This window comes from Tamandua tetradactyla, chromosome 2, assembly GCF_023851605.1.
Source record: "Tamandua tetradactyla isolate mTamTet1 chromosome 2, mTamTet1.pri, whole genome shotgun sequence".
NCBI lineage: Eukaryota > Metazoa > Chordata > Mammalia > Pilosa > Myrmecophagidae > Tamandua > Tamandua tetradactyla.
In genome coordinates this window covers 144848918-144993096 of record NC_135328.1, presented here as the reverse complement: position 1 = coordinate 144993096, position 144179 = coordinate 144848918, and the positions used below count along the sequence as shown (strand labels likewise).

The following is a 144179-nucleotide window of genomic DNA, read 5'->3' as shown; positions in this document are numbered from 1 at the left end:
TTTTTCTGTTGTTTTGCTAGTTCTTTTCCTAAATCGATGCAAATGTACTAAGAAATGATGATCATGCATCTATGTGATGATGTTAAGAATTACTGATTGCATATGTAGAATGGAATGATTTCTAAATGTTGTGTTAATTTCTTTTTTTTCTTTAATTAATAAAAAAAAATCAGAAATGAGAAGGGGTGCATTACCATTGACCCTGAAAAAATAAAAGAAATTGTAAGAGGATGCTATGAACAACTACACGCCAATAAACTAGACAACTTGGATGAAATGGACAAGTTCCTGGAAACACACAAAGAAGATACACTGACTCAGGAAGAAATAGAAGATCTCAACAAACCAAGGACAAGTAAAGAGATTAAATCAGTCATCAAAAATCTTCCAACAAAGAAAAGCCCAGGTCCAGATGGCTGCACAGGGAATTTTATCAAACATTACAAAAAGAACACACATCAATCCTCCTCAAACTTTTCCAAAAAATTGAGGAAAAAGGAACACTACCTTAATCATTTTATGAAGCTAGTATCATTTTAATACCAAAACTGACTAAAGATGCTGTAAGAAAAGAAAACTACAGGCCACTCTCCCTAATGAACATAGATGAAAAAATTCTCAATAAAATACTAACAAATTGAATATAACAACACATTAAAAGAATTATACACTATGACCAAGTAAGTGGAGTTTATACCAGGAATGCAAGGATGGTTCAACACAAGAAAACCAATTAATGTAATACAGCACACTATCAAATCGAAAGGGAAAAATCACATGATCCTCTTGATGCTGAAAAAGCATTCAATAAAATTCAACATCCTTTTCAGATAAAAATATTTCAAAAGGTAGGAATCAAAGGTAGCTTCCTTAATATGATAAAGGGCATATATGAAAACCTGATGGCCAGCATCGTATTCAATGAAGAGAGACTAAAAGCTTTCCCCCAAGATAAGACATGAGACAAGGATGCCCACTGTCACCACTATTATTCAACATCATGCTAGATGTTCTAGTTAAAGCAATTGTGTAGAAAAAGAAATAAAGGCATCCAGATTGGAAAGGAAGAAGTAAAACCTTCATTATTTGCAGATGACATGATAGTATACTTGGAAAATCCTGATAAATCTACAGCTCAAGTCAAATTCAGCAAGGTGGCAGGATATAAAATTTATGCACAAAAAACAGTAATGTTTCTCTACACAACTAATGACCTAACTGAGGAGTCAGTTAAGGAAAAAATTCCATTCAAAATAGCAACTAACAGAATCAAGTACTTAGGAATAAACTTAACTAGGGACATAAAGGACTTGTACACAGAAAACTATATAACACTGCTAAAAGAAATCAAAGAAGATCTAAATGAGTGGAAAGACATTCCCTGCTCATGGATAGGAAGGTCAAATACAGTTAAGATGTCAATTCCACCCAAATTGATCTACAGATTTAATGCAGTACCAATCAAAATTCCAACAACCTACTTTGAAGACCTGAAAAAGCTAGTTGCCAAATTCATCTGGAAGTGACAGAGTTCCTGAATAACTAAAAGCATCCTAAAAAAGAAGAATGAAGTGGGAGGATTAACACTCCCTGATTTTAAAATTTATTATAAAGCCACAGTAGTCAAAACAGGATGGTACTGGCACAAATACAGAAGTATTGACCAATGGAATCGAATCAAGAGTGCAGAAACAGACCACCAAATCTGTGTCAACTCATCTTTTGACAAGACCCCCAAATCCACTGAACTGGGACAAAATAGTCTTTTCAAATTATGGGCATGGGAGAACTTGATATCATTAGCCAAAAGAACGAAAGAGGACCCTTATCTTGTATCATATACAAAAATTACTCAAAGTAGATCAAACACCAAAATATGAGAACTAGCACCATAAAGCTTCTAGAAGAAAATTTAGGGAAACATATTCAAGACCTATTAATAGGAGGTAGCTTCCTAAACTTTATACCCAATGATCAAGCAACAAAAGAAAAAATAGATAAATGGGAACTCTTCAAAATCAAATGCTTCTTCACTTCAAAACTCTTTATCAAAAAGGTGAAGAGGCATCCACCTCAATGGGAGAAAATATTTGGAAATCACACATCAGATAAAGGTTTGATATCCTGTATACATAAAAAAAATCATAAACTCAACAACAAAAAAACAAACAACCCAATTATAAAATGAACTAAGATTACAATGAGATACCACCTCACTCATATAAAAATGGCTGTTATTTAACAAACAGGAAACTTCAAATGTTGGAGAGGATATGGAGAAATTGGGACACTTACGTACTGCTGGTGGGAATGTATAATGGTATAGCCACTATGGAAGACAGTTTGGCAATTCCTTAAGAATCTAAACATCAAGTCGCCCTATGACCCAGCAATAGCACTACTTGGTATATAACAAGAGCCGAAAGCAATGACCCAAATAGACATTTTCACACCGATATTCATAGCAGCATTATTCACAATCACCAAAAGATGGAAACAAACCAAATGCCCATCAACAGAAGAGTGGATTAACAAAATGTGGAATATACATATGATGGACTATTATGCAGCAATTAACTTGAAATGATGTCATGAAGCACATGGCAAGATGGATGAGCCTTGAGGATATAATGCTGAGTGAAATAAGCCAGACACAAAAGGATAAATACTGTATGATTCCACTTTTATGACCATGGTAAACATAAAATCAGAGGCTTATAATACAGACTACAGGGGACTTAGAGATACATAGAAGCTAGAGATGTGTGAATGGTAAGCTAATGAGGTTGAACTCCAATGTAAGGGAATAGATAGAAGTGAAGGTGAATCTCTCATGGTCTATAGGTAATATCACCATATTGAAGGTGAAGAAGATTGAAAGGGGTTCTGTAGACCTATGTGTCCCACTGATTTGCACTAGAAATATAAATTAGTTCTTGCAAGAACTACTTCCAAGGTAAAAAAAAAAATGGAATTGTGCATGTTTGAACTGTATACCTTAATAAGGGAGTTCATTGTACCTAAATGATACCACAGCAAAATTGATTTAAAAAAATTAAAACATCTGCACCTGGTGTTCTTAATTCAATGTAAGTAAATTGTTAATGTACGTTGCTTCAGAGTAGTCAGAAGAATAAAAACCTTTAGTAATAAGAACAAACAACATTAACTTCTAAATATTCCAAATTAAAGGCAAATATTTCATATTGGATTTTTTAAAGGCCCAATATAGCCTAATTACATAAAATGCACTTTAAGTAAAAAAAAATATATAGGTTGAGAGTGAAATGACAGATGATAATACAACACAAACTGGTAAGAAATCTGGCAAGGGTATATTAATTTCTGACAAAGTAGATTCAAGACAACAAAGATTAACAGAGATAAAGGGGAACATTTCATTTGATTTAATGGTCATTTCATCAGGAGGACAATCTTAAATAAGAATGCATCTATGAGGAGAAGTACATGAACTAGCAACTGAAAATACTAAATGAAAAATAGGCAAATTCAGACCCATAGTTGGAAAATACAGTATTACTCTATGAGTAATTTATAGAACAAGTCAAAAGAAACTCAGTAATGATATAGGAGTTAAAAATATATATTATCAAGCAATTTTATCTCATTGAAGTTTATAAAACCCAACAGCCAACAACTACAGCACAGACAATCTTTTTGGACTCATAGAATATTCACCAAGATAGACCATATTCTTGCAAGATAGACATATCAATAAATATGAAAAGACTGAATTGAAACAGTATTATTCTCTTAAAACAGAATTAATGTCAGTATGCAATAAGGATTCTAGACAATATCCAACTATTTGGAAATTAAATTACATGCTTTTATATATCCCATGGACCAATGAAGAAATCATATGGGAAATTAGAAAATATTTGTAATTGAATGCCAGCAGAAATAATATATTAAGATTTATGAGAAGCAACTGAAGTAATGCTGAAAGGGAAATTGGTAGCTTAAATGTTAATATTAAGAAAGAAGATTTAAAATTGATGACCTAAGTTTACACTTTAAGAAGCCAAAAAAAAAATGCACATGTAAATCCAAGTAAGTGAAAGGAAGAAAAATAGTAAAGATTAGAAGGGAAGCATATAAAAAAGATTGAAAATAAACTGTAGAGAACAGGAATCCAAAGTGGACTCTGAAAAAAAAAAATCAATGCCCTTGATAAATCCTTAGTTAGAATGACTAACAACAAAGAGAAAATACAAATTAACAAAATCAAGAATAAGAAAGGGGATAGCATTACAGATTCTAAGGAAATTAAAAGAATGAAAAGAATATTATCAAGAACCTGACACCAAATTCAATAATATAGATTATTTTTCCAGTTTCTTGAAACCATAGCTTCACTTGAGTAACACACAAAGTAGATATTTAAGCAGACCTGTTTTTTTTAAAGAAATTGAATTCCTAATTTAATATGTATATATATGTATATATAAATATATTATTCTCCCATAAAAGAAATTCTAGTCCCATATGGCTTTGCTGGTAAATTCTATCAAAGTTTTAAGGCGGAAATAATTTCAATCCTATTCACTCTTTCAGAAATTCTATCAAACTTTTAAAGAAATAAAAATATAAATAGTACACATCCTTTCAAAAAATAACTGAAGAGAAATGTTCGCTAATACATGTTATGAGGCGAATACAGCCACGCTATCAAAACTTGGTAACTGTATTTAAAAATTACATACCTATAATCCTCAAAAACATTCACACAAAATTATTTAACTAAATACTGGCAAATCTAATTCAGCAGTAAACAAAAAGGATACTGCAACATGAATCACAAGATTGCAAGACTAATGATAACATTCCAAAAGGAATCAACATAATTCATCATATTAACAGAATAAAGGATTAAAACACATAATATTCCCAACACATGCAGAAAAGGCATTTGGCATAATGCAATCTGTTTATGATTAATACTCTTAGTTACCTTTGAATACAAGGGAATATCTTCAATCTGACAAAATAATGTCTGGTAACATCATATTTAATGATAAAATATTGGACATTTTCCTTCTAGCCTTGGGAACGAGACAAGGATATTCACTGCCTACCTCTATTTACACTGTACTAAGTTCCTAAACAATTCAATAATGGATGAGAAAGAAATAAAAGGCATAAACATTGGAGATGTAGACAGAAAACATGATTTTGCATACAAAAAATTAAAGGCTCCAGCAAAAAAAAAATGGTATATCTAATAAATGAAATAAGCTAGGTCACAGATTCAAGATTGATAAGCAATCATCAACTGTATTTCATACAAGCCACAATCAACTGATGAATGAAATTTAAAAATCAATAGAAGTTAACATAGCATCAAAATAATAGTCAAATAGATTTCAACCTGCCTGATGATTTCAAGGGGACTTGATTTATCTCATGTCTTAACGAGAAAAGCAAGCAAATCAATAAAACAGTTACTTTTAGACATTGGATAATAGGTAGCATAGGATGTGATTCTTAATGGTGGGAAAATGATGAGGAGAGTCCTATAATCACGCTGTCTTTCTGCGTGGGAGCACATTCTGGAATGCAAAGCACAGAGAGAGGTCTCAGAAGGACATAAGTTCTCAGAGATTTGAAGAGAGAGTTCAGGTAATTTAAGATGTGGGAAATATTCAGAGAAGGAAATTCAACAAAAATAATAATAACAAGGCTGCAGAAATCTGTAGAGGAGTCTCCTTAAATATTTGTTGAATACAAAATATAATATGCATGTATAGGATGAAACTTCTAAAGGACAGGCAAAGATAGCCTGGGAAATTTGGGGTTGAATAATTCCTAGAGCTCATAAAGGGCTGAGAATCATTAGATTTCCTACTTTAGAGCAGAGAACTTTTTCTTCAAGAGATACCCCAGAAGGGATACTCCTAAGTAGTATGGCTAAATGATTCCTAGAGTAAAGATACTCTAATCCTGCAGTAGTAAACTTTACAATAAGCTTCAAATTCATTTAACTAAACTGCAACAAACATAACTGTCCTCTAGAATAAAGACCAGCATTCATTAAAGCCAAATTCCAGAAACACAACAACAAAAAACCATTATGTTCAGTACCTTACAAAAAATGCTAGACATACGAAGAAGCAAGGAAATGTAACCCATAACTATGACAAAAATATTAGCCAATAGAAAGAAAGAGACTGTTAGTGAGAGAGAGAATGGAATTAGCAGACAATGACCCTAAAAAGCTATTTTAATTATTATGATCCAAATATTTAAAGACAAGCAGAAATTAATTAATTTTAAAAAGATTGCATCATATCAAGTTTCCATCAACAAAATACTATGAAGTCAACTTAGTGAAGTCACATGATGGAAGATAATGCAGGTGCCTAAAATAATGAAAACTATCTCTATTTATTAGTGTGTTAAGGTCTCCAGAATATATCGTCAAGAGTAGAAAAGCAGACATTGCAATAACACAGTATGCTCACTTCTATGTAAGAAAGGGGGAAAAGAAGAATATATACTTGCATTTATTTATAATTGCATGGAGAAACATTGGAAGTTTAAACAAGGAATTAATAAAAATGTTTTCTTGCCCTAGAGGCAAGAAAAACAGGATAGAGAGAAGAGAGGTAAGAACAAGATTTCTCTGTGTATACCTTTTTCTGTAATTCAGACTTTTGAACCATGTTAATACACTTCCAACTAAAAAAATAAAATAAAAATATGTACTTTAGGAAATGAAAGAGGTATAAAAGTATGAACAAGAAAATATCAAATCAAATCAAATATATTTGTAAAAGAAACAAATAAAATGTCTAAGAGTGAAAAATAAAAGGATCAAAATTTGAAACACAATAGACAGGTTAAATAGCAGATTAGATAAAGTTGAAGAAAGAACTGGTTATCTGTAAAACAGATGGGAAAAAGTTATACTAAATGCAGCCCAGGAAAAGAAAGAGAAGGAAAATATAAAAGACATGTCAACATATACAACAGATGAAGAAAGAAGTTCTATAAATATTTAATCTGAATTCTGCAAAGACAATAGAGGGAATGGGAGAAATAAAATTTTCAAAGAAATAATTGTTGAGAATTTTCCAGAATTATTGAAAGACATGAAATTTCAACTTCAAGAATCCAAAACATTACAAGCATGTAAATAAAAAGAAATCCACATCAAGATTTTTGTGAAACTGCAGAAGGATAAAGATAAAGAAATCTTAAAAGAACCCAAAGAGAAAGACAGGTTATCTGTTTAAATGTTATATTTAAGTAAATAGCCTTGACTTCTGCACAGCAACAATGGAAACCAAATACGTGAAATAATATTTCAATTTCACACCTCCATATGTGCTTCCCAAAGAAATATGTGCTTACATGGACCAGGAGACATATATAAGAATATTCACAACTGCAATGTTTGTAATAGCCCCAAACTTGAAACTACTGAAATGTCCATTAATAGTGGAATAAATAGAACATAGAATATTCATATAATGGGATACTGTACTAATAAAAATAACATTAATAAAAATAAGAAACTACAGCTCACGCATCAACAGGGTTAAACCCAAAACAAAACATAATATTAAGTGAAGGAACTCAGAAAGAATATTCACTGTTTAATTCCATTCATATGAAGTCTAAAAACAGGCAATGGCTACGCCTAAAGATGTCCTCATCCAAATCCCAGGAACCTGTGAATATGTTATTTTACATGACAAAAGAAACTTTGCAGATATGATTAAGGATGGTGAGAAAGGGAGAGTATCCTGCATTATTCAGGTGGGTTCAATCTAAGGTGGAGAACTTTTCACAGCTGTGGTCAGAGGGACATTTAACCATGAAGAGTCAAAGAGGTGCAACATTGCTGGCTTTGATGATGGAGAAGGACTATGGATGACCTCTGGGAACCTGGAAAGCAAGAAAACAAATTGTCCCCTTTTGTCTCCAGAAAAGAACACAGCCCTGCTGCAACCTTGATTTTAACCCATGAGGCTCGTGTCAGACTTCCAACCTACAGAACTGTGAAATCATCCATTTGTGTGGTTTTAAGCCACCAAGTATGTGGTAGTAGCAATAGGACACCATACAATATGCAGGTAGGGAAATTTTTTTTTAACGCACAAGAATGGATTAACACAAAATCCAGAATCAGAGTGTACACTCAGAGACTTCAGAGAAACTGGAAAAGGTATCATTTCTTGAAATGTTAAAATACATGAGTGTTGAGTTTTTTGGTTTTTGTTTTGCTTCTCTGTTTTTTAGCATTCTTTAATCTGTGCATATATATGTCACACACACTCTTTATTATAAATGATATATTTTACATATAAAAATAATTTTAAAAACAAAAGCAACAGACTAGGGGTACAAGCTACTAGAAGAGCATCACCTACAGTGCCCTGAACAGACATGTACTTAGGTGGTAGATCTGGGGAATGCCCCATGACCGATGGATGTCAGGATGGAGTATAGTGGTAGCAGGTATAGCAGAACTCTGTGAATTTCTCATCATTGGGTGGACTTAATGAAACTTACCTGTGTTTGAGCCAACTTGCTAAAGCCCCAGTCCAAGAGGGCAGCCTACTGAGTGAGGAGATCCGTGCAACAAGAGTCTGTGACTGGAACTGCTGTGAAATGGCTGATGGATGTGCAGAGATGGCAGCCAGGAAGTGGACTGTTGGTGCCCGTCTGTGGCTCTCTGAAGAACCCAAGCACACTCCCATAGAGAGCCAGCGTCTGGACACGCTCCAAGCAAATGAACATACCAGCCCCTTAGTGTTGGTCTACAAAGCCCAAATGGCAAAAAAAAAATAAAAGAATCACCACCAAGACCAGTTAAATAAAGAGACGGTCTCTACAGCTCTCTACAGCTTTTCTCTACAGCTCTGCTTCCAGGCTCTCTCTGACTCAGTGAAGCTGGATCCTAGCTGACATGGGTGAAGAATCTGACTGTGACTTCTCTTCCTTCCAAGTCCTTGTTCAAACACACAGTTTTGAAAAAGATAGATTAAAATTTTTTACTGGGCTGGACTGATTATAATAATGGAAACTGACCAAACTTAGACTCTACCCAAGATATCTCTAAGGAATAGGAAACAAGGGATTTGACACAGAAAGTTTTAAGGTTGAAACTGGAAAAAAAGAAAACTGTGTCAACTTGGTAGTCTATTAAATTGAAACTGCTAAAAAATGTTGCACAGATTTTTTTTTTGTTTTTCAAAAAATATTTTTATTGAGAAATATCCACATGATTGCAGTCCAACCATATCATACAATCAACGGCTAACGATATCATCACATAGTTATGTATTCTTCTCCATGATCAGTTTTAGAACATTTGCATCACTCCATAAAAAAGAACTCATGCATCCCGTAACTCTTACCCCTCCCTCTCATTAACCACCAGTATTTCAATCTACCCAATCTTTACCCTTTATCTCCCCCTATTATTTATTTATTTATTTACTCCTCTGTCCATACCCTGCATAAAAGGAGCATCACGCTCACCCAGTTACATCGTAAAATCTGTATAGTTATAGAGTCTTCTTCAAGAATCAAGGCTCTAGAGCACAGTTCAACAGTTCAGGTAGTTCCCTCTAGCCACTCCAATACACAATAAACTAAAAAAGGACATATATGTATTTCAATAGAATAACCTCCAGGATAACCTCTTGACCCTGTTTGAAATCTCTTAGCCACCGAAACATTATTTTGTCTCATTTCTCTCTTTCCCCTTTTGGTTAAAAAGGCTTTTCTTATTCCCATGGTGCTGGGTCCCAGCTCATCCCCAGGACTCAGGTTCCACGTTGCCAGGGAGATTTACAGCCCTGGAGTCATGTCCCACAGAGGGGAGAGGGCATATTTGACCAACGAAAGAGGTTCTTTGTGGGTAACTGTTAGGCATAATTATCTGTAGGCTTAGTTTCTCCTTTGCAGGAATAAGCCAAAGCCACTTAGGGGCGAGCCCCAAGAATGAGGGCTCAGCCTATATAATTGGTGTTACATAGATTTTTATGGGTAAACAGGGAAAGGTCGTGCAATCCCATCTGTTCTAGTTTGCAAGCTGCCAGAATGCGATATACCAGAAACAGAACGGCTTGTAAAAGGGGGAATTTATTACTTGCAAGTTTACAGTTCTAAGTCCATGAAAATGTCCAAATTAAAGCAAGGCTATGAAAATGTCCAAATTAAGGCACCAGCAAGAAGTTACCATCATTCAAGAAAGGCCGATGAAGTTCAGGGTTTCTCTCTCAGCTGGGAGGCACATGGCAAAGTCTGCTAACCTTCTCTCCCAGCTTCTTGTTTCATGAAGCTCCCCCAGGAGCATTTTCCTTCTTCATCTCCAAAGGTCTCTTTTTGCATGGCCTCTAAAGCTTTTTCCAAAATGGTTACCTCTTAAAGGGCTCCAATAAGCAACCCTACCTTGAATGGGTGTAGACACATCTCCATGGAAACCATCTAATCAAAAGTTATCACCCACAGAAAAAAAAAATTACCACCTACAATTGAGTGGATCACATCACTATGGATAATCAGAAAGCTCCCATCTAGCAATATTGAATCAGGAATAACATACACGGCTTTTCTGGGAACACCACAGAGTCAAACCGGCATACCATCTAGAGAATAGAGTGTTATGTTCAAGTTCAAAGATGGTGGGATTATAACCCTTCATCAAGAGCCATAGCTCAGCTACTTTTTAACTTTGGGAAATTTATTGAAGCCTTATTTTGTTTACCTATAAAATGCAGAGTAAATGTTTTTTAAGTATGTCATTGGGCTCAATTTTTCAAAAAGGTTAATAGTAGTGCCTATTTTATAGGGTTGTTGTGAGGATTAAATACAATAATAGGCAATCTGCTCACCAAATGCTTAACACATAGTGAGGACCCTTTGGATGCTAACTATAAGGACTGGCTGAGGATTAGGGAACTCATAAAACGTTTCTGGAATAAGCATATGAATTCTTATGCTAAGACATGAACAACAGTTAGCCAAGAGAAAGAAAGTTAGCTATGTTGGAGATGGGGTTGGTGAGGGACATATTCTAGGCAATGGGAATGCATAAGCAAAGACATGAAGCAAGAAACACAGCATTGTAAAGATTGAGAGTTGGGAATGGGAGAGATCCATAAACATGTGGTATTGCTGGAACAAAAATTGTTAGTCAGTGAGAAAAGTCTGAAGAAGGAGGTTAAGGATTAGATTGTGGAAAGCTGCAAATGTTCCACTACATATCCATCTTTGCTCTGCATCCCAGAAAAAGCTCCAAACTCCTTAAGTAGCATGCATACAAGCTCTTCTTTGATCTGACTCCTGCCCCCCTTTCAAATTCAAAATGCATGCAACTCACAAACATGTATCTTAGAGTCCGACATTACTTAAAATTCCTTGGACAGGTTAAAAGGTCCCGAATCATAGTTCACTACTCATGCTGTTCTTAATATTGAAACAGTTTTCCTCCTCCCTTATTATCTGACTGACTATTATCTGACTAATAATTTATTTAAAATTTAATTCAATCAGTACCTCCAGTAGGAAGCCTCATCAGTCATTAGATTTTTTTAATTCAACAAATATCTATTGACACTTCTTTAAACATGGCACTGTGCAAGATGTGAACAATGCAAACAAGAAATGTGAACAAAGTCCCTGCCCACGAGAGGCAAAAGTGTATGAGGGAGATGGTCAAGTAAATAAGCAATTACCGAACTATGCTGTGGCTGAGGTCAGTACAGGGTGCTATGAGAGTTCTGGTCTCCTAGCCCTACAATTAGACTAGGTCCCCTTCATGCAAAGATTTCTCTTCCTGTGTTCCTATTGCACCCATTTAGAATGCTAAAAGGAGAAGGAAGCAGAGGGAAACAGAGGAGAAAATGAAAGAAGGAAGAAGTAAAGAGGAGGGGAAAGAGAAGAAATACAGGACAAGGAAAAGAGGATGAACAAATTCATAAGTTTAATGAATAAAATTTAATGGGCACTTCATATGTGTTAGAGGCTATGAAAAAGCACTTCCATGAATATCTTACTTAACCCTCACAACAACCCTATAAGGTAGTTATTATTCCCATGTCAAAGATGAAGAAATTAAAGTGACAGAGCTTAAGTTCCATGGCACTGCCTCTCAGCTAGTAAATGGAAGAGCTAAAACCCATTCTCAGTCAGAATAACTCCAATCCCATGCTGCAAAACACAACATCATCTCTTTGTAAAGCGTAAAGCAGGGGCTTAGTTTCCTGGCTGCTATCACAACTATTACATGATGGGTTAAACAACAGAAATTTATTGGCTCACAGTTTTAGAGGCTAGAAGGTTGGTAGTATTCTGGGTAGCCCGCAATTCTTGGGTTCCTTGACTTTCCTCACACATGGTGATGTCATCTCCTTTCTCTTCCGGATTCCTGCTAACTTCTTGCTTCTGGCTGCTCCCCGTGGCTTTCTCTGTGTGTCTGAATTTCTTCTGCCTATAAAGGTATCCAGTAATCTAAATTAAGAACTCCAGGAATCCAGATTAAAGTCCAGCCTCATTCAGTTAGGCCACTTCTTTCAACTAAAAATATCTTCAAGAGATCTTTTTTTCACCATGGGTTCACACTCCCAGGAATGTGGATTGTGACCAAGAGTATGTCTAAATGTGGGGTACATAACTCAAGGCACCCTGAATAGCAAAAGATCTCCATTTTGTAAAAGTAATTATCGATTGAGGGCAATTATCACAATTCACTATAAACATTCACACACTTGTCACCCTCATCAGTCCATATCCTCCTAGACTCTAGAAAATTTCTTAGGGCCCAAGAAATTCACCTTTCACTTACAGTCCCCAGCAGATACATGACTCGGAATTAAATATGCATTAATGTTAATTTGAATATATTAATGCATACATAAATGAAGGAGCCCCTGAGTGAATGAACTGACCTAAGGGCTGGTAAGAACTGGATACAGTTGGGAAGAGCCAGAGAGCTTGAGGGGGTTGTGACAGCTAGCAACAGGCAAAGGTTCAGGCCAGGATGGCAAGTCGTCAACATTGAAGAGGCCCATCCGCAGGCAGCACCCAGATGTCTTGGCAGTAGGAACTAGAGAGAAACCAGGCAGGTGGTAGTTGGTAGCAGGTTGTCAGTAGTGGAGCTGTAGAGCAGGCCTTCAGTCCATTTGAGGACTTGAGTACTGGATACAGAAGGGGGAAAAGGCAGCACTCCTTTCTCAGACAACAAAAGTGGGCATTCAGTCAGGCACAGGATACAGGCTTCTCTGTCTTTCTTCTGGCTGGAATCCCTCTTGCTCTTTGGACCAAGAAGACCCACAGGGATGATTGAGCCTGTTTATAATAATTTATGGGTCTCAGCTGTGGTGGGAGGAGGGCTCTGGGAGCAGGGAGCCAAGCATATCATTATTAAAGGAAAGTTTCTGTAATCAGGTCAAAACCACTGAAATTGTCCTTGATTCCTCAAATTCTTTTACACCACACATCCAAACAGTGCAAGAATCCTGTGAAATCTAACCGTCCAAACATACCCAGCATCTGACTATTCCTGAGCACTAATTGTATGCCTGCTAACACAATTCTGGTCCCTGCCCTCGTCATCCCTCACCCAGTTCCCTACAACAGCCCTCTAACAGCCCTCCCTGCTTCTGCTCTCAGCCTGGTCAGTCTGTCCTCAACCCCAAAGCCTGAGTGTTTCTCCTCTCATCTTACCCTATTTTCCATTCGGTTGTTGTCCCTTCCTTATTGGATATCTAGCTGTTCTTTGTAAAATTGTGTTAAATATACATTGCAGATACCGTCTCTGAGCCATGGCCATCCATGACCTCCAATGCCTGCCCGGTCCTCCTTGAGGGTAAACCAGCATCCTGAGCTGCAAACAGGTCCAGGCTAGCCTTCTTTTTCCTCCCTAACCTCACCTTCTACACCCTCCTGTTTGTTCACTGCCGCTTTGTGACTATGACCAACTTACTCTCATCTCGGGGTCTTTGCACTTGTTGTTCTTTCTGCCTGGAATGCTTTTTCTCCAGATCGTCACTCACCCAGTGCCTCCTTTTCTCCAGATATTGGTTCAAACACTGCCTTCACTGTGAAGTCTTCTTTACTACGTTATAGGAAATTTCAGAATCCCTTTCAACACACATCGACACACATACTTCTATCCCCCCTTCTAATTTACTTTTTCCCTTCAGTACCTAAAATCATCTAACTTATTATATATCTTCTTATTTATCTTGTTTTTTTATCTGTCCCCTCCACTAGAAGATAAGCCTCATAAAAACAGGCATTTTTGTTATTTTGTTTCCTGTTCTATCTCCAGTGATTTTTAACAGTACCTGTCACATATACATGCTTAATGTATATTGGTCAAATAAATTAAGAAAAATGGAGGCTAAGTAAAGAGAGCCTGATTATGGTTAACTAAAGTTAATTTTATTTTAATTATTAGATTATAGGAAATAATTAGATTAGATTATATAGATTATAGGATCAAAGAAAGTGAGGAGATCCTTGATATCAATTATATGATACTGCAAAAGTTTTCACAGCAAATCTGATTTGATCTCCTTAACCATAATGTTAACTCATAACTGCTTATTATGAGCTTGTATATATTCATGTATGTGTATATACACATACATACATAATATATCAGACATATACAAACAGACCTATATATTATATATACATGAAGTGTGGGTAGGTAAAATTGTATAGATGTGTCTGCTTATGTGTATACATGAAGCAGGGGAGAACCATCTTGCATACTAATCAGTTATTAGCTATTTTCAGAGACTGTAATATGTCAATTTATTTACCAAATCTCAAGAACAAAATTTATAGTTTGACTTCTATTACCAAAGCTTATTTACCAAATGAATTCATTATTCTCAGAGTGTCAATTATGGAAGAGAAACATAATTTCGGAGTTCTTCAAGAACTATCATCCTGATACATATGGTTCCTTTTTGAAAATCTCTTGACTTGCAATTGACTCGAACAGAGATTTCTACTACCTGGCAAATGTCCCAATAGCATGTGAGATATTGCTAATAAATGCAATACACTTCATTGATAAATCCAAGAAGAGGCCTCCGAATCCTATTCAACACAGTACTTACCAGCAATTCATTAGAGTTGGTATGGAGGTGAACCAAATTTGTCATACCTGAGATCTGAAAGTACTCTACCCATCACAAAAATGTGGCCTCAATCTACATTTAAGACTTTACAAGTTTATACAATAAACCGTAAGAATAAAGTTTTCCTATGCATTTCCTGTAATTCTAATTGAAATAACACACACTCATGATGCCATATTGTGACTCTGTTCTAATTTTCTGGCTGCCAAAGCAAACACCATTCAGTGAGGTGGCTTAAAGAATGAGAATGTGTTGGCTCGCAGTTCTGAGGCTACAAAAAGTCCAAATCAAGGCCTCATCAAGATGATGCTTTCTTCCCAAAGATTGGCATTCTGGGGCTGGCTGCCCATGATCCTTGGTGTGGTAGTTAGATTCAGGTGTCAACTTGACCAGGTGAGCGTGCCTAGTTCTATTGCTATGGACATGAGCCAATGGCATGTGAATCTCATCTGTTGCTGATTACATCTGCAGTCGACTAGGAGGCGTGCCTGCTGCAATGAATGATGTTTGATTTAATTAGCTGGAGCTTAAATGAGAGAGCTCAACATTGCACATCCCAAGCAGCTCAGCATACCTGCTCACAGCTCAGCCCAGGCCTTTGGAGATGCAGAAAGGAATCACCCTGGGGAAAATTGTTGGAACCCAGAGGCCTGGAGAGAAGGCCAGCAGAGATCGCCCTGTGCCTTCCCACAAATGAAAGAACCTCAGTTGAAAGTTTGCTGCCTTTCCTCTGAAGAACTATATGTTAACTAAATAAATCCCCTTTTATTAAAAGCCAATCCTTCTCTAGTATGTTGCATTCTGGCAGCTAGCAAACTACAACACTTGATCCTTGGCTCCTCTGTCACATGACAGACAATGTACCTGACAACCTCTCTTAGCCTTTCCTTTCTCTCTCTTTTTCTTTTATGTTTAGCTTCAGGCCATTCCTTCTGCCTTTCTCTAAACCTTTCTGAATTTCATTCTGCTTATAAAGGACACAGTAATAGAATTAAAACCCATCCTGACTGAGTTGGTCAACACCCTAACCAAAGTAACCTAAACAAAAGGTCCTACTTACAATGGGTTCACACCCATAGGAATGGATTAAGTTAAAGAACATGTTTTTCTGGGGGTACACAGCTCCAAACCACCATAGACTTCCAACCCAAATGCCCTCTATGCATCATGATATATGCAAATTGTACCTATTCTCTGGATTACTGGCTGGGTCACAGATATCCATATCACTGAACTGAGGGTGAACTCTCTAGAGTCTATGTTACTCACCGCCTTTTTACGTAACTTTCATTCACCTATGCAACTTTCACAAAGCCCTGCAAGGTGCTTTGTACCTTTAGGTGCTTAATAAATATTTTATAAGAGGCTGTTAATCAAAAGTTCAAGTAAGTTCCCATTTTAAAGATTTAGATTTATCTCTAAATCTCTCCTTCTTTGAAATCCTATTTATTCCAACCCAGCTCTCAAAGAGCTCAGGTGAACACAGCCCTAAGACTAAAGAACATGCTGTGCAAAGAGTTAGACATGAATTTTATTGGGACTTATGAACAGGAGAAGATTCTTCCCAATGGCAGCAGGTCTGGAAATGGAAGTTAATGCTCCATCAAGGGGCAGAGAATGCAAGGGCGTATAAGGGTTTAGGACAAGGGTGTGAGAACAGAGTTTTAGTAGGGTCTCCTGCCACAGGGGCCTGGAGATTTGTTATCAACAGTGATTAAGGGAGGGGTGTTTTAATGCTTTGTTTACGATACCATCTTTAACTTCTGTCCTGGTCATTGTACATTGTAGGTGGCTACCTGGGGTAACTTATTCTCAATATGGGGGTAGTGCAGGGGGCCTGGGTCTCCACACTATTTTATTCACAAATCGTCAAAGTCATTCAAAACCAGTTCAATGCAATGCAAAGAATGTTCTCAGTGTGTCATTTTAATGGGTCACTTTGATTGTAATTTCTATGCCAAGCAGTTGAGAGTCCTGATTATAAAATGCACAATCCTCTTTCCTCATTCCCTGGCCTGCCTTCTGGAAAAAAAAGATAATACCACATTATCTCAAGTGTTCTCATTGTTGTCTTCTGGTTACTTCCTGTATGTAGAGCCACTCTCACCTGGATTATAAATCCTCAGGGATACAAGGGCAATATTTTCCATGGTTTTTCTGTTTCCCACAGTGCCAGTACATATACTTTCTAAGCACTTTATATATATGAGTGAGTGAATGAGTGAATGAATGAATAGACTGATGAAATTTGAATAGGCAATCATACATTAAGGTAAATTCTCCTATATTCCAACATGAAGTCTTACATGAGTCTGTAAAGAATTTTCCTATACTACTTAAATACATTTTACACTGTGAAACTATATTCACAGAAAATCAAGAAACCAGGGACTCTTTAACAAAACTTTTACAACTTAAGTATAGATCTTCTGATTTGCAACTAATATGTATTTCAGTATGGAACCCAAAAACTAGTCACCTGGGCCCTTTTAGATAATAGACATCTTTAGCAAACTACCCCTTCTCATACACATAACCACAAAGATCTTCATCAACTTTTCATGTCTTTAAACTTGCTTGGACAAAAAATCAAAACATAGTAAAGATGCTGGAAACTAGAGCAGATCCAGACCACTACCTCTTAACATCCTTTCTTCCACCAGGCCCCAGAAGTAGATCTGACAGAGCAGAATGCTGCTCCACAACCAGCAAACATTATCTAACAACCCTCACAAAATCTCAAGACAGTTTAACATTCACCATTAAATCCTAGTTTGTCTCTTCAGCCACAAAGAATCTGATTGTAATCATAAATTCTTTATGCTTTGAAGATGAGATAAGAATTTTCCTATTTTTCCATGAAAGAGCAAAGGATTGATGTCCAGTATTTGATTCATTGGACAAAACAGAATATGATTATGCAGCTTCCATCTACTGAATACTTTTAGAAAGCTTTTGGGGCTTTTTGAATGACTTTGATGACTTGTAAACTCAAAAATACCTGTACATTATTAAGCCATTGTGAGAATTTGCGATATACAAAATCAAGCATTATTAAGAGAAGATACATGAAGGCTTTTATATCTACTCCAATGGACTCACCCATTTATTACGATGTTAATTTACTTGTGTTATTCTGAAAGAATAGCATTGAGCCCTTTAAATTCAATGCCAGTAAGTTAAATAATTAAGGAAACAATAATGATGGGCTAGATTACTTTAAAAATAAAGTAATATAAAATATGAAACTAACCATATCTTGCTATTTGGAAAGCAGACTATATTTCCTTTATTTTCTTTCTCTCATCCCTTTCAAATAAATACTAATCAAGAAACACAACTTTTTCAATCTAAGTAAGTTCCCTGATACGGAAGTATCTCTAAGGTTTTATTAAATCCAGTTGAAGTAACATGAAAAGTCTTGTTTGCTAAAAGTAAACAAAACAAAACAAAAAAACACATTTAAGTGGTCATATTGTTATCCTCCCATAAATTCCAACCTGCAGAAGTTTACCTGACTGTATCAATTGGTGTTTCCTAAGTTTAATAAAACAATTTCTTCCTCTTCCCTCAGCTTTTCAAAGGTAAAACTGTTGATTTTAAATAAATGAGCTCGTGGAAAAAAGAGGGAATGAAGTTTAAAGAGGCAATATTTTATTCTGAAATAGCCTTTGAAGTGTACCAAATTAACAGAGGAAGATTTCAGGTGCCCTAATGATGAAAAATACCCCTAAATATGAGTAAATGAACTGTAGATATTCTGATGCTCTCTCTTTCCAATATCTTCAGTCTGCAAATCACCCATCTGCCTTACTATGAAGACATTATGCCCCAAACTGCTGCTGTATCGATATCTTCTTTATTTGAAAAATACATTCATAATGGCATGGAAATGATCATGATCAAGTGCTGCTTTTCATGGTTATTATACAGCTGTTTAATGGCTATAAGCCCAATGAGCTCAGATGTCCTACGTAAGGAGAAGGCACCCCTATGGCCAATATGAACTGAATTCATTACTTAATCATATATAATACCTTTATATAACATTTGCATTTTTGCAAGAAACTTGAAAATATCATGCCAGCCATATAGTGTATATTAATGAAGTTTACTGAATCAAATTGTTTAACCTAGTCATAATTTAATGTCAAGTGGTATTAGAGACACTTCTTAAGGCCAACACATTTACACAAAGAGAATGCAAGATGAAGGTCATTAAAGTAATGGTTAATTTTGTCCATCTATTCAACTCTCAGATCATAAGCAATATGTCCAGTTCTTAGAACACTATCATTAAAAATTCCTGCTGAATTACACAACCAACAACAACTGAGGCTCATTACATAGGGAAGGAGGGAGGGAGAAGTAACCCTAAGATCCATAACAAGAAATTCCTTTTACATGCACACCTAGTCCTCACACACTCAGCCCTCACTCAGGTCTGCACTGGAAAAGAATCAATAAAAAGTGCATCTCATCAAGCCCTTATTAGCGTAACCAGAAGGGGAAGGGCCCTTCCAGGTCTTTATAATGCAAAGGTCCTGAACTCAGAGGGCTTTTCATTCTTTGGAGAACTCCTACACTCACCCCTTTTGAGCGTGTAGTTTTGCTATGCATTAAAGTCGGGGCCTGTACACGCTGACTAGTCCTCGAGTTCTTTCCTGTGGTTGAGTCAAGAACCTTCACACTGTGAGCCCCTGGTTGAGGTCTTTATGGAGAATTCCCAGGGTTCTCTGGCATCCAGCTGAGAACTGCTGGGGCTGTCTGGCATGACAACCATGATAGAAAGCCACCAAAAGTTTACATTCAGATTTACCAAGTAAATCAATGACAGAATACCCACATTAGTCAGAGGTGCAAAAAGTTGCCCCAAGAATCATTGCAACTTAGGGAAGCTCACAAATAAGGATCCCTTTTCTGTTGAGTGTATTTTCGTTGAAATTGGCTCTACTTTGACTTCTAGTTTAAATGTATGCACTACATGGGGCCATACTTGATAGGGTGGGCAGAGGAAACAATATCTGTGAACTTGAGGGAAATGAGATTCTGATAGGTGACAATGACCCAAGAAAAAGAAGTGTCAGCAAAATATAAAGAACACATTTTCCAAGTCTGTTATTCACTCATTCATTCACTCAATATTTACTGAGTATGTACTATCTGCCAAGCCTTGTTCTGCTCACTGAATATAAAACTCTATATTCAGTGCACTACTCCAAAACCTTCTATCTTGTCTCTTGTTTCTATCTCACCCAATCCCAAAATAACACATTATCCAAAGGGCAGCTTAGTGATCTATTAAAGACATAAACCAGTGTGTGACTTTGTCTTGCACTTTAAATGAGTCCATAACCCTTACCATAGCTTAGAAGGTCCTATGTGATCTTGTACAGTCTACTTCTCTAACTTCATCTTATGCCACGTTCCTGTAGACCAGAACTTTCTGTGCTACCACCACATGGCCCTGCTTCTTTTACTTTCTTGGATAAGTCTAGCTCATATTACTTGCTCTTCTTTCTGTCTGGAATCCCAGATCTTTGCTAGTAGGCTCTTTAGGATAATACAGGTCTCTTTTCAGACATTATCTCCACAGAAAGGCCTTCCCTGACAACACAATTGAGGCTGCACCAGAGAGTTCTCTGTCGAGTCTCCATGTTTTAATTTCTTCAATGCAGTTTCCACTCTCTGAAATCATCTTGCATTTCTTTGTTTACTTCTTTATTGTCTGTTTCCCCTCTAGAACCAAGTGTTTTAAGGGGTTTGCCTGCGGTTTACTCAGTAAATATTGGGTGAATGAATGAGTGAATAACAGACTTGGAAAATGACAGTGACTTGGATTAAGGTGATGGCAATGGAGACGGAGAGAAGTAGATGAACTGGGGATATACTGTGGAAGTGAAGACAACATGATTTACTAGTTTATCAGGTATGGGGGTAAAAAAAGAGACAAAACAAGGATGACATACATTTTTGGTTTGCACAGCTGGGTCAAACAATTTGAAGAGAAATAGATTTGTAGAGGGTTGCTGGGGATTGACAAATGCCCTGGTCCAGTGGGTATGAACCCATTTGCAAATAGGACCTTTGAAGATGTTATCAGTTAAGGCATGACCAAGCTGAATGAGAGGGGCTTTAATTCAATATGGCTGAAGTTCTTATAAGGAAAGGAAATTGGACAAGGGAGAGGCCACAGGGGCATCCAGAAACAGGAAGTTAAGAGAACTGGGAAGGGAAAGAAGAATATCTATCTCTCTTTCAGCTAGCCAGCTTCTTCTGGGGAATTCATTGAAATCTTCATTGGACTTCCCAACTTACCACCTGCCCTAGGAATTTGGACTTGCCAATGTCCACAGCTGTGTGAGCCAATTCCTATAATAAATCTCATATTTATGTTTATATATCTTCAATCTCACTGATTCAGTTTCTCTTAGGAATCCAGACTTATACATAGTTAGTTATCCAACTTCTGCTTCTCAGACGCCTACTAGATTTAATAAGAGTACTACCTTGCGGTAAGGAAAGACTATGAAATACATGTAAACTATATAGAATAGCATCTAACAAAAAAGTAATTGTTCAATAAATATTAACTATTACAATTATTCATCAAGTACAGATGTAAAGGAAGTTGATGAGGACTTAGAACTCTGTGAGAGGTCAGGACTGAAGATATAAATCTGGAAGCTATTATATAGAATTCAGTGCTGCTCAAAACTATTTTTGGCAAAGGACCTTTATTATTTTAAAAAATTCTCAATCCACCATAGACCAATACAATATAAATGAATTAGTTGAAAAATAAAATTAAAAAGACAATGTTTTTTTAGAAAAAGTACTTAAAGAAAGACTTAAAAATACTAAAAAAAAGACATTCAAGCACTATGTTCTAAGTGCTTGGATGCAGTGTCAAATTCTCTAAGAGTTTCTACATATTACTCTCCATTTCTGCATTTATCTCTCATTACAGACTAGTAATGAACAGTTTGCATATCAGGCAAAGAAAGTTTGACTAGCACTACTACTCAGAGTCATGAATGAAGCAAGAGAAGAAATGAGGCCCTGAAGCAGATTCAGAGACATATTTAATTCCAGTGGCAGGGCTGTGGTGGGGTGGGTTGGAGCAGGGGGGTCAGGAATGCGGCCCTGCACTCACAAACAATGGAAATCATATATATTTACAAGTAATTGGTGCTAAACACTGTTCAGAAAAAAGCTTAATCATTCCTGCCAGGAACTTGCTCTTCTTCCCACAGATGTCATATCTGCAGAGAAAGACACCCGTTTCCCTAATTCGTCCTCACAAGCACTTGATCTAATCATCAGTGATACAATCTAGCTCTGCTCCTGATGTATTAAGTTTGTGAAAGCTCCTTCACCACCAAGGTTTCTGAATAACACAATTATCAGACCTAATAGCTGTTCCATAAGCATGCTCCAGGCTGAGAGTACTACCAATACCTCTGCTGATTCTTGCTTTGTAATCAATCGGCTTTTCTCACTCAGAACTCTAGCTTCAATGGTCCAGACGCCTGAGACATAAGCTCCAGACCAGAGAACACATCGAATGACCTGAAATAATTCTTAGGGAAAAGATTCATATTTCTGGGTGAGGAAGTCATGAAAGCAAAGGACTTTTCAGCAAACCCTGTCCTTTGGTAAGCAAAACCTGCTTAACTCTCCACTTTCTTGAGTCCCCAGAAAGGGAAAGCTTCCCCCTGGGAACCCACTACTGTAGCATTTGTTGGTCCCATGGAGATAGGCTGACCATTCTTCTGAGTACCAGGATAAGATATTCAGAAGCAGCGGTGAATGTGGAGTTGTAGAAACCTCAGCGCGGGAGACTCTCCAATCCAGGCTAACAGCGTTTTGCTCGCGAGGACACCCGCGCAGCCCCAGAGCGCGCCAGGAAAGCCCCGCGGTTGGGTCAAGCCCCCTGGGTACAGTGGGTGCCCACCGAGGGTGAGTGGCAGGGAGCAGCCGCTCGGGTCGGGAGGGGGGCGGGGCCGCGCGCTAGGGCAGGGGCGGACCCTCCAGTCAGCCCGGGGCTTGGGGGCCGGGGGAAGAGCTGTGCGTTCCGCGGGGCGCATGCGCACTGCGGCGGCTCCCCGCCCACCCCTCCCTGCCGTCCTCCCCGCCCCCGCCCCGCGGTCCTCGCCTCGCTCGCTCTCTCCTCGCCGGCTGGGTGCTGAAGTTGGGCGGATGGCAGCGGACCAGCTCCGCTAGAGGATCTAGCAGCCCAGCCTCGCGTCCCCAACCGCTTGGTGCGCTACCCATCCCTGCAGGAGACGGGGTAAGATGCTGTCTTGAAAGCTAGCGGTGCTAAGTAAATGACATCAAAATGTCTGCTTTATACCGATGGATGGATTTTTTAAAACAAGGTGGTAAGGGGGCGGTTGATAAATGAAAGAGGAGGCCGAGGGTACACTCGATGCCCCGGCAGGGAGGGCTGCGGGTCGCGGGGGGCCACGCTGCGGGTCGGGAAGTTGCATCCCGCGTCGCTGCCACGTCTGGTGGTGCCCGCAGCCCTCCGGTGTCCTGCGGGCGCAAGGTTCTCAGCGATCCCGCGGGGACCTCCGCGCCTTCGCGGAATGAATGGGCAGAGCAGGCTGGGGCTGGGGCGGGGGCGACTCCGCGGGGCCGCGAGGTCCTACGGAGGTATTGTTGTGTGTTGGAAAACCGAATGGACAATAAACAGTTTCTAATCGACCGGTCCCCTCAGGGCGTTATTTCCTCCCATATCTTTCTTTACCTTTGGGGAAATTCAGGTGAAGACGGTGCAAGCAAACGGGTTTGCACAAACGGTTACCTTTAGCAGCGGAAAAAGATTGTGTGTGTGTGTGTGTGTGTGTGTGTGTGTGTAGGGGGGTGGGGGTGGTCCTCTTTTGTTTCTTCTCCTCCCCTTAGCCAAAGCAACCCTGTGTAGGGTACTGGGTAGATGTCACAGCCCGGAGGGGCCGAGCCTGAGGAACGCCCACCAAACCTGGGGCGGCTCTCCGGGTGGGCGTATCTGAGACACCCTGGCTGTGTGGGATGATGGTGCTTTCATTATTGATGGAATCACAGCCTAATAGCTGCCTCCTTGCCAGCCTCCCTCTTCCTGGTGCTGCAGCGGCTGGGTGCAGGCACTCGGTCCCCTTCTCCTCTTCTCCCCACCTCCCTATCTCCGTGGAAAATGTCGGACTTGAGAATGGCGGAGGGACAGCGCTGGCCTCGGAAACCGCGGGTGGGGAGATACTCCTGGCGAGCTGAGACTGGTGGCAGCGCGTGCCCGGCGGTCCGCGCCAGCCTCCGGAGTCCCTGGGCTCCGGGAGACCGAGCAGGGGTGGCCGGACTCTAAAGATGCCGCGGAGCAGGAACCCGCCCTGCGCCCTGTGCCACCGTAAGGAGCCCGGGACACCGGCTCACCTGGGATGGTCTAGTCGTTCAGGAAAGGCTGAGCCTGGCTCCTGGCATAGTTTTCCTAACCTCCCTGATCCTTCAAGAAATGTTTTCTTCTTTGAAAGAGTCCCTGAAAGGTTTCTCTGGAAAACTTTGCAGGCTTCCCTTAGTTGTTACTTGTTTTGTTTTGTTTCATTACTTTACATCGGAATTCTTTCCATCTTGGGATGACTGTCACAAATAATAAAGAGAAATCTTATAGTTGGGTTTCTATCTAGAATAAGCATTTTTGAGGCTGGATGCTATCTGCATTTCCGGCGCTCATACATTCTGGTTTTCCCGGTGATGAAACCTTCTGAAAATCATTTAATTGGAAAAATGAGAAGTAATTTTTGCTCTTGTAATGGACCGTAATGATTTTTTTTTAACTCCAGGATTCATAGCCGCTAGACACGTGTATTAAATAATTTTGAAAACTGTGAAACAGTCAATTGTATTTGTTGTAAAGTCTTTTGTGGTAGGAGTAGCAGATATGAAATATCCATCATGACAATGATGTCTACTGAGAAGGCAATGTGTACTCATTAATTCAATTGAATAAGTAGTTCGACCACCTACAGTTAAGTTAATATTACTATGCTAGTTTTTTTCTGTTAGCATGAACGAAAACAATAATTAGCACACTCATGGGAGAATAGATTTATTCACCATATTTTAACCTTATAAACTATGTTTAGAACAACCACAGGAAAGTGGTGTATTGACGTCTTTGGGGATGACAAAGCAAGTGTTTATTATTACAAAGGGATTGGAAGATATTATTTAAGTAAGAAGAATTGCCATAGCAATGACATCTGATCCCAGAGCCACCATCACTTTTCCTTCCTCCTGAAATTGTAGTCTAAAAATAAAATTAAAAAAATAATTAACAGTAATGTACAAAACAAACAACATAAGGTGTCCATGAGGCCAATTGCAAGTTGTTTAAAGGAGGTTTTAGGGAATCTTCCCGGGGTCATAATGTTGTAGGTTCAAGATCATTATTGTTCTTATGGATTTCCTATACATCCTTACAATTTTTTAAATGTATTCCTTAATATTTCCTATCACTAGGGAGATTTGCTGAAGTACCTGGGCTTTTCTGAAGAGTGGAAAGAGGGCATGGGGGATGCGGTATGGAACTGAGAGGGATGGAAACTACATTTCTGCTGAGGATTCTTTTTCTGATGGTACAACTTTGCTTACTTAATAGTAAAGATATTGCACTACCCAGAAGGGCAAATGCAAGGACTACTGTATACTTAGTGGATGAGGATAACGCTATGTGACACTAAAAGCATTTAATGTCATCTGACTACTATGTTTAGAGATAGAGTGTATGTATGCTTGGAATGTGGATGCTTAAAAATTTTATGACATTTCCTGGGTGGGGGGAGAGCCCTGAATCCTCAGAAATAAGTTTTTGTGGAAAGATTAAGAATAAAACAAACCTTTGATATAGGTAGCCAGGAATTCTAATGTTAGATTAATGTATACTCCCACCTTCCCTATCTCTCCTCTCTCTACTGATCCTGCAAAAGACATTTTCATAACATCCAAAGAGAGTCATTTTGATTGTCCTTCATGTTAGTGTGCCATCACCTAGCATAATGTGTGGTCAAAAGAAGCTGTTAAATAGATATTTATAAATGAATAGATTTTGCAGAATTAACTTGACTCTCAAGAGTCAAGATTACATTTTTTGAAAGATCTTTTATGCTCTTCACCAAATGCACTAATTTAACATCCTAAAGGTTCTTAGTCCTCTATCTTTTGAGGAAGCAATTTTTAAAATTGTCAGTTTGTGACTGAGTTTTAATATAATATTTATATTATTGACTTGTTTCCAAATTATAAAAGCAATATGTGCTTATTTAGGATCATCTAGAAAACAGAGAAAAGCATGAAGCAGAAAATGAAAACTACCTGTGGGCAGGCATGGACATGATGAACACAAGCTTTGGGTCAAGCTGTCTTTAACTTGTGTCCTGGATCTTTCATTTAATAGCTTTGTCTTCATAGACAGGTTACTGGCCGGCCCTGTGAAGCTCAGATTCCTCAGATATCCAATTGGGATGAACATTTACTTCTTAAGATGGTTGCAGGCATAAATATGAAGTAATGTATGCAAAAAGCATAACATGGGTATCTGGCACGTACTGCGCAGTTATTATTATCCAGTGTCTAAAAAATTGATATTAAGAATGTAAAGTACACTAGTCAATTTCTTATACATAAATTTACCATTTTTTTAAATAATTGAAATAATATTGTAGAACTTCATACTTTTTTTAAATTAGCATTACTTGATGGCTTTTTCCCAAGAAATTAAAATTAAGGCAGTTTATGGGTGGGCCACTGTGGCTCAGAAGGCAGAGTTCTCGCCTGCCATACTGGAGACCCGGGTTCGATTCCTGATGCCTGCCCATGCCAAAAAAAAAAAGTTAATACAGTTTAGTGACTGAAAAATAGTTAGCCTATGGATATATCTTTATTTAGCCATTCCTCTATTTTTGGATTTTAGGTTATTTACAATATTTTGCTGTTTTAACTAATGTACATCTTTATGTCTCGATTTTGGTGTGCATATCTGTATGCATTTTTTTCCTATTGCCTATATGCTTAGAACAACTGATTCACACTGACATAATATCATCTTTTTAAAAAATCTTTGCTAATCTGATGGGTGAAAATGATATTTTCCAAACTATTGTTTCTTTAATTAGTAATAAGGCTAATTACTTTTTGGTTTGCTTATTAGCAAAAAAAAAAAAATTTTGTCTTTGGAGGATGGCCTATTCCAGTCTTTTGCCCATTTTCCATTGACATTCCAGTAGGTTTTTCTTACTTATTTGAGTGCTGATGTTATTAAAAAAAAAAAAAAAAGCCAACGCAAACAAGGAAAGGAAGTGCTTAGTGGCAAAGGCTATAAAGATTGTTATGGCTGAGCCAGCCTCAAACTCAGCTGTTGCAGAGCAAACAGCACCAAAATTTGATGACAGATGAGCCTCAGGTTTAAGGCTCTCGTGATATCCATAGCACTTAGCCTTCCTGGGCTTTTCAACCTGCGTGGTGCCTGGAAGAAACCAAGAATTACTAGACAGTTGGGGACCTGTCACTTTTCTGTTTGAGCACTGTACACACAAAAATTTTGTTATGAGAAGATTGTACATGAAGAAGTCCAAGATTTCCATGGATTGTTTCATGGACTGCACATGGTATAGGAGGACATGCAAGTTTTCCAGAGATAAATGGAATTGAAAAGAAAGTAAGAAATGAATAGAGGTCTTACAGGGCATTAATTGAAATGCCTTATCAGAATGAAATTAATTAAATTTAATTATGAAAACATATCAGATCAGAATTCTCTTCTATCTCAAGTTTTAAGCTGTAGGTGAGATTTAGATATTTAAAAGATGAGAATCTAATCTATATGTAATATTTCGTATAATTCAGTGGTTTTAAGTGCCTTGTTTTGACTTTAAATTCCATGCCTTTTGAAACATTAGGATTCAAAATCATAAATATTTAGTTTGTAATATCTATAAAGTCTTTTAACTATTAAACAACCAGAAAGTATAAACTTTAATAAGTATTGGTGGTTTAACTTTATCAAATATGGCAAAACCTCAGTAATTCAGAACCATGCAACCTAGAATTCAGAATGAGCTGTGGTGGGAAATACAGTCTTCTTTCAAATAGAACTGGATTTCAGATTCTTACTCTCCTATTTACAAGATGTGTGAACTTTTTCTATCAAATTATAAAAGTACATCATACACATACTCCTAGCTTGAATGATAAAAGTCTAAAATCTCTCTGAGTATCTTAAATATTGTATTTGAAATAAAAAATATCCCTGTGTCAATAAATATAATTTTATGATAGACAATGATGTGGTGCATGAAACAAATATTTACTTCCTTATATTGGGTTGCAAGCCATTCACAGTACTGCTGATTGGCTATTGAAATACACATGCTGTAAATCTAGAGTCATGGTGTTAACAATAAAGCAGAAATAACACAGGGGATATTGTGGCTTAAATAAAATAAGCAGGCATTTATTTCATTTCTTCAATTATGTTGGATCTTCCCTTATGCATAGTGAATTAACTCCAGGGAAAACTTTTTTGTGAAAGGTGAAAACACTTTCTGAACTTATTTCTAGTCTCAGTGAAAGGTAAAGACATGTTTTTTGGTGTATTGTGAAAGGTTATCTCTTCCAGAGATTTTTATGAGATGATTTTAACTCTGGTAGACCATACCATCTGCACTACATCCTGTTTCCCCCCAACTCTTCTATTTTTCTCAGGCTTCAGTTAATCAAAATCAATAAATTTGCCATATGAAAAAACCTTCTGCATCATTTAATATAGAGGATGTAGAAAAGCATATATGGCAAATTATCCTTGGAAGAAAGAGACTTTAATAGCAGAGAATGTAATTTCGTAAAAAGTGCTCAGGTTTTAGATTTCAAATAACCAAGAATTTTGCCCTTAGCATTATTATCTATAAAATTGAGGACAATAATTGTTCATCAACCTTTTGAACAATTACATGAAATTATGTCTATAAAAATGCTTCATATATTGGTAATCACCATGCAAGTGTAAGTACTGTACTGGTGTTAAATAATTAAAATAACTACAAAAAAACTTTGTATAGATGATAAGTGCTTGAAGGGATTTTAATATCTCACCATTATTTGTCTTAATGTGGGTCCTTATTAATGTTGAAGTCGCCCCCATGTGTTTGCTGTGAATGTTGCCCTTTTCTAACCAGCTCATTGTAAGAACGATTGAGGTGAATATTCATCCTTTCACAAACATTTTGAGCACCTACTATGTGGCAGGCTCTTTGATCTGATTTTTAGGTACAAAGATTAATCAATCATGGCCCCTTTCCAAAAGGTGTTCACATACAAATGTTTTCAACTTCTTATTATTATTTTGCTTTTATTTGATGAACAATGGGCATTCTAAGCTTAGAAGTCAGAATTAAATATAGTAAGGAGTAAGGAGTAAAGATCTCCTTAGAGTTCAGCAGTTTGGGCTAATGGATTTCACAACTTGTGGGCCTCTACCAAGTACAAGTAAACTGCTGAGTAGAGACTCAGAGATAAGGGGAAGGGAAAGCAGGAGGTGGCTCTGCTTGTGGATATCTTAACCACCACCATGACAGTAAAGCCACAAAAGATTTGAGGGGCAGCCCTCTTTCCCAACCCACCCAACCCCCCAATTCTCCATCATTACAGTAAAGAATATGTCTACATACATCTGTACTCTGCCTCTTTTCCCCCACTTGAAGGCTATGTTGGGTGATCATAATAGTATAATTTATGCTATATTAAAATGTTGGGGTGCAGAGGGTGAGCGAAGGGAGATAAAGAGAGTAATATCCCCATAATTCCATGGATCCACATTTCCCAGGCAATAACTTAATATTATAAATTTCTCCCTTGATACTATTGTACTTTTATCTTGGATAATAATGTTTTGTAATACAGTACACTAACTAGAAATCCAGAATATTTTTTCAGGTTAAAAACAAATTGGTTTTGCAGAAAGAAAACCATCTTCTTCTTTGACCAATTGAAATCAGGAAGGCAATTTGATTGCTAAATCTAGACGCTAGTAAAAGTTTATTCTGATCTAGGAAGATTTGATATGATTTATAAAATTAGGATATAAATTAGGACTTCAAATTCTTCCCAGGAAAATCTCTTTAATTCACAGTTAATTCGGCTATCTACAGTAATGAAAGATATTGACATTATGAATGAATTAACATGAAGGTAAGCCAGTCCCTCATTTTGAACACCAAATTTAACTTGCTTGTCATTCAATCTTTAACTGGCCTGTTAATAAGTAACCATATGTGTTAATTTGAGTTTTGAACCTATTCCTTTCTCAATTTACTTCTACTCAGCCCGACCCTACGGCATTTTATCTGTGACCTGGAAAATTAGTATGAGCAAGGCTCACCAGATAAGAGCAAAGGAGAAATGAATATCTTATATGAGGGTATTAATGCATGGACATTCTATAAAACAATAAAATGATCTATATAATTTACAAACTATTATGATTAAATGAATGCTGTATTGTGAAGTGGGAGCACCAAATCTTCCCTACCTGCTATTTGGGTGAAGCTTGACATTTGATATTCCTCTCTTTTATTATTATTTATTTATTATTATTATTATTATTATTTAGGTAAATTAAGGAGGCAGGAGTAGTCAGTTCCTTTCATTCATCTAACAACTTACAGTAAATGGGTGTTTATTATTTTATGTTATTTTTAGAATATTGAAAATTTTTGCTAAAAACTTAAAACATATCAAGAACTCAAATGTTAAATCTCTCAGAAAAAGAGAAAAGACTGCTGTTTTATTCTCTTCCTGTAGTCAGAATAAATTGGCCTGATTCTCATTTTTGTGCTGGTCTCTAAGTAAATCCTGGCAATTTGACTTGAGCTATTAGAGCTCATATTTTCTTCAACTGCTCATATCCAGTAATCTCAATTTTGCTGTTTGTAGAAACAGTTTAGAATAAATTAGCTTTAGTAAATCCACTTTTATTCATATAGATGATGGGTTTGGTTGAAAGATACATTTATATATTATTTTTACTACTCAAAACCAAGAGATGGAGCAATCCTTATATAATTGGAATTGTCTCCAATTTTAATACACTAAAAAGATGATTTTATATGTCAGTGTATGTGTGTGTTTGCTTTGTGACTGGTAGTGGGAAAATGACATAACACCTGTGTTCAGAAGGAAAAGATGCATAAATTAGAATACAAGGACATTACCAGTGAGAGAAGAAGGAAAGTAAAAAGCAGGTGGCTAAGATCAGAAAACAAGATATTAGCTAAAAATTTGTTATATCTTGAAGTATAATATCATCCAATACAGTATTATATAACTCTGCTGTATTATGTAACCACCTCTAGCTCTGTGAATTCATGTGACCTAATCTTCAGAAGGTAATTTTTTTCGTTAATTCAGTAATCTCATTGACCAAACTTAGCAATGCAAGTGGCATTTCATGAGGTAGAATTTCATTACAAAAATATGAATTCCAGGGAAAAAATGTGAAGCACTTTTTTGAGCTGACATAGGTTATGTTAAATAGCTAAAAATTCCTGTAGGCAATAGCAAAATTCAATCCCACTGATATAAATCTGCCCCAGATTTTTCTTCTTAAATACAACTACTCCTAAATCCATCAAGTACATTTTTGTTTTGTAAAGACCTTTATGTTCTGCTTTAAAATACCAGCAATGAAGAAATGTGCATGCTGAGTTTTGTTTTGTTTTCTTTTTTTTCTTTTTTTTTTTTTTGAAACACAGAGCAGTGCAATGACCTAATGTCTAAAATACTTAAGACATTGGGGGAGTGACAAGTGTGCTTAGAAAAGATTGTCTGCTCCCTGTCATGGGAATATCTTTAAGGGAATGTGGATTTATGGCTTTGTATAATCATTGCAAGCAGTTACTCCATGAAATTGCTGATTTTAACCAAAATCAGCTTTGACACCCAAGTGTACAGGCATCTGACCACCAGCCCCAAGAGAGTTCTAGTCTGGGTAGATCTCAGGGAAAAAGAAGGAGTTGTTGTGGTTTGAATTGTGTCCCCCCAAAAGACATATTCAAGTCATAACCCCAGGTTCTTGCACGTGTGACCTTATTTGGAGATAGGGTCTTTGCAGATGTGATTAGTTAAGGAAGCCAAACTGGAGTGGAGTGGGCCCTATTCTAGTGTAACTGGTATCTTTATATAAAGAAGAAATTTGGACACACAGAAAGAGAAGGTGGTCATGTGACTGGCAACTGAAGCAAGGATTGAAGTCCACAGATGGCCGGCCACCAGAAGAAACCAGGAGAGGAACATGGAGCATACTCTTCCCTAGGGACTTCAGAGAGTGCTTGGCCCTGGCAACATCTCTATTTTGGACTTCTGGCCTCCAGGACTATGAGTGAATAATTTTTGTGTTTTAAGCTACCCAGCTTGTCATGCTTTGTTCTGGCAGCCTTTGGAGACTAAAACAGAGGTCATGTACTTGAGACTAGATTTTCAGGGGGCAAAATCTAAAAAACTAAGTTACAGATAGGCAGAAATAATAGGAAGAGAGAGAGAGAGGTTTTTTGGTGCCTTGATAAATATGGTCTGTGTGAGTCTGAGTTTTGCTTTAGATTCCAAGTTTTCTTTAGGTTTAGCCAGCTATCACTTTCATCCCTGCTCTTTCCTGCCTCCTTGTTCTTAAATAATGCACTGTGTAATTGGATCTCAACCCTGTAACTGGGAATAGTAAAATTAAATAAGCCATAGCTTAGACTCAAGAAACTTACAGATTTAGTTAAAAAGAGAATATATATATGTAAATTTCTAGTATTATTATTATCTCGGAGAGAAATAAAATGCTGTGAGGGCCCAGGAGCTTGAGAATCACTGTAGATTCTCAAGAAGTCAGAGTGGGATTTGGCAAAAGTTTCAAAGAGGTTATGACATTTTCTCTGATTACTGAAAGATAGAATTTTGACAAGTAAAGGAAGACCTTCTAGGCTCAAGAGCAATGTAAATAAAGAACGGCACGGAAGTAGGAAAATTCAGAAGACAACCTGTGGCACAATTTTCCAGAAGTACATATAGGAATTCATAGAATGATAAGGCCAGAAAGGAGGGTATTCAGATCAAAGTGAAAAGTTTGAATTTTCCTTGATAGGTAAAGAGGTGCAATTGAAGTTGTTTAAATAGAAGATTACAGGCTAAGATGCATGCTTCAGAATGGACACTATCAGGTGTACACAATACAGAATAGAAGGGAAATAGAGGCATGATTTTAGCTAAGTGAGAGAAAATGTGGTCTGAATTGGTAAACAATTCAGCCCCAACCTAAGCCAATTTTGGTGATGTTGTGAGGCCTTATTGGACTCACAGCCCCCTAAACTTGGTCACCAATGGGATTTAGAAGGTATGAAAGGACCTTTAAAGCTGATGTAAAGGATTTGAGTTTGTGCACCTGGGTACCATTAAGATACAGAGAATTCAAAATGAGAAAGAGATAGGAAGGAAATAAGTTCAGCTCAGTTTGGGAAATAATTTGACATATTCATTGAAGTTAGCTCAGATATTTAACAAGTAGTTGATTAACAGTTCTCAGGGATGTAAAATGTATCAAAGACCTAAATGTAAAAGCTAAATCATAATACCTAGAAGAAAACATGGGAGCAAATCTGCATTAGTTTAGATTTGGCAGTGGTTTCTTAAATATGACACCAAAATCACAGGCAACAAAAGAGGAAATAGATATAATCAACTTCATTAAAATTAAATGTGTGCACATACAAGATTACTATCAAGAAAGTAAAAAGATGGCCCCTGCGCAAGGATGGCACACAAATTCATGAAGCGTTCCATTTTTTTTTTTTTAGAAAAAAGAAAGTCAAAAGACAATCCCCAGAAAAGGAGGAAATATTTGTAGATCATGTATCTGATAAGGATGTAATATCCAAAATGTGTAAAGAACTCTTATAATTCATCAACATGAAAGACAACTCAATTTTAAAAGTGAGCAGAAGACTTGAATAGACATTTATCCAAAAAAGATATACAGTTGGCCAATAAGTATATCAAAAACTCCTCAACATCATTAGTCCTTAGGGAAATGCAAATCAAATAAAAACCACACTTCTCACCTATTAATATGGCTGTAATGGAAAATAGCAAGGACTTGGAGAAATTGGAACCCTCCTGCATTTCTGGTAGGATTGTAATATGGTGTAGCTGCTGTGGAATCAGTACGGCAGTTTTTTAAAAAGTTAGACATGCAGCTGCCATATGAACTAGAAATTCCACTTCTAGATATATTCCCAAAGAAATTTAAAGCAGGAACTCAAACCGATACTAAAAACCAATGTTCACAGCAGCATCATTCACAGTAGACATAGGTGGAAACAACCCAAGTATCCATGAATAGATGTAAGCCTTAACAAAATGTGGTATACCCATACAATGGAATATTACTCAGTTAGAAAAAGGAATGAAGTTCTAACACACGCTGCTACATGGATGAACCTTGAAAATATCATACTGAGTGAAATAAGCTAGACACAAAGGGACAAATATTGTTTGATTCTAATTATGTGAAATATTAAGAATGAGTAAATTCACAAAGACAGAAGTAAGTCTGTAAGAGGAATCAGGAGTTATTGCTTAATGAGTAAAAAGTTTCTGTTTCGATTGGAAACAGAATTTTGGAAATAGATAGTAGTGATGGATGCACAACTTTGTGAATGTAATTCATGCCACTGACTTGTACCATTTAAAATGGTTAGTGGCAAACTTTGTGTAACATAATTATTTTATCACACAAAAAAAGGGGCCTCAAGTATGATCTTAAGCTATGACATTAGAGGCACTCGGTATCTAGAATAGGGTTGGTGACAGTTCTGTGCTATTCTGCTTATTCAAATCACAACTGGCATGCTATTTTTGAATTTGGTTGTGGACACCATGGTTAGCAATATGTATGGTGAAATTAACTTACAGAAATAAGAAGAACTCAATGAGAAGTGATTGGAGGAACTCTTAACCTGGAATAGAGAGGTCGCCTCTGGAAAATATGTGTGTTTTACCATTTGGAGAAGAGCCATATGAAGTGATTAGACTAAATATCATTGTCCCAATGATGTAATGGAAATAACAAAACCAACCACATGGCAGGGTTGTAAAGAGATAATATGTGCAAAGCCCTGGCACATATTTGGCATTCAGTGCATCTGAGCTCTTCTTGTTCTGCTTAAGAATAGCATTAGAACCAGTGGGTACATGTCATACAGGGAGATTTCACCATTCTATTGGAAGTAACTTATTAATAGTTTAAGCCGGCAGTATTAAGATGGATTGCTTTGAGAGGTGGTGAGTTTCCTGTCCCCAAGAGACTGTAAGGCAGACATATGTTATAGAGGAGATTTCAGGGATGGAAGGGTGAGATTTTCAGGATGGAAGGGAGAGGGATTCATTCTAACTCTGAGATTTATATTGAGGTTTCAGTACTATGGAATGCAAACTCAGGAAAAAGGCTAGAGCTAGAAGTAAAAATTGGAAATCTTTTACACAGGTGTGACAATAGTAGGGGATTGCCAAAGGAAAACATGTAGAGAGTGGATGAGACCTTAGAACAGAATGTGGGTATATGTGCATTTAATGAACATGTTGAAAAAGAAGGACACTAAGAAAAAAAAAATGAATGAAAATAAAGTGTTAAAAAGAGAATGACCATACTCTAGTATGTTATGAAACCAAGGAAGAGGAAATGTTTTTAACAAATTTTATTCATATTTATATTGATCTTCCGAACCAGGGGAACAGCGAGAGACAGGATTAAGAAGGAAGAGCAACTGTGCTGTGTCATGAGGCAGAGAAGAGGAGGACCAAAACGACACACTAACTTTTGCAATGAGGAAATTCCTTGTGATCATCTAGAAAGCACTTGTGATTGATGATTTATATATAATCTTTTTTCAGAAAGTTTGAGACAACTTCAGTAAAAGTTCTTCCACACAAGACAATGAAAATGAGAGAAAATAAAGATAAGAAACCACAAGGGGAAATAAATAGGAAGGGGGTACGATCAAGTATACTACAAAACATGGACACGATTGTTGTTGCAATAAGAGCATATTTTAACTCTGAGGTTCCTGGTGGCCACAATAAAAGAGGGACAGGACAGGTTACCTATCACTCATTTGTAGATGAAAGAAACAATTTTCCAGAAGAATTTTTATTTCCTTATACTAAATTGTATGACGAGCATATATCATGGATTCTAAGATAAGGAACTGTGAGTAACATATTAGACGGTGTGGTCAGCAGTGGTTCTGCTAAGATACAGTCTTGCTTTGAATTACTGTTTCTTTGTAAGCCCTTAAACGTCAAGGGTTTAGTGCCAAGATGTGGTCTACAGGAGCCAGTAGGGCAGGGATTCTTGTGGGTAGAGACTACTTGGACATCTGCATGCCCCATGCATCTGCAAAGATTAGCATATGAAACTGCAGTAGAGAGGAGGATGTCTTAGAGGGGAAATAACAAGGTCTTACTGAGAACAAGGGGAAAAGAGGGCATCTGTCTCCTTGCATCTTCAGGTCCTTTACGCTTGCTGCTACCTCTGCCAAGAAAGTTTTCTCTCTCTGATCTTCCTCATCGTTCATGTATGGTTCAGTTCAAATGTCATCTTTTCTAAGAGACCTATGCCTCCCTTCCTTATGTTGTCCCTTTGTCCCTTCCATCATCTGATGCAATAATCTGTTCTATTTAATTCATAGCATTTCCTGTTGTTTTTTTTATTATCTTTCTCTCTCCTCCTGCAAGCTAGAATGCAAGCTAGTACTTAGGACAATGCTAGAAACAGTAGGTGCTACTGTGTTAAAGGGATGCATGTTTTGCATATGGGAGGAACTTAGCTCAGTGCTGCTATGATAACTCAATAGGATAACAGTGCTGGCAATGTAATAATGTGTTAATTCTTACAATGTAGGCTCAGAAAATGATGATGATGATGACGACAATGACAATGACACAACTTTGTCCTGGAAACACTAAGAACATTGCGGTTTGAGGGAAGAGCCCAGGTTCTCTGTACACTTTTCTATCCACACACAGGGAGCCAGGGGCACTCTCTGAATGGCAAGTTTGTGGGTATTCATTGAATCAGGTTTCTCGGGGTAGAGGCTATGTAGGAAGAGTACAAAGAACCCTACACTTTGGCAAACTCCCTTTCCTCTCCTTTTGGATAATGTATTTTAATATCTTCCACTTAAATTTTGCAGCGTATCTTTCAAAAACTATTTTGTGGCTATTTTAACATAAATGATGATACAGTGATCTTTCTAAGAGTAATAAGCCGATAGTTCCATCTCCTTTTATGACTGCTCCTCGTATCTAACAATAAAGCCCTTTTGTGTTAAAATGTATGCATTTGTGTGTGTGTGTTGGTAGTTGTAATGCACCAAAATTGTTTAAAGTATGAATCAAGTCCAATCGAAAAGCAGAGGTGCCAATAGAGAGAAGCTCATTAGAGTTGGAGAGGAAATGGGACTCTGGTGGCGAGAGACTGAAGAAAAATTAGGAGGTGAGCCAGATTATGCTCTGAAAATGGACTAGTCTTTGAAAAAACTGCCAGTCAGTAAATAGAGGAGGGGTAACAGCAGCTTGAGGGGGGGTAGCAGAACCAAAAGAAACTTTGTTTAAACATTTATTTATAATTCAGAGAGAACTGAACTTGTTGGCAATGAGAGGCAAAATTATCAACGGAGAAATTATCAGGAAAATGCCAAGAAATTTCTGGAGCATCAATTTTACTCATTCTTGATACATTTAAAATATTTCTGTATAAAAATAAAGACAGAATATTAGAGAGCACTATATTATATTTGGTGGAGTTTTTTGTTTTTTAAGCATAGATGTGGTATTTGGAAGAGAGTTTGAATATTTATGTTATTACCATTTGAGGGTTTACTTCCAGGCCCCTCGGTACAAGTTTGCAATTCAGACAGACAGTGGAATTTCCCCAAGATTGTGGACAGGTAAGGGATTTTAGAATCATGGGGTATAATAAATTCAAAAGACACTTTCAGACAAAAATAATCATCTCTGATATTTTAACTCATAGCCAGACAAATATTACGAATTGGTTTTCTCTAACGGCCTCACTTGGAGCATAGGAAATGACTAAGTGTTTTCAGTTCACAAGAAGACAGAATTAAAACTACGCATTGTTGTCTTCCTTGTATGCTGAATGAGGAGTTTTGATCATAAAATTAACTATATTACTTCGCTAATTAGCCAAATGGTGGGCTATTTAAAATAAACAAGTAAACAAAGACTTTCCTAATAATAATTTGTTAAATTGTTCCACAAAATTGATGTCCCATCTAATATGTGTTGCTTTTGTGCAGTGGACGTAAGTAAATGTCCACATTTTCTAGGAGGTAAGAATGCACTCTTAAAAATTGGAAATTAATGTTAAAAGGAAAAATAACCACCTCACAGCCACACTAGGAAAATATTCCTTTGAATGCAAATCTAAGCCAAAGTCCATTTTTCATATACTCTTATTCTCTTTCTTGAAGACACAGCAATGAACTGCTATTCAAGAATAGGGGGCTAAGCAGGAAATTGAAATTCGCATAATAAAAATGAAAGGAAGAAATTGATGTTAAAACTAAATCTTTCAAGCCACAAAACAGAAGATTGTCTAATATTTTGCTGTCACCATCGTTTGTCTGTTTCGAATGTTCCACAGCATTTGGCTTTTATAAGAATAGTCTGGGAATGAGAAGTAAATTATTTTGGAGAAAAATTGTGTGTAAAAGGCATGCACGATAAAATTTTGTATATGGCTTATGTAATTAGCTTAACAAATACTTATTGAGCACCTACTGTATGCTAGTTACTGTTATAGCAGATTCTGATTTATTGAATTCAGATTTATTGTCTGAACAAAATAGACAAAAGCTCCTGCTCCCTTGATCTTATATGCTTGATCTTTGATTTTTTTAGGGTTTGTGGAGCTGCATTTGGAATCTTGTAAAGCAGATGCTATCAAGTTTCACCAAGTTTCACGCTATATATGTATATAGAGAGAGTGCTGTTTTAGCATAAATGATTAACCATTAAATTTGTTAAAGTTGTTAAAGTGGCAAATTATATGAGTGTATATATCTATATACACTTACACATATATATATGCATATGCATATACATATCCTTTCACTCCTACATATGGGACTGAGATAAATGAGACTAAATAAGGGGAGTACCAAAAGTATGATGACTGCATCAGATTGAAATGTAATGGGAATTTTATGCATCTTAATTTCTTTTTAATGGGTATGATTTGATATCAGTCCATTTCAAATCAGCATATTGTACTATTCCAAACGTATTAATTGTAGAACAGAAAATACTAGAATGAGAGTTCAATGGGAAGAGCTTCCACCCTGTTATCTTCTCTCATTCAAGGAAATCTATGACTTACAGTATCCAAGGTTCTGGGCACAAGGGGAGAAGTGAGCTCATTTTACTTAGACTAGAAATCTGACTTTCCTCCAGGAATTTCCCAGGAATGAGTTGCCTGTTTTATCTTCATCCCTTAGCTGTTTTTTGCATTTGCCTGCCAAGCTTGCTTCCTAGAGTTCCAGGCTGTGAAGTACATTTCAGTGAATTTATAGCATGATTAACTGAAGGAGAAGAATTCTGAGGTATATCAGAAAAATTTTGATCACACTGAACAGAGGTAGAAAACCAAAAAGAATATATTCTTGAAATACATATTTAGTCAGTTGGAATGGAATGCAGTTTTGTTGTGTCTAGCTTTTAGGTAAATGATGCATGGAAGATATGTGATGTTCATAGCCAGAATGGAAACAAAATGGATAAAATTATAAAAGAGAAGAGGCAGGGGAAGCTTAAAATTACAAGGAAGGATGCAGAGCAGACCTTTTTTTGTACAGATGTTTAGCAGAGTGCCCTATAACTGACATGCATTCAGTTTCTGATATATATATATATATATATATACAGAAGTAACATTTTCTGAAAACTCATTTGGAACCATCCAAGCTACTCTTTTACCTGTGATTTGTCTTAGTTCATAATGACATATGCAGAATAGCAGGATGTTTTGTTTTCAAGCATGGCACTGAAGCAAGATATGATGAATTATCAAGAACTGTTTGGGATTTGACTGCTGCCAAGGGGAAATGAAGGAAAAGAATCTTTATTCCAGGAAAATCAGAAACTTTGCTGTAGGTGGTATTGTATTTGTTTTGAAATGATGTATTTGGATATGACATTGCAAATACTCAACCACCACTTGCAATAATTGAAGGCTAAACAGAGCGAGTGATACTTTATAAAGCTAAGACTCTTTAATATTAAAAACAAGCAAAAAGTTATAAGTTGCTTGGATAGAATTAATATTTGATTACCAGTGTGCCTGATATGATATAAAATATAATATAGGCTTTAAGAAGCTTATTTTGTACCTGAAGCTTTTTTATATAAACATTAATTACAGAATCTATTTAGTTTAACTGAAAGGAACAAAGTCTTCATGGTGAAATGAAAATAAGTTTAAATGAAGGTGATGTAGAACAGTTTATTCACTGGTGTCTTAGTTTGCCAGAGTTGATAAGACAAACACCACACAATGGGTTGGCTTAAACAATAGGAATTTGTTTTCTTAGTGTTTTGAAGATTAGAAGTCCAAGATCAAGATGTTGGCAAGATTGTGCTCTTCCCCCGGGTCAGGAGTGTCCTAGGGATGGCAGGCCCCTGTCACGTGCTCATCCTGCTCTCCTTGCGTCCTCTCTTCTTGTTTCTTCTGACTGCTGGCTTCTGGCTTCGTCCTGTGGCTTTCTGAAACTAACTGCATTTGTATTTCCTTTCTTTAGAAGGCCTCCAGACTTGCAGGTTAAGACCTACCTTGATTCAGTTTGGCCACACCGTGAGTAATAATAACCTCTCCCAAAGGTGCATACCCACCAGAACATGGGTTAGGGTTTGAACCTGTTCTTTAGGGGCGCATGATTCAGTCCCCAACAGTTGGTAGAGCTTGTGTTTTGGTACTTCAAATATAGGTACAGTTCTAGGTGTTTGGAGAAAACATAGCCCTGTGGTTACAAATAGTAAACTACAAAGTATTTGTTTAATACTAAAATAAAATTTGGGAGAGCTGAGTTCTAGCTATAGCAGTAGATCTGCTAGGTGAACTCATGAATCCTAGCATGACAAGAATTATATGTATGTGAGGTCACCAACCGTTAACATCATCAGGTTTGTTTATGATGGTTACCATTGATTATTTAGGATTTCTATTCAACAGTGGAATGGGATGCCTTACAAATAGTGAATTGTCTCTCCCTGAATGGAAAATTTCAAATGCAGGTCTCTGTATCATCCACGGACCAAACTTTTCTTCTCTTTCCTTCACCAAATTCCTTCTTGCAAAGATCACTATACTGACCTCCAGAAATCGCTTCCACTTTGCCGCTTCTGCACCTCTGCTCATGTTTTCTGCCTGGGATGGTGTGTACGCTTTCCTTCCTTTTCTAAATCCTAACCACCTCTCAAGGTTTAAACTAAGTTCCTATCACATTCATAACTCCTGATCTGAACATCACATAGTTACCTCTCTCTCTGCTGCAGTGGGTCCTAACCACGACCCTTATACTTTTTTGTCTTCTCCTGTGGCATCTACACAGTCACCCGCTCTGGAACACCAGCTTTCATTCACACCCTGCTCAGATCTAATCTATCCATAAACTAGGCCTATCTTACCTCTTAGCCTTGTTTCATTTTCTCCATTTCTCTGTCCCAGTTCAGCAGCATCTCGCCTGTACTGCTGCAACAACCTCCTTGCCTCCATTCTCACTTCAGTATACTTGTCTTCCACTCTGGTGCTAGAGTGATCAGACATATGAATCCTGATGCCACTCTGTACTCAGAAATAATGCAGTGTCCCCCCATTACCAACAAGATAAAATCCCAAAACTGGGCATGATGTGCAGTGCTCTCCCACTGTTCTCCCAGCCTGTCTACAACAGTTGCTGCACCTCTCAGCTACCTTTTTCCCCAGCCATTCTCAATGGATAAATGAATGTTTAAAAAAATAAACCATGCTATTGCAGGCCTCATTGATTTTGCTCATACTATTACCTCTGGGTGGAATGTTTTTCCTGCCTTACCTTTATCCAGTTGGAATATCTGTCTCACCTCAAATATTGTTTTCAGTAATCTACCTCTGGCCACTCCTGGAATAGAGAGCTTGCTCTTCTACAAATGAACACTTGTTATAGACCTTTATGATTTCACAGCTAAGTTATAAGCTCACTGAAAGTGGGGGCTAATTTTTTGTTTTTATTTTTTTTTCCTTTGCTTAAAATGCCCAGCACAGATAGTAGGTCTATTCACGAGCTGTCCATGGAGCTGAAAGCTTACTGCCAACACTCTCTAGACTAGACCATGTCTTATGACACAATGATACAATATAGACATGGAGTAATGTGTGTTTGGTAGCCCAGGATTAAATTAGACAGATGAAGCAGACATGCTTGGAATGCCTAGGATAAGATTCATTGACACTGACCAGATTCCATTAGGCTGCTCTGTCTGAGGTTATCATTTTGCTAGAGTAAATCCCAGAGCACTCACATTGGTTTGTAAGGCCCTATGTGATCTTCCCAGACACTCTCACACCCCACCCCCAGCTGAAAACAAACAAACAAACAAACAAAAACCTTCTGAACTCATCACCTTCCACTCTCCCTTTGCTTACCTCCTCTACCCTAGCCCTTCCAGTGTCTGAGCGGCTCACCAGGACATTTCCAACTCAGGCTTTCTATTCGTTCTTTTGGAAGACTCTTCACTTAAACATCCATGGGGCTTACTTTGTCCTTTCCTTTATCTGTGCTCAAATGTCACCTTTCCAGGGATGCCTTCCTTGACCACCATTCAAAATTATGAACCCACCACCACAACCATCTGGTATTGTTTCTTCCACAACACTTAAAAGTTCCATGTAGTTTTATATCTTTTCTCACTACTGTGTCCCAGGCACTAAAAGAGTGTAGCCTGTGGTAGTCATTCAATACATATTAGATCAGTAAAGCAATGAATCCATTTAACATTTACAGCAGCTCTTCTTATATCTCCAATATACACATTTCTCTTCAAATAATCTTTATGTTCGTGATCTAATTTCAGATCTGGTACTTAGTTAATGTCTGGCCTTTGTCAAACATGTTCTAGGTAAAGAGTCATTTATCTTTGGGTTGACTCCTGATTCTGCCACTGTGCTGGTTTGAAAGGAAGTATGCCCCCTAGAAAAGCCATGTTTTGATCAAAATCCCATTTCATAAAGGTGAAGTAGTCCCTATTCAATACTGTGTGTTTGAAACTGTAATCAGATCATCTCCCTGGATGATGTAATTTAGTCAAGAGTGGCTGTTAAACTGGATTAGGTGACGACATGTCTCCACCCATTTGGGTGGGTCTTGATTGGTTTATTGGAGTCCTATAAAAGAGGAAACATTTTGGAGAATAGGAGATTCAGAGAGAGCTGCACATGAAGCAGACAGTCCATGAGCCAGCGACCTTTGGAGATGAAGAAGGAAAACACCTCCCAGGGAGCGTCATGAAACCGGAAGGGAGGAGAGGAAGCTAGCAGATGATGCCATATTCGCCATGTACCCTTCCGGCCAAGAGAGAATCCCTGACTGTGTTCGCCAGGTGTCTTCTCAGCTGAGAGAGAAACCCTGAACTTCATCAGCCTTCTTGAACCAAAGTATCTTTCCCTGGATGCCTTTGAGTGGACATTTCTATAGACTTGTCTAATTGGGACATCTCCTCAGCCTTAGAACTATAAACTAGTGACTTATTAAATTACCCCTTTTAAAAGCCATTCCATTTCTGGTGTATTGCATTCTGGCAGCCAGCAAACTAGAACAGCCACTTTCTAGTTCTGTGATCTTGAGCAGGTCAGTCGATCTTCCTGGGCCTAGCTTTTCTCATTTGTAAAACAGAGCTATTGATATCTGGTGAATTACCTTAAGAATGGCAAATATTTCAACAACTATAAAGCTCTGTATGTATGTTAGTTGGTGTCTATTTCTATGTGTTACCAGTGTGAGGATCTGAGGAAGGAGCAGGGCCTAATGGAGAGCTTGGGGGCAAGTTTGAGTCCTGGCTCTGCCCCTTATTAGCCACATGATTTTGACACATCCAGTTTGCTGCCTCTTCTATAAATAAAGAAGATATTTTATCTCAGAATAAAATATAACATAAATATAAAATATTACAACAATTCTGAGATGCTCATTTTTTTTCACGTTTTAACATGTCAGAAATCAGTATGCCCCTTGCCATCAGCAGCACCTTGGACTCAATAAAATGTGGTATCTGCTTCAAAATTTTTATATATGAGCTTAAAAAGAAAAAATTTTTATATATGAAACAGAATGGTAATTATAGTTCAAAAAATCTTCCAGGTTGTTGGTTTTAAGATATTAAAATATTCTGATTTTAAGATATTTGCCTCTCTTCCTATATTGAAAAAAGCTAGCTTTTAATAAATAATGATAAGGTGGTGGATTTTCTTTTAAAATGCTTAGTTGGCAATATCTTGAGAGTTGTTTTTCTTTTTCATTTTTTTTTTTTGTATATTGTATGACCCAGTCATATTTCATTCTTTTTCCATGTGAGAATCCCGATATTGTAGTACCATTTGTTGAAATTTTTTTTTGTTTTTCACTTGTTTGTTTGCTTGTTTGTTCTGTTTTGGGGTAAGTACATGGGCTGAGAATCAAACCCAGGTCTCCCACGTGGCAGGTGACAGTTCTACCACTGAACTACCCTTGCATCCCCTTGAGGGTTGTCTTTAAAATTTATTTTTCAGATTTTACTGGGAAGATAAGCAATTAGAAATTGACTTAAAGCATTATTCATGAATTGATTTGCTTAATTGATGTTCTTATAATAAGAGTCAAGCCTTTTGTTTTTTTCCTAGGTCCTTCTACCTGTATCTTTGACTCTTATTTGGTTTACACTTCCTATTCCCTTTAGTTTGGTCAGGAAGGACAAAAATAGAAAAATATCCTGACAACCTCCGCAACTGCGCTTTAACATAATATGGTTGCTAGGAGAAGGGGTAGTGGCCACACTTGGAGGGACATGTGGCCAGCTTTCCTGTAGGAGAAGCAGCGCACCCCTTGCCTTGCCCCTCTTTCTGTTCAAGGGCAAGGAAATACAACTAATGATGTCCTGCCGTGCCCTCAGTCAATTAGTGGTATTTAATGGCATATTTTAAATTTAAAAAGGAACTTCAGAAGTTCCCACTAACAATGTCATCATAAAGAGAAGTGATATTTTCAGCCCATTATTCATCAAACTCTCTCCTATTAAACTGAAATTACTAGCTGTGTGTTACAGACTAACAGTAAACTAGTCCCCAGCTGTTATCTCGCTCCACACATCTTGTGGTTTTGTGGTAGTGTCCTTGGTTTTCAGTTAACAGAATTGGAAAGGAAGAGCTGAAGAGTGCTATGTGGCTTATTGTCAGAAATTCCACACACATCAGCCATATTCTATGCTCACTGTCAAAATTCTGCAATGGAAGTAGTATACTTCCAAAATGATTTTCATTGTACAATTCATTTTATTCATTCAGCAATTGTTGTTGAGACTCTGCCAAGTGCCAGCAACTGAGTATCAGGGCAGTGGCTAAAAATAAATATTTTTAAGATAGAATACATTAAACAAGACACATACACAATGAAAATAGAATGCCCACTGATCATATTGTACTTTTCCTTTATCTGAGGAGGGCTTAGATCATATTAGCATTTGGCTTGCTAGCTTTGGGCTTAGCCCTTATTAGCATTTGAAGGAACATTACTTTCAGTCCCTCCAAAAAAAATTGGATCCATCCTACACAGGCCAATCCCGAATTGGCAAGAGTGATTAAATTCCTCTAGATGTGAAGAGGAGCCTGGAAGAAATCTAAGGGACCATCTCTGTCTTCCTCCTTGCTGGTGTTACAAGCCACTGGAAAGGGACAAGCTAAAAAATGTCAGTGAACTATCCCTGATTAACTTTAAGAAAACTTAAATAGTTGTCTGTCCATTTCATCATGTGCTAGATGGCTCCTGTACTGTGTCTGTGAGTCAGGTCTACCAGTATTTCATTTTGTCTACATTTCTCAGACTAAGCAATGTGATTTAATTCATCTGCTTGCAAGACGTACATAGTTCAGATGCGCTCATTTTTACTTCTCTGAAGAACCAACCTATTACCAGATTGACATGTGGAAAACTCTTCTAGCTCATGAGCCTATGCTAGCTGAGTCCTTGATTCTTTTCTCCTTATGTTCTGAGCATTAAAAATGAGACCTTTAGCTGCTGTTTGGGTATGCTTATTTCTGAAAAACAGAAATAGATTACAGAGTGATGGGGATGCGACTTCAGTATGGAACTTAAAAACTTTTCTTCTTTGACCTGTAAAGACTAAAGATTTATATAAAATAAAATGTTTCAGTATAGTTGATTATCCCATTCCTTCAGTGCCCAAATCACATCTCTAGGAATGTTATACTAAAACTCATCTGTCTGTGTGTCCATATATGTTCATGTATGTACGTAAACCCACATAATTTGTAATTTCACTTGATTTGTAAGATGTGCTAGTTTTGCCAGTTTTATGCCTAGAGAACACCATTAACTGTGTGCATTTTGGGCATTTACATTTCCTGTCCTCCCTTATTGGTGTCCCATTAGACTCTCATACAGTATCATTTAGTGTCTGACTATTAGAACTTAATGAAGGAGTTAGGTGATGAGGCTTATCGCTTCCCTTAATAGAAGGCTATAAAAGAGCAAAATCCCTCCAAACTACAAAGACAGATGGCTGCAACAATGGAACATCAGCCAGTGAGTTTGACATCTTGTTGGGAGGTATCACTTCCTGGCCACCCAACCTTGGTAGCCACTTATGGTAGCACATTATGTCACCTTCTAAGGTCAATACTACCAGTCTCTAATACTATTTATGAAGGAATTCTGCTGCATATAGAAATAGCTTCTGCCATTACATTTAAATAAGTAATATATAGAACAGTCATTAATAGAATATATAACAGAATGCGCATGAAGTTTGAAGTCTAACAACAGACTAAGTTCAAATTGTAATTCCATTGATTAGAACATGGCCACATGGCTTAATATTTTTCAAGACTCAGGTTTGTCACTTGCAATATGGAGGGAATATTATCTGTAGATAAATTAGGCAAAAATGACCCATTTACCATTAATGCCCACTATAAATTAGCACTTAAAATATTATTTCAGTTCCTTTTGCCACTTGACCTCTAATTCTGTTTTGAACATTTGATATTAGTAAGGTTGAATGTAAACAAGATTCTAGGAGAAATAATATTAATGGAAGAAAGAATATATAAATTGATGCAAATAGGGCTTAATATTGTCTCCCAAAACACAAAATGTGTAATGTAGACAGGAAAAATATTGCAGTGCATGGTACAAAAATGAAACTATTAAATACATACATAGCCTGATATTATCTTCACATAAAATGTTGATTAGTCAGAATATTCAGGGATTAGAACTTTAATTAATGCCAATTTCATTTAAGCTTTAACAAGTGTTCAATTTCTTGTGAAAAAATCCCTTTCAGATTGATAAATGAATTGATTTACCTTACTACCCCATCAAGAAGAATGTCCTGAATGTCTTTGATTTTGGAACATTTTGAACATCTCTTTATAAAAACCAGTTGTTTTTTATTTTATTTTTATTTTATTTTTATATTTTTTGGATGATACAGCATATATACAAAGAAAAGAAAAAAAGAAAAAAGCAATAGTTTTCAAAGCTCTCTTCAACATGTAGTTACAGAACAGATCCCAGAGTCTGTCATGGGCTACCATAGCTTCAACTCAGATTTTTCCTTCTAGCTGCTCCAGAACATTGGAGGCTAGAAGGAGCAAATATTTTTTTCATCATCACAAACCAACTTTTTTGTGAAAAATAACCTATATACAAAAAAACAATAAATTTCAAAGCACAGCACAACAATTAGTTGTAGAGCAGATTTCAGAGTTTGGTATGGGTTACAATTCCACAATTTTTGGTAAAACCAGTTCTTATTGAAAGGACTATAAATTTAAAAAGAAGCAGCTGGAAGTGGAATAAGCAAGTAACATTTGAGGGAGTAAGTGCTAGGTGCTGTAAGTCCTCTCATTCCTACGTTTCATTTAATCCTCATAACCACTCTGTGAAATATCATTCCCCTCCTGGAATAATTGTACAGATAAGGAAACTGCCAGACAGGGAATTTAGCTAATATGCTTAAGAGTGTAGAACTGAGTGGTGCAATTAGAATTTCTTTTTTTTTTTTTTGCATGGGCATGCATCAGGAATCGAACCCAGATCTCCAGCATGGCAGGCAAGACCTCTGCCACTAAGCCACTGTGACCTGCCTGCAATTAGAATTTGAATGCATGGATTTGTAGTTCCAAAGACTGTCTTTTTTCTATCCAAATTCTCTTTTCTTGTTTTTCACAAAGCCACTTATAAAATACAAAGGCACTCAAATCCCAGAAAGAGGGAAACTTGTTATGAGCAGAATGCATACTTTCTCCAGGACAGATACTTTCAGCTTTCCTTTTTTATTTTCTGAACACATTTTAGAAAAGAGTTTTTCTCATAGTTATGTTTCTCTAATAATAGCAGGGTGGAAAAATAATTCAAATTAAGTCAGCTATACTTATCTGAACTTCATTTTATTCCCAAGAGGTCTTTAAAATTTAGTCCAAATGTGCACTAAATTTTTTTTAAAGGATTAATTAAAAGTCCTGCCAATGGGATTGAAAATGCTTTCTTGACCAAAAGGGGGAAAAAATGGAACAAAATAAAGTTTCAGTGGCTAAGAGATTTCAAATAGAGAGGTCATTCTGGAGGTTACTCATATGCGAGCTTTAACCAGATATTTCAAACTACCACAGTTTGCCAAGCCTCAATCAACAGTATTCCTGAAAACCCTAGGGAGTGTCCTGGGCTCTATCTAAGCCTCCATAAAAGTTTTTCATAGTAAGTTTATTTTTTTCAGAAACTTAAGGCCTACAGATTGAACCTAGGTCAGATAAGTCCTGAAATCAAGAAGTACCAGTCTTTACAAGAATATCAACCAGTTTTATTCCAATAGCCCAGAAGTCTAACATCCCTTTCCAAAAGTTAAAATGGTCATTGCCTAGCTATACCTGAAGGATGAGAGAAGTATCAACTGTAACTGAGAAATTAGGATTTAACAAATGACTGTGACTATTGACTCATTTTATGTATATATATTTCTTTTTAGTTTCTAGTGTTTTAGAATAGCCAGAAGGAAATACCTGAAGTTGTTGAACTGTAATCCAGTAGCCCTACCTTTGAGAATTATTGTATAACTGTATTGCAAAGACAAAAGTCAGTTGCCAAAAGAAAGTCCTGCCAAGTACCTAAATATAAATCAATAGATAGCAAATATTAAAAATAAAGGGGTGGCTGATAAGTCCCAGAGTGATTTGAAGAGTGAGTAAAAAGGTATTTGCAAAATCCTCTTGGGGGAATGGTGAGAAAGGGGGAAAATTCAATGTCCTCAAGTGGAGAATTCTTGATATTCTTATAAGCAGTGGGGACAACCAAAGCAATAGGCTGAGCCCCCAATCTTGGAGTTTGTTCATATGAAACTTAACCCCACAAAGGATAGGCTAAGACTACTTTAAATTAGGCCTAACAGTCACCCCCAAGAAAACCTCTTCTGTTGCTCAGATGTGGCCTCTCTCTCTCTAAGCCAACACTACATGCAAACTCACTGCCCTCCCCCTCTCTCCATGGGACAAGACTCCCAGAGGTGCGGACCTTCCTGGCAATGTGGGACAGAAATCCTAGAATGAGCTGGGACTCAGCAACAAGGGATTGAGAAAACCTTCTCCACCAAAAGGGGGAAGAGTGAAATGAGACAAAATAAAGTGTCAATGGCTGAGAGATTCCAAACAAAGTCAAGAGGTTATCCTGGAAGTTATGCTTACGCATTAAATAGATATCACCTGTCACCTGTTTAGTTAAGGTGTAATGGAGAGGGAAGTGCCTGAAAATATAGAGCTGTGCTCCAGTAGCCATGTTTCTTGAAGATGATTGTATAATGATGTAGCTTTCACAATGTGAATGTGTGATTGTGAAAGCCTTGTGTCTCATGCTCCTTTTATCTACCTTATCGACTTATGGATTAAAAATAAATAAATAATAGGGGGAACAAATAAAATAAATGTAGTAGATTGAAATGCTAGTGATCAATGAAAGAGAGGGGTAAAGGGTATGGTATGTATGAATTTTTTTCTGTTTTCTTTTTATTTCTTTTTCTGAATTGATGCAAATGTTCTAAGAAATTATGATAATGAATCTACAACTATGTGATGAAAAAATAAAAAAGGGACGGGGGTGCGAGGGTAGTTCAGTGGTAGAATTGTCACCTGCCATGCAGGAGATCCAGGTTCAATTCCCAGCCCAAGCACTTCCCAAACAAACAAGCAAAAAATTCAACAAATGGTGAGACAATAACGGGATACTCATATGGAAAAAGAATGAAATGTGACCCCACCGTACAGAAATAAAGAAAGAAAGATAAAGGGACAAAAATACAAACTCCAACCAAAACCATTCCAGCCAATCTTAAAGAACACCTACGGTAATGTATAAAATTCTACAAAGGCTCCATGCACTAGGATAGCTTTCCAGAAACTCGTCTTGAAACCTAGACAAAGTCTTGAAACCTAGAGGGCCCAGTCTCTCCAGAACATCAGCTAGTTCCATTTCCCTACCCCATATTATTGACGCCTCTTTCAAAATGAAAGAGTTAGAATGGCCATAGCCTAAATACCCCTAAAAAGTGGGATAGAAAGATCAAAGGTGATAGTGGAGTTATACAGAGAAGGTAGGGTTTAACAAACAAATATGATTGCTGAATCATTAAATTGATATTTCTTTTAGTCTCTAGTATGTTAGAGAAGCTAGAAGTAAAAACCTAAAATTGTGGAATTGCAACTCACACCAAACTCTGAAATCTGTTCTACAACTAATTGTGGTGCTGTGCTTTGAAACTCATTACTTTTTTGTGTATATGTTATTTTTCACACACACACGCACAAAGTCAATTGCGATGATTTAAAAAAAAAGGTTTATTCCTTCTAGCCTCCTATATTCTGGAGCAGCTCAAAGCAAAAATCTGAGAGGATGGTCTGGTAGCCCATGACTCTGGGATCTGTCCTGTAACTACTTGTTGAAGAGTGCTTTGAAAACTATTGCTTTTTTTCCTTCTTTGCTTTGTATATATGTTATATTATACAATAAAAAAAGTTTTTAAAAAATAAAGGGGCAAAATTAAAAATATAAAGGGGCAGAATTATATTTCTCTGAACTCTCTGCTAGGAAAGAAAGAGTGGGAAAGGCATAAAGATGATCTACAAAGACTGTGTGCAAGGAGATGAGTAGATTAAAATATTTTGATGAAATGCATAGTGTACTGGTGTTTTCATTTCATTCTGTAATCCACTGTACCTAGAGTGATCATATACTTCCTCATGCAAGTAGCTTTCATTTTAGAACATGAAAAGGTGTGCTGGCAACAATTATCGTCGTCTGAGAGATGTGACTATAAACTGTTCTGGGCAAACCAAAATGAATAGCCCCTTACCAGTGGCCCCCAGAACCTTCCCCTCTTCTCTCATACTCCATCACTGCACCTCCCTATAATTATTCCTAAAGTACCACGTGTCATTCTGGCTGCTTTTCTAATTTATCAAGTTGATTCCAGATTCAAATTCAGTCTTTTAAGCTTTGCCTACTGATGATCTGAAGATTGGATTAAACCTTTATTTACTTTCCACACTTTATGGTTCCTTACAGATACCCCATCCCTGAAGGTCATAACTCAAAGGGACGCAGAGAGGTACGAGACTTCCTGGGGGGACTTGGTTAACATCGGCAGGGGATACAAGACCGCAGGAATCATGACATAACAGACAGAAGGATATACAAAGGGGAAAAAGCAAAGGGCCAAATAAAACCAGATATGTTATGACTCTCCTTAAAACCAGTACATACACTGAGTGTGTATTTTCTTTTTTTAGAGATGCAATGTGTTAAAATCTGGAATAAAATTTTCAAAAAAATTTAAGCCAGAAATCTAAAAGTAGTGGTTCCTAACATGTCATCATTAAAGACTTTAAATGTTCATTGTGGAAGTTTTTACTTCCTTCCCTTTTATACGTCATCACAAGAAACTCTACCCTCTAAGGTCACCTGTGTCCACATGGTAATCCGTAAAAGATTCTGTATTTCCCTATTTTATTTCTACCACCCACTCATCCCTCATTCCTGATATGCCCTCAAAATTCCCCAGATGCTCAGCCTCTTCTCTGAACTCTCCTCTTGGTTTCGTTATCTGAAAACCTGATCTTTCCATGAGGTCACTGCTTCCGGGCAGCTTTTCCCCTATCCGGCTACTCACCATGAAGCGGAATAGGTAACTCTCCTTGTTTGCCATTGCCAAACCAATTTCTTTTCCTTCTCCCTAAAAAAATCTCCAAATTTGAACCTCAGGTAATTAGATTATATCCCCTCAGTCCTTCACCATCGCTGCCCTCTGTTTACCCCTATGCGACTCCCTTTCATACCTCACCAGTTTCAGCTCCTGTTGTCGCTCTCACCAGTCTTACTCCTATTCCTAATAATTTCACAAATCCTTCCTGGAGCTCCTTGACCTCTTCTCTCCCAGTGATCTTGTTCTCCACCCTCTTCTAGACATTCCCTTGTCATATCTGCTTAAACAAAGACCACGATAAATAACTGCAGCCCCTCCATAACCTCAGTATTGGGCACTCTCCTCTCTGACCCCACCACCTGGATGACTAGCACATCCCCCTCCCCCAGACTCCAGCAGTCCTGTGACCTGCAGAGACCTAAAATCCATTCATTCACTGTGTTTCATCCCTTGATGTCCTCTCCCTCATCCTGACTCAGCTTATGGCAAAAAGCCATCATTATGTCCACTCCTTGGCATAACTCTCAATAACTTTGACCTTGTTTCACTTCCTCTGAGTTGCTTGGCAAAACCTTTCCCCAGTTGCATCCAGCTCTCTATTTCCTCGGTACTTATGCACAACCATGCTGGCTGGAGACGCTGAAATTTCATGACCCCAAACTCAAGTAGGCCCTTCTACTTGCAGACAAACACAGCAGATTTCCCTTCTTTTTCACTCTCCCTTTCTCCTAGCACTGATTTCAATAAATTCTCCTCTTGTGGCACACCAACTTCCCTACCATACCTCACTGAGAATTGACATAGTCAGAAGAGAACTTCCACAGGCCCAATAGCCCCATCTCCCCACTCCGGCCAGCACCTCCTTCCCACCTGCTATTGTAGAAGAAAATGTCTGTTTTCCTACCCAGGGCTGGCACTTCCACTTGTGTACTGGATCTTCTCCTTCTCACCTACTCAAGGATATCATATTGGCAATTTCCCCATTCTGCCTCCTGTATCATTAATTTACTCACTTGATAGGTCAATCCCACCAATGTGCAAGTATGCTGTTATTTCTAGTATCCGTAATAAACAGAGAAACACACAAGCAAACACTTCCCTTGAAGCCTCTCCCTAAGTCTGCCCCATTTATCTGTCTGTCTTACAGCAAAAGTTCTTCATAGTTGCCTGTACTCTCAATCTCCAATTTCCCCTTAAGCCCACTTTTTTTCTGATTAGAGCCTCCACTACTCCAGAGACTGCACTTATCAAGGACCCTAATTTCCCTCTGCTGTTACATCCAATGGTCAATTCTCAGTCCTCCACTTGGATCTGTCAGCCACATTTGACACTGCTGATCACTACCTCCTTCTTGAAATCATCATCTGCAGTTCTAATAGACATTTCAAAACTCAGAAACTTATCCGGAATGGAATCCCTGGATTTTCCAAAATAATATGCTAGAGTCTTCTCCCTGTCAGCTGGTAGGAACTTCACCATTTCATTCTCACCCAGGACTCCTCTCGTTCTCTAATATCGTGCAACCCATCCATTTGGGTGTCCTGTTGGCTTTCTCGAATCCTGCCTCGTCTCAAACCTCCACTACTGCCACTTTGGGGCAGGCTTGTATCGTAGCTCACCTGGATGACTACTGCTACCTCCATGTGGAGCTCCTTGCTTCCACCTCAGCCCCTCCAGTCTATTTACTTCCAGAATGAACTCTGTTCAGTTCCTCCCGGAGCTCCCCATACCACTCAGTAAAAGCCAGAGTCCTTACAGTGGCCACTGACCCTACCCTAACTGGCCCTAAATTCTGCTTTGATACCACCTTCATTACTTTCCACCTTGCTCTCTTCCCTTCAGCTGCGCTGGCCTTCTTGCTCTTTTCAAGTACTCCAGGCATACTTCTGCCTTAAGACCTTTACATCTGCTTTGTCCTTTATCTTGGAATGCTCTTCCTTCAAGTGTCCACATGGCTAACCTTCTCACCTCTTGCAAGACTTTGCTCGACTACCACATTCTTATGGAGTATATGTGTGTGAAGATTTATCAATAAAAATATTTAAAAATATATATCACATTCTCAATGGGCCCTGCCCTGACTAGTCTATTGGAAATCATAACTCTTGCCACCCCCACTCTGGCACTCTCAGTCCTCTTCATCTCGCATTATTGTTTTTCTCATACCACCTTTTATCTTCAAACATGCAATATAATTCAGCATATTTATTAATTATAGTCTCTCTTCTCTCCACCACTCTATCCATGAGAGTTCAGCGGGGCTCATTGGGTTTTTCACCCCTGAAGTCTAACAGAGTATAGGAGAGGTTCTGGCACGTAATAAGAGACAAGTCAGTTTTTGTTGAATGAATGACTAACTGAATATTGGGTTTAAAGGAAATGATAATAGTGTATCTTTATCCCCTGAATTATTTTCCTGGGCACCCTGTATGGAAATGAAAGAGACCTGGCAGTTGATTGGTTAATCTATTTTAAAGATGTTATCAGTAGGAGGTAGATGCCACCTTTACCGTCTAGCAGGTCTTGAGGAAGTGTTAGCACCCATTCTGACCCTCTCTCAGTCATATCCTCCCTATTCTATCTTGGTCCCATACTTACTCTGCATAGTCTCCAAGGATAATATTATATGGTAACAGCTTACTAATCAGGACTTCCAGGTCTGAGTCTCAGAAGAGAAACATGCATGTTGAGTTGCTCTGGGTCATTCAGTGAACTATGCTGAAAACCATCCCCATGCTCCCAAATGTGTTATTCTTCTAATCTTCCTTAGCACAGGAGTGGCATCCGGAAACCTGCTTGAGACTTTCATTCGCCCCTCCCCCCATATATCCAATCTAAAACTAGTCCTATTGATTGCAGCCCCTCTCCCATTAAGCATATCTCTAAAATAATTTCCTTCCTTTTTATCCCTGCTCGCCCCATCAGATTCTCTTCTCTGGACTGTGGAAATATTTTTAATTACATTTTTAACAAAGTAAAATTTCTGTAATTTTGAAGAGCAAACAATACTGCAGAAGATATATATATATATATATATATATATATATATATATATATATAAATATATATAAAAGCAGTCTCTACCCCACCCTTCTACATCACTGAGTCCATTTCCCACCGGCCAACACTTTTAACCACTTGAGCTGTTTTTCTGATAACTACATATTTCTAACTGAAATTCTTTTTTCTAGTTTTGATCTTTCAACTTTTGTTATCTGTTGGCTTCCTACTGTAGATGATTAGATTTAATCTTCTCCATACCACACTTTCCCCTCTCACAATCCTCCCAATATAGATAACAATAATTTTTGTTTAAATGGATATTTAGTATTTACATTATATGTATCATCATATAATTACACTAAATTCTGGTATAGTTTTTTTGTTTTTCTTGGAGATAATATTTTCATGGGACTATTTTTGTGTATTATCAATGACTTTCCCAGAGAATTAAAAATCACCTCTAACAACAGGCAAACATGATTTCTCTCTTGGAGACTTCTTTCTGTGTGGTACAGCAGTTGTCTCAGGACTTCATTATCATTCTGGTAATTCCATTTGCCTTTCACCTGTATCCAGACAACTGATTCCCTAGATACTTTGTTTTGTGCCTTCTTGATTTACTTCCTAAACCTTCTAGAGCATACTCCTCTACCTAAAGAAAACGTGTTCTCAAGACCACCTGCAACAGTTAACCACCCGGAAGTTAAATAACACAAAGTTTACTCCTGTACAAAACAGCTCAGTTTACTAGTGGGCAATGGCACCAATATTAGCACTTTGTTCTGAATCTGGCTCCCGGTATTTTTTACTCCTTTACCTGTTCTTTCACTGTCAAGCCATACAGAGTTGGCTTAAACCCTCTTCCATTTGCCAACTCTTCAGATGTATGCAATTTTAAATATTCTTCCCTGCCTAAAAAATCTGCAATTTATGCATTTTCATATCCTTCAAATATTTCTCCTGTGGTCTTCTGGGTGCGTCGTTTTCTCAATATCCATCACAATTTATAATTGTCATGGGAAGTGCAAGGGTAGTTCAGTGGTAGAATTCTCGCCTGCTGCGTGGGAGACCTGGGTTCGATTCCTGGTCCGTGCATTTCCACCAACCCCAAAACAAACAAATAAGCAAACACCAAACAAAAACAAACATACAAACAAACAGAATTCAACAAATGGTGCTGCAATAACAGGATACTCATATGAAAAAATAATGAAATGTGTCCTATATATAGATATCATTTATATAATCACATCTGCACAGCATAGCCCAGATGTGAATTTCCGGATCACCTGGTACAAAGCATAGGGACATTCTTTCCTGATGTGAATATCTTATTCTCAATAACAAAGAAGGCACAGGATGTGTTTGGGGAAATGTTTGTATGTGTGCGTGTGTATGTATAGCATCCTAGTTGGTGTCCACATAGTCAGTTTTCACGAGAATTGCCTTTGAACAGTCCATTCTCTTATCTGTATATATGTATAATTTAAAGTTTGGGCCATTATACTTATCCCTGTTAAATTTCACACTGTTAATTTCAGCCCATCCTTCCAGGGCTTTGAGGTGCTTTTAAATCTTGATCCGATCATTTAATTTATTTCCTGACCATCCCATGACAGCTCCACATTTAGTAATGAGATAATAATATATGTGGAACTGGGAGATGGTCTGCTGCAGTGGTTAAGGACATGGGCATCATGGAAAAAACTGTAGGTTGACTCTTGTTTCTCCCACTTTCTAACTCCTTGATCATGAGCAAATTTCTTAATATTTCTAAACTTGTCTCCTCATCTGCAAAAACCCATTTCATGGGGCTTTGGTGAGAAATGTCATATTAAATGTAAGCAACATAATTAATAGTGAATTTTGGATATTATGGCATTAAAGCAGTTATTGTAATATGAAAATGGTCAAAAGCCTTTAAAGTATTTTTACATATTCGAGTACTCGTAATTTTTTGAAGTAATATATGCTAATTATGTGGTAGATTATACAAATTGTAGATTTTCTGGGATCCAAAGACCTGTTTATAAAAAAATATATAAGCATATATAGAATGCCACAAGAAGAGGAAAAGCAATTTAATTTTTAAAATTACTTTATAAATCGGATTTCATTTCCTTTCATCTAAAATTTCAATTTCATTAAAAAGAGTAAAAATGTTTTACTTGAAAGTAGGCAATTCTTAAAGCAGGATTTGGGCTGAATTGTAGGAAGACAGGTTCATTGTCATGGCCCCGTTGATATTTAATAGGAAATTCATAAATGTAGGCTGTTTGTCACCTTTTACTTCTTGCCCTTGACATTCCCCCTGCTTGGAAGGCTTGTGACTTCTTACTTGCCTTTCACAGCGTTAATCACCATCACTATGTGAAGAACTTCCTCCCTGCTTCTCAGTCTCCTGGCCCCCTCTCAGACCACTCAAGCTGACCATTCTTCATCTGTTCCACGCGACCTGCAGTCCATCTGTCTCTACAATGTGGACTCTCCTCCTTAGTCTCTTGAGTCATAAAGCATTTTAAAAATTTATTTCAGGATCGCTATTGTCTGAACCCTACCAGGTATATAATAGTTTTTCAATAAGTGTGTGTTGAATCAAAGGAAAAAGACTGTATGGAATGAATGTTTAAAGCTACACGTCATTTTGTCCCTTGCTTTTGCTATTAAGAAATACTTGCCTATTCTCCCATGCAATTATGACAATGTATTTTATCAAAATCCACAAATAACAGTTGACTAGTTCACTGCTTTGTCCGTGATGAATCAAGGAGAAAATAAGTTGAAGTGCCAGTTAAGCTATTTCATTTCATTCTCAAATTATGCCCCAACAAAACATTAAGTTGAAACAGCCACAAAGCAAAAAAGATTCTGGATAATCCCCCATCACCAATGTTATATTTAGAGGAAAAGGGCCCTGTTTTAAAGAAGGGACAGTCTCTACCTTTGGCCACGTATTTCAGATGCTTTTCATCATCTTTCTGAGATCCTTTGAGGAAAGTTAATGAATTTGAAATCAACATGAAAGGCAGAGGTTTTCGGTTTTAAATGAATCATCAACCTGAAAATATGGAGGCCACTTCTGTGGTCCTTTAATTCATCAAATTTGGCATGTGCAATTTTTGTAATGGAAAATTTTCCTTAAATTTCCTTAAGTTTAGAGGTTCTTGTGTCTCATTTATGTGGCAACGGTCCCATATATATAACAGTGTATGAGCTGAATGAGATTTGAGATCATCACTGAGTTCGATTCCCCTCCAACAGATAAGAGGAAACCTAATGAGATTAACTGCCGACTTAGAGTGATAAGGAAAAGAACCTGAGTTCACACCCAGGCTCTCCAAATTGCATTTCACACTTAATGTGTGCTTAAGTGAGGAGCAAACATTTTTCAAAGCATTCTGCATGCATGACCTAATCCTCAATGAGGAACCAGCCCCAGAGAGGCTAAGCAATACTTGTATAAAATGCCGCAAGTTAGTAACAGGGTCAGACTGCAGCCTCGTTGAGCTCACCCTTCCCTAACACTCTCTGTCCTTTCTTCCCCTCATGCCTTTGTGTTTTCTACCAACGTTCCTGTTAAGCCTCCTACACTCATCCCTATCACCCAGCTGCAAAGTCACTACCTTTGGAAGCTACTTCACCTCCCTTCTGGGTTCCTGTAGCTGCACTCTGTTTGCACCTCTATTAAATCTATTGCCTTGTGACATTCTAAATGTTCTACTTACATAGCTTTCTTCCCCTTGAGACTGCTAGCTCCTTGAAGATTCTTTTTTCCCCTTACATATCTTGTACCTAACATGTCTGGGCCATAGAAGATGCCTAACAAATGTTAGTTGGATGACTAACACCAGGGACAAACTATGTGCTGTAGAAAAGGCTGCTCTAAATGCCTGAGGCTGATACATTCAAGTTTTAAGGGCTGAAAACAATTTTGATCCTAAATACTGTTTGTAGATATTTGCACATCATACTATAAATTGTTTTTATAGTCTCTAAATAATCAACTGCCTTTCCCTATGGAGAGTTATGCATCCCTTTTACAACTCAGTAAATATGAATAATATATATATAATTATATCATTTTTCATAATCTGCCAATGAAATTGGAGAAACAGGATTCTGGTAACCAGATTGAAATCATTCCTCTTAAAATACATATTTCAGAGAATCACTTGGGGTAGTTTAGAAATTCTATACTATATATCTAAAATAGTAAATCTACTCAAAATCTGTTATACTTTGAGTACACACGCACACACACATATATATATACTACAGATTCGATTATAATTAGATAGAATTTCCTAGAATAAATATATCTAGTATTTGATTTTTAAATTACTTATTAAGTTGCAAATTTTTCCCAGAACACGAAGAGGAAATTTTAAAATTTTGAACATAACAAACCTAGTTCAGAAATGTATCTCCTGTTTCATTCATGTTCTTCTTTTAAAAAAATATGTGAGGCCAAAATATACCCTCTTAAATTCCTTTTAATAGGCTATCTTCAAGATAAAAAATATTGCATTATGAAACATAGTTTCTCTGATATTCAGGATTGGTAAATAATTTGCCAAGAATTTAACAAAACTGAATTTCGTAAATAATGTCTGCTCTCAAAGTTAATCCATTTAAAACTCTGTTTCCCCTAAATTATTCATATTATTTTTTTTAAATATGATCTTGACTATTTCTGAAATTATCATAAACATATACCAAACAAATAATGAAACTCTTATGCATTAATGAATTATTTGCATTAATATTAATATATTATGCTATATTGTAATTGCTTTTACTTGGAGATAAGTATTTATCTCATTTATCTTTATGTAGATTATGTTAACCTCAAAATTATAGTCCCCTGTGAATATGCCAGTTATAAAAAACGATAAAATTTTTTTTAATTGAGTATCCTAATTTAGAAGGGATTTATAGTACTTTCATTAATAACAAAAATATGTATATTATTGTGGAGAAGTTATAGATATATCCTCTACTAAAAATATGTCCGTGTGGGTACTGGAGAAGGGGACGAGAAAGGGAGACAGAGCCAGGAAATTATTTGGGGACCTTCTGCCATTCTTTCTCCTATTGATTGCTTATATAATTTTCAAGTTGTCAACATATTGAAAACATCTGAAACAGTTACAGAAATAAATCTTACTTAAAGTATTAAAATTAAGTTGAAGTCAGTCTTTCTTCTAACAGTACAGCCTTCCTAAAAGTGTTCAGTGTGCTGAATTTTCTGTTTCATTTTCAACGAATAAGTATTATGAGAAAAACATGGATATTAGGTGGAGAAAAGGAGTGGTACAAGAACCACAAGTTGTTCGTAATACAACAGAGTTTTGTTTTGGTTTCCTAATCATCAACTTGAGATGTGTATCACTAAAGAGTTTCATATTCCTACCTTATGTCGTAGATATGGCATATATTTTGGAGGTGTACATTCATAAAACTTCCTCCCTTAATGATACCAGATATAACATAATAATTTTTATATAATGCACTTCCACATACATTATGACATTTAAAGTGGACTGGGCCACTTTAATTTTGTGATATCCCAAGCTCAATGGGCACTAACCCATGCATAATTGTACAATCTTTATTCAAAAAGCAGAATGAGTAAAGATGGGATTGGAGGTAGATGAAGAAAAGAGACATGCTACAACAAAACAACCAAATTAATGGGGAGTTGCTGAAGACTCCTGGTACCAAAATACTGTCAAATCCTAGAGAATCCTTAATAAAGCAGGTATTGATAGATAAAAGTTTCAGTGTCAAAGCCAATCATTAAAAGAAAATTTTGACCATACTCAAGAATTGTGATCTGAGAACAACCCTGTGAGGTGTTAGTGAATTTTAGACCTGTTTCACAGATGGGGAAATCAAGCCTCGGTAAATTAAAGCCATTTGACGAAGGTTTATCCATTGATTTAATATAGGTAGGGGTGAGGCCCAGATCTTCTGTCTTCAAGACCAATGATTTTTCACTAGGTCACTTTGAGTCTCCAGAAAGTTATCGTGAAAACCTATCATATATTTATCCCCTTATCTGCCAGGTTAAGACTGTATTGAGAAGGTGCCTTCCAGATATCTTTCTATTCTCCCTGTGTCTGTGGACTCTATAAAGTTATCCTAGCATTTATTTACCTTTCCCAAATGTGTGGTAATATCACCACCACTTGTCCCCATGTTTACTCTTCCTCCTTGGAGAAAGGCCAGGAGCACTCATTATCAGAAGTTGGATCCTTTGCCTGAAAAAGGCGAGCTTTGATTCTAGCTGAGAAAAAGAAAAATGAACCAAGCAAATACGAGTCACAAATGCTCTAGGATCCCCACATTGGGTGCCAGTGAAAAGTCACCTCTGGAGAAGAGTGAGTTTCAGAGATATAGGAAGAATCTGTAATGTAAAATGCAGTTCATCTGCCTATAGATAGTATGCAGGTACCATAAAAATGCCCATTGTTTAACAACACCAGTTCAAAGTTTGGATTCAGATAAGACACGACATAGGTGATAAGAAACAACTTCATATTTCTTGGTTTCTCCAATTTTAGTCATTGGTAGGACTCTCTCCCCTGATAAATGGGAGAGTAGAAACTTGGAACTCTGAAGCTCTGATAATGTCAGGAATTAGTCAGTCCATTTCCCTCCCCTTTATTGGTTTTCAAATGAAAGCAAATCACAGAGGGAAATTGAAACCATAACTGCTTCTGTAACATGTTGTTCCTCAGGGGGCACTTGAGCTAAAAAGAATGCACAACAGCAAAACGTATTTCAGGTACAAGTCATATGAGTCATCAGCCACTGTTTGTATAATTCTAAAACATTCACAAGCTGAATTGTACTGAGATAATGTTCTGACCTCTAGCAATTTCATCTATCATTTGGCTCTGCAGTTTAAAAGCATTTTCAAAGTGAACTGGGCCACTTTAATTTTGTGATAGCCCAAGCTCACTGGGCACTAACCCATGCATAATTGTACAGTCTTTATTCAAAAAGCAGAGTGAGTAAAGATGGGATTGGAGGTAGATGAAGAAAAGAGACATGCTACAACAAAACAACCAAATTAATGGGGAGTTGCTGAAGACTCCTGATACCAAAATACTGTCAAATCCTAGAGAACCCTTAATAAAGCAAGCATTGATAGATAAAAGCTTCAGTGTCAAAGCCAACCATCAAAAAATTTTTTTGACCATACTAAAGAATTGTGGCCTAAGTCTTCTACTGTTGCTATGGAAATCATGAAGTTAAAATCTCATTTTAGTGGAGAGAGATGTACCTATTCACTCTTGGTGGAGACTGAGAGGTGCAGCCCTTCTGGAGGGCAGTGTGTTGGTAAACAAACAAAACAAAAATCGCATTTTAGTATTTAGGGATGTCAGCATTTTCTTCAGGGAAAGAAGAATTACCCAAAGTGGACAGTCTCTCAAATCCTCTAAACTTTGAACATAGATTTATCTAGTGGGCTAGAAGCAGCTAGATCATGTCTAGATTTTTCAAAAGAAAGAGACACAAAAATGATTTCAGTAATCATTTAAAAATTTTAAGTAATTGACCTAACCTAAGATTTTCATGTAGTAATCATGGGATATTTTCTGCTAAATCTGGCCATGATATTTCCACCAGTTTTCCAATATGTTATTTCTTTTTCATCTAAAAATTTGTGGCTTGACCTAATAATGGTCTGGTTTGATACTGATTGAAAACTGAGATTCATTGTTTTAATCCCCTAAAAAAAAATCACAGGGAAGTAGTATTTTGGAAGTACTATTCAGTACCTCAGTGGAAGTAGTATTTTGAAATCAAGTATTTGTACTAGAATCTTTATGTTTATGCTATGGATTTAAAGTGGCATATCTTTGTCTAATATGCAATTATGGAGAAATGAGCTCAACAACCATTAGTGAAAATATTTTCTTAAAAAAATTTATGGATTTGCACTTGACAAAATCACATAAGACAGTTCTCCAAACTAGCTGTTTTTTGTTGCTTTTTTTTTTTATGTTCAAGAATAGAATGCAGTATTTCAATGCACCAGTGGAATGCACATGTGAGAACCAATTGTTGTCTTAAGTATATTCTTAGGCAATAGCAATGTGTGACAGTCATTCTGGAATATAATTATCATAGGATCTATTCTAGATTCATGCTGTTTCTAAACAAAACTCTTTGTCCTCATAATGATCTGGCCTCTTAAAATAGAAGATTGTACATGCTAAAAGTGTCTTTCATATAATATATAATGTGCTCTAATTATTTAGCATATAAATACTTTCAGCCTTGTCTAAATCACTTAAGTGGGTTTATTGTACTCATTAGCCACCAGAGGGCAGAATTTTACTTCTACCTACTGTAAACCTTATTCTGATTGTCTATCACCATGGCAGCTCAATAATACGTAAATACATATATATATATATTAAAAATTATTAATTATTAAATAACTAGAGCATATATACTTTTTTAAAATTAGAATAGTTGTGGGTTTTACAGAACAATCTCAGCACATATTTTTGCTAGCCTCACTTTTTCATGGACATGAACAACCTTAGTAAGAAAGAAGGTCACAGCTTCCTAATTTTTCCTTTTGCCTAAATTGATTTGTTCCTTAGACATCAGAGAGCAGAGAAGGTTTATGGAAAGGAAAAATTCAACCAGAAATAATAATCTTTTCTACAAGTTTCACACACTGTTTAGTCCTGAAGTTACAGAGATAGAAAAATAGGTTAAAGGTAAGATGGTGCTGCCGAGAGAATCATCTTAAAGATATATGGACTGTTCACTGATGCCTGGAAAAGATTTCCTGGCACTTTATCTTTTGTCTGGGACAAAGTTTTAATAACATATCCAAACAATTTATCCTAGACTTATTAGCCAGCATAGCATAAAAATTATAAATTTTAATGAGAAATATTTATATTACATGTAAAATTTTGGTATTATTTTTTTTTAATGTAAAATAATCATCTTTCTCTTCCCTCTGCCTGTCAACTAAAATGCTAAGAGAAGTATTTCTTTAACAGGCTGTAAAATTAGGGGATAAAAATCATTTCCAAATCAAATAATGGGAGAAAAATCAAGTCCAAAGAGCTCATTAAAATGGCTAATTGCCCTCAGAAAATAAGATTGTATAACCAGCTATATCAACTTCAGAATTACACTTTTTATACTCATCTATTCAAATTTTCAAAATATCCCTTCTTATACACAGATTAAAGTACCATGCCTGTTTAATGTGCTGTTGGCAGAAGAAACATTGACAAATGACTGGATTGCTTCCTAACTGTTCATTTCAACTGCCTAATCATCAAGGTAATTTACCAATGCTGAGTTTGGTTTAGATCCATTATTGACAATTTTATTAAAAATATGGACTCCTTTCTGTTTCCAGATCAAATCTTCCTTAGAATTCTAATTTCAATAATATAAATATATTTTGCTTATTGGATAAAATTAGAGCAGAATGAGCACATATGTCCATTCCCCCAATCCAAACCCCCTCATAAAATATACATGCATATATATTATATCTCTATATTATATCCATTTACTAAAATAAGTATGTCCTTGTGATACATCCTTAACCAAGATGAAGGAAGTAAAAAGAGAGAATTCCACTGGCTGATTAGAGATTTTTAAGCATTCCTGAAAGAAGCAGGACAAGAGGAAACAACATTCCAAGAAATAGTTGAGAAAACTCTTTTGGAGATGGAAGCAATTCTTGTAGGTCTGCAGCACGTAGTCATGTAATACATGGGGTAAGATGCGTTCCTGGGAAAATCATTAATTAGCAAATGGAACTGCATTTGGAACAGCTGTGCTTTACTCATTCTTTTTCCCTTTATAAAAATCTGTGGGCAGCTGCAGTGCTTACCCAAGGCTAATGTACTGAATGTAGCAAAAGGACATGTAGTACCTCAGGTAACTTGAAATCTGAAACGTAAAGATAACTGCATGCCTGTACACTTCGTCCCAGCACTCCCACTTTGCCTCACCCAGTCATCTGCTGATGAACAAGCAAGGAATCTCTGATACCAAGATGACTGTTCAACCAAGGAAGACCGAGAAAGGCCAATACCTTGAAAGAGAGACAACAAAGCCAAGGATTAAAGAACTGACACCTGAGAAAGCAGAATAAAGCAAATAAAAACTTCAGTATAAGAATAATGACTTCCATAATAAAGTTTATGCAAGATATAAGATCTCATAAAATAAGAAGAAGCAATTATACTAAAGGAAATAATTAGACATCTTGGAAACAATAATTTTAAGAAAGTACAGTTTATAGATTTAAGTGTGTGTATTTATTTGTAAACTCAATAAGAAGAACAGGTCTGGTTTAATGAATATGAAATCTTATAATCATAGTGATATGATATATGTTCAGTCATAGCGAATTCAGCGTCTGTATTAGTTATTGCTTCATAACAAATTACCCCAAATCTTAGCGACTTAAGAGATCAAATATTTATTATCTCACAGATCCTGTGGGTCAGGGTCTCCCATAGACTGCATTCAAGGTGTCACCAGGAGCTGTGGCCATCCAAGGCTCACTTGGGGTAAATTCCACTTCAGAACTCACTTAAGTGGCTGTTGGTAGGAGATCTCTTGACCTTCCTGGCTATTGCCTGGAGGCATCAGTTCCTTGCCACATGAACTTCTCACAAAATGACATTAAAGGGTCTGAGAGACAGAGATGGAGAAGGGGACAGAGAGAGAAAGAGAGAAAATAAGTGAGAGAGAGAAAAGGGAGCACAGAAGCCACAATTTTTTTTTTTTTTAACATGGGCAGGCACCGGGAATCAAACCCGGGTCCTCTGCCATGGCAGGGAAGCATTCTTGCCTGCTGAACCACCGTGACCTGCCCAGAAGCCACAATTTTTCAATAACCTGATCTCAGAAATGGCATCCCATCACAACCCATCACTTCTGTCATATTCTCTTCCTTAGAGGTGAGTCCAGCCTCTCCAGGCCTCTCCAAGGGGGATGATTGCACACTGACAGGAATCACTGGGTGCCATCCAGGAGGCTGCCAACCATAGGGCACCCTTTGACCCCCAGTAATCCATGTGCCTGCCACCTAAAAGACACACAGCCCTTCTTAAGGAACTCAGAAGTCTCATCCCATTATATCATCAGCTTTAAGTCCAGAGCCTCATCCTCTAAATCAGGTCTAGAAGTGGATGAGGCTTCTTGGATGTAGTTCCTTGACTAGAGTGCACTGTGGACCCTTTCTCTCCTTCAGTAGACTGATGATGAATCGGACAAGTTATCTCCCCACACGCAACTAACATACCACGGTGGGACAAGCACAGGATAATCATTATGGACATTTATCTTTGAAAAGGGGGGAACAGGAAGCACAAAAATGTCACTAGTAGGCAGTTCTGAGTCCAGGAGGATTCACTAGAGATGTTTGGATATTTACGTATGTGTGTTTTGGGGAGAAGTTTATACTTTCATAAAGGGAACACTTTCTAACTGATCATTCATGAACCTGTTCTTATAAATGTCCTTTGACAAGCCTGTCTCTGAGTAGTTTTCATGTTGGCTTTATCCCCAAATAATCCTCAATTCATACCGGCTATTTGACTCCTCTCTCATATACATCTTTATTGAGGAGTAACCAAGAGAAACTGCTCTTCTTTTAGATACCTCCCATGACCACGGCCCCCTTATGTGAACTGACTGCTGGAGGGTCAGTAAGATGACACAGGAATTTCACATTTTTTCCTGGATAACCTTCCAGTGCTTGAATCATGGTCCAGTTCTATGGGTCCTGATCATACTTTGATTCATATTCCTCTATGAAATTTGTGAGATCTAGCTGTATATTTAAGATTTATGTGTTTTGTGTCACATGAATCCTTACAGTAAATCCGCATTACCTTAAAAAAAAAAAAAAGCCACTGGTCATAGACTGTCTGAAATCCAGCTGAGCAAGTGATGGGAGTTCTTCGATTAGGTCTCAAGGCCTAGGAATAATTCTCCATGGGTCTCTAGCTCTGCTCTCTGGGCTTCTTGGTTTCCACCACCTGTGTCATCTTTTCTTTCCTTTGAAAAGGAGTCTGTTTTTGCAGCAGAATAGTATGTATATGTGTTTGCATTTTAAAAAGACTAGAGAATATTTATACAAATGTTAAGAATTGTTCCCAGGTGATTTGGATATTTGCACAGCCTAAAAACTGTAAGCTAATAAATTTCCATTGTTTAAGCCACCCTATTTCATGGTATTTGCTTGGAGCACTGTGTCATCCATCATAACAATTGTGGCATCATTTTTCCCTCTAGAGGTTTTTAAAAACAAGCTAGGTAAATTTTCTTCAGCATAATTGATATGTAGCCTGATTTATAAAGTAAGGAATGAAATAGATGGTGTTCTAGTTTGCTAGCTGCCGGAATGCAACACACCAGAGACAGATTGGCTTTTAATAAAAGGGGATTTATTTTGTTGGTTCTTCAGAGGAAAGGCAGCTAACTTTCCACTGAGGTTCTTTCTTATGTGGAAGGCACAAGATGGTCTCTGCTGGTCTTCTCTCCAGGCCCCTGGGTTCCAACAACTTTCCCTGGGGTGACTTCTTTCTGCATCTCCAAAGGCCTGGGCTGAGCTGCTAGTGCTGAGATGAGGAATGCTGAGCTGCTTAGGCTGCGCTACATTGCATTCTCTCATTTAAGCACCAGCCAATTAAGTCAAACATCACTCATTGCAGCAGACACACCTCCTAGCCAACTGCAGATGAGGTTCTTATTAGCAACAGATGAGGTTCACGTACCATTGGTTTGTGTCCGCAGCAACAGAACTAGGTATGCTCACCTGGCCAAGTTGACAACTGAATCTAACTAACACAGATGGCCACTGCTATCCTGCTATTACCCTAGTAGATTCAATAGTAATTTTTTTCATACTCAAAATTAACTTTCATATAATATGTGTTATAGAATATATTTTTAAGGCACTATATCCAAATTTGTCATTAGTTCTGAAAATCAGTTTAGAATCTGATTGAATCATTACATCATGTTGTCCTGCATTACTTTTAGTATTGTCATTTTCTCCTTTTTTGGAAAAGACAACAGAATTGGAATATCATGGCTCATTTAGTGATTAAATCCATGAAAGAATTCTTGAAGCAATTATTTTAGTAGTAGGTAGAAGAAGAGCTGAAGCCCATGAGTTAGTAAGGATGTAATTATTCTTTGAAAGTCTGTTCCTCAGACGTTCAGAAATGAAAAGGGAGCACAAGAACTCTGTTGAATTATCAGACAAAATAAAATTGACCAAGTTAAAAGGACAGCCAATCTCATCTGCACTCCTGTTTTCATATGTGAATACCTCTAATAAAGCTACGTAAACCTGCAGAGAAAATGCATCTGCTCATACTTGCAGACTGGGTATATGTGCTTTATTTTCCAGAGGTCAAACTCATGGGTACTTTGATTTTGTTAAGGAAAAAAAAAAAAAGTAAGAGTAATGAAATCAATGTGGTTATGGAACTTCAATATGACTTTCTACTTATGCCATTTCTAGGTACAGAGAGAAGAGGACATTTTGTGAGTAATTTTTCTTTCACTTAGAACTGGGCTATTTAAAGGGTCATCTGCAGACTAATGCTAGTATGTGAATTGATAGCAGCTCATCCGCAACCGAATGTAATCAGTGCCCTGCTTACCTTATTCATCTGCAAGCCTTTTATCTCAGTAGGGATGGAAATAAACATTTTGCAGGGTGGTACTTTGAAAAGGACCAAACTAGACTATGCTGTTCTGTCCTGCTGCCTGCTGCCCACGTTATGGCTTAGGAGTCCAGTCTTGACTCTGCTGCTTGTTTGCTATAGGATCTTGAGGAAATTTTCTTGATTGTTTTGCATTTAGTCTTCTCTGTATGAAGAGAATGTGGTGCCTGATAATCCCCACGGTCCTTTCCAGAGTTGTAATTCAAATTTATACTATGGTTGAGCTTAGGCATAGCCATGGGTAGAAATTAAGGAAAGGCTAAGTTAATTACAGCAATTAAATATGGTACTATTAAAATGATGGGAATCTGTATAACATAGAAACCTCATTATAATAAGTGAAATTAACATTATGATACATTGAATATATCCCCTATTACAACTCTGCAAAAAATACGCATATAAAAAAGACTGACGTAAATAGGAAAACACAATTTTAGAAAGTGTGTTCCTTAGGATTGTACAACTATGGAACATGTGCATTGTTTTTTGATTTATCTATTACTTATATTTTGGTAACATGCTGATAGTCACAAATGGCATACATGCATTCAATTAAACATAATATGCCTATGATTTTGAGTATTTTCCTAGTACCTTAACAGATGGAACTCCCCTATTTTCACCTTTTGGAATTTTGTATGGCATCTATTGGTTCCTTTTTCTTGCTCCAGAGCAAATATTTGAATACTTCCAGTCACTCTGGAGTCCTGGAAGCACTCCATTGAACGTGGCTTCGTACACTAAAGTATAAAGTTCATCGTAACAAGGCAGTCTCTCCACCTGTTCTTTTAGGTTATATTCTCATCTTCTTAGGAGCTATCCTATCTCTGATAAACATCCAGCTCTCCCACTCAACTCCCATTAACATTTGCTGAAGTCTATTCCATCTTTAAAAATAAAAATTCCCTCCCTTGATCCTACAACTTTTTCCAGGTATTATCTGACATTCCTTTCCCCTTCACAGCCCAGTTTTCACAAGAGTTGTATATGCTAGCTGGCTCCATTTTCTCACCTCCCATTTGTGCTTCAGCCCTCTCTAAAGAGACTTCCATCCTATAGGACCACATGAATCAATCTATCCTATGGTTTTCACTGGCCCTTATGTAGTTAAGCCCAATAAAATTTCTTGATTTCTGTCAGCTATATAATCTGCTCTAGAATAAAACAGAGAACAACCTTGTTGCAGGATTTTAGGTAACAGTTTCTAAGAGGTCCAGGAGGCCAGTCTCCCTAGCTAAATATCCAGAAAGAAGGCCCAGCCAGAACCACTTTAGAGAAAGCACCACTCCCACTTCCATTCATCACTGATAAAGCTCTAGGCTGAATGATAGAATCTCTGCTACTCTCACTTTTGAGTAACCAAATCTTTCCACCGACTTGCATGCCACAAGACCAGTTCTCTCCAGTGGGGCTGTTTCCTCTCTGTCCAAGTTCCAACTAATTATTCATTATATCGTTCTGGCAACCCCAGGTCACATCCAAATGTTATGAATCAATACATTCTTATTCCATTATAATGATCCTTACAATGATGCTTTCAATTTATTTGTATTTTTAATATGTGTGTGTGTGTGATTCTTCAAAGATAAACGCTTTATTTGCAAAGCTATATTACAGTTTTAATATGGTAAAACTAACTATTGTCTGTCCAAGATAAACATTCCATTTTATAGTTTGCAGTATCAACAAATTCAGGCAAGTTTAGCTTGTCATCTTTGTTTCTTTATAAAATAAGGCCCTTTGGGTTTAAATTTAATTCATTTTGTAGCAATCTTGCATTTCAATTCCAAGATAGAAGCCATGGGATGATATTTACTGATTCTCTTTCTTATTTGTTTCCTCTGCTCTCCTCTCCCACCAATGTTTTCCAAAAATTAATTAGTTGCATCCATCAAAAATTAGTACTAATGACCTTATTTCCATAAAATAGACTCACCACTCTGCCAGCTTCTCCTTCTGTAAGTTTGCCTGTAGGAAATGATCCGTTAGTTAAAAATTAAAAAGAAATTAGAAAATGTATGTCTCTTATAAATCTGGCCATGGCATAGACCTTAATCTATTTCAGCATTTTCCCAAAATGACCTTTTTTTTCTACTCTGTGATAACAGCTATGATAACTATTTTCTTTAATCCATTCCCTAAAAACAAATGAAAAAAAGTAACTTTCTCAGTCTTATGAAGTATGCTTTGTAAGTAAGATTCTGCTTTTCCCAACATAATTCAGAGGTACATATTTAATTAACAATGCAATCTTCCCTTCGAGGATTTGGAGATCAGAGTTCAATAAGACTGAGATAGTGGAATTTGTGGGTGAGAGGTCCATATAGGAGGTAACTTCTCAGATAAGGAACTCCAAAAATATATTCCTGGGGTCTTTTTGAGTCTCTTCTGAGTACTAAACCATGAATACATAATATGAAACTCCACAAAGCCAGAGAAAAGAATGAAGAATTCTTAAGAATTCCCGTAGCTTACATTAGGTGACAAGCCATTCAAACTCCAACCAGTCATGGTGGATAAAGAGTCCTTGGTTGTCCCCTGGAGCATTTAGTGGAGATCCAAGAGGGGTCAAATCTTAGTAGTAGGATTAGCCTGTCCCTGGAGTGATTTCTATTCTAAATTCACATGAACAAGTTTAAAAATCGTCAGGTAACTTAGCCTGCCAGAACAAAACCCAACTCTCTTTACAAGAAACTTGACTTTCAAAAATGTTTATTTGGTACAAAATTTATATTTTGACTAGTGCTTTCCCTAATATATTTGAACACCATAGTACATGGAACTGAGTAGGGCATGAGATTTTGTAGGTTTGTCCCAGAGTTTTGCCCCAATAAATCCCAGAATGATTTGAACAGTGAATAAAAAAGTATTTGCAAAGTCCCCTTGGGGGAATGGTGAGAAAGGGGGAAAATTCAACTTCCCCAAGTGGAGAATTCTTGATATTCTCACAAGCAGTGGAGACAACCAAAAAAAAATAGGCTGAGCCATCAATCTTGGAGTTTGTACATATAAAACTTAACCCCACAAAGGAGAGGCTAAGCTAACTTAAAATTAGGCCTAAGAGTCACCTCCAAGAGAATCTCTTTTGTTGCTCATATGTGGCCTCTCTCTCTCAGCCAACACAACAAGCAAACTCACTGTCCTCCCCCTCTCTACGTGGGACATGACTCCCAGGGGTGTGACCCTTCCTGGCAACGTGGGGCAGAAATTCTAGAATGAGGTAGGACTCAGTATCAAGGGGTTGAGAAAACCTTTTTGACCAAAAGGGGGAAGAGTGAAATGAGACAAAATAAAGTGTCAATGGCTGAGAGATTACCGAGTCAAGAGGTTACCCGGGAGGTTATTCTTATACATTAAATAGAGATCACCCTTTTAGTTAAGGTGTAATGGAGAGGCTGGAGGAAACTGCCTGAAAATGTAGAGCTGTGTTCCAGTAGCCATGTTTCTTGAAAATGATTATATAATGATATAGCTTTCACAGTGTGCCTGTGTGATTGTGAAAGCCTTGTGTCAGATGCTCCTTTTATCTACCTTATCGACAGAAGAGTAAAACATATGAATTAAAAATAAATAATAGGGGGAACAAATGTTAAAATAAATGTAGTAGATTGAAATGCTAGTGGTCAATGAAAGGGAGGGGTAAGGGGTATGGTATGTATGAATTGTTTTCTATTTTCTTTTTATTTCTTTCTCTGAATTGATGCTAATGTTCTAAGAAATGATCATGATGATGAATATACAACTATGAGATAATATTGTGAGTTATTGATTATATAACAAGAATGGAATGATCATATGGTAAGAATATTTGTGATTATATGTGGTTATGTATCATAAATTTTAAAAAGTTTAAAGGCATAAAAATTAATAAATAAATAATTAATTTTAAAAAAAAGTTCAGGAAGTCAGCATTACCCCATACAGCAACTGTTTAAAAAGTTGAAAAAACTTCCCCATTTGGAGAATTTCAAATCTTCTCACAAGCAGTGGGGACAGACAAATCAATAGGCCGAGCCCTTGATATAGGAGTTCACCCTATGAAATTTAGGCTGAGCCTACTTAAAATTAGGCCTAAGAGTCACCCCCAGAGAACTCTTTTGATGCTCAGAGGTGGCCTCTCTCTCTCTAAGCCAACTCGGCAGGTAAACTCACTTCCCTCGCTCCTACATGGACATGAGTCCCAGGAGTATAAATCTCCCTGGCAACCTAGGAAAGAAATTCCAGGGTGAGCTGGGACTTAGCCTCAAGGGATTGAGAAAGTCTTCTGGACCAAAAGGGGGAAGAGAGAATTGAGATAAAATAAAGTTTGAGTGGCTAAGAAATTTCAGAGTCAAGAGGTTATCCTAGAGTTTATTCTTAAGTGTTATATAGATATCCCTTTTTAGTTTATGGTGTATTGGCATGGCTGGAGGGAAGTACCAGAAACTATAGAGCTGTGTTCCAGTAGCTTTGATTCTTGACAACGATTGTATAAAGATATAATGTTTACAATGGGACTGTATGATTGTGACAACCTTGCGTCTGATACTCTTTTTATCCAGGATATGGACCCAGAGTAAAAAAAATATGGATAAAAAAATAAATAAATAATAAGGGAAATAAGGGTTAAAATAAATTGGGTAGATGGAAATCCTAGTGGTCAATGAGAGGGAGGGGTAAGGAGTATGGGATGTATGAGTTTTTTCCTTTTTCTTTTTATTTTTTTTCTGGAATGATACAAATATTCTAAAAAATTATCATGATGATGAATATTCAACTATATGATGATATTGTGAGACATCGATTGTATACCATGTATGAAATAGTATGTGTGTGAAGATTCTCAATAAAAATACATTTTTTTAAAAGTTGAAAAAGTGACCAGACTTTGACTAGATATATGAATGAACCTGATCTACATGGGACTAAGGTAAATCAAGTACAGAGTAAAGGATGATATGGTCTATATTTCAAAACTTCAACTTCTATGTAAGACCACAGGGAGTCATGTTTATTTGGTCCAAAATTTATATTTTGGGTAGCATATTATTAATTTAACTTGTATGATCAGTTTATTTGAACACAATTACATGGAATCTTGAATAGGGCATGAGATCTTGTTGGTTTATACAAGTTAGTGTGATGCACCGATATATTCCAGAGTAATCTGGGCAGAGAATAAAAAAGTATTTGCAAAGTCCTCTTGAGGGACTGGGGAGAAAGGAGAAAATATTAAACTTCCCTATCTGGGGAATTCCTGATATTTTCTCAAGCAGTGGGGACAACCAATTCAATAGGCTGAGCCTTTGATCTTGGGGTTTGAACCCATGAAACGTATTCCTGCAAAGGATAACCTAAACCTACTTAAAATTATGCCTAAGAATTACCCCCATAGAACTTTTTTTGTTGCTCAAATGTGGCCTCTCTCTAGGCCAATTTGTCAGGTGAACTCACTGCCCTTTCCCTATGTGGGACATGACGCCTAGGGATATAAATCTCCCTAACAATTTAGGGGACAGGACTCCTGGGATAAGCTGGGACCTGGCATCATAGGATTGATAAAGCCTTCTTGACCAAAAGAGGAAAGAAAGAAATGTGACTGAATGGGGTTTGAGTGGCTGAAGAATTTTGGGCAGGGTCAACGGATTATCCTGGAGTTTATTCTTATGCATAGTATATAGATATCCCTTTTGGTTTATAGTGTATTGGAGTGGCTGAAGGGACTTTTCTGGAGCTGTTGAGCTGTGTTCCAGTCGCCTTGATTCTTGAAGAAGATTGTATAACTATGTAACTTTTACGGTGTAATCATGTGACTGTGAAAGCCTTGTTTCTGATGCTCCTTTTATCTAAATATGGACAGATGAGTTAAGAAATAGGGAAAAATGAATGGATGGATAATAAAAGGGTGGATGAGGGGTAAAAGGGTAGATTGGGTAGATTGAGATACCAGTTTGTAAGGATGAGGTGTGAGAGGTAAGGGATGTGTGAATTTTTTCTTTTTGTTTCTTTTCCTGGAGTTTGATGCCAGTGTTCTAGGAGTGATCATAGTGGTGACTACACAATATGTGATGATATTGTGAGCCAGTGATTGTATACTGTGGATGGACTGTATGTGTGTAAGGATTTGTCAATAAAAATATTTTTTAAACGGTTCATAAACTTAAAGGTGAAATGTTAAATCATAAAACTCATGGAAGAAACAAAATTTTCCTAACTTTGTAGTAGATAAAGACTTCTTGGGATACAAAACATGAACTGTCAGAGAAAAAGTGATTAACGCAACTTCATTATAATTAAAATCTTCTGCTCTTTGAAAGAAACCATTAATAAAATGAAGAGGCAAATCACAGATTGGGAAACTATATTCACAAAAGATAAATCTGACAAAGGACTTGTTTCCAGAATATATAAGGTACACTTACAATTTAACAAAAAAAAGACAACCCATTGTGAGAAATGGGTCAATGCTTTGATGAGACAGAGACAACAAAATAAGATATAATAACAGCAAAAACAAATGGATGAGGTGTTCAACATCATTATTATCAGGGAAGTTCAATACATGAATTCTTATATAAACCTAATTTTTTTTTTTGGAGTTTATTTTATTTATTTATTTATTTTTTATTAATTAAAAAAATTAACTAACACAACATTTAGAAATCATTCCATTCTACATATACAATCAGTAATTCTTAATATCATCACATAGATGCATATTCATCATTTCTTAGTACATTTGCATCGATTTAGAAAAAGAAATAGAAAGACAGCAGAAAAAGAAATTAAATGATAATAGAAAAATAAATAAATAAATAAATAAATAAATAAATAAATAAATAAATAAAACTATACCTCAGATGCAGCTTCATTCAGTGTTTTAGGTAGTATTGTGCTGACCATTTCTGAGTTTTTGTATCCAATCTTGTTGCACAGTCTGTATCCCTTCAGCTCCAATTACCCATTATCTTACCCTATTTCTATCTCCTGATGGTCTCTGTTACCAATGACATATTCCAAGTTTATTCTCTAATGTCAGTTCACATCAGTGGGACCATACGGTATTTGTCCTTTAGTTTTGGCTAGTCTCTCTCAGCATAATGTTCTCTAGGTCCATCCATGTTATTACATGCTTCATAAGTTTATTCTGTCTTAAAGCTGCATAATATTCCATCGTATGTATATACCACAGTTTGTTTAGCCACTTGTCTGTTAATGGACATTTTGGCTGTTTCCATCTCTTTGCAATTGTAAATAATGCTGCTATAAACATTGGTGTGCAAATGTCCGTTTGTGTCTTTGCCCTTAAGTCCTCTGAGTAGATACCTAGCAATGGTATTGCTGGGTCGTATGGCAATTCTATATTCAGCTTTTTGAGGAACCGCCAAACTGCCTTCCACAGTGGTTGCACCATTTGACATTCCCACCAACAGTGGATAAGTGTGCCTCTTTCTCCACATCCTCTCCAGCACTTGTCATTTTCTGTTTTGTTGATAATGGCCATTCTGGTGGGTGTGAGATGATATCTCATTGTGGTTTTGATTTGCATTTCCCTAATAGCCAGGGACATTGAGCAACTCTTCATGTGCCTTTTGGCCATTTGTATTTCCTCTTCTGAGAGGTGTCTGTTCAAGTCTTTTTCCCATTTTGTAGTTGGATTGGCTGTATTTTTGTTGTTGAGTTGAACAATCTCTTTATAAATTCTGGATACTAGACCTTTATCTGATATGTCGTTTCCAAATATTGTCTCCCATTGTGTAGGCTGTCTTTCTACTTTCTTGATGAAGTTCTTAAACCTAAAATTTACCCAGGGAATTAAGTCCTGATGTTCTTCGCTTTTCACAGATGTTAAGGGACTCATTCAAAGTCGCAGCAGTCTGACTCCGAAGTCAATGCTTTTAGTCACTGTGCTAGTGATAAGTCTTATAGCCATAGCAGGGTGACCCCTCTTTGAGCCTGAAGAGATTCATTGAACAAAAGAAACTTGGCTAGGTATGTGTATCGCTCCATAGCAGGCCTGAGGAAGAAATTCTAACAGCACTTAGGTGAAGAGTGAAGGGTGGAGAGAGGAAAATCTGTGTACCCTCATTACGCAACAATGTCAAGTATGGTTTGTTCTCAGTAATCAATGGTGTAAAAATAGGAAAAAAAAAATCCTACCTAAAGTCTATGAAAAGAATTCTCTCCCTTGATCTCTTGCTTGCTCTCCTCTCTTTCATTCTCACTCACACATATGCGAAGATTAATATAGCACTGAAATTTATGAGGATAAACATCTTTGTAAAGATTCTAGGAACCTAGGAATTTTGGGCAAGCATCTGGTTCCGTTTTAAAAATTCAATAAAATGTGAATTTTGTGAAACAGGAAATGAAGGATGGGATGAGAACAAAATAGCCTGAGATGACAATGAAACTGACTGAGAGGAAGGAAAAAATAAAAATGGAGCTAGATAAGGTGAAAAAATCTTTAAGAAATATGAAAATATAACAAGATTGCAAGTAAGCATTAGAAGTAATTAAGGTCAGAAATAAGACTGCAGGTGATTGAATCAGGAATGTTAAAGTCAAATTTGATTGATATTTCTAAATAAAAAAATGGACAAAGATGAAAACAAAGGATTATCACAAGTATAAAAGAGAAAGAAAATAGAGATCAAAATATCTATAATTGTGTCCTGAGGAATAGCAAGAACAAATGGTACAAAAGTAATAATCTAAAGATTGAATAAAAAGAACTTTCCTGATTCAAAGAAAAGCCTGAGTTTGTAGATTACAAGGGTTTCTCAAGAACCAAGCAAGATTGGAAAGAAGTATATTAGGGTTCTTCAGAGCAAAGAACTAACGGGATATATGCATATGTGTATGTGAATATATATATATACAGTAGGAATTGGCTCATGTGACCTTGGGGATTGGCAAGTCCAAATTCCGTAGGATAGAATACGAGCTGGAAATAATGAAGGTGAAGTTGAATTCCTCAGGGGAAGCTGGCCGGCTGAAGTAGAGGCAGAAGTTCTGATTCTAAAATCCTGAGTTCTGTATTTCAAGCACTTCAATTGATTGGATAAGGAGGCTCCCCATTTGCTGAGGTCAATCTCCTTTGTTGAGTGTAGATTAAATTAGTCATAGATACAACCAACTGACAAATGATGTAAATCCATCTACAAAATACCCTTCAGTAACAATCGGGCCAGTGCTTGCTTGACCAAACAACTGGGCACTATAACCTAGCCAATTTGACACATGAAATGACGCGAAGCAAATACACACAAAAAAAACTTAAAGATTTTTTTTATTTCAAGGGGGAAAATTTTGCAGGTATCCTGTGAAAAGGGAAAGTATGGTACTTAGCAAGGAACAAAGAATCAGACTAAGTTCAAATTATGACCTAAAGATTATTCTAGAACATAAAATTCCAGGAGACAGATCAATCTCAGCCAAAGTTTAAGAGATGGAGTGCTTAGAGCTCAGTATTCTGTTCTTAGCTAAAGCATTAGCTCATGTGTGACATAAAAAGATCCATCATCTGAAGATGACTTCGGGACATACTCCTCCAGTCAACTGAAAGCCGAATTCAAGTATGGATAAATCATTAACTGAGGAATGGATCCAGGTAATTTTAGTAAATGTGCTCACAGATCATAATGCAAGCATACATAAAATTGCCTAAAAATATGTGTGATTACCTAGATTTTAACATTATATATATAAAATACTAGATCATACTACCAAAACCCAGGAAATTTAAGGGACAGAAGTAGTAGAAATAAAGAGGTAATAATTTCCTTCTCTCTTCATGTATATCAAAATTAGTAAATACTGGGTTCTCTTTCATGAAGTATGTTTCTGGAGACTTAAAACATTCGTTCCAAATTACTACAGAGAAAATGTTATATATTTCTGTAGTTTCCAAATTTTTAAAATAAGTGTGCATTAAATTTGAAAACAATGTAATTACCTTGAACCAAAAAGAAATTGATGTTTTTCTGCCCAGTGTGCTCTGGAAAGAAAGGAAGGACTTATTACATGTGGTATTTATAGCAGATTTTTAAAAGTAATAACTGGTAAATATTTGTAGACTAGTGGTGCAGATTTTGAACAGTAATAACTGATCATTTTTTTTGGGGGGGGGGGCGGTGCATGGTCCTGGAATCGAACTAGGGTCTCCTGCATGAAAGGTGAGCATTCTACCACTGAACCACCCGTGCACCCAATAACTGATAAATTTTTATAAACTAGTGGTAGATATTATACTTTGCTGCACAGTTTTCTCTTAAATAGTGTATATCTTATCATGAGCACTTAAACAATGCAGATGATATACACAATATTTCTCTAAGGATTATTGGAAAGTGCTTCCAGAAAACTTGGTTAAATAGTTTGCTCATGAGCTCACCTTCCACACAACCGAACTGTTTTATATAATTGGAATATTATAGTTTAAAAATATTTAAAAAGTCTATACACTGAATATGTTAGTTAATACCCGTACAATATCAATTAATGACTATCTTAGATCATGGAAAATGCAAAGTTTACTCAAAAACAGTCCACATCAGGCTATTTTTTCCTCTTCCTAAGTGGTAGTTTGTCCTAATTTGGCAGGGACACTCCTCACTTGGTCCTTACTATGAATGTGAAGAATCATCTTATTTGTAAATTAGCCACAATTTAGTTTTTATTTTTAGTGGTTGAAAGTTTTGCCCCACTTTTTATTATGAAAAATTTCAAACATACTGAAAAATGGAACATAAGAGGCTGCAGATATCATGAAACTTTACCTCTATGTTCTTCAGCCTATTCTCCTAAGAATAAAGATAGTCTCCAACCTAATAACAATACTATTATTACAGCTAATTAAATCAGTGCTAATTCTGTAAATAACACCTAACATCCACAGCATATTGAAATTTCCCCAGTTGTACCAAGTATGACTTGCAGGTGATTCTTTTTCCCTAAATAAGACTAATCCAGATTCACACATCACGTTTGGTAATATACCTCTACTTCGTATTAATCTAGAACAACATTTTTCCCCTCAACATTTTCCCCCAGCACTGATTTTGTGAGAGAACTTAGGAGAGTTGTATTTTAGTGTTTCCCATATTTTGGGTTACCACTACTGTTTTATTCTAGTGTCATTCTTTTTTTCTCTCTCTCTCCAGTTTTTCTACAGTTAGATCTAGAACCTTGATTATATTCAAATTGTATGTTTTGCGAGAACACTAGATAGCCGAATACTTCCTGCTGTACTTCATATTCCATCAGTTATAAAAAATACAAAAATAAAAAACAAGCAAACAAACAAATACGTATTGCATCAGTTATATGGCACACAGTGTCAGGTGATCCTCCATTCATGATGCTTGCTAAAGGTAACACTTAAACTGCCTCTCTGTTATGGGGGTGCATTGCAATTAGTAAATGACCTGTGGTGTTCACGATCCACATAAAGCTCTCATTACCAAACAATCTTTCATGTTTTGTTCTTAGCACTCTTGTCTGAATCAATTATTTATGGGGAAAATGACTTTCTAATTCTTATTGTTAATACATTTGTTAGCAGGCATTCTTCTATAAAGAGGAATTTATGCCATACCCACTTTTACTATGACTATGGAAATTAATTTTTTATTTGTTCAACATTTTTAATTAATATGTATATTCAATTACAACCTTATTTCTTAGACACTTAAATTATTCTAACTTTGGCCAGTGGGAGCCTCTTAAAACTGCTTCCTTTTTCTTTTGATGTGAAGCCATTGGTCTTTAAGCATTTCTTTACTTTCTGACACAAGATGCTCCTGGCTTACTTTGTGATTTTCTTACATCAGCTATGGAATCACCATTTCTCCAGGGAGCCGGGGTTCCTTCTTGTGGTGAAGGATATTCAGAACCTAAGATCTGTATGCTCTGTAGATTCATTACCAATTGAGGTGCCATTGCTTTTGAGACTTCTTAGTGGACAGAGCATGGAAATAAATTTTAACAATCATAGGTTCAAAAAAAACAAAAACCATAGGCCCATGTAAATAATTCCGATTCAGTTGGAATATTACAGTTTTCATTAACTTTTATTTTTCGTGCAGAAATCTGGGACCGATTCATTAACTTTTATATTTTTCTCTTAACATTGAAAATATTGGTTCTTGAGAACGCATTCACTTACTTTTTGCTGATTTATATTATCTTATTATATGTGTACACTATAGTTTCATGACACCAATGCCAATATGAGTGCGAACAAAACTTACTGAGTGTAATTTAAGATTCCTTCTCTAATTCCCCACCAAGGATATATAGTCAGAGTATGGTGTTCAAAAACTACTTGAATGAATTCTTTTATGTATGGTTATATTATTAACTTAATATACCATTTGGCATATGTATATTCATGTTTAATTTTAGAATTCTTCTTTTGATTTATTCTTTAAGTATGAAAGTCATAGTTCAAAATCAAAACTATGTAAAAAGTTATACCTTGAGAAGCCTCACTTATATTTGACCCTATTCCCTCTACTGCATTCCTGCTATATATTGTAGATAACCATTTATCAACATCTGCAATGTCCCCTCTGCATTGATTTCTGTAAAGGTAGAAAATTTGTATGTGTGTGTACATAGGTATAAACACACATTCAAATGCATACAGATAAATGCACACACATATAACCACACACATATATTTTCTATTCACCCTTATTTATATATTAAAGGGGACCTTCTGTCCATTTCTTTCCTCATATAACACTCATGCTGGAAATCCCTCCATATCAGGTCCTAGAGATCCTTCTCAATTTTTATAGCTGCATGGTTGTCCATCTTATAGATGTGCAGTAACCCCAGGACGTTTTCTTAGGTTCTACTAAACATTCAGACTTCTAAGACTATCAGTCTCTTAGAAGGACAAAGCGTGGGAAGCCCAGAGCAACATCTCATGTTCTTCCCAGCAGGAGACCTTGTGGTGGGAATCCCTGCAGGTGACAACTGACCCACAGCCGTTGAGGAACTCTTCTCCTTAGCTGACACATTTTAGGTGCAAGGAGACGAGATCCATGTCACATGGAGGTAGGGAGGCAGGGAGGAACCCTGGCTCCCATGGAAGCCAATATCTCATGTAACAATTCCACAGGCATAATTTTCAGGGACTTCACAAGGAATGTCCCAAGTTACAAAAGTCACCATCTCCAGTGACCATAGTTATAATTTATTTGCAGTTCTTCCCAGTCCAGATGCAACTTAACAGTCAGGGGTTCTTTTTATTGCAGGCGGGTGATGTTACTAGCATATAGTTGACATTCTGCTTTTATCAAGCTGCCAGTTAGTTAACCAAACCATAAGTTCTCTCAAGTTTTAAAGTTGGTTAAAACTTTACCCAAGGGCCATGGTGGCTCAGCAGGCAAGAATGCTTGCCTGCCATGCCCGAGGACCTGGCTTCAATTCCCGGTGCCTGCCCATGTTAAAAAAAAAAAAAAACTTTACCCAAAAGATTTTTATATTTCATTCAAATAGCATCCATATTGACGGGAAGTCTGGTTGTTTCTGATCCTTTTTTAATCACAAATAATGTCATGTATAATCATGTGCATGTGTCATTTCAGTCACAAATAATGTCATGTATAATCATGTACATGTGTTGTTTCAAATTTGTAGTGATTAATCTTCATAATGGATTCCTGGGACTGAAATTGGATGGATCAAAGCATAAATGCATACACAATTCTGTTAGGTTTTGCCAAATTCCCCTATAAATGTTGAATTCTTTTTTCAGTTCTGTACTGTATGAGGTCACTCTTTCTCCACAGTTTTGCAGATGTGTTATCAAGCTTTTGATTCATAAATCAGATATTTAGTGGCATTTCAGCATGGTGTAAATTGTATTTATTAGGTATGAGGTTGAACTTTTTCGTGTTTTGGTGCAATTACATATTTCTTTTTGCGAACCATTTGTGTATATCTTGTGTCCATCTTTTATTAGGCTTTTGACCTTTTTCTTTTTTTTTATTTTTGGAAGAGCTCTTTATTTTCTGGAAATTTGCCCTTTGTGCTATAAATTGCACATGTGTCCTCTCAGTTTGTTATTTGTCTATTGTTTTTACTTATGATGTTTTCTTGTCTTTTATTTTTATTTATTTTTCTTCTATGTTTTCTTGAATTTGAACATTGTTTGCAAGGCTTTCCTCTGTCCACGGTTATAAATAAATTCGCCCATGTTTTCTTATAGTATTTGTGTATTTCCAGTTTTCTCATGTACATCCGAAATATATTTAAAATGTGTATTCTAGTATGTAGTTTGAGGTTTTGATCCAATACTAACTCCTTCAAAATGGCTATTCATTTCTACCAAAAACCGTTTAATCATCCTTTTCCTTTTTATTCTAGACTAAATTTCTATTTTTTCTCAATGTATGAGCTAGGTTTACCTGTGAGTACCAAATAAGACTTGAATTTTACATAACCATAAAGCAAGCTATTTTCCATTTATTTAAAGCTAGTTTACCAAATTTGATCTATTTAAATAATTGTAAAATATGGTACCTGTTAAAACATGTGAACTCATTTATTTATAATGCTGCTTATTCATCAGTTTGGAAAAGTATCCATTTGAAATAACCAGCCCAGTTTTGCCTTCCATTCTGATCAGTATCTGGGGAAGGACAGCTCATGTGTCATGATGAATTGCACTACCCAGGGGAGCAGAGGATAGTTCTTGCCTCGCCAAGCTTCTTCTCTCTTCTTTGTGTATTTCAAAAGGAAAGATTTTAAAAAATGGATTCCAGTTCATTTCCCAACCTGATGTTTCCATGTGGAAGGCAAACGATGGATAGGGAAAGAAAGATATACAAATGAACGCATGAACAAATAACAGATGAATGGGTAGGAAGATAGATGATAGGTAAATCCATTGATACTAACCGTGAACTTCTGTTTATGCAGAAATTCTTTTAAAAATATTGTTATTGACCCAATGACTTATGAAAGTGAAGATTGCTGAAAGCATCCGATTTTAATATTATTCAATAATAAACTGTATCCTGTTTAATAGCATCTATATACTTGTCATTGGGAAGGTAGCTTTTTTCCTGCCAATCACAAAATTAAGGAAATTTTTTCATTTTGCTCCACAGTCTATTCAGTATGGTGATTAGGGAGCTCCAACCATTCCTTCCACCCATTCTGTTTTTTGGTGTGTTTGTTTTGTTTTCCATGGGCAGGCACTGGGAATCGAACCCGGGTCTCTGGCATGGCAGGCGAGAACTCTGTCACTGAGCCACCTGGCCCGCCCCTGTTCTGTTTTATCAGGGAGTTTTTAGTGAAGAAGCTGTTGAAAATGAATTGTGTTCTTAATCACATTTTCTATGAATATTAAAAACGAAGGATGCAGTGCTAAATGAAATCAAAGGGAACGTATGAAATCAAAGGGAACGTGTTATTGAGAGAAATACTCCTCATATTGCATTGATTTTGCCTGCCTGTTAAACCTGAAAACACTGAATTGGAATCAATATAATACTGTGACTTTTGGTTGTGCTGACTGGGTGTGAATGAACAGCCCAAAGTAAATGTAAGTGTTAATACAACAAGCCACAGAAAACGCTATCAACTTTGGAGATGTAAGAAATTAGGTAAGTTTGTATTACGAGTAGGGACAGTTCTTTCCTTGAGGATACTGGGGTTCATTTGCACCTCAAGAATTTTCTAAATGCTGATAAAAACTTCTGTGTTTTATATTGAGCAACATGAATGCACTTAATAGTTCTTAAATACATCTGAATTCTAGCTCGTGTCTTGAGCAAATCTCTTTGACTTTCCTGTTGTTAACTTCCCTCTGGTTATCACATTTACCAACAAAAGTAATGTTAATTGAAACTCTTTTGAGGCTTTTGTCATCAGTCAATCAATACACAGAGCCTAGGTGAAAATGGGCAGATAGAGCAGTCATCAGGGCTAAATATATACCCTGTGCCACTCCAGATTCCTCCCCTCTCTTCTCTGCCCTCTGCCCCAGGAGACTGATCTACATGGGCCACCTCAATGGGTTTTACCAATGGTGAACCCGAGCAGGAGATCAAGGAAAGGGCAGGGGCACTTTTTGGGTTATTTATTTCTTGCACGATTGCCTTGGACTGCAAGATTGCTGCTTCTTTTGACCTTCCTAAGGTCCCAGCTTTGGACTTAAGACCCACTCTGTCTCTAGAATCTGATACCTAGTTTCTGTCCTTGTACCTAAAGGGGTAACATCACCATATCTGCTACCAGTCTCAGGTATCCTTCATTGTCCCTTGGGGTTTCCCTATGTCTGCCCAAACCTTTTCAAAGCAGCCCATCATTAAACCATCTTCAAATTTAATGGGGCAGTTGGTTTCCTGTAGAGCCCCTAACCCATAAACCCTCTTGGAAAATTTCACAGAGTATTCTCAGATAGCCAAGGACACACCTGCAGCCCCTCACGCTGCATCTGCAAGAGGAGCAGATGCTAATAAGACACTCTCAATTGGAGCGAACTCATTTGGAGGAAAAGATAGAAACTGCATTTCCTGGACTGGGGCTGAGGAGGGACAGGAAGAGTGGATGGTGCAGAATAAAATGGTAGCACAGGTAGTACACATTTCTTTCCAAACTTCTTTTCTGCTGGCTTCTATCTCTTGTCATCCTGCTATTTAGGGCATTCCTGGTTGTCCTAGGATCTCTTCACAGGACAGTCATACACACAATACAATACTTTCTTCCCTCCTCCCTCCACCTAAAGCTATACTACTCAGGTAGTTTAGTGGTTAGAATACCTGCCTTCCATGCAGGAGTCCCAGGTTCGAGTCCTAGACCATGCACCCCCTCAAAAAAAAAGACCTGCAATGTTTTACTTTTTGAGCATCTCACTATGGGGTGGATTTCCCTACCTAAGGTGGTTGAGGGTGCTGAAATTTCAAGCAATATGAGAACTTCACAAATTTCTTTGCTTATTTTTAATATTACAGGCAATGACAGCATGACAGAATGTGCACCAGCTTTGGAGTCAGACAGCTCTTGGTCCCAGTCCAGGCTTCACCTTTCGCTAAGCATGAGACTATGATAATTACCAATCACTTAGCTTCTGTACCTCAGTTTTCACTACTGTAAAAATAAATGGCATTTTGAAAAGCGGTTCATAATTGAATATCAGATTTTATTTTTCCAAAATATATGGTCTGTTTACTTGTTCGCTGACTATCCCAATGAAGATACACAAGTTATAAGTGACTTCAGTTTATTATGGATTCTTTGGAAATGCAAGTATTTGCTGTTGGATTTTTTTCTAGTACTGTACTTTGAAAGTCATTATCATCATTCATTTTATTTTATGTATAATGTAAATGCTCTCCTACCCCAAAGCCTGCCATGATTTAAAGCCTCCTAGGATTTGTGTCCCCATGCTCCTCTATCACATTATCTATTATTACTGCAACAAAATCAGATCCTTTGTGTTTGGCACTTATAAAATGGCATCATGTGAAAAACAAACCACTACACATTATTGTGTAATTTCAAGAGATAATCTTTAGAGTATTCTTTAAGATATTATTATATCATCTTTCCTTATGAAAATTCTAGTAAAATACACTTACATTGAAATTTTCAAATATTTTTTAAAACCTGTAGGAGATTTGTTGGCTTTGAACGGGATGCTCCTTCATTGCAAATCAATCTACAAACTTTCATTGCAGACCTACTTAAAGAAAACTGATGAGCCATTAAGACAAAAAGGAAACACTATCTTTGGCCTGATATGACCTATTCACATTAGGAACTTAATAATATGTATGTTCATCGATTTTCCAAATGTGTAACTCTTCCTTGAAGTTGTATGCCACAATTTACGTATTTTTAATTTAGATAAAATCTTTCACATACAAAATGGAAAGCAAGTAAGATTATTTGTATAATGGACTGCCAACAGGTATTTAAATAAAAGCTGACTTTATCTCTGGTGATGCTAAGATATTATGGAAAGGTATAGAAGCTTGGCTCATCCGGAGAGACTCACAAATCACACATCACAGATGGACTTATACAATCAGGCTTACCTTGCCACTGTGGACATGCCCACATGTCTAGCAGAGAGACATGTATGAGGGTTCTTCCTTCAGGCTATTGTCAATTCTTGGGTCCTTTAAGCCTAGAAATCTGGGAAAGGCCATATTGCCTAGGAAATATCTCCAGAAAAAAGAGGAGCAGAGGCTCTGAAGATAGACAGGTTTAGGCATAAGCTGGACTGGGCTGGATAGCCTGTGGCCAGTTAATCTCTGGTTTCAGTTTCCTTATAGATAAAAATGACAGTATCTACATCATAGGGTTGTTCTGAGAGTTGACTGAGAATGTATGTAAACTGCAATATAAAATACAAAAATAATTATCTGCATCTCACTTTTGTTTAGTTATATGATCCATTTCTCTGTAGCTCAATAATAAAGTGTCAGAAGCCCTTGATTCATGAGATTGACTTTTGCAGAGACCTATGACAAATGCAGTGTTTGACTTTAATGTTTTAGTGGCTTATGCATTAATGTAGAATAGCGCAATGCAATGACTTTTTTAATGGCATATGAATTGCTTATACTTCCTCATCCCCCTAATCACAGTAATAGTTCTGTTTTTACATGATGAATCATCACCAACATTAATTGAGCAGCTAGTGTCATAGAAGGCTCTGCCTTGGATGCAGGGATACAAGTAAAAATTTGATAGATCCTTTATCCTCAAGATACTTGTAGAGAAGAGACAAAAACAAAATAATAATAATAATAATAATAAACATGAATTGAGGGTTTTCCAAGTACCCAGCATCATAATAGGCACTTTCACATGGATCTTCTATTTAATCCTTACAACAAACAACCTGAGAAAGTAGGCACTGTTACTATGTTGATCTTATAATTGCATGGCCCAGAGCTCAATATGATTCAGTTATTTTCCAAGCAGTAAGAGGTGCAACCACAATTTGAAGTCACAGCTGGCTGACTGTAAATCCTGTGCTCTTTCCTACAATAGAGTTCAGCCTTCCTTACAATGCTTGCTCTGATCTGTAGTGCAAACAGAAAGTATCAGAACATTTCTACTAAAAATGTGATCCATGGAATGGGGCTGGTTTGCCAAGTGTTTATTATTGATCCACAACAAAGTAATAAAATCGAGAATGAGCATTTAGAAACTTTTGTAGGGATTTGACACTGTAATTTTATGGCTAGTAAATATAATAGTAAAAACGAATTGGGCCAAAAACCTAATTGGGTCTTGTACTTTCTTTTTCTTTTTTTTCATTTTATTAATCATTTGCACTGTATTTGACAAAAGTGTTGCTCCCTGGTTCATTGGAAATTAAAAACAAACAAACAAAACACCTGGTCCTTCACCACAGATAGTGGATTACTGAAGTGGAAAGGTGTCAGAATGAAGTAGGAATCATGATGATAATATGAACAGCTAATGTCAGTTGAGTCCTTACTGTGTGCCCCTCACTGTGCTTGGTGCTTTAAAAATGCTGCTATCACTTAATCCTCACAACAATCCAACAACATCCTGGAATAGATATTTATTAGAGTCATTTATGGGATTATGTTCTGGATATTCCTGTCAATATCCACTTCTCCTCCTCTTTGCTTAGAACTGAACTAAGAACAGTTCCTTTCATTACGAGTGAAGTTACGAGGCCTCTATCATGCAGATCAAGTGTCAGTCCATCCGCTGAGCCTCACTTCACAGGAAAAGCAGGCATTTTCCTCAGAGTGACCGCAGCACAGTGTTATGCTCTGATGGCATATCTCCCATGGTGCTGATACATTTTTTTTCAAATTTCTTGTCTGTGAACTCAACAGAACCACGGAGTAAAGGAAGACTTGGTCATTCTTGTCACTTTGATGGGCAAACATAATGCAGAGCCCTGCATAACAGAGTGAGTAGAATTGTATTAATTTTGCAGCAAACTGTAACATTGTATACTAGTGGGACATGTAACCTAATCTTGTGTGAAGTAGCGTTTCCTTTTAACCTCTCTTTCTCTATCTCCCTTTTTCTTTTTTCTCTTTCTCTAGACCATTAATCATTCCATGGTGGTTTATTTATTTGGCAGTTCACATGAATGCTCATAGAGTGAAGTCAGTGCATACTGTTTGAACCGCACAGAACTGTATTTACAGGGCTCTCTACTTCCGATTTTTTGCTACCCAACACAAAAACAAATACTCCATCTCCTCAGACTGCCGTTTCCCACCCAACACATACCTTTAACAATAAAGCCTGGATAGCCTTTCCCCTCTACCCATTCAATCACAGACTTTCAGCTTTGTCTCTCAAAATTGCCCAGTATGCTCATTTAAAACCAGTTGCCACTGCATCAAAATGTTGTGGTGAGGCAAGGTAGAGAGGGGATTTGGGAGAGCATGCATTGACTCATTGCTTCTTGGATTAGCCCAGACCCCAGACCCAATGAGGTACAAGTTTCCTAGTAAGATAAATCAATGTATTATCTGAAAATTGCAATAAAGATGCATTGATTGAAAGAGTTTTAGATAGTTGACTGTTTAGAAGGGAGGACTAGAAATTCAAATGCTGGAGAATGATTCTGTGACATAAGAACGTAACATTTATCTTTTTATGAAAATAGTATATATCATTGTAAAAGGGGAGCAAAAAAGTATAAAGAAAACAAAACCCACAATTTTATCCACCACAAGGAGGTAACCACTTCTAATATTTTGCTGTTTCCTCCCAGTTTCTTTTTTTTTCTTTGTATGTATGTCCATGTGCAAAAGAAATTGTGTATATTTCAGGATATGACATATTTGTATTCTTAGGTAATAAGGTTATATGTGTGTTTGTGTGTTCCAGCTGCTGCTTTCAACCTGAACCTTTCTACGTCATTATTCTTTAAAAACATGATTTCAATATACATATTTATAATACGCATCTGTTAATACAGATCTTTGTACATATTTATGATTATTTCTTTAGAAACCTAAAAATGAAAACACTCATTTAAAGGTGTAGACTTTCTTAATACTCTTGAAAGTCTTAACTTACTTTGCTCCGAATACATATTGGTTTATTATCTACCAACAGTAAATGAATGCAAATTAGCTCAATCTGAATAACGTGGGCATTGTTATTTTTTAAATGCTAGTTTATTTCTAGAGAAAAAAATGAAATGTTATTTTTCTATTTTGTATTTTTATTAGTGAGGTTATATTTCCATGTTTAGGGACCACTGGTGCTCTATGAATTGTTTTAACCCAAGGAGCCAAATAGGGCTCAAAATATATGCTTATTTAATGGAGAATTAAGAACTCTTGGCGTACCAGTTTTCTGGTGAAGCTGGATTTGATAATGCATGTGGAGCAGAAGTCTAATCTCTATCTTAAGATCTGCTAAGAAAGAGACTTGGGTGTCAGGGCAGAATCTAAGGACAGGTCCCAGGTAGCTGTGTGTGGAATTATGAATTGCCTCACAAGCCCATCACAATAAAGGGTCAGCGCAGGAGAGAGCCAATGACAGGCTGAGATTACCTTTTCAAAGCAATAAATTTGGGTTTTTAAAATATGGTCCAATGGATATCAGATTTTCACCAGGATTGTCAGTTGGATATGTCATACCTCCTTCCCTGTGGACAAGTGGCAGAAGTGAGTGAAGAGAGAACAGAAGTCCTTGATCTTTCATGGATTTATGAGACTAGGAAATAATCTTGCTTTCCCCTCACTCCCCCCCAAAATTGTCATTTTACTTCTTATCTTTTTCCCTATATTTCAGAGGGTACTTTTGGTGGGCGGTTGCAAATAGTTGTGTCAGGGGCTGGCGGGTAGAGCCTTTACTGCTTCCTTCCCTACACAGCAATTCCAATTGCTGCTACCCGCTCTTCTTGGTACGAGGAAAATTGTTTTGCCATGGGAGTGAAGAGTGCTCATTTATTGTATTCTTTCACTTGTGCACTTCTTGGAGGTTGGTATGTTTATTTTTTAAGAATAAAAGAGTTTCTATGAACTTTATAACCAGGACGTTTTCTGAAAACACATGTTAAATGCAAAGTGATGGAAAATCAATCATTACTTCGATTAGAAACACATAATAATGTGCTATAGAGAAAAATACCTGTAAATTCTCCTCAAGTAAATTTTTTTACCTTGCTGAATTAAGCACAGCTTTTGAAAAAGTTTGTTTACCTGATTATATATATAAATTTTAAAAGAGCTTTTAAGATACAAATATGTATGTATTTAGATAGATAGATAGATAGATAGATAGATAGATAGATAGATAGATAGATATACACATACACAGAATGTAGCATTGGAAAGAATAGATAATAAACTCCCTCACATCCTGAATTTATTTGAGGCAGTGGCAAAATAAAGCTGTTCTTCAATTAGAAGGGATTAAGAAGTGCCAGACAGAATCCGAAGTGGCCTACATTGGCCCAGTTTTAGAAATGAAATTTGAATGGCATATAGGAATGTTACATTAAAGATGAAAGTATATATTCTGCATGTCTTAGCTGTTTCTCGGGATACTCCCTGTGCCAGTTTGAAACTGTTATGTACCCCAGAAAAGCCATGTTTGAATCCTGACCCGATCTTGTGGGGCCAGACCTATTGTTTAGGGTGGGAACCTTTGATGGATTGTTTCCATGGAGCTGTGATACACCCAGTTGTGGCTGTGACCTTTTGGTTAGATGGAGATATGACTCTACCCATTCAAGGTGGGTCTTGATTGGTTTACTAGAATTCTTTAAAAGGGAAAACATTTTGGAGAAGCCTTAAATGCAGGTGCTTGAAGAACAGTTGCTTCAGAGCTGACAGAGACGTGGATGTTTGGAGATGCTTGGAGTGTCGACAGAGAGAGCAGTTGCCTGGACACAGGCAGAGTCCGACAGACATTGCCACGTGCCTTCCCATGAGATGCTAAGCAAGTCAGCACCTGGAGGGAGCCAAAGTCAAGAGAGGAAAGCCACTTTCAGAGAAGCCAAATGAGGAACCCCCACAGGACACTGGAACTGACAGCCATGGTGCCCAGGAGCAAGCGCCAAGCAGATGCCAGCCAGGTGACTTCCCAGATGACAGAGGTGTTCCTGACCCATTGGCCTTTCTTGAGGGAAGGTAATCAATCTCTTGTTGGTGCCTTAATTTGGACATTTCCATGGACATACAACTGTAAACTTGTAATGTAATAAATTCCCTTTATAAAAGCTGTTGCATTTCTGGGATGTTGCATTCCAGCCACTTTAGCAAACAAATACACTCCCATACAGTACTAATCACTTTATTTTTATTTACATGTTTATATGAACTTTGCTCTGTATTGAATTTCCAAAGCAATTAATCCTGATTTTGTAACCATGTATTATATGAATAATAAGTTTTAGGGGAAGCATCCATTTTCAAATGTTTGGGTTTTTATTTTGCCTATTTAACTGTTTTTGTTTTGTTTTTGCATGGGCAGGCACCGGGAAAAGAACCTGGGTCTCCGGCACGGCAGGTGAGAACTCTGCCCGCTGAGCCACCGTGGCCCGCCTTTTAATTGTTTTTTTAAAGCATCTTTATTTCTTTCTTGCTTTTAAAATTGTTTATCTTCTTCATATGGATTGAAATAATAAGCATGCATGCTTCCAGAAAAGCAGCTTGATTAATCTCAAAATGAATGTGTCACATAGATAAAAGTGCTGTCAGTATTTTCCTAGGTAAACACAGTATGATGCAACATTAATGACTGATACCTTTTTGAATGGCACAATAAAAGTAAAAGGGACAGTAAAGATTCTCCGTGTTACCATGCAAAGGTTGCTCTTATTGAAATGTATTTTCGCCCCATTTCTAAAACATTCTAAGTCAATGCTGACATTCTAAACTAAGGCAAAGCCTGAATAAGTCAGAGAAAAATCTTTTAAAAGCTTTATTTCATCTGCAATGGTCTTCTAGACTTTCCAAAATTACTAGGTAAAGGAATGACCGTCCCCTTCACTTGGTACAAATCTGGTCTCTGTTATAGACTTAGCGAACTGTCTACTCACTCTGCTAAGACACAACTTCTCGTCCCTTTCCTTCACTCATTAGATAAATATGACTAAGCTCACTCGTTCTCAAGCTTTCCACTAGCTGAAGTTCCTGGAAGATATGGTGCGTTCAGTCACTCTTCATTTTAGTAAGATTAACATCAAAATAATTTTTAGGGCGGGCCACGGTGGCTCAGCAGGCAAATTTCTCACCTATCATGCTGGAGAACTGGGTTCGATTCCTGGTGCCTGCCCATGCAAAATAAAGAAAAAAAGAATTTTAAAATTTGTGTGCAATTAAATACTGACTCAGAATATTTTCCCAAATACACAAACATTAGAAATTACCAACATTTTCTTTGTAGGAAGATTTTTGATGGTTTATTGAATCTCTTTACTTGTGATTGGTTTGTTGAGATCTTCTGTTTGTTCCTGAGTAGCTTGTTTGTGTGTGTCCAGGAATTTGTCCATTTCATCTAAGTTATCTAGTTTTTTTGGCATATAGTTGTTCATAGTACCATCTTGTAATTTCTTTTATTTCTTCAGGGTTTGTGGTAACCCAGACATGTAAACATGTCTTATTTACATGTAAACCTGTCTTTGTCAGTCTTGCTAGTGGCTCATCAATTTTATTGATTTTCTCAAAGAACCAACTTTTAGTTCTATTTATTCTTTCTATTGTTCTTTTGTTCTCCCAGTCATTTAACTCTGCTTTAATCTTTGTTATTTCTCTTCCTCTCTTTGCTTTGGGGTTACTTTGCTGTTCTTTTTCAAGTCCCTCCAGTTGAGGAGTTAAGTACTCAATTTTTGCCCCTTCTTGTTTGTTTGTTTTTTTGTTTGTTTGTTTGTGTGTTTTTGCATGGGCAGGCACCAGGAATTGAACCCAGGTCTCCTGCATGGCAGATGAGAACTCTGTCTACGGAGCCACCGTGGCCCGCCCCTCCTCGTTTTTTCATATAGGCATTTAGGGGAATAAATTTCCTCTCGGCCAGCCTTTCCCACATCCCATAATTTCTGATATGTTGTATGCATTCTCATTTTCGTTCATCTCCAGGTAGCTACTGATTGCTCTAGGAATTTCTTCTTTGACCCACTGGTTGTTTAGAGTGTGTTATTTAATCTCCATATATTTGTTAATGTTCCCGTTCTTTGGTGGTTATTGAGATCCAGCTTCATCCCATTGTGATCAGAGAAGGTGCTTTGAATAATTTCGATGTTTTTAAATTTAAAAAGACCTGTTTTGTGCCCTGGCATATGATCTATCCTAGAGAATATTCCATGAGCACTAGAGAAGAATGTATATCCTTATGTTTTGAGGTATAATGACCTATATATGTCTGCTAGGTCTAATCCTTTTATCAAGTTATTTAACTTCTCTGTTTCCTTATTCATCTTCTGTCTGGTTGTTCTACAGAGGAGAGTGGGGTATTGAAGCTTCCTACTATTATTGTTGAAACATCTATCACTCCCTTCAGTTTTGCCAATGTCTGTCTCATGTACTTTGGAGCTCCTTGATTGAGAACATAAACGTTTATGGTTGTTATATCTTCTTGGTGAATTGACCTTTTAATTCGTGTATAGTGATCCTCTTTGTCTCTTTTGATGTCATTACATTTAAAGCCTATTTTGTCCAGTATTAGTTTAGTTGCTTCTGCTTTCTTTTGGTTACAACTTTAGTGGAACATCTTTTTCCATCCTTTTACTTTCAATCGATTTGTAGCCTTGTGTATAAGATGACTGTTTTGTAAGCAGCATATAACTGGATTATGTTTCTTAATCCATTCTGCCAATCTGTATCTTTTAATTGGTAAATTTAGTCTGTTAACATTCAAAGTTATTACTGAAAAGGCGTTTCTTGAATCCACCATCTTATCTTTTGGATTTTATTTGTCAGACATATTCTTTTCCCTCTTTCTCTTTTTATCCTTTAAGTTTCCCTCACTGTTACTCTTCAATTCTGTGCCTTCCTGCAGACCTCCCTCTCCTGTCTTTTTTTTTCCACTGGCAGAATCTCCTTTAGTATTTCTTGTAAGGCTGTTTTCTTATCTGTGAAAATTTTAATCTCTCCCTCAGTTTTGAAGGACACTTAGTCTGAGTACAAAATTCTTGGCTAGAAGTCTTCCCTTTTCAGGATCTTAAATACATCATACCACTGCCTCTAAACCTCCATAGTGCCAGTTGAGTAGTGTGAACTCAGTCTTATGTGGTATGTAGTAGATTGTTTTTCTCTTGCCACTTTCAGGATTTTCTGCTTCTCTTCAACATTTAACAAATTGATTAGTATGTCTTGGAAAAGGCCTGTTTGGATTTATTCTATTTGGAGTTTGTTGAGCTTCTTTCAGTTGCATATTCGTGTCCTTTATAAGGGTTGGGAAGTTTTTCCCCATTATGTCCTCAACTAATCTTCCTAGCACTTTATTTCTCCTTCAAGACACCAGTGATTCTTACATTTGTGCACTTGTTTTGTCCATCATTTCCCTGAGATCCAGTTCAAATTTTTCCATCTGTTTTTGCCATCTGCTATTTTGAGCACTCAAAATTAGTTGTTATGTCCTCTAGTTCACTTATTCTTTCTTGTGCCTCTTCAAAAATCTGTTGTGTGTCTTTAGTATGTTTTTTATTTGGTCTAGAGCATCTTTAATCTCTGTGATAGCTGCTATTTTTCTATTTATTCTTTGAAATTCCTCTTTATGCTCTTGGAGTATCTTCTTGATCTCCTTTATGTCATTAGCCATCCCATTTATTTTATTTAGTAGAGTTATATGAACATCTTTGATTAGTTGTTCCAATGTCTGTGTCTCCTCCACTGTTTTAATTTGGTCCTTAGGCTGGGCTCTATCTGTCTGCATCATATGCTTAGTGATCTTCTGCTGTCTTCATAGCATGTAGATATCTGATTGGTTTACTGTGGAAGTTGATTTCCTTCAGTAGTCTTAAGCCTTGTATTTGCAGGATGGGTGTGGAGTGGCTGCAGGGTGCAGGGCGGGGCACAACAGTGAGGTGAAGTGTTGCATTTGAGGGTGCTAAGCTGGTACCCCTGAACGTGGGTGCACAGTGTCAGGAATGTGTCTATGTGAGTGCACAGGTCTGAGGGCCACGGCCCTGATGTGCGCTCATCTAGGGTGTGAGGCCTTTTGTGTGCCTGAGCAGAGCTGGGGCCCAGTGTGGCCTAGCTGCCCAGGTTCACGCTTGCCCAGTTCTGGGAGGTGGGACTGGGGGTCACGGACATGGGAGAGCTGAAAACTGATGTACATTTGCACAGAGCTCAGGGGGTTGAGGTGGGGCTATGCAATTGTATGGGCTGGGGTCGGGTGTAGCTGGGTATGAAGTTAAGCGCCCACAGCCCTCCTGCACTGGCAACTGCCTGCAGGGAGCAGGGACCGAGAGGTAGGGCTTGGGAGGGACAGGGTGAGACTGCGCTTGCGCAGGAGAGGTGAGTTGGGCTGGGGCAGGCATGCACGCGCTTGGGATGGAGTTGTGGGATGAGTACATGAGCGAGGGGTTGGTGAGGTGGGGCACTTGGAGCACAGGGAGTGGGGATGGGTGATGGGGTTCAGGTACGTGGGGTGTGGGGTGAGTCAGGGGTCACAGGACTGCACTGATGAGGGTAGAGCATTCAAGGAATGCAGCCTGGCTTATTTCCTAGTCCTGGTCTCCACATCTGTGCACACCTGTGGGTTCCTGGCTTCTGTGTTAGGCTGTTTGCAACAGCCGGATGGTCTCCAGTTCTCTACTTCTCATTCCTCGTTTTTGCAACCAGGTCAGCCTTATGTGGTACAGAAGACTCTCCCAAGTCACTTAACAACCTGCAATCGCCATCTCAGTCGACCTCCCATCCCTTCTCTAGCTGTTCCTTGGAGCAGGATTGAACTTGATCTATCCTATTCCATCATCTTCCTGGAACTCTGAGTAATTATCAACATTTTATACATAAAAAAAAGTTTGGGAGAAAATTTATGAAAGACATTACTTTCAATAACTTTTTTTTCCTCTCTGAGCAAAATTGACCTGTGGTTCTATTTGGAGGGGATAACTTCCTCCAGCTTATAGAATAGCGATACTTTGCAGAGCTTGTTGAAATCTTTCATGTGTACCAAAAATACTAAAATGAATGACCCAGTCTCTGCCCTGAAAGAGCTCACAGAATAGTCAGAAAAATTGGCAAATGCCAAAGCTATAAAACAATATGGAATTGTAATTCAAATTACAATTTGTACAATTTGTGTTGTACAAATACAGCACAAAGTAAAAAACGGTATGGAATCTCATCAAAATCTACAGCTCAACATAGGCACAGCAATGCCAGGAACCTTCCCACAGGCTGGGTAGGGTCAGCAAAAATTCCCCAAAGTGCCTCCATAAGGGTTTGGGGTTACCAAAAAGGGTGAAGCCCTCTAGGATGTCAAAGTCTCATAAAAGAAACAGACTTGGACACACTTTGCAACTCCGGGTGGTGACTGAACAATTCTGTGTGACCACAGCGAAAGAAGCACCCAAAAGTACGCTGACCAAATGGGGAGAAGATGGAGAGTGGGTGATAAGTGAATTGAGTATTGAAATGTGATTCGAAGGTCAGGAAGCCCTTTATAATCCTTCCTCCGACACAATGCTGTATGAAAAACACACCATGTGAATATACTGATTGTGAATGAACCTCTTCCACACTTCACACATGATCCATACTGCATCAGAAACTCGGGGTTTATGCCTGTGAAGCCTAAGCTAGTGCTTCCCCAGTCTTAGTGGAAATACCAGTCACCTGAGGATCTTGTAAACTGCAGATTCAGATGCAGTAGGTGGAGGTTAATGCTGCTTGCCCAGGACCATGCTTTGAACAGCAAAGGCCCAAATTTTAACTCCTGATGTGAGAACCTTGTCAATTACCAAATAAATCTACCATATGGCAGTTATATTTAAAAACAGTCGTGCAGATTTCTTTTTCTTATTGTGAAAAATAACATTTATACAAAAATGCAATACATCTCAAAGCACACCACGACAATTATGTGTAGAAAAGTCTTCAGGGTTTGGTATAGGTTACAGTTCCACAATTTTAGGCTTTCACTTCTAGCTTCTCCAAGTCACTGGAGAGTCGTGCAGTTTTGAAGAAGAACATTCAGGTTTTTTATAGATATAAAGACAGAATCCTTACTGAAGATTAATAATAATAATAGGGGTAATTGTGATGATAGTGATTTTAAACTTTGAGTTCTTATTGCTTGACAGTCTGCTAAGGATAATAGTAGTAGCAACATATATTTTTTCTTCTATCCCTTAACACTACTGAGTGAAGTAAGTGTCATTTCCCCATTTTACAAATAAAGGCAGAGGTTAAGTAATTTACCCAAGGTCCCATGGCCATTATGAAACAAGTCTTTGTGATTAAATTTTGGAACTTTCTTACTCCAAAGCCATTACATATGAAAAGCATAGTTAAAAAAAGAAGAAGAAGTGTAGAAATTGTGATGTAGTTCTGTGGAAAAGAAATGGTTGAATCTTCTGGGTACAAAAACCAGCAGCTGAACTTTACAGGGTGGCTTATCAAATAGCCCGTATTATAATGTTTTCAAATATGTGCAAAGGATAGACATGAACCACAGCTAGAAGAGAGACTGATGCTAATCTGACCCTGTACTTTAAAGATGGAGAAAAGCGCAGGAGCAATTAATTTTTAGTCCCGATACCTCTTTGTAGATCTATATGTAAATGTAATGAACATGAAGAGAGAAATGCTGACCTTAAAGACTCAACATAACAGAACATTTTAGCAAGCATCATGCATTGACTAGAACAGGAAATGCATGGACATATTCACTGATGGAATCAGATTCTAATCAACCAAAGTACAGAGTGGAAAAAATATTCCTAGTGATTATTCACTCTCAATGTACAGTGTTTACTTATTGAATTTCTCAGATTTTAATGTAATCATTAATGGTGATTTTTGAAAAGGCACAGTAAAAAATACCCACAAAACAAAGAAAGCAAAAACTTGTTTGGAGACTACTCTTCTTAGATAGACATGTCAATGACACAGGAAGTGACATTGAAAGTATGCTAAATTGCATAGATAGGTGCTTGCCTGGCTAAAGGAGGGTAGTTATCAGAAACTTCAAATTGAGGAATAGGTTGTTCTCCCAGTCATTTAACTCTGCTTTAATCTTTGTTATTTCTCTTTCTCTATATCACAACTAAGAATAAATATCTGTGCATGGTAAACTGCTTCTTCATCAACCTCAGTGCTAAAGAGGACCCCATAAATTTGGCTTATTTAGCAAATACCTTTTTGGTGCTAAACATTACATCGACAATTGTAAGGCAAAACTGAATGCTTTCATTAAACATGGCAAGATGGCTGCAATTAGAATGAAGTTTGGTTGTTGGATAACGAGCTGATTGTGGGGACTGTGAGTCACTCGAGATTCAGTTCATTTACATGTGATAAAAATTACAGTGTTAGAGCCTAAATGAAAAACCAAACCATTAGTCTTCTTTCTTCACTGAGTAAGGCTTTGTGTGGATCCCTGAGATAGGAAGATTCTAACCAATGGATACAAAAGCTTTATACCCCACCATGTAAGAAGTGTGAAATGAACTCTCAGCAAGAAGATACTAATGGAAATTTCTAACATCTGTAGCTTTGATATGCTTAATTCATGTAATCCTTAAGATGGTACCTGTGTTCTGTTATTAATTATTATTCTGGATGATGAGACCAAGAGATAGAGAGGTTAAGTAACACATCAGAGGTCATCCAGTTGAGAGTAGACACAAGATTTGAACTTAGGCAGCCTGACTCCAGAGCTTTTTCCTTTGATTGCCATTCTCTAGTGAAACTTGCAGGAGAGGTGAAAGATACTACTATTTCTATATTTATGAGCTTGAGTTCTCAAAATATTGTAACAACAAGAGTAAGATGAGAAGTCACTAGTTTTGATGTGCAGCCCAGTTCTTTTTTCAACTCAACCCAATTTTCAGAAATTGATAATCTCACTACAACAGCATTTGACCATCAAGAAAGAAGTAGGGACATTTTTTCCCAAATAGTTAGAAAGTATAAAACCATTATTCTCAAATTTATGCATGAATATATCAAAATCACTAACTAACATGTTGTGTTTTATACATGGATTTTTAAGAGAGAATTTGAGTCTTTATATTGCAGCAAGCCATTCAGGTTTCAATTCTCTAGGCTTTCTGGATATGCATCTCTGTTGTCTATTAGGGATACTTTGACAGTGTGCCTTAGAACTATCAGAATTGTGTGTGAAACTTCCAAATCTCTGCCTAGGTAAAATGTACTTTTAATAATCAGAGGAAACTTTTATATTAGTCAACATCAATATATATTTATTGCATATTTACTATAGACAAAAAACACACTACTAGATTCCAGGAAAAGCAACATATGTAGGTAGATAAGTCAGTAGGTAGATGGGCAAGTAAGTAGGTAGATAGACAGACAGATAGATAGACAGACCCACCAACCCTCAAGCTCTTGAGTTTTATGATTCTATTGGGAAACAAGATGTATTAGTTAGTAAGCTACCAGAATGAGATATACCAGAACTGGAATGGCTTTTTAAGAGGGGAATTTAATAAGTTACAAGTTTGCAGTTCTAAGTCTATGGAAATGTCCAAACTAAGTTATCCAGGGAATGACACTTTAATTCAAGGAAAGTCTATGGGTCAGGAATACCTCTGTCAGCTGGGAATTCACGTGGCTGGCATGCTGGTCCCTTCTCCTGGGCTCCATTGCTTTCAGCCTCTGTTCCTGTGGGGGCTACTCACTTTGTTACTCCAGGGCTGGCCTTGAGGCTCTCTCCAGATTCTGGCTTGTTTAACATCTCATGGTGATGTCTGCTGGGCTCCAAGCATTTCCAAACATCTGCCTCTCTGTTCTCCAAGTGTCGGCATCTGTAACAGCTCTGCTCTGTCGTTTATGTAGGCTCTCTCTCTGTCAGCTCCAAGGTTTCTGTCATTTCTGACTCTCTCCAAAATGTTTCCTCTTTTAAAGATTCTAGTAAACTAACCAAGACTCACCTGGAATGAATAAGGTCTCATCTCCATCTAATCAAACGTCACACCCACAATTGGGTATGTCACATCTTCATGGAGATCATCTAATTGAAAGATTCCAACCTACAATGTTGAATCAGGATTAAAAGAAATGGCTGCTCCCACAAGATTGGATCAGGATTAAAACACGATACTTTTAAAACATAATACTGGGGTACATAATACATTCAATCTGGCACACAAGGTATAAACAAAAAGATGAAAATGTTAGTCAATGCTCAAGGATGGATAATATCATCTAAGAGAGTGTAGAAATTGATATAAACATGGTCTCCCTATTTCCCTCTCAACTATATTTTGAAGAGATGGATTACCTAAGGCAGCCCATTTTTCAAGAATGATCAACCCCAGGGTGAAGAGAGATTTTCTCAGTCTAATCATCCATGCAGTTTTGAGGGCCTGTTAATCAACCTCTCAAGAAAGGTCTTGCCTTGGCTTGAATGCCTAAGAAAAAATGATGCTACCTCACAGGCAAAGTGTTGTCTTAGATATCTGAGAATCAGATAGATTTTCCTAACATCAAATCAAGAGTCCTCTATTGCTTGTATTCATCGTGTTATAACATTAGGGATCTTACAAAGGAAATCTATATCCTCTTCTACATGGCCTCACTGCAAATATTAGAAAATCATGATTCTGATTATCTGAGTTTTCTGTTCTTCAAAACTTTTGTTCTTAAAGTAGAGGTCTTAAGAGATGGTTTTTTGAGGTTTTAAATTCTCTTCCTTCCAGTCTTCTAAGTGTATTTCAATTTCTTCCTTAAATTTTGTTGACCAGAATCAAACACAACCATTCACCCAGCCCATAGAAGACTATCACCAACTTGTTTTTAGGTAACATAATTCTATTAGTGCATTCTAAATTTCCATTAGCTGTTCTGTTCACATCACGCTGTTGATGAATAGTGAACTCACTGTCCGGTTAATTAGCTGGGAGTTTTTATATACTCCTGTTAGGTTATGTTTCCCCCATTCTGCACTTATGCAGTTGTGTTATAAACCTAAGTTTATATCCTTACATTTTTGCTTTCAAATTTTATTTTGTTTTATTTGACTCATCACTCAAACTGTACAAATGATTTGGATCATTGTTTCTGATCCTGGTGAAGAAGAAGAGACAGGGCATAAAACTGTATAGAGCCGGAAGTGAGATGAGGACTTTCTCTGCATATCTTGGAAGCTATAAGTAATAAGTAACAGAAAAACAGCCCTCTCTAATCACCACCTTTGATTTGTGACTTTTCCCTGTTAAGAACTGGAGCCATTAACTTTATCTCATAGCAGCTTTCCCAGCCCTTTACTATAGGATTAAAATGAAGTGTCATAAAGGTGGTCAGTGGGAGATAATTAGCCTGAGATGCCCACCACACACCCTGCTAGTCTGCTCTGCATCCTGGTCCACAGTTTAAAGGATCCCAAGTCCCAATCTTGTGCACATGTATGTACTTCTTTGCAAAGGAAAGATCAATTTCTCCTGCCTCATTCCCCACTACCTTATGAAATTAAATGGTTTCCCGACAGTCTTTCTCCACAGGGAAGCTGTATGTACTCCAGAAAAACGTGTTCTTAACTTAATCCACTTCTTTGGGCCTTTTCATGAGGGTACTTCAGGTAAGGCATGGCCTATCTATATCAGGATGGGTCTTAATCCAATTACTGGAGTCCTGTATAAGCAGAGTGAAATTCAGAGGGAAAGCCCAAAGGGAGCAACCAGAAGCTGACATCAAAGTTAACCTGGAAGAGAAGGTAGAGTTCAAGAGACGTTATCATGTGCCTTGCCGTGTGGCAAGCTAAGGACCAGAGATTGCCCCAAAACACCACAATCTTCAAGAAGAAAGCATTGCCTTGATGATGCTTTGATTTGGACATTTTCCTGTCCTCGAAACTGCGAGCTAACAAATCCTCATTATTTAATCTGACCCATGTCGTGGTATTTGCTTGAGCAGCCAAGGGAACAAAAACAGGGAGTAAGGGAGGAGGGAAAAGAATTCACCTCTACACATTCAAAAAGTGTTTCAGAGTTTCAGTCCTTAGCTGTGCATAATATTACAAAACATTTTTTTCCTTTTTTCATTTATGATATTGTCATAAAATTTATTTCATTTAAAGGCTAGAATCAGTGAGTTATAGAAAAGAAAATGTAACAGTTGCATAGATTTTCCCTTCCCTTTTTACTGATAAACCGAAACCTTGAGCTCTACTATTTACAGTAGCAGAGTGCATGTGGATGCAAATAAGGATTCCAGGATGCACCAGCCAGTTCCTAAGTCCTTGCATTATATGCCCTGCTTCTTCCAACAGTGTCATTAACATAGTTCTTATAGTATTTTTGAGAACTGTGTTAATGATGCAAGTCTGTACTTAATATTTTGCAGGTATTTTTTTCCATTCAACACTGTTTTGCAGTCTACCCCAGTGACCTCTCAGGCACTGTCATTAAGCAGCTCTCTGTGATCATCTTTCTTCCCCCAACACTGTGTATCTCATTTTTTGGATGATGCTATGTAGCAAAATATGATGGCAGACTGTTTTTCTTAAACATAGCTATATGTCACGCAACCTAGGAAAGTTTAGACTTGAAACACAGATGAGATGCTGAGCAGCTGGCATTTATAGGCATATATAGATCTGTCAGGAGAATAGAAGCAGCCTGCTCCAAAGCAAATCTACACCAAAAGAATGAGTGAGTGGGGATTTCTTTCTGGCAGGATGTTTATGGCACAGAATACGCAATTACTTCAGAAAAACACAAAGCATCCACTTGTGATTATTTCTAGTCAGCCAAAAGGCATGGAAGGGAGTGACAGGCCCTGCAAATGTTATGAATAATATTTGGACCTTTGTGCAGGGATTTCAAACCACAATGTTTCAAGAGATTGCCTGAAAAGATGGACACTCAAGATGGCATTACCCTCTGAATTTTTCAAAAATTAATATTCAACAATGAGGAAATTGAGGCATTCAGTTCTCAAAAAAGCTTCTGAAATTTCTGCACATTTCTGAAATATAAATAGAACTCCTGTTTGGTATAAAGCTTTATTGTATTTATGTATTTCTAAAGAAAAATATGTTTAATTCAGATAGGCATAAAAAATAATACTCTTCCACCTACTACCCTAATTAACAGATATTAATATTTTATTTTTGCTTAAGATCTTTTTCAAGGAAAAGGTCAGGTAAAATTGAAAGCCTTTCCTCTCCAGAGTCATGGATCCAATTTATGTTGTATAACTTTGCTACACACATATATATATAGTCCAGGAAAAAATGTTATACTATTTGGTGTATTTGGAGAACTGTGTTAATGACACAGGTCTGTATTTAATATTTTGTAGGCATTTTTTCCATTCAACATTGTTTTGCAGTCTACCTAAGTTGATTCATACAGATTTACATTATCAATTTCAGCTGCTCTTTGATAAATCATCATATAGCTATATCACCATTATCTCATCCATTCCCAAAAAGATGAAGTTGTTTCCAGTTTAGGGTGTTATTTAAAATGCTGACATTAATGTTTTCATATGCATATATGAGAACTTCTCCAATACATAATCATGAAAGTGGAATTTGACATAGGCTATGTATATCATTAACCACATAAGGTCACTATTGTTCTTCACAGTGATTCTACCAATTTACTTTCCTACCATCAGTGTAAGAGCGTTTTCACTTACCCAAATCCTCTTCCAAAATTAGCAATGGGGCGGGCCATGGTGGCTCAGCAGGCAGAGTTCTCACCTGCCATGCCAGAGACCCGGGTTCAATTCCCGGTGCCTGCCCATGTTTAAAAAAAAAAAAAAGGACAAGGCAAAATTAGCAATGTATGAGTTTTTAAATGTGGGAAATTTGAATGTGAAACCATTTTTTTTAATTGAATTTTTCTGATTACTAATCTGAACATCTATTTTAGGGACTTTACATTGTCCTCCTTTGTAAACTACCTCCGTATTTCCTTTGTCCATTTTTCCATTAGATTGTTTATATTTTTATTGCTAAGTAGGTGCTGTGTATTATGGATAATACACTCCTTTGCATCTTCCACTCTGATTCTGATCTTAATACAAGTGTGTATTATCACTTGAAGATGTAAATTTTGTTCAAATGAAAATCTAATAGTCTGAACACCACTTATTGAGTACTCTATCATTTCTGAATGATAGAGAAGCATCAGCTGATATAAACTATGATTGCATACATGCTTGAGTCTGTTTCTCAGCTCTCTATTCCATTCTATTGATATACTTACGCCATTAACATAGTATCTTTTTTAATGCAATTTTATCGAGATATATTTACATACCATAGAAACCATCTGAGGTACACAATCGCTGGCTCAAAGTATTACCACATAATTTTGCATATATCCCCATGATCAAATTTAGAACATTTTCATTACTCGAGGAAAGAAATAAAAAAGAAAACCCTAATCCTCACATACTCCTTATCCTCCCCCCCCCCCCACATTATTGTTCCATAGTATTGGTGTGGAACATTTGTTACTGTTGACCAAAGAGTATTAAAATATTACTGTTAGCTGGGTGGTGCAACGGTGGCTTAGTAGAAGAATTCTCACCTGCCATGCCAGAGACCCAGGTTCGATTCCTGGAGCCTGTCCATGCCAAAAAAAAAAGCACTGTTAAGTATAGTCCATAGACCATAGTATCTTAATTATTTTAATTTTATATTATTGATACATGATAGGACAAGAACCCTCCCTTGCTTTATTTTCAGAAATGTCTGGAAATAATCAGTTTGAATTTTTATTACAATTACATTGAACTTATAAAATTATTCTGGGATAATTAACAGTTTTAAAACATTTGGTCTTCCCATTTGAGAAAATGGCCTATCTCTCCTATCTCTATATTCAGATCTTTTCTTGTCTGTTGAGAATATTTTGTAATAGTTTCATAGTTCTTACACAACTTTTTAATAATACTACAAATTCTTTTTTGGTTTTTATTTGTTTGAATTATATTATTCTTCCTCATATGTATTCTGATTGGTTGTTGCTAGTGTATTAGAAATATACTGAATTTTGAATCTTGATCTTGTACCCTTCTTGAATTGTCTCTAATAGCTTGTCTGTTGAATCTCTTGGAATTTCTATGTAGACAATCACATCACCTGTAAATAGTGAAAAGTGTTTGTTTTCCATTCCAATATATAATTATTTTTCTTATTTTATTGTACTGATTAGGAAATGAATGATTTTGAATAATGAGTATGATAGATTCCATTGTGTTCTTGTCATTAATGGGCATGCTTGTAAAATTCACCGTTTAACAAATACTTTTCTTGAATTTTTAAAAAATATTTTTATTAATAAAACAACACACAAACATTCTTAACATACAAACATTTCATAATGGTATACAATCAATGGCTCACAATATTAACAAATATTTTTGAAAACCTAATATGTTCTCATTGTTAGACATTACTGGTTGCAAGAATGAACAAAACAGACCAATACCTGTCTTCGTGGAGCTTATTTTTTTAGTTGGTTGGACAAATAAGTAAAACCTGCAGTATTACCAATTATGATAAATGATGAGGGAAAAAGTAAACAAGGAAGGGAGGTAGCTCATGCTGGGAATGGAGTGAGGAAATTGTCATTGTACATAAGGTAGGTCAGGAAAGGTTTCACTGAGAATGTAATATTTAATTAAAGACTTGCAGAGACCCTGACGTAAGATTATACTAGGCCTGGTAGAAGAGCATCAGGGAAGTGATGGAAATGTTTTGGCAATGGATGGTGCTGATGGGAGGACAACATTGTAAATGTAATTAACAGCACTGAACTAGACACCTGAAAGTGATTAAAAGGGGAAATGTTCGATTGTATATTTGGTAACAGAATGAAGAATTTTTTTTAAATATCCATGGAATTGCACTATACAGTGAACCCTAAGTTAAAACATGGATGTAAGTAATCGTACAATTATAAAAATGTTCTATCATTTGTAACTTAATGTTCAACACTAATGCAAGCTATTAATGATAGGATGGTATATGGGAATCTACTTTATGCATGATTATTCTGTAAACCCACAACTTCTCTAACAAAGAAAGCAAAACAAAACAAAAAACAGAGCAAACAAAGAGGAGAAGAAAGAGAAGTAATGAAAGACCAGACCATGTAGAACTTTGTAAACCTCGGCTTTTCCTCTGAGCAAGGTGGGAAGCCATTGGGAAATCCTGAGTCTGTTTAGAGTGGAACATTCTGTGCTGAAATAATATGACATATTTTAAAAAACTCGCTTCGGTGGCTGTACTGAGAATTGGATGGAATGGAAGGGCGTGATAGAGGAAGAAGAGGAGATGAGGAATGCTAGAAACTGAGACACTGGTGAAGAGGTCTCATGCTTCCTGATATTTGATGTGGCATCTGAGGGAAATAGAGGGGCAAAGGGCGACTCCAGTGCTTTTTGGACTGAGCAATTAAGAAGAAGGAGATTTTTCATTTACTGAGATGGAGAAAACTGAAGGAGATTTTGAAGAGAAGATATGGAGGTCAGATTAGAACATTTAAAGTGTGAGATGTCTATTAGAAAGCCAAATAGAGATGAGAACGAGGCAGTTGGATATGTGAGATGGATTAGGGAAAATCGTCTTTCTTGTTACACAAATTTGATATTTTTTGAGTAGAAAACTGGTTGGTATTCTAAGAAGTCTAAATGAGTACATCAAAGAAGTGATGGAGAAAAGTTCTAAGGGTAGACTACAGCGGCCATCCAAATTTTGGAAATCAGGGAAGGAACAAAAAGAAATAAGTAGAGACTGGAGAAGGAGTGGGTATTGAGATAGAAAGGTGAGTGTCGTTTGAGGAAGGCAAGAGCAGAAAGTATATGAAAGAGGATGGTGGGAAAACTGTCAAATATTACTAATCAGCTGCGAAGAAAATGATGAATGACTCTTGTATTTAACAATATGGGGAACAGTACAATGTATACAAAAAGAATTGTAGTAGAGAGGTAAGGCAACCTCCCCTCTACCTAAGTTATGTGGCCTTAAATTTAGTTCTAAATTTTTTCTAAATAGACACATGATGATTTATTTTGCTGAACTATTACTTAGGATGAGTGTTATATTTTACCAATTTCACTGCTTAGTTGTTTCTTATATTCCACTTCTTTCTTCTGATTTTGTTTTCTTCTAAGTGAAGTAGATTCCAGGACTTGAGTAATAAATGCAAGTTTATTTGACATAAATAACGTTCATTCCTGAATGTTTGTTTAGATGAATATGAAATTGTAGGATGATAATTATTTTCCCTCATCATTGCAAAATATCTCTCCATTGTCTAGTGTCTTCTGGCATCTAATGTTCCTTCTGAAAAGTCTAGTGTCAGTCAAACTGTTTCTCCTTTGTAGATAATTTATCTTTTTCTTTATCCTGTGGTTCCATGATTCCATTTTAATGTGTGTAAGTGAGTGTGCTGGTTTGAAAGGATGTATGGACCCTAGAAAAGCCATGTTTTAATCAAATTCCCATTTCATAAAGGCAGAATAATCCCTTTTCAATACTGTATGTTTGAAACTGTAATTAGATCATCTCCCTGGATATATGATTTAATCAAGAGTGGTTGTTAAGCTGAATTAGGTGATGACAATGTCTCACCCATTTGGGTGGGTCTTGATAAGTTTCTGGAGTCCTATAAAAGAGGAAACATTTTGGAGAGTGGAAGAGATACAGAGAGAGCAGAGCAGAACGACATAGCCACGAGAAGCAGAGTCCACCAGCCAGTGACCTTTGGAGATGAAGAAGGAAAATGTCTCCCGGGGAGCTTCATGAAACAGGAAGCCAGGGGAAGAAGCTAGCAGATGACGCTGTGCTTGCCATGTGCCCTTCCAGAAGAGAGAAGAACCCTGACCGTGTTCACCTTGTGCCTTTCCAGATGAGAGAGAAACTCTGACTGTGTTCACCATGTGCCTTCTCACTTGAGAGAGAAACCCTGAACTTCATCGGCCTTCTTGAACCAAAATATCTTTCCCTGGATGCCTTTAATTGAACGTTTCTATAAACTTGTTGTAATTGGGACATTTTCTTGGCCTTAGAACCATAAACTATCCACTTCTTAAATTTCCCTTTTTAAAAGCCATTCCGTTTCTGGTATATTGATTCTGGCAGCTAGCAAACTAGAGCAGTGAGTATTTATTTTTATTTTACTTACCCCACTTAGCATATGGTATGCTCTTTCAATGTAAAGTATTTCTTTTTTTCCAATTCTGGAACATTTCAGCCAATATCCCTTAAAAAATTGCTTCCCTGAGAATTCATTAATTCTCTTCTTATGAATTATTGTTGGAAGTATATTGGAGTTTTTCACTAAAACTGCTCTCTTGTTTCCGTCCCCTTCTTGTGCTTCATCTCTTCTCTCTGCTGAATTCTGGTTAGATCCCATGGCACCATCACTTACTCTCTTAGGGGTTGCTTTTGTAAGAAAAGATCCCATCCAGACCTTTTTTAATGGGCTTATGTTTTTGTATTGGTTTCGTTACATTTCCATTCATCATCCTTTCTATTCTTTTTTTTTTTAACTTTGTTTATTGTATAATATATAATATACAGAGCAAAAAGCAATAGTTTTCAAAGCACTCTTCAAAAAGTAGTTACAAAACAAAACAAAAAACAAATTACAGGACATATCCCAGAGATGGTCATGGGCTACCATACCATCATCTCAGATTTTTCCTTCTAACTATTCCAGAATATAGGAGACTAGAAAGAATAAATATTTTTTTACTACCACAATGGACATTTAAAAATTTTTTTTGTGTGAAAAATAACAAATATACAAAAAAGCAATAAATTTCAAAGCACAGTACAACAATTATTTGTAGAACAGATTTCAGAGTTTGGTATGGGTTACAATTCCACAATTTTAGGCTTTTATTTCCAGCTGCTCTAAGATACTGGAGACTAAAAGAAATATCCATTTAATGATTCAGCAATCATTTCCATTTGTTAAACCCTACCTTCTCTATATAACTCCACCATCACCTTTGATCTTTCCAACCTATTTTTAGGGGTATTTGGCCTATGGCCATTCTAAATTTTTCATTTTGGAAGGGAATGTCAATAATATGGGGTAGGGAGAGGGAACTAGCTGATATTCTGGAGAGGCTGAGCCCTCTAGGTTTCAGGACTTACCTGGTCCAGTGACCCATCTGGAGGTTGCAGGTTTCTGGAGAGTTACCCTAGTGTATAGAACCCTTGTGGAATCTTATATATTGCCCTAGGTGTTCTTTATGATTGGCCAGAATGGTTTAGGTTGGGGGTTGGCAAGTTATGATAGGTAGCAAGGTCTAACTGAAGCTTGTGTAAGAGCAACCTCCAGAGTAGCTTCTTGACTCTATTTGAACTCTCTCAGCCACTGATACTTTACTAATTACAGTTCTTTTCCCCCTTTTGATCATGATGGAATTGTTGATCCCACGGTGCCAGGGCCAGACTCATTCCTGGGAATCATCTCCCACACCACTAGGGAGACTTTCACCCCTGGATGTCATGTCCCATGTAGTGGGGAGGATAATGATTTCACTGCCCTTTCTTGTCTCTTAGGATGTCTTTACATTTAAAGTCTATTTTGTCCAATATTAGTATAGTTGCTCCTGCTTTCTTTTGGTTAAAACTTGCATGGAATATTTTTTTCCATCCTTTCACTTTCAGTCTGTTTGTATCCTTGGTCTAAAATGAGTCTCTTGGAAGCAGCATGTGGCTGGATTAGATTTCTCAATCCATTCTGCCAATCTGTATCTTTTAATCAGTAAATTGAGTCTGTTAACATTCAAAGTTATTACTGAAAAGACATTTCTTGGGTCCACCATCTTATCTTTTTGGATTTTATTGGTCAGACCTATATATTCTTTTCCCTTTCTCTCTTTTCATCTTTTGTGTTACCCTCACTTGTTACTCTTCCATTGGGTACCTTCCTCCAGACCGCCCTCTCCTGTCTTTTTTTTTCAACTGGCAGAACTCCTTTTAGTATTTCTTGTAGGGCCAGTCTCTTGTCTGTGAAAATTTTAATCTCTTCCTCAGATTTGAAGGACAGTTAGGCTGGGTACAGAATTCTTGGCTGGAAGGCTTTCACTTTCAGGATCTTAAATATATCATTCCTCTGCCTTCTCACCTCCGTGGGGCTAGTTGAGTATCTGAACTCAGTCTCATGTGGTTTCCCTTGAATGTAGTAGATTGTTTTTCTCTTGCCGCTTTCAGGATTTTCTGCTTCTCTTCAATACTTGACAGAGTGTGTCTTGGGAAAGGCCTGTTTGGATTTATTCTATTTGGAGTTTGTTGAGCTTCTTTGAGTTGCATATTTGTGTCCTTTATAAGGGTTGGGAAATTTTCCCCCATTATATCTTCAGCTAATCTTCTTAGCCCTTTACTCTTCTCTTCTCCTTCTGGGACACCAGTGATTCTTACATTTGTGCACTTTGTTTGTCCATTATTTCTCTGAGATCCAATTCAAATTTTTCCATCTTTTTTTTTACCACTTGCTGTTTTGAGTGCTCAAAATTAGTTGTTCAGTCCTCTAATTTGCTTATTCTTTCTTCTGCCTCTTCAAATTTGCTGTTGTGTGTCTTTAGTATTTTTTTATTTTGTCTAAAGCATCTTAAATCTCTGTGATATCTATTTTTCTATTCATTCTTTGAAATTCCTCTTTATGCTCTTGTAATATCTTCTTGATCTCCTTTATGTCACTAGCCATCCCATTTATTTTATTTAGTTGAGTTATATGAACATTTTTGATTAGTTGTTCCAATGTCTACATCTCCTCTGGTGTTTTAATTTGGTCATTAGGCAGGGCTATATCTGTCTGCATTGTGATGTGCTTAGTGATCTTCTGCTGTCTTCACGGCATGTAAATATCTTGATCGGTTTACTTTGGAAGTTGATTTCCTTCAGTCGTCTAAAGCTTTGTATTTGCAGGATGGATGGGGAGCAGGATACAGAGTATGGGGCAGACACAACAGTGTGCTGATGTGTAGCAGCGCAGGTATAAGCGCAGGTTGGAGATACTAAGCTGATGCCTGTGAGCATGGGCACCGAGCAGCAGGGAAGGATGTGTCTATGAGGGTACAAGGGTCTAGGGGGTGAGGTCTTGGTGTACATTGGTCTATGGCACGGGGCCTTTTGTGCGCATGCACAGAGCTAGGGCAGCAGGTTGGCGTTGCGCATGCGTGGGCTGGGGGGTGTCTAGGTCAGCGTTCTTCCAGAGCTGGGGGCGTGACTGGGGACCTGGGCTTGTGCAGATCTGGGAGGGCTGAAAACTGATGTATATGTGCACAGAGTTCAGAAGGTGTAGGTTAGGGCTCTGTGATTGTATGGGCTGGGGTTGGGGGTAGCCTGAGTAGGGAGGTGCCCGCCCACGGTCTTTATACGCTATGACTGCCTGCCAGGGACGGGAACTGGGAGATTGGGATCGGGAAGGCCAGGGTGAGACTGCGCTTGCGCAGGAAAGGTGGGTTGGGCTGGGCAGGCTTGCTCACTCGCTTAGGGTGGGGTTGTGGGGCGGATATGCGCAGGAGGGGTTGGTCGGGCAGGCATACTTGGAGCACAGGGAGTGGGGGCGGGTGACAGGGTTCAAACTCGTGGGGTGAGTCATGGATCAGGAGACTGTGCTGATGAGGGTAGCGCGTTCAAGGAATGTAGCTTGACTTACTTCCTACTACCTATCTGTGCACTCCTGAGGGCTCCAGGCATCCGCGTTAGGCTGTTTGCACCAGCCGGACAGACTCCAGTTCTCTGCTTCTCAGTTCTTTAGCTTTTGCAACCAGGTCCACCTTATGTAGTGCATAAGACTTTCCCAGGTCACTTACACTCTGGAATCACCATCTCACTTGACCTCCCACCCTTTTCTAGCTGTTCCTTGGAGCAGGGTTGAACTCGATTGATCCTATTCCATCATCTTCCCAGAACTCTAGTAATTACCAACATTTTAAGAAAAAAAAGTACGTGAGAAAATTTATGAAAGACATTTCTCTCATAAGCTTTTTTTCCCTCTGAGCAAAATTGAGCAGTGGTTCTATGTAGAGGGGATAACTTCCTCAAGCTTACAGAATAGCAATGCTTTGCCAGAGCTTGTTGAAATCTTTCATGTGTACCAAGAATACGAAAATGAACGACCCAGTCTCTGCCCTGAAAGAGCTCATAGAATAGTTAGAAAAATTGGCAAATGCCAAAGCTATAGAACAATATGGAATTACAGGTCTGTGTAGCCATAGCAATGCCCGGAACCTTCCCATAGGCTGGGGTGGGGTCAGCAAAGATTCCCCTTACTGGGACTCTTCAATTCTGTGCTCTCCTCCAGTCCTCCCTCTCCTGTCTTGTTTTTTTTTTCAACCAGCAGAACTCCCTTTAGTATTTCTTGTAGGGCCAGTCTCTTGTCTACAAATTCTTTCAGGATTTATTTGTCTATGAAAATTTTAATCTTCCCCTCAATTTTGAAAGACAGTTTGGCTGGGTACAGAATTCTTGGCTGGAAGTCTTTCTCTTTCAGGATCTTAAATATATTATACCACTGCCTTCTCGCCTCTATGGTGCCAATCGAGTAGTCTGAATTCAGTCTTATGTGGTTTCTCTTGTATGTAGTAGATTGTTTTTCTCTTGCTGCTTTCAGGATGGATGTGGAGCGCTATGCAGGGCGCGGCACGCGGCACAACAGTGCAGTGATGTGATGCAGCGCAACTGTAGGCGCGGTTTGGGGGTGCTAAGCTGGTGTTTGCAGTGTGCGCACACCATGGCTGCGTGGGTGCATGGATCTGGGAAGCGCGGACCATTGTGTGCGCCGGTCTAGGGCGCGGGCCCTTTGTGCGCATGCGCAGAGCTCAGGGCAGTAGGTCGGCATTGCAGGCCTACGTGACTGAGGGCGCATGTTACCCGGCTGCGCAATAGCCCAGGTATGCAGGTAAGTACCCGCAGCCTTTATATGCTTGGAGACCGCCTGCTTGGGGGCAGAGACTGGGAGGTAGGGCTTGGGAGAGTGGGGCAAGATTGCAGTTTTGCAGGAGAAGTGGTTTGGGCTGGGGCAGGAGCGTGCAGCGCTGTGCTGAGGATGTGGGGCAGGTATGTGCACCGGGTGTTTGGTGGGGCAGGGGCGCTCTGAGCATGGGGAACGGGGCAGGTGATGGGGTTTAGGTGCATGGTGTGTTGGGTGAGTCACTGGGCTGCGCCAGTGAAGGCAGTGCATTCAAGGAATGCGGCTTGGCTTACTTCCTAGTCCCCATCTCCCCATCGGTGCACTCCTGTGGGCGCCGCGCCCGCGGGGCCATTTGCACCAGCCGGACGGTCTCCGGTTCTCTGCTTCTCAGTCCCTCAGCTTTTGTAACCAGGGCCTCCCTATGTGGTGCAGAAGACTCTCCCAGGTCACTTACACCCTGGAATCACCTTCGCAGTCACTATCCTCTCCCTTCTCCAGGTGTTCCTTGGAGCAGGGGTGAACTCGGTCTCTCCTGTTCCGCCATTTTCCTAAAAATTTTTGCTGAGAATTTTCAGTTTGACGGCTAAGCGTCCTAGTTTTTTGCCTTTTCTTAACTTCCTTGTCCTCTTTAATTAAATGATGCATCCTTCAGCACAGGCAATTTGTGTTTACCTTAATTTTTTTGTACCTTTGGTTATTTCTCTTTCCTTTCAGGCGACTGGGTACTGCAGTAGCTGACATGAGAAAAAGGCAGCAGACGCAAAATGAAGGAACTCCTGCTGTGTCTCAAGCCCCTGGAAACCAGAGGCCCAACAACACATGCTGCTTTTGTTGGTGCTGTTGCTGCAGCTGCTCCTGGTATGTCACGTTACCTGTACGTTATCTGTACGTTACCTGTACAATACCACAGTGCTCTGGGGAATAAAAAGGAACATATGTGCTGGCTCCTGGGATCACAGAAACTTCTCAGCAGGTCTTTTTTTTTTTTTTCCCGCTTTGCAAGTAGGAATTTTTGAAGACTATCACTGGTTTAATGCAGAAGTTTCCACAATCAAAATATATTTCCTCAGAATCTACATTTAAACTGATAGTAAGGTAAAGAATGAAAAACTGTTTCATCTCATGTTTTTGTCTGCATCCATGCTTCTGCTTAATCATATGGATTAAAATAACATTATGTGTATATATATTTATTTAACTGTAGACATCATTCCCCAGCGCTACAGAATATGCAAGAACATTAGGATACTATCCAGAATACGGTTTTTCAATTATGTGCTATTTTACAGGGTGCCAGTCATTCGCTTATGCAGCCAGGTAACTGTGGGTCAGAGTGCCAAGCGCAGCCATAGAATTCCTGCCAATAAGCACAGACAGAAAAGAGCTGCAGACTTGCATCCAGAATCAGGAAGGAGATGGCTGTGCTTGGTATGAAGGGCAACTCAGTTAATGAAAAATTCTGAAATTAGAGCAAGAGAACCTGCTTTTCCTTGCAGTTTTATCACCAACAGGCAGTATGACCTTGTGCAAAGTCTTCATCTCTCTGCTCTTTGGTTTCTTTGTTCTCAGAATACTGAAGACATGATTGCCAAAGTCATTGCTGGTGCTAAATGTTCATGATTCAGGGACCTGAAAGTACTTGCTCCAGTTCTACATTCCCAAAACACCTTTCAATAAAAAATAGTAGTTCCTAGAGCCCCAAGATTTATGCAGATGAGATTTCCAGGGGGTTGCTGGACTTAACAGAATGTTCCTAGAACAGTCATAAGTTTTTCATAGAGGATCTTCTGAACTATGGGTCTTCTGGATCTCCCCAATTTATTCCAGAACCTTAAAGAAAGGCCCAGAGGCAAGAATTCTCTTCTTGTATACAATCCCTACAGTTTCCTAATATCCGTCGAGGGTCCTTTTATGTTATAGTGGCATAATGTTGATTCATCATGGCCAAAATAAAAAATGAAAAATGGTATGCAATCATTATATCCTTGCAGATGGACAAGCTCTGGCCCCCTCTAGAAAACTGCATTTTCAGAAAACCAAGAATTGTAGTAATTTGGAAGGTTTAAATTAGTGTTTATAAATATCAAAATTGCCTCCTGGATGATTCTTTGTTAGGCAAAGTCATGCATGACAATTCATTTTCTTTCATTCTTAGATCATGACAGTTACACATGGAGGAAAGAGAGAGCTAAAAAAGGGAAATAATTTGATCATAATTGTGTGTGTGTGTGTGTGTGTGTGTGTTTAGGTATCCCTAAAGAGATTATCAAGCTCTAGTCTTAAACCATGAATGTTGTGTAGTGACTTAATATGGTGCTTCTGGAGTCAGATTCCTGCACTTGTGTGACCTTGAACATGTTACTTAACTTTTCCAGTCCTCCGTTTCTCATGTCGAATGACAGTAATATCAGTTCCTATCTCATAAGGTTGTTGTAAAGATTAAATGAAACAATATACATAAAGAGCTCAGAACATAAAAGCATTTAACAAGAATTATCTCCCTGGGCTCTGGAGTACCTCCTAGTGGGAAAATAAAATCTTAAGAAAAAGATGACTTGAAATAACATACAAAATGATCAGCTTCTAGGTATAATGCAAAAATTACCTTAGGAAAGAATGCTATTTTATTTTAAATTCTGCATAAATCATTGCAAATCCAGGGCTCCCTCATGTTGAGGATTATGCCTCTATTTCTTACTTGCACTATGTTATGTTCCAGTAATCAACATATGACCTTATTTATCTTCTTTCTCAGTTGCTTCTGGATTAAAATATCAAAATAGACAAAAAGCTTAAATTTTTGTTGCACGTATTTGTTTGACAGATATAATTGAGATTTGTTTGTACCCATTCTTAAAGTATGTATTAAAAAACAAAACATTCAGTGTTAGCTTATAGGCATCAGAATGTCATCAAATACAGACTGTGGACTGGGTACAAAACAGATTCTTGAAGTTGCTAGGATATCATGTCTTTTGAACTCCAAACCTGTGGTGCATTGGATGAGTGTCCTCTTCATTCTAGCATGAAAGTAAAGTTGTCCTGAAGTGTGGATTTTAATTCTGACAGTGTTGTCTCACTGCAGATGAAAACTTGCTTTACCCATGCAATTTTTAAAATAACATTATTTTTATAGTTTGAGTTTAGGAAAGAAATATTTTTAAGACTTATTGGAGTGACAAGGAAGGAAATAAATGTGCTTCAAATTTTCTAGACGAGGCCAAAGGAACAGAACAAAAAGAAACACTAAAAAATTCAATTTATGGACTAAAAAGCTAGAATCAAAGTATGAAGGAGCTGTCATCCATCCATGAGTAGGAACAGTTTGTCATGCATTTGATTTTTATTTCCTTTTAAGGAAATGGAGTGCTAGCAAATTTAATTTCTGTATCTAGTAATACATATAAATATCTCACCTCAACTTCATGTTATGGGTGTGAAACCAGTTTTGTGTTTCCTATTCATATTTCATTGTCAGCTTTTTTCCCATTTTTTTGCTTATTCCTGTCTTTATAAAATGCCACTACTCATTATTTTGTGGGATGATACAGTACAGACATAACTGCTGAATATTTCTACAGATTTCTTCAAAAATCTAAAAGTGTTTGGACATTCTTCACAGTGACCTCTTATACTGATCTGTTCCCTATCCCTGCCCTAGAACAGCTTCCTTCCCCAAATCAGTCTCCCTAGAGCCCTGCTCTCCTTTCAAAACTCTACTTCAAGAACAGATAACAAGGAGCATGAGGTTTAGACCAGCTTACTTGCCTTCCATCAGTAGGCAGCTCAGCTGTTTCTGACCAAAGAGAGGGTTTTATCAAAACTATTTGTGTACAGGTTCAAGGTTGAGACTGGAGAAACTTAAAACTCCTAGCTAGATTCAAAGTGAATGCCTTGGGCCATGGTGGCTCAGTGGCAGAGTTCTTGCCTACCATGTGGAGACCCGGGTTCGATTCCTAGTGCCTGCCCATGCAGAGAAAACAAAAAGTGAATGCCTTGCCTTTTCAGGTAGTAGCCCTCTTCCGTTCTTTATGAGAAAATAATCTTTGGAGGAGGCTGTAAGCTCCTGACAATTAACTACGGGCTGGGATAGAATGAGTTGGAGAACTGGCTTAGGTGTTTGTGGCTGGAGAATGCTATGTACTCAACATACATAAGGCACATCTGAAGGAAATAAGAAGTCTTATAACATCAGAAGTTACATTAAAATAATCCAGAATATTTTTTCAAATGCAGTCTTAAGGTTTTGATGCCTCTTTTAGTACCTGGATGCTTCTGGTGGTCTCCCTTTACACAAGGTGGGTTTTCATATGTTTAGCCAAAAAAAGAACACTCAGGAGACCTTGGCTGTCACCTTTCCAGGATGTTCACCTTGGCCCCTGTGTGATTGTCGGGCTGCCCATGTAATTCCAAAGTAATGGCCTGTCTTTAGCTTTGTTACATATTAGACATAGGTATAAGCTTTTATTTGGGAGAGAGAAATTGGCCTTTCTAAAATAAATGTTGGGGAAAACCTATTTCTAATTTTATATAAGAGGAAACTGATGGCTTGCCAACTGCTATTTGGCTCACTAGCAATGAAGGAGAGACTAAAATGAAAGTTTCTTGTTGCTCCCACTTGAACATGAAGCTACCAAACTTTTCACTTCCAGGTTTGATAGCAACCATTTCCAAAGCTTCTTAATATGTGAACTCTTCAAAACATATCTCAAATATAACTTCTCAAACTGAATTCACAATCGCATGCACTTCTAGGCATCGCCTATAAGCTTTGGCCCACTGTACTTTCTCAGGAAAGATTGGTCATAGGCTGAATTCAGTAAATGAACTGGACCTATGAAAGCTAAAGTAATCCTTTTGGGCCCATGAGTTCCCAGGGTTCCTCGACCATGTCATAGGTTCAAATAAATGCTAAGCACTTCATAAGGATGCTGCTCCTGCCTTCTCCCCCATTTTTAACAAGTACCATAACTTCTATAATTCAAAACCAGTTAAAGAAAAACAAATAACGTCCTAGTTTACACTGTCAAACTTCAGCTAATCAATCAGTGGAAAAAATAAGAAACACTCTTTTTTTTGGCTGGGCCATGGTGGCTCAGCAGGCAGAATTCTTGCCTGCCATGCTGGACACCCGGATACAGTTCCTGGTGCCTCCCCATGCAAAAAAAAAAAAAAAAAAAAAACAAACCAAAGGACATTTTTTGAAAGGGAGAAGAAATAGTCCTTGTTTTCTTTATGGCAGAGAAAGCATCCCTTGGAACTAGAACTGCTTACACTTGCCAGGTGAAACATTTCATCTGAGCACCCTGAATAAATAACCTCTTCTGTACTTGTCACTCTTGGAGAACTGATTCAACTCACGTTGTAGCATATGACATTCCTTTGTGGTAACTTTGCACAGGATTTCCAAAGGATCTGTGGCCAGATCATCATAAGTGTCACGTACCAGGAATACCAGAGCTGTGAAACTCCATTGCGCCATTTCATAAATAAATTGCACCATTGCATAGGTAAATTGCGCCATTGCTGTAACTCACATGATGAAAAAAAAGGCATCTACCAAAGTGAACCCTGGTTTTCCGGGCCATAAGACCATCTATATGTCATTCATTCATTCATTCACTCACTCATTTTGTTGAATGCCTAACTATTTGCCAGACAGTTGTACTTCATCAGCTTTGCCAGGTTCTCTCTCCCTCTACAAGGACAGGGAAGAAAATCCCCATAAGCAGTTGGAATCTAGATGTGAGTATTTGGATTTACTCTTGAAGTGTTCATGTTAAGCTGCCCCTCCTGAATCTTTGTTATCTGTGACAGAGTGCTGTCTGTTTTAAAGTTGTCTCAGTTCTAACTGACTTGACCCCTTCCCATTGAACATGTACTCTTTTTGACTCTTTGTTTGCTGTAAAGGCATATTTTTCTAAGAGTAGTTTTCTGGTATTTAGATCATTCATGAAAAGATGGATGGGAAGAAGACAAAATAATAGATGAAACTTATGCCCAGTTTTATTTTAGAGAGTAGAAAGAAGAACAATGAACCAGAAAAGAGCAGGAGAGAAGATGAAATGTGGGCCGGAAGAAGGCAAGAGCACACTCAGAAGGTGAGGCCGCTCACCTTTCACTAGTGAAAGCTAGATTATCAGGGGCCAAGGAAGGTTCTGCTGGGTGACCTGGGGCCACCTATGCATGATCCCCCTGAGGCAGAGGGCAAGAGGGAGAGGGAAGAGTCCACAGTGCGAGGACACTGGCAAGAAAGCAGAGAGCGTATGAGGGTAAGGAGAGGTGGAGAAGGGAAGGTCAGACGGCTCAGGCCTCGGGGAATGTAGAAGAGCAGGGCAGTCCCCACGGGGTGCTGTGGTGGGTGTGAGACACGCAGCCTTTGTGAGAGCAGTCCTGAGAGGAGCGGCACCTGGAAGAGCCGAGTGCCCATCAGGACAGGACATGGAGAGTGAGTTCCAAAGGAGACAGTCGCGTGTCCTCAGCGTGGGAGAGACTCGGCAGTAGGAGGCACCTCACTCTGTTGAGGAAGCTCAGAACCCCGAGAGGACAGAGACTGTAGGTAAGGGCTTGGGCAGTGCATTCTGGCAAGGGCTCTGCAAGAAGATGGGCAGGGAGGCCACTGGTGCCCAAGTCTGCTCCAGGTAGTTCAGACTGGGACCTGGAGAGGCTCTTGAATCTCAGCCCAGGCTGACTCACTAAGTATAAAATGTGCTGAGGATCATCTGCACATGGATGATCACGATGGGGCAGAGCTTTGGGGACTATGGGACAATGAAATGGTGCTATTCACACCTCCTGACCATGCCCCGCCGTGACCTGGACAAAGTTGGGCACATGGAGAGTCAGAGTTCGACTCACCGACTGTACTGTTTCTCATCCTAAGTAATTCTTCCATTAGACACATTCCCCCACTCCCACCCAGGTTATATAATGTAGTATAATGTCAGTATGTGGATGTATAGTTGAATTCACAGAAGTTCCTATTAGTCAATTACCACTGCCCATTTTCCTCAACACATACTAAAGTTTCATGCTTTTAAAAAGCCCCAAATAACTTTGGTTCACTATATATACTTTGGCACCTAGTAGGTGTCTAACATCTGTCGAAAGGGTGATTGAATTGCTTTTGGAGCAGATGCTATAAAATATGGAAATTTGGGTCACAAAAATTCTTTTCAAGATTAGAAGTACTTCCCCCTAGGCCTCAGTATACTTATGAAGTACCAACTCAATATGCTTTATAGGACACCACCATCTTCCTTCTTGCTCCCATGAGTATGCATCTGTAGTAGTGGTAATATTACTAACAGTATTTGCAGTAGTAACTAACAGTAGGGGGCAGGGATTCAGGGAGGGACCACTAAAAGCTGCTTAATATTGCTGGAATATAAAGTCAAGAACAAAATAGAAAATTAGATTCAAAGTAACAAATAATAAAATGCCACATTAAGTATTTAAAACTTTACACTATTTTGAGGAGATAGGAAATAGTGAAGATTATAAGGAAGGGGGGGAAATCCACTTTATGTTTTAAGTGTATCCCTCTGAAGGCAATAGAAGGATGTATGTGAGAAGGAAAAGAGAAATTAGAAGGCTTTTTAATAACCTCAGTGAGAGATATTGGGAACTCAAAGACATATAAAAGGAATATAGAGATTATAGAGTTAAGAAAATATTAGGAATATACTGGGAAGAATTAGTGATAGATGAGAGAGAGGAGAGACAGATAGCGCCCACATTGCTTGCTTGAGGGACTGGGTGGATGGTGATCCCATCAAAGGAGAGAACCCTGAAAAAGAAGATTGTTTAGGCCAAGTATAAGATGATGAGCTCATATTGGACTTGCTGTTTTTGAGACACCCAAGAGTTCTTTGTGTCAATGAGCTTGAAGCTCACAGGACAAGTTTAGATATATATGACCATCTGAGAGCCACTCCACAGAGAGGCAGCCAGAAGAGTGAGCATGGTGGCCCTGGAGAATGCTCAGTGTGAAAAGCAGGTCCTTGAAGACTGAAGTCTCAGGAAATAGCACTTAAAAGAGGAGGCAGTGGCAGAATGCAAATATGGACTTGGAGAAGAGATTGGCTGAGCAGTAACATACAGAACACAACAATGGGTGTCCCAGAAGCCAAGAGAGTAGGGGGTTTTACAGACAGGAAAGGATAACTGTTCAAATGCACCAAGGAGGCCCAATATGATATGAATGGAAACTACCTTATGGGCTAGTCAACTAGGAGGTCATTGGTGAACCCTGTGAGAACCAAGTTTCTCCTTAATGTGCACAAGGAGGAAGAATTTGGAGAGAGCGAAAAGTTGCTGATGGAGTACCTGAGTGAGCCCCTTTTTCAAAGATTCAGAGATGCCTTGAACTTTCGGTTTCAGTGAAACTAGAGTCCTTCTTGATGTAATCAAATCCAACTATTTAATTTCTAAGATAATATGAAATTCAACCCTTCCAGATCCAGGTTAAATTTATTAGCCACTCATACAAACTGTAGAGCTTCCCCTAACATCCCCTAATAAATAACAAAGAAAAAAATAAATTTAAGAAATTTTGCTACCCTTTCTGTGACCTATAAAATTTTGTGTTTTATCTGAGGGAAAGTAGTATTGTTTATTTTTGTCCCTTCTATTTAAAATTCTTCATTATTTCTATTGGGCCTGGCCAACTTTTCTTTCAGTGTCTGAGTGTGATACAGCTAATACGATCTACCTACTATCCTAGGCTACCATTCAAGCATTGCTTATTCTGTCGTTGTCAGATAAGACATTAAAATCCATTTTTGTGAATGAGGTTGATTATATAATAATTCTACTCAGTTGGATGTTATAAATATTGTGATTTCCAATGCTGCAGAATTCATATGTGTTTCAGATTTTAATACACTATGTATTAATGTACATGGGAACATTAGTTCCTAGGTAGAAAGTTAATCTTTACCTTTTCTTTTATATATATAAAGCACATAGTACAGAACCACTTTAACCATTTCCATAAGTAATACTGCAGTAATAACCCCAAGTGTTTCATCCTAAATAGATCTAGTCCTGTCATATTTAAGGATTATGCACAAATTCTAAAAACATGTCTTCCTCACTTGAAACCTCATTTCAAGAGGCAGTGTAAGAGAGAAAAACAATGGCACTGGGATGAGACAGGCCTCAGTGTATCTTAATCTCATTACATCTAACTGTGAAACCTCTGGCAAGTGACTTAATCTCTCTAAGCCTCAGTTTCTTCATTGGCGAAATGTGGTCTAGTTTCACATTTAAAGTTTAGTGTTCGGTACAGACTAGGGACCCCTTGGATAATCCTTTATTGATGGGTATTATTTCTGACACCACCTCCCTTGCAAGTCTCAGGTTAAAAGGAATGTACCAGACCACTGTGTGCTTGGTTCTATGTATATGTTATATTGTCAGTCACTGTACAAGCCCTGCTTCTGCATTCTGAATCACGGTGCCCATGTCTCTGAGTTGCCCTCTCCAACTCTCGTTTAAATCAGGGCAGGTGTAGATCACAGTATTTCTGGAAAATTTGCCCCACAGTTATAGGAATTGCTGACAGTTGTAGGTTCAATACATACAGGGATTATGTTTCCCTGCAGATCAGGATTATGCCTCCAATCATATTTTTCTCAAAGATTACCCCACTCCCATCCCAAACATAATCATATTCATAAAATAAATGGGAAATATCAGGGGAAGGATGGATGGGTAGATGAAGGGATGGACAAATGGATAGTGAAGCTGCCAGCTATCATACATGTCTGAATATCAGTTCCTAGAGCTCTTAACTTTTCACTCTGGTTTTTATGATAGGGACACAATTAACCAAAATCAGAAGCTTGCACCCCAGCTTAACTGATTTATTTAAAGACTGATGATTCCATGCCATCATTAAGTTAATTATGACTTACAGAGAAAATTACAGTGGGTTAAATGGCTTAAAATAGGATTTCAATCAACCTCAAAACTATAGCAGTAGATTCTAATTTTTGACATATAGTACATAAAATACATCTAAATATTCATTCCTGTCATTATCTTCTCTTTTCGGAGAAAAAACAAAACAAAACAAAACATGTTTATGCCCAAGCTTTGGTTATTTAACTAAATGGAAAGCCTGCTTTAATTAATGTGTTCTAAGAATGAATGTCTGACTTAAGATCCATTTTCTCCTAAGAGGACATATTAGAGTGTAAAACAACTTGTAGTTGGAAAGGGTAACAACAGTGTTAATAGGATGATGCTTCCCTTTTTTTCAGACTAAAATATTCCTAAATCGAATGACTTTGGGCCAGGGAATATCCAGAACATTCTGTAAATACCAGAAAGGAAAAATGGGTGCAAGTATGTGTACCTCCCAAGATTAAATTTATACTCATAGAAAAACCGAATGGCTCTTTTCAAATTCCTTAGAAGGATATAATTATGGAAATTCCATACACGTAAGAATTGATTTTTTCCAAGTAAGAGTAAAGAATCCCAGAAGCTAGGTCGGGTTTCCTTTATTCTGATTTGAATATCAGAATATTTAAAAAGGCAACACAGCCATCTAGTGGGCAGCTTTTTAAGAATTAATTATTTTACTTGAGAGGTTTAAGTTTATGAAATAAATGCTTAAGTCAAATAAAATATACTTTGTTTTATGACATATTAATGAATGGTTATAAAATGTAAAGGGAATCTTGTAAGGCTAATTTTTTTTTTAGAAAACTGTTATAGAACATTTCCAGACATAAATTTCTAACCAGCATTCTCATCCCTAACCCCCAGCCAAGTTATATCAAAAAATGTAGAGTGGAAAGAGACAAGATTCAGACCATAGGTCTGGTTAAACTGGGGTTTTTGTGTCTGAAATTCTAGGGGTCGTATGTTACTACCCCACCTTCGGGTGCCCCTTTTTCCTCTTTTCTAAGATATACAATATGTTTTTCTCCTTCTTTCCTTATTCCCCTCTTCCTATGTTTATTTTTGTGGATGGGAGAAAGTTGCACTTCTGGGAGGGCTCGTTATAGTAACAGCAGGTCCTCAGTCGTGAATGGCATCCCCTCTTCTCTTGCTCTTTCAGGCTTTGCTACCCAATGCACTGTAACAGCTTCTTTCTGGTAACCCCAAATTCCAGGGACAAGAGAAGAAATTGTTCCTTTTCAAAATATCTTTGGTACCCTCGGCCCTCTGAGCAGCAAGTCCTACAGACAGCAGGGGATAACCTACACAGGGGCATTGCCTCTCAGCTCGTTGGTTTTCACAGGAGGTTCACCTTTTCCAAACATTTAAGAGCTTTCCATTTTCATAAATAACTGAAAAGGTAAAAATACCACAGTTAATTCTTAAAATTTACTTAACTCCCTACAGTAAGAGAAGCAGCATCTTACAGCATAAGTGAGCATGAAACAAGAAGTCAGAAGACCTGAGTTCCAGTCCTAGACCTGACATGTTTTAGTTGAGTCAGTCTCAGTGATTGTTTCCTCATAAATAAAATGGGAATGATTAATAACAAATCCCCTGCTTACCTTACAGGGCTGATGTGAAGGAGAAAGGTAATGTATGAGCAAGCTTTTTATAACAGTGGCAAAGAACACTGTTTCCTTAGGTTGAAAAGGATAGCTCTTTGATAGACTTGGAATTGTCATTTTTGATATGCAACCCATCTGCTCTACATCGAATTAACCATTTGTAATCATTTGCCTTGTTACTTTCAGTTTTTATTCTTACTTTGCATCCTTGCTAGATAAGCCACTCCCATTCCCACCATTCTGAATGAAGAAAATAAAGCATGGAAAGACCAAATAAATTGCCAAAGTCATCCTTAAGGGGGGCTGTTCTGCATTTGGGGCCCACCTGATTGTTTTCTTGCTCATTCCATAATACACATCACACTGCCTATTCTAATTTCCTGCTCCCACACTAAGACATCTGATAACGCATTTTTACAATTCCCAGCCTCTATACATGTGTTTGTTTTTCCCTCTGCTTGGAATTCCCTTTGTCCAGGTTTCCATGTGACACACACCTGCTCATCTTTCAACCAAATTAATCATTACTTCCTCTGTGAAGCCTTTCTCAATTCTCTCATGCAGAAGTATAAATGGTATGTCTAAGAACACGAGGTGCATGCATGTTTTTGTTCTCATAATGCCATGTAATGCTTATTTACCTGGCTGAGCTCCTCAAAAGCAGAGCCTTTGTCTTATTGATCTTGCATTTCCAACCCAGGCAACATTGTATAACCAGATGTTCAATACATGTTTATAAATTGTCCCTGACTTTTGAACAAGGCTGGAGGAGTTTACTATGATTTTTTTGGATAGCGATTATGAAGCATTTGAAGAATAACCTGCCAACTCTTTTTCAGAACATGAAGGATGTTGATTTCATTTTTGCACAGGAAAATCTGAGGTATACACTGTCAATTAAAAGGAAAAAATTGAATTCAGTGTGTGAATATTAACATATTGAATGGTATCAGCCCTTATCAATGCAGTAATTTCTCTCTTGGCATCTTGATGTCATACTGTATTAAATGTGAGCACCGTTTTGGGTCCTCAGTTGAGTTTTGTGTAAATATATGTGGTACTATGATCTGCTGATCTGTCTCTATTGCAGAGTTACCGTGGCTACTGCAGAGTTTTCAACTAATTTGCAACCATTTCAAGAGTTCTTTCTAAGAACCAGTTGTTTTTCTTACAAAAGTAGACTATCTTCCAAAGTAAGTCACACACCTATCCATGATTACAAGTCATTAGGTAAATTGGCTGCAGGTGATGTTTTCCTCATCCCGTTATTAAAAACTCCTTATGAACAAAGAAAAAATCCATGTCAACGCACATACAGAGCACATTTCCTTATTTTCTGAATTGTACCAAATATGTTTACCTTTTCAAAGTCACCATTCTAGATCATCTCTGACAAGGTTTTAAAAACTCAGATTATGACACAGCACAGATTATCAGCATTTTCTCCATAAAATATTTAAACTTTGATCAACGCTGCCACAGTAAGCATTTCATATGCATTCAGTTCTCTTTGTGGCATTGATTGTTTAATAAAAGGAAATATTAATTTAAAACATTACAAACCGAAGAAAAGTGAAAAAAATCCCATATCCCACACCACTCCACACTGCTCTTAGGTTTGCGGTTTTCCTTTTGGTACCTTCCTCAAGCACATAGGTTGTTCTAGGTTGATCTAGAACAAATATTTTCAATAATTTATTACAATATGAAAAACAAAGCCCTGTTCTCCTCAGAGTAGCACCAAGGGAAACTGAGGATGGACATTAGTCATTCTAAGACACAATGTCAGTCTAGTATCAAACTTACATTGTCTATTCTCTTTTTAATTCTCTTAAAATGGCATTAGCAGTGGCTCTTGGTAACTGAAATCACAACTGAAACCTCAAAACCATCTTTTAAGAACTGTACTAAAGTGGATTAAAAGAACACTTGCCAATTGATAAACTTCAATTTCTTCCTACAGGACAAGATTATGTACAATATTAGATCAAGGGAATGGAACAAACGGTGAACAGTTAAACATTTATTGACTATTATAAGTGATTTTATTACAAATGTGTGTCCATATTTTACCATCTGTAGAAATGAAAGAAATAAATACAATCCAATATTTCATTATGATCATTCTAATATGGTGGCATTTAGGATGTTTGTAAATATTATGGAAACAGATATAAAAGCCAGAATTTGTGTTCAGAAAATTGTGACTCATGCATGTGAATTCCAATTTGTTGCTTCTACAGCGAAGGCATAATGGAGAACAGATTTTTCAAAGCTATTGCATTAATAAGGCTTACCAGTATTTTGTGTGGTGAACTTTGCAGGGCAGTGTAGAAAACAAGAGCAAGTCTCAAGAGTTTAATATTTAATCAGAGAAAGAAAACTCTAGTCTCTTTATCATAACTATGTTATGATAACTATGTTATGATATGTATATGAGTGTGTACACATACACATACACTTGGTAGAGCTTGGCAGAATGACTATTAACCTCTTATGTAAATGAGATATTTTAGGATTCACATATGATCACAATTTTATACATTTGGCATCATTAATTTCTCCCAGGAAATTTCACAAAATATTGCCAGTGTTGTATTCCCCCACTTTCCCATAATTATAGGAAATAGATTGTAAAGAAGCAATCTTACTAGAAAATATTTCGAGAACTTAATGCATCTCTTCTAAAACATATAAGTGGACATAAATGGACAGCAAGATACAGTCCTGAGGTTTCCTAGGCTACCTCAAGGTTCTGACACATTCATGACACTCACCTGCAGAACCGAAAACCTTGGGCTCCTTAAGATTTCCACTCACTGCCCCCCCACCACCACTCCCACCCCCCCCATACTACATTGGAGGCGATGCCTACTCCAACTATGAGTTGCTGCTCCCTTCAGGGCACCCACTGGGGTGCTGGGTATTTGAGCAACAATCAGCTATAGTTTGTTTCCCACAGTCCTTTCGGTGACACCACATTTGTGAGCAGTTTTCCCCTTTCTCGCCATGGTTCTACCCCAAGAAACCTGTTACTCTCTCCGGAAATGGGTTGAGGGGTAATTCAATTTATTTCACTGTTAAATTATATTTTTTTCTTTCAAGTGTCTGAGCTCAGAATCCTTTCCAATTCCTATTAAGCACTCTTTTCTCCATTTGGCCCACTTCCTTAAAGAAAATTTCTTATCCAGTCTCACTTTAAGTTTCCTTTTCAGACCCCTTCCTTAAACTCCTCCCTTCTCCTTAAACTCTTCACTCTACTACATTCTCTCCAGCCCTACCCTTGCACCTGAGAATGAAAGATTGCATTCATGAGACACTGTTTGGGCTTCTCTTACCAGGCTTTCCAGATTAAGAATGACTACTTACTGGAAGCTGTCTCCCCCTAAACCTCTTCTCTCTACAACAATCATGGTTTGCAACCCTTTTGTGCATTCACACAAGTATACTGCCTTGGTGCCTACCAGAGGGCCTGGTTCATAGAAGTCATTCAAATATAATAGGGTCATCCGGCAGAACTGGTTCACATTCCAGTCAAACCACATACTAGGTGTCAGATCTGGATCAACATACCAGACAGCTCTCTGTCTCACTTTGCTTATCTATAAAATGGGTATGGTAGAAGTAAAGATGAAAGAACAGTGCGTGGCACGTAATAAGCATTAAAAAATAGGAGCTTCCGTTGCCTCATTTGGGATAAGTAAATGAATGAATAACAAAGAACAAATGAAGGAAATATTATCTGAGCTTCATTCTGATAACAGGCTCTCTCGATTCTTCCGGCTTCCAGACTGAGATAGCAGCTTGCTCATTCAGTTACTCAGGTTTCCCAACATCCTTGAGTCATCTTCCCCACCCTTCTTAGCATCTCCCCATAACCTCCCCCATTATTTTCAGCCTACTCCTAGAACCTTGTATTTTCCACCCTAAGACACTGGTCAGCTATAGTTTACCTGAATCAGGCAATTCTTGTTTTTTGTAATGGGATTATTTTAGCTTCCTGAATCCTGCAGAATTCCCAAACCTGTGTTCCAGAGAGATCCCCCCAGGCTCTTGTAATTTAACCCTCAGAGTTGCTGGCCTGTTCCTCTCAATTCATTGTCAAATAAGAATATAGAGAACTTGGAGATTGTTGAAATGGGGTGCTAGGGCAAAGATGAAGTCAAATACAAATCCAGGACTCTGAACATGAGTAGATGAAGAAGTCACAGAAAACCTGGTTTGTAGGGAAGGATGTTGTAAATGTAATGCATTCTGTGTTAGAGTCTGATATAGTTTACCTTCTCAGCTATCAATGGGGGAAAATAAGTGGCAAATAAACTCTAAATGAACTACTCAAAAGTCAAGATGACTTTCCATTTAAAGAGTAACATAATGACAGCAATATTACATATCAATATTAAAACACATAATCATGTAAGTATCTCAGAAAGTTTAAGGTACTTCAAATGGTGTACGGATGAAGTCAGAATGTATGGGGATATCCATTTTGGAGACTGAATTGTTTTATTACTTTATTAAATAATTATTCTCTTTCCTTTAGTTCAGTTGGGCTTACCTAACATTTTAAAATATTATTTCTCTGGTGGGCCACAGTGGCTCAGCAGGCAAGGGCACTTGCCTGCTATGCCAGAGGACCTGGGTTCAATTCCTGGTGTCTGCCCATGTAAAAAAAAAAAAAAGAAAATGTTATTTCTCCTTTTGTACTTTAAATATTGTCACATATCTGAAAAATAAAATTCTTCTGTGAAATATTTCTCCTGCAAAATTTATTTTTTTCCTTGAATAATTGGATTTCCCTAGACAAAATAAAGTGTATTGCTACATTACAGCCTCACTGTTAGGAATGAAGAAAGAGGGGAGACTGCAGGAAGACCTACACATACCACAAAAATGGAGAGTATCCAGGTCATAGAGGAATGGTAAGATGAAATCCACCCTATAATTATTTCTCTTGTTTATATGTTATTTACATCCACACACATACCTAAGTGTTATCTGTTGCTTCCTGGTACACTCCTTAAAATGGTTTTGTGAAATGAAGGCATGCATTATCTGGGACATCTTGTCCTGTGATTGCAATGGCTTTTCAGCAGTTTTTCTGATTTGTTACGCTAAGCTATCACCTCAATCTCTGCCTGTAGGTGAACTTCCTGTTTCAAAACGACTTCATTCCAAAAAAAAATTCTCCACCTATAATTAAGACGGGAGGGGTACCTGCCTTACTTAGAAATTCCACCAACTGACCACTAGGTGGCAGAAGTCAAATAGAATTTCTATCTGCTCCTGTCATTACACAGTCTTGCTTTTGTAGGTCAAAGTTGTCTTTGACAATCGCCTCGTTCTGTCTCTGCAGCCAAAGCCCCACCTCAGAAGAAGTCTTGTCCTGGTCTCAAAATTTTGACAAGATGATGAAGGCCCCAGCAGGAAGAAACCTTTTCAGAGAGTTTCTTCGAACAGAATACAGCGAAGAGAACCTACTTTTCTGGCTTGCCTGTGAAGATTTAAAGAAAGAGCAGAACAAAAAAGTAATTGAAGAGAAGGCCAGGATGATATATGAAGATTACATTTCTATACTATCACCAAAAGAGGTAAAAATCCAGAAAACACTGGGGTGGGGCTTCCTAAGCCCCAGGATGGTCCTAAAGGGACCGATGTCCAAACTGGGTAGTAGATGGGGCATGAACAGGTTAGAGGGCTTCACTGGGCAGTTAATTTGCTTCCATTCTGAGACAGTCCCTGAGCACAGAGGCAGCAGATGTTTGAAGGCAAGGTTTCCACATTCTCTTTTGATCATTTATCTCTGGCTGACTCGGGTGGCAGTCCACTTGTTTTTCAGAACAAATACTAAGAAGCCTATTTAAGCACAATTTGCTTTGACAAACGAAAGTGGGAAAGGATTGACTTCTGGGCAGTGTTTTCCAAAGTATGATCCCTAAATCCCCTGAATCACCTGGAGCACTTGTTTAAAAAGCAAATTCTTGGAACTTGTCCAGGACCTCTGAGTCTGAATTTTTGGAGCTAGAGCACAGGAATCTGCATTTTAAACAAGATTTCCACTTGCATACTAGTTTGAAAACCTCTGGTCTATGAGCTCCAAAAAAAAAACCACAAACAGAAAACCATTAGGTTTGTTAGTTCTTATGACTGAATTTCTGTAGAACTGAAGAATGGGCCTTTGTGACCCATTAATATTCTTAGGGAAGGACTGGGGAATGGTAATTACTTTACTTATTCTAATGTTCCTGTTACTAAAAATGCAAGACCTTTTACCCTTTGCTGGAACAATAACCAAATCAGTAACAAACTTATCAAGCAATCAAATAGCACTTTTCCATTAATGTTTTAAAAAGTAATTTGCTCCGAGAAACATTCCAAGGAATGGGAGTTAAAATCTTTTGGTGAGAGAAGGGTCCACCAGTGACTCCAGAGTGACAGGACTCCAGAGGTGCTCTAAAGCTCTTGGAGCACTTAGGGATTCCTAGAATGCCTATGCTTTTCAAGCCCCCTGCCCTCCTTTTGTCTTTCCTTTCTCCTAAGCCATTGTGATTTTTACTTTTGCATTTAAATGTCCTTACCTGGTACTTCCTGCTCTGCAGAGTTCAGCCTGCACATCACTCTGTCCTGGATCAATAAAGTGCCTCGGAACTAGGCTGTGACCATCAAAACCTTATTCAACATGTGATGTGGTCCCATCTCGATTTATACTTTATTCTTGAAATCCAGAAAAGGAATTAGTGTCCATTTTATCAATCACTATTATTCCAAAGTTTGGAATGCAATATTTCTCATTACTTCTAATGAGAAATAGTTATTTATTTATTTTTAATTTTGATAGATGGGTAAATGTAGAGTAGCACTTTCTCTACCAAATGAGAAATTTTCTTGGATTGGATACACAAAAGATTGTTCTATTTTTTTATATCCTAAAATAACACAGAAAAAATTCATCATAGAAACAAGGTGGTGAGATTTTTTTTTTTTGACCTCAATACTTGTCACCTTATATTTTTGATACTATCATAATCCTCCATCCTAAAAATATATTTTTCAGGTTTCGGATCTACCTAAAACCTCAGTATCCAACTACCCAATTGGCTTGGATTTGGTTAGTGTAAAAAAATGCATTTTCATTTTTTTAAATATTGCATTACATGGTAATTATTACAGAAAATGCAAAGGAATCCAAAGACGTTCATGTCTTGCCCATAAGTACATATAGTTACAGGGCCTTTGTGAAAATTATCTAGTCCATTTCTCTCTCCCAAATATGCCAGATGCCTCTTAAAATGGAAATTCTCTAAATTATCTAACCCATTTCCTTGTATTATAATTTTAAAATAATGACGTCCACTTAAAAGTAATGTTAGGGGAAAAGATATTCTCTGTATTAGACACATATGGTCCCTTTATTTTAACAGCCTAAATTTTTAGCTTTTATGGGAAATATTTTCCTATTATTCTCACAGCTCCTGTTTTCCAGATTTCATTGATTAATGGAGTTTTGTAAAATACTTAATTTTCAAAAAGCTCATCTCTTGGCCATCATTTAAACTTTCATTGATTAACGAAATTTAAACTATTGGTTATCATTCTTTAGGTGAAAGTTTTGGAGTTGCAGGGTTTTCAAAAGCATAATTCCTTTACTTTGAACATGAGTTTCACCAGAAAGTCATTAAAACATTATTTCCGGATCAAGCATATGGCCCTTCTTAAATTAAATAGAAAGATTTAGTATAATGGCTTTCTCCAGTCTCTCCTTTTTCTTTAATGTCCATATGTTGGACATTCCCCATTCTTTAATATCCTCTAAATACTACAGAGAGATAGAGAGATGAAATTCAAATTGTATCATTTTGTTACTTGTTTGTTGACTTGTAAATAACTCTTGATACAGAATCTAAATTATTGGACTGTATGAAGTGCCTTTGTTTATCTCATTGATTTCTCTCCTGTTAACGTAGTAATTCAATTTGATTGTTATTTAGCAGCAAAAATAAACCAAAAGTAGGTATTATAATAGATAATTCTTTAAAAGCTATAGACATATTCACCCTTGAACCACGACAAGGTTAAATTTGACTTATTGGTGTACTCACAAAATGGCACCTGCTTTCTAGATATCCCAGAGCCCTTTCCATTCTATTATATCTCATCAACTTATGGGTGCAGAAGCCTGTCAGTTTCTAATTGGCTATGACACATTAGTAATTGTCTGATGATGCTGAGTTATGGCTCTTCAAATTTTGCTTTCAAATATTATATTGGAGAGAAAACATAAATCACATTGATGGCACCTTAGCTGTATAACAGTAAGATCACTGGGCTTACATTTAGGTACCCAGTACTTAGTCCTGGCTCTGCTATAACCTTGCTGTGTGGCCTTGGAAAAATTATTTCACCCCTCTATGCTTCATTATTCAGTTAAATTGTTTGGGGGGGGAGGACAAAGAGAATAGTGGAGCACATCCAAAATGGCAGCTATGTGGCCAATTTTAGTTTCCTAGGCTGCTCCTGCGAATACCATGAAATGAGTTGGCCTAAACAATAGGAATTAGCTTACAGTTTGAAGGCCAAAGAAAATGTCCAAATCAAGGCATCCTCAAGTTGATACCTTCTCCCCAGAGACCGGCATTCTGGGGCTGGCTGCCAGCGATCCTTGGCTTCCCTGCCACGTGTCAAGGGACATGACAGCATCTGCTTTCCTTTCTCTTATGAGTTTCTTTGATTTCAGCCTCTTGCTTCTGTGGTGCGCCCTCTCTCTGTATTCATTCTGTTAATAAAGGACTCCAGTTAAGTACCCCATCCTGAATGAGGTGAGACACACCTTAAGTGGAGTAACTTAATCAAAAGGGCCACTGACAGTGGTTCACACCCATTGTAGTATGGATTAGCTTTAAGAACATGTTTTTCTGGGGTATGTAAAGATTCAAACCGCCACAGGGCCCTTGTGCTACCACATCATCCTCCCACCAAATGACTGGGTGAATCAATGATAGTGCTCCTTACTGCTGGACCAGATTCACCTTTGGGCTTGCTGTCAACACAGTACTTACTACAACCACTACAAACCAGCCAGCATTGGCAACTATTTCCCATCTCAGGGCTAGATAATCTGATCTTTCTATCTCTGAAATTCTATAACTGTTTCTACTTAGAATTTGGGGGGGGAGGTGCATGGTCTGGGAATCGAACTCAGGTCTCCCACATGGAAGGCAAGCATTCTACCACTGAACCACCCATGCACCCTTTATTTTTTGGTATGCTGTATGGCAGGGGTCACATTTCATTCTTTTGCCATTTGAGCATCCCGTTATTGCAGCACCATTTGTTGCATTTTTGTTTCTTTGTTTTTGTTTTTTGTTTTTTTATTTTGAGTGTACGGTCTGGAAATTGAACCCAGGTCTCCCACATGGAAGGTGGGTGTTTCTTTGGTTTTTGCTTTGTTTGCTTGTTTGTTTTTTGGGGAAGTGCATGGCCAGGATTCAAACCCGGGTCTCCCACATAACAGGTGAGACTTCAACCACTGAACCATCCTTGCATCCCCTCTACTTAGAATATTTTTTAAAACACATGCACATGTGAATTATTTATAAAATGGTAATGGCCAAGTAACTAAAAATTATTAGGATTATATTCTTGGCCAGGGCATCATCATACTTCACTAGACTTTCATTTTACCTTAATTTGATTAAGTTATCATGTTCTTCTTTATTAAGCATACAAGGAAGTCTACATTCTTTACATTACTTATCTAGAGATGACTCTTTTTTTTTTTGGCATAGGCAGGCTCCAGGAAATGAAGCCGGGTTTCTGGCATGGCAGGTGAAAATTCTGCCACTGAGCCACGGCCCAAGATGACTTTTTGATTAATGAAAACATTGAAGCCAATATGCTGGGAATTACCTTCAAATTGTTTGTTTAAGAGCATGTTTTTTTGCATTTTTAATGAGTTTAGCATTATGTTGTAAAGAACTGCCGTTTCTTGGCACAGAGTGCATTTTAAGAGGGGAAGGGTTAAATTTTAAATAAAGAATATAACTTAAGGAAGTAGTATCAATTTCAAGAGTAAATTTCCTTTTGCTCTCTTCAAGGCAAAAACAGATTGAGGTAATAAAGATTTAAGATTACTAGCAGCCTTGTTGCATTTAACAGATTCTGGTGCAGCTTATATTGATAAAGTATTGAAAAGAAAAATCCAGCAGAATAAAAAACTTTTTAAAAAGTCTATTTAAAAGCTATTTTCAACTAAAAATACAATGAGCTACTGCAACCAGAAACCATTGAAAACCCTTCCACAAATACAAGGTTTTTGTCTGAATCAAAGAAAACTGTATGTGTTCAGCTAACTACAGCGCTTCTCAGGGATGGCATTGACCTTAGGTAGCACTCTGCCAAGTACATCTCTATTGCACTAAGCAACTCACTTCAGTGCTCTGGAGCCTCAGCTTCCTCTTGCTGAAGAATGATGCCATGGAAAAGGCCCTAAAATCCACTAAATCTATGATTTTCAGGTTCTGCCCCATGATGATTTCATAGTAGTAGGAACTGTTTGTTTCTTTTGATTTCACCCAACATGTCCAGTTACGTTATGAAAAAAAAAAGCCAGTAATAAGCCTATTTGAATATACCACAATTTCCTAAAAGATAATGCCAATGAGAAAGACATGTGGATTCTGTGTTCAGTGCCTGTGTGTCTTCAAGGAAAACTGTATAAATTTAGCACTTCTGCCAATCCAAATCACTTTTCCTAAATAGAACTCAGTTGACTGTGTTTTCCAGGTTTCATTTATTCATGCATGAATGTTACCCATCAAAAAAATCCTCACATAGGGTTTCCTATGAGTCAGGCGCTGGGCTGGATGCTGGGGATACAATGGTGAACAAGATGGACACTGGCCTGTCCCTTCTGGAATTTGAGGCACCAGACAGGTTGAAACCAAATGACTACAAATTATGATAAACATTATGATGGGGGTGGAGGTCAGATGATGTAGTTTAGAAGAGGGGTAATCAGGTGTGGCCATACTGAGAAGGTGAAGTTTAAGTTGATACAAGTTGACACAAAGACTGTGGGTTTGACAGAGATATGATAATTATTACTGTTATTAATTTACAATAGGCTTACATTTTGTTGTTTACAAAGTGGTCTTCCATATGTTATTACAATATTAGTGTCACAACAATCCTTCATTCACTAGGCCAGATGGCCCCATTTTACAGCAGAGGAAACTGAGTCTCAAAGAAGTAAAATGACTTATATCCGGGAGTGAAAGAACACCAGCCCAAGGTCTTCTGATTCCAATGTGGTATCTACCAACTGCTGATTAGGTACTCCATCATCGAGTATTTTCTGATCACACTATTACAGATTTCTGAAAACCCAATCTTAGAACCTCACATAAAATGAGAAACAGCATCCTTAACCACATGCCTGAACCCTGCACAGACTAGCAGAATATGATTTCCCATCATTTGGACCCTACCAAAAATATAGTTCCTATGCTTTATCCAAAAAACAATCTTGGCTCCAAGAGATAAATTCAAACTATCAGTCATATTTGCAACTTACAATAAACTCCAGTATCAACTCGAAATAATCCTCCCCATGACTAAAAGTGCACACGTTAAAAAGTTACTAAAATTGATAGGAAAGTCAGATATTTAGGTCTATAGAAGCTAACAGGAAAACAAAGTTTAGTTAAAAACTCAAAAGTGGTTTCCAGTAACTGAAATTATAGTTGGTAACTGTAGGATGGACCTAAAAGGAAAAAGAAAAAAATTCAGTCAGAGTTTTACTTGGAAGAGAATCTTAAAGAAACATCAGTAAAATTAAAAATAAAATCTTAAAAACAAAATAATTATGTATTATTTGATAACTATTTTTGATATAATATCTGTGTACTAACAAATTCATTGTTCAAGGAATTAAGTTAGTTGACTTAAAAGAAACAAAAAACTTTCCATGAAAATTCATCATCACAGGTATAATTCTGTCAAAAATGTCCACAACATTTCCATTGCATCTTGATGGCTAGAACAAAAGGCAGGGTCAATGTTTGTGTATTCCCTTTCTAAATTGGGTAGGAAATCTAGTAAGATTAACCACCGGATATAATTCAATTTAACCCACGTTTTCCCAAGACACACTAGCAAGATTTCTGTCTTTATTCTCTCCACATTACCTCCACACTATTGTTGAACCTTGAGCTCTCCTTATATTCTGTCCAACTAGTCTGGAGTTTCCAATGACTGTAAGCCCCTTGATTCTCTGCTGCCCTGTCTCCTGCTCTCTGTGGGAATGAATGCTTCTAAGGCCACTGGGGGCTATCACAAAGTCAGGAATCCTTTTTAAAGCTGCAGCTGCTACTTCTCAGGAATGCTCATGTTCTCAGCCTGGCTAAAACTGCCTGTCAAATGCCATGGAATCAGGCACTTAACTTGCTCTAACTGCCTCAAGGTAATAGTTCTTTTTTTAAACTGTTACTGCTGCAACCCCTCCCCAGTGAAACCTCCAGGTAGGACAAGGACTGAGACAAGAATTTACATTGCCCAAGAAGAGCCCTTGTCTGTATTACTCCACTTTGGCTTTGGGCTGAGTTCTTCCCAGGGAACTCTATACTGTCCCTCATACAGTGGGCCCAGGACTCAGAAAGGCCTGAATCCTAGAGCCACTGACTCAGGCCCAAGCTGGGCTCCACACCTACCTATTTGTATTACAGATGCTCTACATTATGCAGCACAAAGAAACTCCACAAGATGAAACTACTATAGATTGTTTTACCCAAGGGTTTATCCTTGTTGTCAGACCTCTCTATACTTCTTTTGACTGACCAATAACCTTTTCAAACGAATAACCAGATCTGTAGTTAAAAATTTTATTTTTTTAATGGAAATGACAACTGAATTTTTGTTACAGACTCTACCTTATTTTGCCTGTTTTTAATAAAAAAAAAGGTAAACAATGAGGACTCAGACATTTAACAATTCAAGTTGTTTTATTTTTCTAAAGAGAACTAATGATTCCAGCTATGATAGGAAACCATTACACTGTATTTAATTATGCCATTTAAAAAATAATTCACGCTTTCTTTTATAACTAATCTAACCTTTCCTTCTCCATGGAAACAAAAAGTTCTCTCAAGTTTGAGAGTTATGTACCATTTACAAAAACACTGAAGGGTTTCCAGTAAGCATTACCTGACCCTAACACCACACTTCACAATAAGACGCACCAGTTTAAACTCCAGTGTCAGCATTTTTCATGTTGAGTAAAACCACAAAAGATATTCTTAGATAAAATTAGAAGCTTAGGGAAAAAATCTGTAGTTTAAAAATTTTTGTACTCGATGATAAACTCATATGGCAATAACTCAGAAAATAAAGTATAAACCACCTGTTTCCAGAGCTTAGCTCCTCTCTTCTTCCCTCTCTCCCTCCCTCCCTTCCCTCCTTCCTCTTTCTTTTTTAAAGCCAAGAGTTGTTTACTTGTTTCTATAAGAGTTGGTAGCTAAGCCAGAGAAATTTAGTTTGGATCCCCAAGCCCGAACAGTTCCTGCCACAGCAGCCAGCCCTGGGGTAGCAATCCACCCAAGTTCACTTGGTCTTAGAGCTCAGGAATCAGGGGACACCAGATGGAATATGAGTGGCTTCAGTCATTTGGTACTGTTTCAGACCCCAGACTTAGTCCAAACAGTGGGTGGGAAATGAATCCAGAACCAGAAGGGTGTTTGCAAAAATTCTTATGACAAAACATTTATATATATATATATATATATATATATATATATATATATATATATATATATATATATATATATATATATATATATATATATGAAAGGTTTGCAGAGATTTGAGTATATCATAAAACAAATAACAATGGAGCACAAATGTCCTAATCCTTTTTAATTAAGATGTACAAACTAAGCAGGACTTAGTTTCTGCATCACTGTAGAATATAATTTTTGTACACTTTTCAAATAATGTGCCTTGGTTATTCTAAGCAGTTCTTTTGCTCTATCATTAGTAGAGATCTTTGGATGTGCTCTTATATGAGGATATTTCCTATGCCTGCTAGGTTGACCTAAAAAATGAAGAATGGCCACTCTTCGGGGTGCTCCTACATTACCAGTTTCCCTTTCCTACTTTTGTCACAGTAGGATTTAATGGAGATAACATTATCTGGTATCAGCATTTGATTAACATGCTGATTTTGCCAGGGAATTCTTTTCTGCCAGTAGATTTTTACTTTGTCCTGCTTAAGAGCCTCATCCCCAGTAAACACATAATGGAAGGCAGTAAATTCATATTCTACTTAGGGAATTCTCTGGTACCTCAACAGTGAATAGAAATTGTCAGAAACTCGGAGTGAATGCATAGAAAAGATAAATCCAAGTAAGCCAAGATATCTGTGAGCTCAACTTCCAGTTTAGAAAACTAGTTTTTGAACTCAACCTTTGGGAGAAAAGTTTGCTGGATTGTGTAGCCTTTGAAAAAATTACTTCAAGGATTTAGGTATTTGGGTTTACTCTCTGGAGTTTCTCTGAAATGTCCAAACCTATCATTACTCAATTGAGATCTTGAAAAATCATTATTTAATGTATCTACTCTTATTTCTTTTTAGGTCAGTCTCGATTCTCGAGTTAGAGAGGGGATCAATAGAAATCTCTTGGACCCTAATCCTCACATGTACGAAGATGCCCAACTACAGATATATACCTTAATGCACAGAGATTCTTTCCCAAGGTTTTTGAACTCTCAGATTTACAAGTCACTTGTTGAAAGTACTGCAGGCTCTACTATAGAATCTTAATTTTCATTAAAAAAATTATTTCAGAGGGCTGAGATGGTAATCAAAAGTAGTTAAATAACATCAGAAACTGAGTTCCTGGTGAACTACAGTTTAGCATTCCTCAGGCTACTGTGAAAACAATACAACCATTATGGTCTTTGTCTCCATTTTTATCAAGGTTATCCATGATTAAGTTTGGAGAAAATACCACATAAAATAAGAGAATTGCCAAATTAAGTATCTTTTATTCAAACATTCTACTTGCAAGCAAACTGTATTTGTAGTCCTATGAACAGTCTCCTAGTATAACTGCAGACACTGCATGTGCAAAGCAAAACTGCTTCATTTGCCGCGTAGTTGTTGTAATATTTAATCCAATGGCTTACTTTTATCTATATTCAAAGACTTTTGTGCAATATGGTCTTCTAGAAATAATTGCCAAAAAAAAATGGCTGTGGTTTGCATTTTTTTACATAATCTGACAGAAAAAAAAGCCACTTTTAAAAAAATGTAACAATGGTATTCAACATGCTATATACTGTGTTCAGTACACTAATTTTGAAGCCAATACTTCTGTATATGAAAAAAGAGCTATTTATCACTGTTTGTTGGAAAATCCTGGTGAAAGGATTTCACTGATTGTTCACTGCCAAACCTGTGGCATTTTCATTACGGAAAAGTTCGCTATGTTAAGAAAAAAAAAAAAGCACAAACAAATTGAAGATCTCCTATCTCAATGACAAATCAATGAGTGATACTGATTTTTAATTGTAATAGAAAAAAATGAATCTCTGTATATATCAGATGTCCAGAACTGTAATTAATTTATTAAAGACTGGCTCTCCAGTTCTAAAATGGTTGTGTAAAGTTATGTATTTGAGCAAGAAAAAAAAATAAGAAGCCTGATAACTTAGCTTTGGAATATAAAGGATTTAATAAAGGAATGCCTACATGTAGCATTATAAAATACTTTGATGAATAGCATCTGTCCTATGGCATATTTTCCTTGATAGTGAAATCTCATGAAAAGCTAAGTTTTTAACCAAGAAGTTTTATAATGGTTATGAAGAAGATAATTCTCTACTTCAGACCTTAATTGTTTTTACATGATAAGAATGACTTATTTTAAAAAGGTTAAAACCAAACTATTAATTCTCATCCATAATTAAAAGGCAGTACAGTGCTCAAATCTTCTAGCTGCCATATTATTTTTATAAGATCATTAAATCTTTAACACAAAATACTTGCCTAAGATTGGCGTGTACTTTTGACATTCAAGAAAACAGAACCCTGTCATGTACAAAAAGAAATATTTATATCAAGGTATTGCATTTGAATATTAATATTCCCTGGAGGCTATTTTTTTAATCTTAAACTGAATGAATATAATACTGAAGTAACCTAAAATGAAAGTTTTAAAAATATTTATATCCGCTGAGAACACTGGCCTTATATTAAGAATGATATTAAAATTATAGGTTTTCTTTGTCATTTTTTAACTACCTCTCATTTTTTAATTTATTAAACATTTTTAAAAAAAACAAGTTTGGGGTTTTCTTTTTAAATTTATTTTACTTGACAGCTGGCATTGTAAGTTTCTTTTCCATAAACTTAAAACATTTAAAGAATTTTTTTAAGTGAATTTGATTTTCTAATTTATACAGAATTCAGGCGATATGATTAAAAGGGCTATAACTTATTCCCTATGCAAATATTTTAACTGTTGCAGTGTTTGACAAAATGGGATTTAAAAAAAAAGTTTGCAGAGTAGAAAAACATGTTGTTTACACTGGTGTTGCTGACTATCCTACCATATTCAGCACTTTTAAATACATTATTTATGAAAATGAGTTAAAATGCTATTGATAGAACATATTTATAATAATCATTTCTTTTTAACAAATGCCTGTTTTGTCTGAAAGTGTTACTGTGTTAAAACATACTTTATCCTTGTCAATTAGGTATTTACCATTTGAATAATAGTTTTCAGTAATATGCTGAAAAAGATAGCTATGAAGATGTTTACAAAGTCTTATTTTTTCCTAAAGAGTGAAGAGAATACATAAAGAATCATCGCTTCTATTGTGAAGTTCTATTGTTCCTGAAATTGTTTAATTTTATTAGAATTGAGTTTATTGTGCTGCTATGATGTATACACATATACGGTGTAATATCATACTTGTTTCTCTGTGTTCGAGGCACAATAAATTGGTGCACATGATTAGAAAGTCTGTAATATACTATGATACATTGCATGCATGATCTTTTTAAATGTAGACTTTATATTGTTACTATACATGATGATGAACTGCTAGTCATAAGTTATCTTTATAAGATACTTTGGACTATTAGATGAATTGTCTATTTGACAATATCTTTAATATTTTACCAAATGTAAAAGATAAGGGCCCTTATATAGAGTCCTAATCACTAAACTGGGCATTTGTAGAATACAGATTTTGAAATTCATATATCCTTTTGAAATCTAATTAGGAATTTGTCTTGAGGATGATTCTAGAGCAAATTTACACATCAGATATTGATAGCCATTCTATGAGAGCACTTCTGTAATAAATTCCTATTTGGGGATGGGGTGGGGGATGGATCCTCAATTAATTTCAAAATGTTTAAAGTTTCTATTTAAGAGTATGTCTGTATATTTGCCAATTTTCCAGTTTTTAAAGTATGGTATATAATTCCTTCTGATTAAGTTACAGCGCTATAATAAACAAGAAGTCCTCACCAGTGTCTACATTCTAAGAGCACAATATTTGCTTTAGCAGAATTTATTTTTCCTAGTGAGTAAATTAATCCTTGGGGGAAATCTAGCACTTTAGAAGGAACATTTTGCATTTTAGATTGTCAAGATATCTTTGTACAATATTAGAATCTGCTCATGCACCCAGAAAGAGGCTCATTCATGCACTTTCTAATGTGCCTAACTTCAGAGGTATGTTCAATAGAAAGTAGAGGATATATAAGATATGAATTGGAGAACCCAATTTAGATTGATCTTGTGCACAGAGCATACTAATAATGAATGGCATTTCACATAATAACAATGGATAATTGTTATTATGATACCCAAAGGTAGTACAGATGACCTGACAGTGTTACAGAGGCATCTCTAAGCCCAGTAGATGATGCAATGGCATATGAACAAGAGCAAAATAATTTTGATATCAAAGTTATGAAGTGCAAAAACCAAGACCATAATGTGGTCCTTTTTTTTTGAAGTCAAAATATGTACATAAGATGACCAGTTCTGATATTTGGTCATGGTGCATGGGATGTTTATTGTATCCTTTAGTCCTTTGATGCTGCCTAAACTGTTACTTACAGAATGAAATGTATATCATTTATTTACCTGATAGTTCAGTTTTGCAAAAGGACTATAGA

At 37.4% G+C, this 144179-nt stretch overlaps 1 protein-coding gene across 1 annotated transcript; it reads left to right on the top strand.

Moving 5' to 3' along the window:
• Nucleotides 1–23319: 23319 nt before the first annotated feature.
• On the top strand, nt 23320–142586 carry RGS17 (regulator of G protein signaling 17). Its single transcript, XM_077149314.1, has 5 exons — nt 23320–23427; nt 115179–115322; nt 130831–130908; nt 131343–131577; nt 140613–142586. The coding sequence occupies exons 2-5, from the start codon at nt 115204–115206 to the stop codon at nt 140799–140801; spliced, it is 621 nt and encodes a 206-aa protein (XP_077005429.1). The 5' UTR covers nt 23320–23427; nt 115179–115203; the 3' UTR covers nt 140802–142586.
• The last annotated feature ends 1593 nt before the right edge of the window (nt 142587–144179 follow it).

What these genes read in the sequence shown, in the direction of transcription:
- RGS17 (XM_077149314.1), top strand. Translation starts at nt 115,204, where the DNA reads ATGAGAAAAAGGCAGCAGACGCAAAATGAAGGAACTCCTGCTGTGTCT. An exon ending in ATCCAGGTCATAGAGGAATG is followed by an intron (nt 130,909 to 131,342) that starts GTAAGATGAAAT and finishes CTGTCTCTGCAG; the next exon opens with CCAAAGCCCCACCTCAGAAG. An exon ending in CTATACTATCACCAAAAGAG is followed by an intron (nt 131,578 to 140,612) that starts GTAAAAATCCAG and finishes ATTTCTTTTTAG; the next exon opens with GTCAGTCTCGATTCTCGAGT.